This window comes from Brachionichthys hirsutus, unplaced genomic scaffold (assembly GCF_040956055.1).
Source record: "Brachionichthys hirsutus isolate HB-005 unplaced genomic scaffold, CSIRO-AGI_Bhir_v1 contig_976, whole genome shotgun sequence".
In the NCBI taxonomy this organism is placed as follows: domain Eukaryota; kingdom Metazoa; phylum Chordata; class Actinopteri; order Lophiiformes; family Brachionichthyidae; genus Brachionichthys; species Brachionichthys hirsutus.
Genome location: NW_027180316.1, coordinates 7,876 through 136,941, shown reverse-complemented (window position 1 = coordinate 136,941; position 129,066 = coordinate 7,876). Strand labels below are relative to the sequence as shown.

The following is a 129,066-nucleotide window of genomic DNA, read 5'->3' as shown; positions in this document are numbered from 1 at the left end:
CGCTCACGGGAAGAATTTAAAACAGATTTAAATTTAATGGGATTATTAGTAGACTGTGTGAAAGATCCACTGAAACAAGCTTAAAGCTGGATAGAAAATAGATAACATACATGGAAGTTTTACAGTTCTTAACACAAACATCCAGCAAACTGCTTGAGGAAGTAGCCTATTCTGAGTAAAGATCAATCAGCAATGTCAGCATTAAAGACTCCATATTAAACGGAAACTACTGTAAAATACAAACTGAATATTCAAAAGCTTGTTTTGAAGGTAATTCGTGTGTTTTCCGGGATTCTCCTGTCTCTGTTTATCCAGCTTGACAAGCATGCATTGATTGCAGCCTGCAGCTTTCGGTCATGTGACCAGATGACTGAGCCAATTAGAACACAGAATTCTTCCGGCCACCTGCTGATAGGAGACGTAAAACTAGTAGAAGTTGGTGAGCGTGTGATTCACTATCAAAACAAAAGTTCTGACGCATTTATTTTAACACCTTAAAATGCAAATAGAAGAAAACATTATGCTGAATACATCAAATGTCGGTTTTCAATGCATTAGTATTTTATTTAACAGTGACACGCATAATAGGCATGACTTGGCGTTTTATTTCAAAAGTGGTTTAGTACCAAAGATCAGGATGATTCATACAGAACAAATAAACAGTGCAGGAGCCCAACCCTTTCCCAGTCCTCCACAGCAAATAAATAATACATTTACACACATTGCAGAGTCAGAATGTCTTTCAAAACTCTAAAAAAAAAAAAAAGCATTGATACATAAATATTCTACGTATATATATATTGATACATTTTTAAACGAAATGCATACATATCTACCACACTATGTATATATTAAGAAATCCTTGGATTTTGCGCAGATGAACTGAAAATAAATTAACTGAACAGTTTTCTTGCTTTGAATTTTTGCATATTTAGGACACCGCTGGGTGCGTTAAGAAATACCCATGTGTGATTTTATCTGCATCGGCATCATCTTATTGTATTTATCCTCTCTTTTATTTCTGTTTAAACTTTTTATCAGTCTTTTCTTACAGGCCAGGGATGAAATTTGCCCCGACTTTTAAACCCGTTTTCCAGCATTTTTATAAATAAGCCACCATAGAGCATCTCTCATGCAGGACCCATAGAGGGAGCTAGCGTAACAGTGCTGATTTCCCATGCCGACGCAAAGAATGTGATTTAAAGTGATCATCTTAACACAGTCAGACATTCCAGAAAGTTCCACTTTAATGACATGGAACATCTTCACATGAACATTTCTGTATAGTGATAGTTTCAGATTGTATTATTCTTTAATTAAAATTGATCCTTTTGTATTGTGTTCTTTGAAAAAAGGCACATATCAGTCTTCTCTTCACTGGTTGACTTATAACTTCAATTACACTCCTTTCTTCTTGAGTCGTCGTCAACACAATAGAAAAGCTCTCGATCCATGACGTGCTGCTTCCCTCCTTACATCCTGCTGCGTCCTCTTGGCTCAGTTTTCAGGTAACACAGCTCAGCAGCGCAGATAAGATGCTTCCCATTTTCTTATCCAGTCTCCAGAGGGTCCGTTACTGCGCAGCTGTCCTGTGTTCTGCTCTACAGATGCTATCTTGGAGATCAATAGCAAGACGCTCCAGTTTTCCCTTGAGAAGCATCCTGAACAGCTCCAACACTTTGTTCAGGCTAGTTTGGCTGGAGCAGCTCTGTACTGCGGAGTAAGATGGCGTCACCAGGACGTCCTGTAAGTGCCCAAAAGTACAATCAATATCTTAGTCGATGGTTCGACTAAGGTCTTAAGAGCAAATTCAGACTATTCTGTCTTGATGTTACTAATAATCGTCATTGTTCGAATAATATTGTACTTAATGATGGAAACATTATGTGGAAACTGAACCACATTGGTGGAGACTCTTTGTGGACTCTGAGAGCCATCTACTTACAAGTGAGAACATAATTGTGGTCTTAAATTTGACATTCCACCAGTCTGAATGACATTGTGGAAATGTTGCTTGATGTGGGAATTCTACCCACAGTGTTATTACAGTGTTGTGACTACTTTATGTTAAAAAGGCCTACCATTAAGTGTGTCCATTTAGCCTTAATAGGTTTAATTAGTACAATATGCAGTAGAAGGATGAGTAATATGTCAGCAAGTGATGAGCTCTAATATTAAATATATTTATCAATTAGTGTTCAGTACAAATGTTGCATAATTTATCCAGTGTTTTTCCCTTTCTGTTTATTATCTTGTCCTTTCCTAATTTTCCTTCTCTTTTTTAGAATACTGATAAACACAGCTTGAAATGTTCTTTGTTTACATTGACTCTTTTTTATATATATATTTGTGTATAATTTGCTTACACTGATTTCGATTACACAAATACACAACCACAAAGTATATCACATGAGCATATTGTGTTATGAGGCATTCATTATGATGTGTATCACCTGTATCTGAAGCCTGCTGACGATAACCAGATAATTTGAGATGTGACGTCCCAGTTCCCTCAACAGTAACATCTGGCACTGCAATCTGGTTTCATTCATCACCCTCTGCACTCCATCCTGAAACATCTGGAGGGTCCCAACCACCTCTTCATGCCTCTGCTGAAGCTGGACAAAAAGCCACACAAACTCTTGGATGTTGGATGGATCATGCAAAAAAGACAGAAATCATGAGCTCTCCGGAGATTTCTGTCTTACATTTTTATTTATTTTGCATATATTAGTTAACCTCTTCTGAGGCCAACATAAATAAACGACCATCTTTAAAATATGTTAGATGTCAAAAAAACAACTTCTGGAAAAATATTTTTGCAACATTTAATCTGTATGCTTTCAGTATAAAATTCCAGCTAAAGTAGGATTATTATCATTATACAATGAAATGATCTGCTCAAAAGTTCCCTCGACTCATTGATAAGACGTGAACTGTGAGGAAAAAACAAAATGTGAAACGGGTTGCATGGTTTTTGCATTAAGTTTCCGTATTGGAATGTGTGTGTCGGCCTGTCAGCCATGCGGTACTCACAGTTTTATTTGCCCATTTTGCTGCGTGTATCCAAACACACGGTAGGAGCACGGGAGAGGACAGCAGATCTGAACCCACGCAGTCTGCCTGAGGACACGAACAACGTTTCAGCACACACGTGCATGCACAGAAGATGAAAGGTACATTCAAACCCGCTGCCAACTGTTTTTTTTTTTATATATATTTACTTTTGTAAAATAATACATAATTCTTCACCTTGTCTTTCTTCAGCTCCTCAATCTTATGTCCAATACTTTTCCTGGCTTGAGAGTTGCACCAAAAGTCGGCGGGTCTGGCCTGGATTTCAGGTAGATGAGAGGAAATCACTCCGATCAGCAGTAGCAGGAGTCCTAGAGGAGCACACGGTGGAAATGACTGATGAGCTGCCATCAAAGCTTTTCAATGAACAACTTGGATTTCCCTCCATTGTTATTGTCCTGGGTCCAAATCCTAATCCATGAGTAGGAACCCGTATTTTTCCATCCCCGGCTTTAATCCTGACAAGTACTGTACTTCAAAATCCGTCCCTGTTTGATGCTCCCTTTGATTTTTTCATTGGCACAATTTTACTTTGAAACGTATAAATTGACTGGAAAAACAAGTTGCGCAGAAAATATCTGCTGCCTGACTCGTATGGGGTTGCACATGAGTCGCTCTGCTATTCCAGTAAGGAGTTCGGCATCTCCTAATGATCTGACACATTCTCCCGTAGCCTCAAAATTATGAGCGATCCCCCTCTCTTTGTAAATATGAGTTGTAGCGCAGGGCTCCAAACCAAGCATTCAACTTACTGCTATAAGCCATAACCCGTTCCTCCGTGCATGGTGTCGCTCAGCTGTGGTCCGTAAACCTGCATCCTCCTGCCTTTCAGCTTGATAAAAAAACCAGCCTCAGAAGAAAAAGTCCACAAATAATCCCATTTTCCATGTACAAACTCATGACTCAAAGTTCCCTGGTTTGGGCCCCATTTTGCTTTCTCTTTGAATCAATGACAGCGGTTAAATAAACTGTAGCGTCAAGAGCAACTCATATCAAAACCAAGAGCAAACCATGAACGCGTAGGCTTTATATTTGACTTAGTGCAAAGTTAATATTTTACTTTGGATCCTCAAATGCAAACACAAGAGAGGCAACAAAAAAAAGTCACGACAGGAAAGAAGTCTGATTTGGTCATTTTGTACTTTGACATAACCAACCTGATCAAAATGTCTGGTGCAGATCTCAATCACCTATTTGGCTGATTGTGTTATACAAGTCAAAGCAAGCCAGATAGCCTTTACAGTCGATACACACCAACAAAATGCTCGATGGTGAGTGTCTAGGACAGGCAGTTCCCTGTGGATACACAATAAAGGTGCACTAGGAAAACTCGTCTCATTATTTTAATAAAAACCATTCACTCAAATAACAGGCCAGGGCTGTTTTTACCCAGCGACAATAATAGGTGGGAAACTCTGAGGACAACCTCAAGGTCAGAGAAGTGAACTAGCAACCCAGAAGCCCGATGAGAAGACCGCCCCATACCCAGTAGCTATAAAATAAGAAAATAGTTTCATTACAGTCTAAACTAACAAGTGGAAGAAAAAAGCAGACTGACTTAAAAATACTGTACAACCTTCTTTCATCTTTAAAAATTCAACTCAACGAAATGTATTTTCCTTTCATGAACTAAATGCAGTGGCTGAACAAAGTATAAATCAAATGTTCTTCACTTCCACTCTCTCTTGCTGAATATTGCATCCACCCTGATTCGGAATTCTCTGATGCAATTTATTTTCCCAACAGGCTGTCATCTTTAAATATCTGTTTTTTCATATTATATTAAATGCAATTAAGTCCTAGTTTTTCTTTTCCATCTGTAGAGCCCCTCCTGCACTGACCTCAGACATGACCTCTACATTGTCAATGAGATGGGGGACAATGAGCTGCCTCCCCCTCAACCAGCAACAAGATGTGTAGTGTGTGTGTGTGTGTGTGTGTGTGTGTGTGCGTGTGTGTGTAGGTGTGTGTGTGTGTGCGTGTGTGTGTGTGTGTGTGTGTAGGTGTGTGTGTGTGTGTGTGTGTGCGTGTGCACATTATCACACAGCTGTGTGTCTCATCGGAGAGCGAGCGTTGCCATGGCAACACCAAGCAATGAGTACCTTTTTAAAAGGCCGTGCTCCTCTCTCTCTCTACCTCGCTCTACCACTCGCTCTCTCTTTCATGTGCTTGCAGGCCCTGCTCCATATGAGACACAACAGTCTGCAGGCAAACAGAGAGGATGACTCAACAGGATCATTTGTGGATGTTCAACAGTTTCCTGTAAATTCCTTTAATTTTTTTCTAAAGTTGGATATCTCCTCCCGATTGAGCATCTTATATGTTTTTAATACGGAGATATCTTCACGGTGAGATGCCCTCTTTGTTTCTCTTTTTTCGGGAAGGATGGATTGCTGACGCTTTTATTCTGACTGAGGTGTTCCTGACGGTGACGCCTTGATATACTGGGATTAAACTCTAATCATGAAGACAAAGACGTATGGACGACAATATTTTCTTTGCCGACTTCAGAATACCGAAAAATGAAAAAGGCGTAATGGCTTTTATATAATTGATCTGATTGTCAGTAATGACGACGAGGGCCTTTCATCCTTTAAGAAGTCACAGGGAGCTGAAGCTTCTAGATGTGAGAACAGGAACAGGGAACGATGGAGATGGCTTGCAGCAGTTCTCCTGCTGTCCATCTTGCAGCCAGGAGCGTGATGTCATCCTGATCCTGCCATGCTCGCACACCCTGTGTGTTCACTGTGTAGCAGCTGGGGAGAAACAACATTCAGGTGAGCTTCACCACCGTAGTGTCCGTCTACCTGTGTGCTCTACACCGTGCCCGGAATGTCGAGATTCCGTGGAGCTGCCGTGCCGGGACTGGTCAACTGCAACCTCCTGTCTTCCAAAGCATCCCACCTTCCATCCTGCACATGTCAGCCGGGAGGAAACATCTGAGGATCATCTTCAACGAGTCGGGGATCCAAACCAGGTTCAAGATGTAAAGAATACTAATTGGTGTCTTTTAATTTAAATTATTTTGCATTTTAAGTGGGCTGCAACTGCAAGGTGACACAATGGTGGTGCTGTTGTCTCACAGCAAGAAGGTCGCAGGTTCTGCTGTCGACGTGTTCAGAGGAACACAGACTGCCGGGATGCAGTTGCCATGACAACACAGCGCTCTTTGTATGGTGAGCGCTGTGACATGCATAGCCATAAGTCGAGACATATCTTTGAATAAACCTAAAACATGATCTCCATAGGGAGCGCAGGTGACTGTTTGCCCTTTGCTTCAGGCTCCAATGCTGCCAGTTCCTCAGCAGCACCAGTGGATGGCGCTGTAGACCTGCGAGAGGAGGAGATGGAGCAGTCCGTCTTTGGTCAGGAATCGTCGATGCTTTTCTAAATGCACCACGTTTCAAAAGTTTGAATTCACCTTAACAAAAATATTTGTTTTGTGCATCTGAAACAAAAGGCGGTGCATGAAGTTTATATATATATAAATATATATATACATATACATATATACTGTTTTTACTGTGTATTTGTCTTTGCAATTTTTTGCAATTTTTTGCAATTTGCAATTATAGGCCAGAAGCTTTTATCCTGGCTCATTCTCATCCCAGCTCTTGACATGCTAACACTTGGGTTTTGGGTTACTGACATGGCTGAGTTTTTGTTGGAGGCACATTAAAGCCTGGTGTGGATCGTGTGTATTGATGAGAATTATAAAGGCCTGATAAAGCCTTGGTATGTTGGGTTCTTAGATCCATGTCACACGGCTTTGAAGGAAAGAGCATCACCTGAGACAGCAGGTGATTCCAGTCTCTTCAACAGTTGTGCGGGTTTATTCATGCATAAAATGATTCGTGTGCAGATTACAGATTTTAAAAAAAGCCTCAAATGTTCTCTCCTTTCATCCTTACTTCTCTTCTGGTCTATTTTAGGACTATGTTTTGCTCTGAACCCTTTAAATGTCCCTCCATCGCTTCATCTCTCAAAGTCCTCCCTCACCATCACCTACAATGGAGGTGGTCCAGGAGGACCACCTCCAGCCAGCGAGCGCAGGAGATCGGTGACCTCTGACCCTGCAGTCGCACTGGTTCTACCTCAGGTCTGTGCCGATGTTGCCATTGCTCGAGGACAGTATTACTGGGAGGTGGACGTCTGCAACAGCTCTGTCTATTCGATCGGTGAGAAAGGATTTCAGCATGCTTATTGTTTCCAGACACACGAGTCAGCAGACTGAGCTTGTTTACTTCCGCAGACACATGTAAGCGCAAATACTTGTGTCATTTGACAGGCAGTATTCACTGCACTGTTCAGAGTACATCAAAGATGTTATTTTATTGCCAGGCAACAGCACCTCATTGTTCACAGTGACTTATGTTCTCTTTCAGGTGTGAGGTCATTGGACGGTTCTGACGGCTGGTGGTTCCAAAGGCAGGAACTGTCTTTTTGCATCGTGTATGACGGGAGCCGGGAGCCACTTTACACCATCCCACCTCAGCTCAAAACCCTCGGGGTGTTCTTGAACATGGGTGGGGGTGCACTGAGCTTCTACAACCCTCTGACCCAGGAGCACCTAGCCACACTGCCTACCCGCTTCCACCCTGCTGGAGTGCTACCAGCCCTGGGCCTGGGCCAGGGCAGACTGAGGTTGCGTAGCGGCCTTCCCCCTCCTTCCTATGTCTTCCTCAGTAAGGACTCGGCCTACAGGAAGCCTCGTGGGCCTGGTGGAGGTCAGTGGCGTGGGCAGTTTCCCTTTCAGTCAGTGAGAAAGGTGATACAGAAGTTTGAAGAACTGGCCTTGTCGGACTCTGGCTTTGTGTCGAGTTCTCGATCATCATGCTCCACCTTGACCTCTCTTCCAGATCTGGCAATTCCTGGGAAGTTTCCCTCTGGGCAAGGAGAAAAAGAACCAGGAGTTGAATAAGCACAGCATATGAAACTTGTTAAGAGGCATTTCAGAAACACACCCACGGCTTTTCAGAGTGGCTTGGTCTTTGGTTGTCATTTGAAAGGCTAATTTTTCATCTTGAAGAACTTTTGGCTACCTCTTGTCACGCTCTGTGTGACCCCGGACCTGCAATAGACTCTCTCCCCAGGATGCAACCCTTTCTCCCAGGCAAACCGCCCCTGCCCCCACTGGTTTGGGAGAGGACCTCCCAACCAGTGGGAGAGAGTTTTCTATATTGTGAGGTGTGAGGAATGGGCGGGCCTTAGCAGCGGGACTCCACGATGGTTGTCCAACAGTAGGGGGTCCTACAGTAACAGTGTTCCTCCATGTGTGTATGTGGGCACAGCGCTACCCTAGATATGCGTGTTTGCTCCGGCACATTTCACCCTGTGTGAGCAAGAGGGAACAATGCACGGGCGACATAGGGTGATAAGTCGAGGTGTGAGTACAGCAACACCAGCGGCGTCGGGGCATTGAGGACAGGTGGTAACATGCGTTCATCCCACGGCCTGCCTTCGATAGGACAGTAGAGCTGCCCTTTTCTGACCCTTTGAAAACCACAGGCGTCCAAAACACTTCAAAAGGCGCAACAGGGAACTGGAGAGCAGAAAGGAGGAAGAGAAAGCAGCATGCATGACTTAAAGACAGCAGGTGACATGGTAAAAAGGGAGAACTGAGCTGAGAGAGGGATTCCATTAGCTTTCATGCCAAGAGGCTTTGAATAGATCAAGAAGCCTCAGCATCTGAGAACTTCATTTTTGCATAGAATTGAGCTGCAGAGGCCACTTTACATTCAAAGTTCGGTTCATATGTACCTCTGGTGTTGAGGATTTTGGGCTTATCTTGTGTTTCAGATTTATTTTTTTGCTTAACAACCCTTCTGTCAGACAGGTGCAACATTGGAATGATTTTGGCAAGGAGATGTTAAACTTTACCTCATTTCCTCTTCTATCCTCATGTTCTCAATCCCCACTGGTGCAGAGTAGGACTAGTTATACTTGGCATGTTCATCTTTAACTACACTTGACTCGTGATTAAGTAATGCAGACAAGAATTCCGGCCCCACCTTCTCCCGTGTGACTTCTGGGTGCATGGTGTCATTTTCAATTCGGTCAGAATCAGAAATAGAACAGCAGGACAAGTAAAAGTGGATTTAGGCCAGTTTTACATTCATAAGCATCATTAAACTCATGCATGAGGGAAATCAGTTAAATAGAGGTCCGGGTTCTTGAGTCACAGATGAGTCAAAGACAGGCTTGTTCGACTGTCGCCTCTCACATCGCTCACAAGACGACTGTGTTGTTGATTTAACGGTCGAGGTATTTACCACGCGACTTAAGCATGCATGCGTGTGCCTGACCGCTTGCTTTGGCGCAGCTCCCTCTGCAGATCTATGACCAATAAAGTGTGTGGAAGCAATTTGACTCTTGTAAAGATAAATGAGAGAGGCGTGGTGCAGATTACAAAGTTTGCCAGGAAGGATGCTTGAGACTTTTGTGTTTCTGCCACGTGTTGGCAGCCTCTGCAAGAAGTCTGGCTGTCTGAAAATGAACGAGGTCAAGGTGCAGCAGTAGTAATATGTGTCCTGAAGTACTTTAAGAGGCTATTTGTTGACTTATATACTTCAAGATATCTAATCATGCTATGTATCATAATTCTCCTGTTTATGCTGTCGTGTTAAGGCTACGCTTTGTGAGATTTTAAGATTTTAAATAGCTTCTCGATGACAGATCTTATAAATAATGTTGCTGTGCTCTGCATTTATTTAACACGTGTGGTTACCAGTTTCCTTTAAAGACTAAAAACGTGTACTTCGCTGAGTATTTTCATTTTGTCCTACTTTAGTTCTTTCCAGTATACGTCAAGGAAGTTTTTCCCTTGGCTCTATAAAATGGTTTGTTGCATTCATTACATTTTTTATTTTGCCAAGTAGCTCCACAAAATAAATAGAGTGTGTACTCAAGGTTTTGAACTATATTTAATCTATACTGTCTAAATATGGAGTCACCAGTTCACCTATATATTACTTATTTGCGTGCTGTGAAAGGAAACTGGAGAACCCGGACAGAACCCACACATACAGGGTTAAAGTGGATTCTGCACTTATCCCTGTATGTGTGAGTTCTGTCCGGATTCTGCAAAAAGACAACATTATGACCTATTTAAATAACCCAAATTAAACACTCTGTAATCTTTTTTTAGGGTCTAAATATGGACCACCAATCAAAATGAAAAGAGAATATTGTTGACGAAATAATCAATAAACTGCACCATATATTTTAATGCATTAGTAAAAATGCTCCAATATTACAGGTCGATGCTCCTGATAGGATTATTGTCTATAGCCAATAAGCATCAATGTGTTTTTTTGTTAATATTATAAACTTTATAACTGAATTGTATCAATCACAGAGCTTTTTTATCTTTATCTTACTCAAGTAAAAGATCCATATACTTGCTGAGACATTTAACTTGCACAGTACTTTGTTATTTAGATTTTTTAATATGTCTGATTACTGTGTTTTCTTCTAAATCAAATCAAATCTTGAGTTTGCACCTACACCACCTTTTCCATTCATAAATAGCAAATGATGGAGACCTCACCAGCACATCTCCCCGAGGTGTCAAAATAAACCCAGCCCGCTCCCCACAACAGCCCCAAACTCAGTGGCAACATTTTGGAGTCTGGCCCTGTAATTATCCCCAGTAATCATCGTCACACTCTCAATCATGGACGATGGTGTGAAGAGAAACGGGTTCGCTTTTCTCTAAAGTTTCGACTGTGTCTGCAAATTGATTCCGTTTGTATGAATAAACATCGACTCTGCAAGACTCCATCCATTTGCGCATTGAGTGAGAGGAAAGGACCCATTCGTCCTTTCCGTCGGCTGCATAGAATTAGCTTTACAACTGAGGCGGGCCTCTTCTTATTACCATCATTATCATCCTGTGCATAACAGTGGTAATAAACGCGTCACGGAGCTGTTGTTCCTGCGCCGGCCTTTACGGCCTGCTCTGTGGTACATCCTGCTTTTAAATGACATGAAGATTTCAGCTCCTGAAAGGAAGGGGGGGCAACTTTCTGGATAATTTTGCACCATCTCTAACTACAGGTTCCCTCGGATGTCTGCGCGCAATAGAACGACCTGAAATGCGCGCATGACTTCGGAATGTGACGGGAAGAGAAGGTTTATTTAAACATAATAATTGGGTCGTTAAAATGCGTTTGTGAGATTATTAGGGCCAGGCCACGTGCACAAACTGTTCTCTGAGCCACATTGGGAGCCTTTTGGTTCCACGGGTTCTCAAATGGGATTCATTTAACATGATTCCACAAAAACGTTGCAACCATTCTCAAGAAGAGTTTTTAATTCCCATGTTCATGCCTGTTTGTGAGACGCAGTCTTCTATGTGAGGAGGAACAGGTGTGGCGCGTGAGCGAGCGCGCACGAGAGAGAGAGAGAGAGAGAGAGAGAGATGCACATCTGTCCAGGCTGTTGTGGCTCTGAATATTCACGCCTCCCTGTCCGCGCAGCAGACCGTGTGCGCTGGATTATTAGGGTGCACAGTGCGTTATATCAGACCCCCGATTGGGGGGGCGGGGGGGTCGGAGACGGTGGGGTAGATACTGTTAAACAACCTGCAAACCGATGCGTCTGACGAACCAGAGCAAATACAAGCACAACCCCGATAATGGATCCATCCAGCTGCACCATTACGCCATTATGGATGATTTACGCGCTTTTTAGGAGATTTGCCAATTACATATTTTGCACATGACCAAAACTTAATTATAGCGTTCACTTATTCACACGTTTCCAATTCCATAAAGAGCAACAACACTTTTGCGATCAGACCTATATATAAGCCTTGTTTTTCCAGGCCGATGAAAAGATGATTGAAACATCTTAATTGTAGATCACGTGATTGGTTAAATACACGTCTGGGGGAAATGACTTGTTTTTCATACAATGTCATCAAATGTTTCTCCCTAACATGCGCCAGACGTCGCCAATACACAAACCGGTGCGGTGAGTGCGTGTGTGTGTGTGTGTGGGGGGGGGGGTGTCACTCCAATAGACATTTTACATCCAGTCTGCTTAATGAATCACCGACTGGCCGCAGAATAAAAGTTTCGCTTATCACCCTATGATGCAGAACAAACAGGCCATCATCGACTGGCATTGCCGCGAGGAGAGGAAGGTTGGTGGGGGGGGGGGGGGGGGGGGGGGCGTGAATCTCCTCACCACGATGGAAGTGTCTCCCACAGGCCGCACAATGCCACGCATACAGGTTTACAGCTTGCGCGCTCGCACCTCCGTCCTGCGCTTTTCACACAAATCCAATTGGATTTGGCACCTTCTTTTTTTCCCTAAGACTGCAGGGGCAGCTCGGTGTGGCAGCGTTGTGGATATAAAGTGCGTGTTGCTGTCCCTCCAAGCAAAAGCAAATTTAATAATCAGTGCAAATGAATACATTAATAAAATTACAGGAACTCCTAGAGCAAAAAAAGAGAGCATCATTATAGTGATATTTCAAAAAAGCCACAATCAGTATTCCAATAAGTCTCACCTTGACTTAACCCTGAAATGAATATAATATAAACCGGTCCTGGCTGCATGCAAGGTTCCACTATGCTTGACCTTTGCTCCTTTGTTTGATGGAAACCTTTCCCATAAATGTCACTTGTTGTTGTTGTTGTTGTTGTTGTTGTTGTTGTTGTTGACCCCAGTGTGTTTTAAAGGCTGTTCATTTAAATAGCTTTTGGCCCCTGTTCCCATGCATGTCTGACAGCAGACATAAAACACAGTCATAGTAAGTATGTATACGCAATGAGGTACAGTTTGAGGTCCGAAAGAGGACAGGAGGTTGCAGAGGGCCAGGAGGTATTCCAGCTATTTTCATTTGTTTCTGTTAAGTCACTTAAGTCGGAACTCCGAGAACACTTGAAAAAATAGACAGTGAAGCACGCACACACACACACACACACACACACACACACACACATTCCTTATTGTACATGATGTGGAGATACACACTTTCCTTTCCACAGGAAGGCTGGTGCAGTTCTACCTCACCAGCGAGGAAATTTAGTGCTGTAAAGACACCAGGCAGAAATGGCACCTTATAGGAAAAATGAAATAATGACTTTCTTTTTTGTATATTGCTAGTTTAACAGATAAACTTTATGAGACAAGAAAATCAGAATATCGCTGAACCAAAAAAATAAATAAATAAATAGTGAAAAGTTCCTTTAAAATAATGCCTGCATGTCAAAGTTAAACGCCTATAATTAACTTTTAATCACTCAGTGAACCACTCAGCCTTTAACCTACTCTTTGATCACAAAAAGATCAAATGGGAATTCAATGGGAAGTCATTGTCATGATGAAATTATCAGAGCAGAGCTGAGACCAATCGATCACGCCCAATCCTGCACTTAGAACTAAACATTTATTATTTGTTGTTTTAAAAAAAACCTGTTAATTCGTTTTCTAACGCAGCGTGTTTTTCATATCTCAAAGGTTAATGACTTAAGATGGAAGCTTCCATTTCCCTTTCAGCCCCCCCCCCCCCCCCCCCTCCCATCACCCATCCTCTCTCCACCTCCTCCCCCCGCGGCCGGTGGCTGCTTGCATGGAGCTGTCAGGGGCGCAGGCTATAAAACAGAAAGGGACGGGGCTCCGAGGAGGCTGCTGCTGCTGCTGCGGGGAAAACAAACGGCGCAGCTGCGAAGGAGCCGTTTCTGGAAAGCCTCGGATGATTTCAAAGAGGAGACTTGGGAAGTGCTGCCAGTGAGACCTGGACGAGAGGACCAAGGATTTTGGGGGGGTGGGGGGGGGTGTGTGATTATTGCCTTAAAGGCGGCTGAGCCCACAATAATATCTGACGTTTTTAGGAGACATTTCGGCGAGAGACGTTTGGGATGCTTGTCCCTCGCGTGTTCCGCTCCTTGCTGTGCGTCCTGAGCTGCGCGTCGCTGCACGCACGAGCGGCCTCGCGGCTCAAGGCTCCCGCTCTGCCCATCCAGTCAGAGAGAGAGCCGCTGCCCTCCAAAGGCTTGTCAGGTAGGAAAAACCCACGTATATATTCATATGCAGTCAGATAACCAATAGAATGAAGGCCTGTTCATCGAACAAGCGGAGAAAAAGAACCAAAAATAACCAGAGGGTCGAAAAGTCCGGACTATTTTTTAATGAATGCTGTAACTCGATATGGAAATTACATCTATTAAATTATGTTATTACAATTAAAGTTAGTCGTAGCATTACAAACAAAAATAACTAAACTAAACAATTGCGTTTGGGTTGTGCGTCATGCGTTTGGAACGGGTCAGGCCGTCACCTGAGGTTAGCCCCTTTTACGGCCGCCAAATAGACTGCGTTCAATTTAGGAAATGAAATTAATTAGGGCCGCATTCCATTTGGTTTAGCAGAGCTTTCCGGTTGAGCACTGCCTTCTTGGTTTACCCTATAGTGTAATGGCATGTCTTTTTTCGTCAATTTCCATATTTCCTGTGACTTTCCTGAGTCGGTTGGAGTGTAAACATCTGAGTCACAACCGCAGTGACTGCCTTTTGATTCATGTGTGAAAGTCCCAGGTTCAAAGCTCACCGTGCCTTTTGTAGGGCAAACCACACGGGAGTTAAGATACTGTGGGAACTCCTGCACGGTGATCTCCATCTGAGCGTCTCATTCTGCTGTGGAAAATGTCATCGATCGACTTTCCGTGACAAGTATTGGCTTTTCTTGGATGCATTTGAGCAGAGCGAGAAATGGCAGGCAAAGCGAGCAGCATTGAGCTGTTTTAGGAAAGAATAATGTGAACCAGGATGGTCGCTTTGAACACATCGACTCGAGTGACCCGCTTCACCTTTGAGTTTGTTCATATATGACTCAGATTTAAACACAAAGTCTGCTTTGTTGCCTCTCAAAACTCTGCCATGTAGAGTCGGTGCAATAATATAGAGTATTATGTACAGAGCTAATGTAAACTTGATGCACTTTACTTCCAGTTTATTTCTTATGGTGTTTGCAGCATGTTTTTTAAATGACCTCAGATACTTTACTTACTAATACTTTTAACAAGCGTCCACCTATGATCTATTTTCCTGGGAACTTGTGACTATTATTTACATAAACTCATGATGCACTCGGGGAGTTTCAGTGGCATTCAACATGTGGGCAATGTATGATTTATTTGTTGTTGTTGCCCACTGCTCATTTGTCTTCATAAACTCCTTGCAGATAAAAAAAAACAAAAAAAAAAGCACATCCCATAATGAACTGATCAGTGAGCAGCTGATGGTTGTGTTACAGGATGCTCCTTTGGAGGCAGATTCTACTCGCTGGAGGATTCGTGGCACCCAGATCTGGGGGAGCCCTTTGGCGTCATGCACTGTGTCCAGTGCCAGTGCGAACCAGTACGTTTCATCAGTTGCCTAGGAAACCGAAGTCACCGCCGTGTGTTTTCAGACGAGATGACTGACATCTTGGGTGTTTTTTTTCTTTCTTTCGTTCTTTCTCTCTGGCAGCAAAAGAGCCGTCGTGGCAAAGTGTTTGGGAAAGTAAACTGTAAGAATATCAAGCAGGCCTGTCCAGCCCTCGACTGCGACGATCCCGTCCTGCTCCCAGGGCACTGCTGCAAATCCTGCCTCAGAGGTAATCTTTCTCGCTCTACCTGTCCGAAATGTATAAATATTCATCTGATAAAGCAGGAAAAGCACACCTTGTTGTTAACTCAACCAGCTGTTCCCCTCAGCACCCCCCCCCCCCCCCTCCACCCCTATTCATTTCTTCTTCTTTGTTTCATTCTTATTGCCTTCCTCTCCTCCCATCTTTTATGCCTCCATCTTTACCCATTGTCCTCCCAGTTCTTTTGTTCCAGCCACCCGGTCAGCTAGTTAATCATTGTTAGATGCAATGATCAGGTCAATCGATTTTCCATTCAGCTGCATGGAATATGCGTTTTCTCCTCCGCACCTTAAGGTGCCACCCATCATTTGAACCTCATTCATAAGAATCTGCTTGTCTACACACTGCTGGGCAAACAGTTATTAGAGAATTAGAGCTGCCCTGCATGCGCGCATGCACACACACACACACACACACACACATACACGCTGCACTGTTCTTTCCTGTTTGTGTGGTAATGGAAAGGAAAGGTAAAGTGTATGGACAACACTGTGTGTGTGTTTGTGTTGTGGTCAAGGTTTAAGGAAAAGGTTGAGTGTGTTTGTCTTAGTTTTGGCACTATAACAGCTCCTATGTTTGTGTAAGTGATGGAAAATGGTGTGTTCGCGCGCGCGCCCCTGTTTGTGTGTATGTGTAATGTGGTGCACCTGAGGATACAGAATAAGTGTGGAGAAGTGAGAGCGACACTACCCAGAAGGCCTAGAGCGTGCTCAGTGGAGCAGAGCCACGAGGACCTGAGGGAGGAATGATGAGTTTTGATGATTTGTGTGTGTGTGTGTGTGTCACAAGGAAAGACAGCCGTGGCCAATTTCCTTAGAAAACCGCTGTTTATTCAGTAGCATTTGGGTGAATGAGCATTGCCATGTGTATTCATGTGTGTGTGTTTGTGCAACAGCTTTTTGTCGTTGGTGCTGAGATCACACACCAATATCACTCCCAATTATCCTTCATCTGGCGCTGGCCATGCTGTTCACCACACATTTCTGTCCTTTCTCAAAAATGTGATCAAGTAAACACTAGATAACAGCTGATGGTTTGGTCTCATGCAGAAGATTCATTTGATTTTCCCTGAAGGTTGCTAAAATTCAGACATCGAAAAACATTTTTATCGTAATAAATACTCACGTTGCTCCCAAAATGTCCACATCATAAAACGTATTCTTGTTTGTGCGACATGTTATCACATTGAAGTGGGTTCAGAGCAACCTTCAAAGTCACATTCAGTAAAATACAAATCTGCATTGTACGCATCTTTAGAATTGAAGTCCACCACTAAACTCTCCGTTGGTTCCTGCTTCCGTCTACAGGCGTGGATGACAAGAAGCAGACAGATGCTGTCATGGACAGCTTTGATTATTACCTCGAAAGGGGCAAAGAGAAGGAGGACGACCTCCACAAATCTTACAATGACCGATCCTACCTAACCTCCGAGGAGGTCGGCCCCGGGGAGAGCCGCACTGGTGAGTAGGAGTCGCTGGAGCCATGTGGAAATATGGAGATATTTTTTGCTCCACATGCAAATGAACTCATTCTATTTAGAATAAATACTGTAAACATATACAGAAACCATACGTGCTAATTCAGTTTGGGTTGTAAAAGTAATTATTCAGTAATTGAACATTTTGCATTTTGCACACCAAACAGACTGTAAAATAAAGCTGCTGCCTGGTTTGTGGTCCATCTATGCTGCATTGTCTGACAGATTAAATCAAGTAAAAAGCCCTTTAAGTAGTTCAATCTACATTCTGCACACATATTTTTCAGAGAAGCATTCTTTTTGAGACTCACATTAAAAAGCTAAATAGCTATTTTAAGTATTCCATCCTCTGCAGACCTTGTGGCCGTGCTGACAGGAGGGACAGACTCGTGGCTTTCCGGCTCCAACGGCGTTGCCAGAGCTCGTTTCTCTCTGACCAGATCCAGTCTGGCGTTCTCCATCACATACCAGAGGTGAGGCTCACAGCGTGTCGTGGATTAAATGTCGACTTTGCCGGTAGTTTCTGTGTCTCTGGAGCCGCTGCTCACTTTTGCTGCTTAGATTAGCTTCAGAGGCATTGCTGTCCGTCCTTTCTGCATCTCTAACTGTTTCCTGCATGCATCAAAATTATGAAATAAGTCCGCTTGTTCATTGTTGAAGACATAAGGATTCTGTAAAAGTCAGATTGAGCTGGCAATTAATATATATATATATATATTTACCTTCCAGAATGGGTCGCCCCAGTAAAATAATCTTACTGGGTTCAGATCGGACCACAGCTTTCGAGTACACAGTACCCAAGGGACGGTCGGACATGGTAAGACGTCACACAAATATGATCGAGTGTTTTAGTTTTGCAATTAAATGCGTTTGTGTCTTTCCACAATTCGAATAGATTCTGTTATGAAGAACTTTCACTCCATGATCCTTGGACTTGTTCTTTTTCTCCCATTACTCATTCCGTAACCACAAACACACTATAAACACACACAGATATACACAAATACAGAAACGCTTCATTGGGTCCTTCTAAACAGCACGACCTCAGACATCACCCCCCCATCAGATCAGAGGTGTGGAAGAAGTTAAATAAAAGGGCACATTTGTCCCAAAGAATCAGAAACTCGATATATTGGTGTGAGAGTAGTACCAGAACACATTCTCAGCGAGGCGGCAGCCCCCCTCAAAACCGGACCCAAGTTATTATTTTTAGATAAATGTCAGTGTCAAGCACCAGAGGACCTCAGAGAAAACACTCCGGCACACACACGCGCACACAAAAGAGGAGGAAGGGGCGGGCGGTTGGGGAGTCTGCTGGGCCAAAGCATTTGGAAAAAGAATTTTTCACGTGTTACATCACTGCTTTAGCAGTGGGATAGAGACCATCATTTATGAAACAGGAGATCACTTCTGAAGTGACATTATGAGGCGTCGGCACGCCGCCACATTTCTCCCGTCTGCTCTCGGAGGGAAGTGTCGGTCTTATGTTGAAAGTTTCGAGAGAGCAGCCGCACGGTTTGACGCCTTTAGCGGATGTGTCATCCATGTTATCTGCACACTTGGATATCCTTGTCTGTCTTTTGCTGTTGACGCCGTCCCGGCTTACCTGGCCGTGTGCGTTCGTGCAGATCTGTGGGCTGTGGAAGAACCTGCCGAAGCCTCTGATACGGCAGCTGCAGTCTGAGCAGATGCGCATCAGCATGTCGACATCGACGAGCAGAAGAGAAGAAGTGGAGGGCAAGATCATCAAACACAGGGCGCTGTTCGCCGGTACGTCTGCATGCGGCATAATTTAGCGTTTCGATGGGCTCCTTATTTATTTGCAGCGCTATTCCAGACACATGTGTGTGCCTTTGTCTTTGCGTTCCAGTACACAGTAAACCCAATATTTACAAAGCAGGGAAATTGTATATGCTCTCATGCAAGCGTAAAAAGCCTCGCTTGGATTAACATGGTTGCAAAGAGTGGACTTTGTTTACAGGCGAAAGTGAATGCAGACACTCAGCATGGTGATGTTTGTGTGTGTCATTTTTTTTTTTTTTTTTGCAGAGACATTCAGTTCAATGCTGACTTCGGGGGCGGATCCTCCGGGCATGGGGGGCATCGCCATGCTGACGCTGAGTGACACGGAGAACAACCTCCACTTCATTCTCATCCTTCAGGGTCTCGTCAAACACAGAGGCGGAGGTGAGAGAGAGAGAAAAAAAAAGGAAGAGACTGCAGAAAGAAAAGGAACCTTCTCATTTACGGTGTGCTTTATAATTAATCAGGAAATGCCCCCCTTTTCTCAGAACCCCTTCAGCTGCCTATCAGAGTCCAGCTCGTGTACCGCCAGCACATCTTGAGGGAGATCAGAGCCAACATCACCTCTCATGTGAGCAACAATACAAATGAACCAGGGTGTGCAGTGTTACATGGGGTTTCCAGGAAAAGCTGGTATTTTAAAGAAGCATTTGAAAGTTCTTTATCTGTTAAATATTGTGTGCCCCCCCCCATAAATCAAGTGGGAAAACCAATCCATGAACAAACCCAGGACTCTGTGAAATCAGTGGGAGTTTTATGGAGAGCTTCCACGGTCTCTGCGAGGCTGGCGGAGCAGCAGCGGCCCTTTTGGTCGGGAGCTTATAACACAGCAACACTCTCGCACTCGGAAAGACGGATGCGGTGGGGTCTCCACATCCGAACGCTGTTGCTGCCGCCGCCGCCGCTCTGATCAAAGCTCGCTGCCCCGAGAAGTGTCATCACGAGAAACAAAAAAAAAGATTTCACGGAAAGGAGGAGCTCCTGCGGGAGACAGATGTTAGCAAGGGATGAGAGATGGAGGACAGAGGGGAGCAGGGAGGTCGGACTGCGTACACACTTCTCACACATGTGAGCGGTTAGTGGTCTGTGGCCTGAGACGGAGGGAGGAAGAGGAGCGATGAAAAACGGGCCTGTTTTGAATTCAGCCAAGAATTGTGCGACAAGTTGGCGTGTCTCTTTCGAACTCGAACCCTCCGTGAAAGATTTATGAATCATTTGAGCTCAGTAAACGCCTCAAAGCGCCCTCGGGCTGGACGCTGAAAGCCAAACCACCGACTAACTAGGCGCCGTGCATCGTTTTCAGTCGCATTGTTTGTTTTATTTCTAAATACACACGCACAGAAATATGTTTTCGTTTTTTAACATGCGTGAAGACGTTGCGTTTTCAGCAGTGATCCCGACAGCGTTACTGCTTTTCCTGATTCTTTCATCCAACATCCCTGTAGTGTGTTGTTTCTATTTCTACAACATGCCACCTTCCTTCAATCCAGTTCCTTCTGCAGTCCCGCTCCGTCTTGGCAGCTCGCTGCGGGGATTTATGATACGTGTATATTTATATTGAACCGGGGCCCCGAGGTCATAAAAGTAACATTTCTTCAACACTCTCATACATCTGTCCCTTTAATCTCACATTTCTCTTCTCTTCTCTCCCCCCCCCTCCGACCCCCTTTTCAGCCTGCCTGAAATTACACTGCAATGAATCTGAAACGTGTTGAGGCAATGCGAGCCATATTTGTTTGTTTTTTGCAAAGGGTTTACGTGCGCGCCTCTGGTTTATGAATTTGAAGTCACGTGTTTTTAATTCACAGCTTGTGTCCTTAATGGCTTCTGACTTTCTGATACCTTTTGGTCATCGCTGAATGAAAAGAGCATTCGCTGCCGCGGCATCTGCTCTGCTCTCGTCAAAGGATCATTTCATTTGATCTGGAAACGGTCTTGCCGCTTTGCATTTCATCTGAAGACTCTGGCAACATGTACTAACATCATGTTAATGTTTCAAGAGGACAGTTTGATTTTTGGCCCTGAAGATGGACGTGTTTATACTGGAATATGGTCTCTCTTTTTTTATCCACTTGTTGACCTAACTGTTTCAATGTGTGCAGGATCCAGACTTTGCCGAGGTGCTGACAGACCTGAATAGCCGTGAACTGTTTTGGTTATCTCGTGGTCAGCTGGAAATCACCGTGGCAACCGAGGGTCACGATCCCAGGAAAATCTCCGGTTTCATCACTGGCAGGAAATCGTGTGACAGTAAGTGTCCCCCTGCAAATCAAACACGTTTCCACAGGTGAAATGGAAATGTCTTCCTCCTGTCCGTCCATCCCAGCGATATCAAAACCCGGAGCACGCCAAACGCGAGGCTCAAAGAATGTCTGTGCTTTGTGGCTGGCCATGTGTGGCTGTTTTTGTCATCCCATGAATGCGCTTCCCCGCCTTTCTTTCTGTCTCACATCCTTTCAAGTCTTTTCTCTGTGGGAAAGCCATTTTACCAGACCTTCTGTTGGACGTCTGTGCGTTTGTGAGAAACACAAAGAGACGCAGCGCTTTTAGAAATGTGGTGAATAGTTCAATGATCTGAAGCCATTTAAGCGCGCACACATGTTCTTTTCATACTTGAACACGATCGTTGAAACATCAAGGTGTCGGGCGCTTTGAAAAACCTTTTGAAAGGCACTTTTGTTGCCGCTCACGCACAAATCTGCGCATTCAAACAGACACAAATACGCACGAAAACAGTTTTTGAGTCACAGTCTGCTGGACCTGACTCTCAGTGTTGCTGTTCCAGTGCAGTGACTAACAGCTTGACGTTATGTGTGAAGAATTCAAACCAATTCCCCCCCCCCCTCCGACCACCACCACCACCGCGCTCTCTCATGTCTCCCATCTTTGCCGTCGCATTTCCAACATGTTTCCCTGCACTTTTCCTCATCCTTCCATGTAGCTCATTCCCTCCTGTCCTCGCCGTAAGCCTGCTGCCGCATTCAGCGGGAGTTACCTCATTCTAAAGCGTAACCTTGGGTGGCTTTTGTGTGTGTGTGTGTGTGTGTGTGTGTGTGTGTGTGCATGCATGCTTGTCAGACACTTTAGCATATGTTTGTGGCACATGCTCAATCACACAGCTACGAAAGCAGACGCCTTCTGATCATCTGATCGATTGGATCCATCCTCTCGGTGGCTCTTTCTTTTTTGAAAGGACATTATGCATTTTGTGTCTGCGTGGTTGTAGAACCTGGGGAAATGTAATTTAGCCCTCTTTTGCTCTCGTCTTTAATCCAACCAGCCGATTTGAACGAGGCAGAAATCATTGCCTCATCTCGCATGCTGTCAGGCGCTTTCATAGTTTAAGGGAGGGGAAACTCCACGGGGAAAATTTGTGGTTTTAGACAAGACATTTGAGCAGGAATGTGCTCGCTGCTCCAAAGTGCATTTTGATACTAATCAATCTTTGTATTGGCACAGCTATTCAGAGCGTGATGTCCAGCGGGGATGCATTGACACCCGGGAAGACGGGAGGTGTGGGCTCCTCCGTCTTCCACCTCCACAATAACGGGACGCTGGACTACCAGGTAGACGCCCGCCCGCCATGCTGCAGCATGGAACAGTTTAACACAATGAATATTTCGTCTGTGTGGTTTATCTTGCTATTTGTGATTTTATTATAGTGAAGCACAATGAGCTGCAATTTTTCAAAGCTTTGACTTGATGTTCTGTTGAGGTGCACCTTTTATGAGAAATCAATGATGGTTCGTACTGGAGTAAAAAGTGGAAAAAAAATCTGTCCAAAAAGCTGAACGTTTTATGGGTTCTCTCCCACACAGAAAACGCTTTAAACAAAGATAAACCGGACCAGAACACATTAAAATCTTTATTAGTCACCTTTCCTTTTTCATTTCCTTCAAACCAGCTCAACTCAGGTCAAACCAAACCGCAACACAGATGTGTTGTAAAGAATATAAAATAGATAATAAAGTGTGCTTGATGGGATTTTCACCAATAATAGTAAATCCATTTATTACAAGTAACGCTTCCAATTTCCACGAAAGATTGTCAGAGTATGCTCATTAAAAGCTGCACGCTAGGCTGTTAGTTTTTTGTGTGTAAAAGCGAAATCCCCTTCGTCGCCTTCCTTCCAGGTTCAGGTCGCAGGACTCACCAGTGAATGCGTTGGCCTGACCATCGAGCTGAAGCCGCGGCGGCGAAACAAGCGCTCCGTGCTGTATGACCTGACGCCGGAGTACAACAAGGCGACGGGCCGAGCCCACGGCAGCTGGAATCGTCTGGAGGCTCGACACATCCACATGCTGCTGCAGAACGAGCTGTTCATCAACGTGGCCACGGCGCACAACCAGGAGGGCGAGCTGCGAGGGCAGATCAGGACCCTGCCCAACAGCGGCCTGGAGGCGTCCAGGCACGGTATGACTGGATGAAAGCAGGAAGCAACAGGCAGCAAGCATCTGCATGGAAATACACAGCAGAAAAACCTCATCAAGCCTTTCTCTTTCCTCCGTTCAGAGTTGCCCATTCCTCTTGCTGGCCAGTTTGTGTCGCCGCCAGTAAGAACTGGTATCTCCGGCCACGCCTGGGTGTTAGTGGACAAACAGTGTCACCTGCAATATGAAATCATTATCGCAGGCCTCAGTAAGTCTGACGACCTCACCGTGAACGCCCACCTGCACGGCCGGGCCGAGATCGGGGAAATAGACGACAACAGCTCGGCTCACAAGAGGCTGCTCACCGGTTTCTACGGATCTCAGGTGCGGCCGGTGTTCGCCCGTTTAGTCGTTTTCGCGCTCACGTGTGCACGCCTGGGCGCTGATGGCACGCTCTCCCCTTTCAAAAGGCTCAGGGAATATTAAAGGACATCAGCGTTGAATTATTACGACACCTGGACCAAGGAACGGCCTTCATCCAGGTCAGCACCAAGATAAACCCCCGCGGAGAAATACGAGGAAGGGTACGTAAAAGTTAGAGTTCTCGATAGAAATCCACTTCGGAGCAATAATGATGATAATAATAATAATCCTGAGTTAACCCTCTCATGTCATAACCTTCTTTTCTGTTTCCTCTCTCCAGGTCCATGTGACAAACAACTGTGAGTTTGGAACCAGGGGCGAGGCAGAGGAGTTTGATGACCTCCGAGCGACGAGCCAGGACGAGCTGAAGAAAGACCCCCTTACCTGCTTCTTCGAGAACCAACACCACGCTCACGGCTCCCACTGGACTCCCAACTACGACAAGTGTTTCTCCTGCAGCTGCCAGGTAAAGATATGAAACGTGTTTGTTCTGCGATGGGTCAGCTTTTCCAGTGTAGCACGAGAAGCCAGGGAGTTTTTTTTTTTTTTGTGTCTCGTATGTTGTGTGCATCACGCCTTTCTTTTCCTTTTGTTCTCCATCGTCTCTGTAGAAACGCACCGTGATTTGTGACCCGGTCATCTGTCCTGCGTTGACTTGCTCCCGGACCGTTCAGCCGGACGACAGGTGCTGCCCGATCTGTGACGGTGAGAAACACGTGACGATCATGTGTCGCAAAGCTCGTGCTCCATCGGGCACTTGTTAGCGTGCGGATCTTAGCCATTATGGTGAATTGTAAATGCTCTTTCCACACCAAGATATAATTACATTTTCATCTCTTTTTTTCTCTCCTGTTTAGAGAGGCGGGAGCCCAAGGACATGAAAGCCCCAGAGATGGTGGAGGAACATCTTGAGGGTAGGAACAACCACTGACATCCAAGCTTTTTTTTAAAAAAATTCTGAAAGGTTATTTTCTCTTGTACTGCGTCTTTTCATTCTTGCATGTCACCACGCTTCATTCCTCGCGTTGATTTTCCATCCGTCCCACAATAAAGGCTTTCAGTCTCGCCGACTGTCCTCAGTAACCTCATCTCTGCTCGTCCTTCTCTCAGGTTGTTACTTTGAAGGAGACCAGAAGATGCATGCTCCAGGAACCACATGGCATCCCTTTGTACCTCCCTTTGGCTACATAAAATGCGCTGTCTGCACTTGCAAGGTAAATACGCACGTATATAAACCCGCTCACATCTGGCTGGATTTATTTTCAAAAAAAAAAAAAAAAGACTTAATGGATCATTTATCATCATTTACCGAGTCATAAATGGAATTTTTCTTCTGGAGGATTTTCAGATTCTTTTTGTTATGTGAATATGTCAGCTACCTTTTTCCACCAGAATAAAAAACATAAAGAAGTTCTGCTAATGAGTATGTTTTATCCTCAGGGGTCTTCAGGTGAGGTGCACTGCGAGAAGGTGACGTGTCCGGTGTTGACCTGCAGCCACCCCGTTAGAAGAAATCCCTCAGATTGCTGCAAGGCGTGTCCAGAGGAGGAGGCGGCTCCCGAAGGCCTGGGGCACAGTGACATGATGCAGGCCGATGGTCCGAGGCACTGCAAATTTGGCAAGAACTTTTACCAGAACAGTGACAACTGGCATCCCTGGGTACCAGTGGTGGGCGAGATGAAATGCATCAACTGCTGGTGTGACGTAAGTACAGTGGGTGGAGCTAAACGTCAGTCAAGATGTTGAAAATGCACCAGCATGCCTTCCCATCGCGGTGGATTACATTCCAGTCATACCTCCTCGTCTTCATCACCCTTGCCTTTGAATTTGGCCTCTTTTTGCCGCCTTACATCTTTATCTCTTGGTCTCCACAGCACGGTGTGACCAAGTGCCAGAGGAAGCAGTGTCCTGTCCTGACCTGCACCAGCCTCGGCCGCCGAGAGGGATCCTGTTGCCCCGAATGCCTCGGTGAGCCTTGAGACACGAAGCACTTGCATTTTATTACCTCCGCCGAGGAGGTTCTGTTTTCACCAGCGTCACCAGCGTCCGTTATGGACGGATCTTAATGACGTTTTCATGAAATGTTGTGAATCTTGCCAGGAACGGTTGATTTTGGTGATGGTGAAATCTGTTCCTCAATATCTCGGTTGATTATTAACTGATGTTTATGGAATTTGACACAGTTATGTAGGGTCGGGATCTCTATTTCATATGGATTTCAGATACAGTCGCAATCCAGATTTTCCCATTTACTTATAATGCAGGCTTTTAAAAAAACATATCTTATTAAATATGCATTCAATTCTCTCACCAAAAATCAGAGCAATAAATGGGTCCGATATGCACTATAATGAAAAATGCCTTCTGGATCTGATCCAGAATGAGGTCAGGAAAAAAATATTATATTTTAACATTGAAAACCACATTTTTGGATTCAAAAATCAGTTAAAAACACACATCAACTTCACTTTCACTTTTGATGGTTGGTATATAAAGATACCAAGAACAATTTAGAACCTTTCCAATTATCCAATTATGAGGGGAATGAGCTGCTTGGCGGAGGTCTGGGCTCTCCGAGTGCTTTTCTAGTTAGATAATGATTTGCAAGACTGTATGCCTGACAGAAAATCTAACCGGGGGAATGCATCCATGTTATAACAATTCAAAGGCTGCTTCGGACTTTTAAAAATAGACCCAATATTTCTACATCTGACATCGACCGCTTGGATCTTAAAGAGATATTTCTGCCGTCTGTAGATTCCGCAGAGGATGACGACCTGATGATGAAGGCTCCAAATAGAAGGCGAACCTTGAGACACTGAGCCGCACAGAAACAACACCTGAGCCTCTCTATGGACCTCAGCCCAGAGCTGCACACTGGGTCTCCCCCACCCACCCCTCCCCTCCTCACCCACCCTGGTAACAGCATCAGGATTGTAATGAACAGAACAGAGCAGACACGGAGGAATAATGAAACAAACCTTTCCAAAGACTCATGGATTGAAGGGATGGAGTGAAGAAGAGGACCAACCAGGCTTTACAAACCTGATGCCTTCCATTTTGCTGGATTATTTCTTTTTTGTTGTTGTTGTTGTTGCTCATTTTGTTTTCTTTTTTTTCAAAGACAGAAGGAGTCGATGCACAAACGCGGCTGTCGTGTTGGTCCAACTTTGTTTTCAAGTCTTAAGATTGTGCCGGTTGTAATGTCAGTGACGGGCTGAAGTCAAGCCACCGCTATGGTTCACTGCTCTAACCGGATAGAGAGGAGACTGTCTATATAAAATGTGCGAGTGTGTGGGAATATTTGATTTTTAACCATAAAGCAATATTACTCAGCAATATTGAAACCGTAAATTCCCTGATAAGACAAGGCAGGGTAAAAAAATAGTAAAACTGTGAAAGCTTGTAAAAGGTTTTTCTCCCCTGTCTGCAACTTTAATGATTTGTGTGATTATTAATTTCGCTCCTTTTTGGTCATGTAGGCTTCAGGATCAGTGCAGAATCCCCAACAGCGGCTTTGTGTAATAATTCCTCCTGCCTCCTGATGGTCTCGTTGCTTCTCTGATTCGGATGTGTTCCTGCCGTCCTCTCAAAGTCGTCCTTTACGTTTTTATATTGTTGCTTTTGAATATGAAGCAGGTTTTGTATTTATTGAATGGTGTGGCGACAAAATAACAAATAAATAAAAACATAAAAAAGGGAATCCTTGTGTGTCCTTGTTGCTTTTGACGCCAGTCGGCTTCTCCTGGTCGACCTCCATGTTTCCCGTTTTCGATAACTTCCTTTTTTGTTGAGCGCGCCTGATATTTTCCTTTTCCATTGTTGTTTTCTCCCCCTGTCCCATTGTGCCTCTCTTTCTTCACAAGGCCTAACATCTGGAGATGCGATTACAGAAGGATGACCTTAATCCTGCATGCACATTCTTTTTCTCCATTGTTTTCTCTGCCTCTTTAATGATTCCCATCATCTTTTCTGTAAATTTCTCCTCCATTATGCATTCTTGTGCCTTCTCTGCCAATCTGCACCTTCCTGTAATCTTTATGCACCGTATACCCCGCCTTTCCTTTGCTTTCCTCACACCACATGTGCTCGGCAGTGATTCGTCCCTGACATACCTCATCATTTACACACAGACATACGTGCGACTGCAGACAGACTGGAACATAAACACATATTCACAGATGTACACACGTACAAACTTCTGAATGAGGAACACACACATCGCCAAAGGGCAAGCAGAATTCTTTCCATTACACACATGCACACACTGTCACACAAATCTGTGACTGCACTCTGTTGGACAAAAGACTTTATTACACCAAAGCATCCTAATAACCTCCTGCTGAACTGGGTTTATGTGTGTAACTGGGATGTACATAGCACTGTGCGTGTGTGCGTGTGCGTGCGTGCACGACAGACACTAATATTATATTATATTATAGACCGAGACTGACAACCATTCACGCACACACTCACACACTACGGGCAACCTGGAGTAACCAATTGACCTAAATTGCATGTTTTTGGCGGTAGAGAGAAACCGGAGAACCCGGAGAGAACCCACGCAGACACGGAGAGAACATACAAACTGCACAGTGAATATACGTTTGTATCTGTTATTTACTTTTAATTCTTATTTAGGAAGTAAACTCTAATTTGGAATCCTTGAGCCGTCATATCATTGTGGGCTATTTGCTGGCAGGGAGAGGCAGGGCTCATCATTTTGTTATCGCTGCTGCCCTCTGCTGTGAACCAGAGGAAACATCATGTACAGTGCAGCATCATGAAATGGTTCTTTAGCTCCCAGCATCCCTGCAGCATTTATGGTGCCATAAAGAAACCTTTTTCCGAGATGACAGTGTAGTTTCACACAGTTTACACGTTCCACTGGTGGTAGAAGAAGAAAAAGCTGCGCTGACTCTTTCAGCCGGGAAAGTATTCTACGCTGCAGGCTCCTCGGATCTACACAACTTGATCCGGGTGCATTTGGGAGCAGATAAAAAAAAAAAAAAAAAAACTTGAAATATGAAAACCATTTTTCATGATATCAAAAGAGTTTTGAGTGTAATTCGTTTTGAAATTCACCTTCTTCTTTTTTTTTAAAGTTGCTGCCTGGAGCAAAAAACACCCTTCAAGGGTTAAAGATGAAAGTAAAGCACTGGATGCTTCATAAATGATTAAGTCATGTGAAAAGTTTACCTTTTGACTTGCTACCTTTGTGAAAGTTGTCTATGGGTTTGCTACAAACCTCATCAAGCGGTCACATTAAACAACCTGTGGAAATGTTTTTTCTTGTTCTGTTGGAAGCCGAATGCTTATGATACTTTTTTTATCAGACATAATGGTGCAACCTCCCAACACATTCCCTCTGTCAGGTGTAACTATGCTGGATCCTCAGCGATGACAGAAGAGCCCAATGATGTTGCTTTGTAAACCTCTTAACCTGTCTGGAATATCCAGTTTGAAACTGGGTATTGCAGATTCCAACGCCACCCTGTTCCCGACGCGTGTCACAATGAAGCTCTCGCTTAAAGTGCTCACGTCAATCTGTTTCGAGATGCTGAAGCTGGCTTCCTATAAACGTGTTCTGACTGAGCGAGATTTAAGAATGAAGGAGATGATGCAAATGGCTTTATTGGCTTCTGATTGGTCGTGGAAGAGTCTTGCATTTCAACACAGCCCAAATTGTCCAGAGACAATTCGAGCCTCAACTTCAAACGCTCACAGGTTGTAAAAATCAATCAGACTATCAATTTAGGCGTCAAGCATTTGTAATAGAGGCGCTCACGCTCCTGCTTTACGTTCTCCCATCACACATCTTGAAAACTCTCTTGGTATAACTATAGTATACAAATATGTTTAATTCCTTGGAATCGTTTTACATGTAGCATATTCAACAGTCTGATATTCAACAGTCTTTTCGCTCTAAGCTCTCTGCTGAGGTATTTCTCTTGGCCCGACTGCCGATAGAGAGAGTGACATTTAGAACTATAAAACCACTGCAGTGTGCTCATTTTAAAATTGCCTCTCATGAGCCTTCAGGTGTCCCTGCATAGATCTGCCACAAACCAGGGAGCTGTTAAATAAAGACTTCAGAGTATAGAGAAGCAGACTTTATTCTGTGAAAACTTGGTGTGACAGAATAAAAGTCATGCTTATGATCTGCCATATATCCCCTCGTAAATCACCTTTTATTAAATGTTAACATTTGTATCAAAAGGCTTCATCACATTATCTTCACCCTATCATTTTCTCTCTTTAAATTCATTGTGTGCAGTGCAGCCACTTGATATAATTCTGATCTGATGCAAGAATTAAACCTTCCACATGGAAGAAGATTTGTGTTGCATCGAGATAATAAGCAAGCACAAAGACAAAGCATCAGAGATGTGGATAGAGGGCCGAGAAATAGGAAAAGCTTCAAGATTTCAGACCATGAAGTCATCAGAATCGTGTGTGTGTGTGTGTGTGTGTGTGTGTGTGTGTGTGTGTGTGTGATGAGATGAGTGTGAATGATGAGCGTCATGCCTAATTTCATAATGTAAAACTATTTTTGGCGTTCCATCCTCTCGCGTCACAGCGCAGCGGTCCTCTCGGGGTGATCCGCACCGCGATGAATCAAAGCGCAGAACTTCTCTGGCTGTTTGACTCTCGCTGAGACGCTGCTGCTGACGCCGGGTTTGAGCTGAAATAGCGCAGCTTCTCCATCCAGCGGCACCTGGGACGCGCCCGCGAGAAACGCAAAGGCATCAGTTGTGTGCGTCTCGGCTGCATCTGAATTCACAGGTAGCTTCCTCTCATCCGGCTCTCTGCGTCCGCCAGCCAACACCACCAGCGCGCTCACCTTCCCATCGCATCTGCCCGGTCCGCTCCACGCTGTAAACGCGGCACATCTGGACCAGCCGCTGGACGAGACGCGGGGTCAAGCGTTTTGTTGCCGCGGCGGAACCCGCATTGCATCACGCGAGTGATGGTGAGATCCGGCTGCTTCATTTCATACAAGCAGCGTCGCCATAGACAAAAACAATAGACCGGCCGTGCGCCGTCCGCGCGTCAACTGGTGTTTCCTTCCAGATTTCTCCTGCCGGGTTGACGCAGAGTGTCTTTTCTGGATTTTAATCGCGACTTGGAAGTTGAGCTGTTGCATCCGGAACAAGCGGATCCGAGAAATCAGAGTTCTTGCGTGGAGGATAAGCTGTTGCTGCATTCAAACTTTATCTCTGAACTTTGGGTGTTTTTTTTTTTATTATTATTATTTTGCCTGACGTCGCTTCCTCCGCCTCCCGGAGGGTTAGCCATGGGAGGCTGCAGGTGACTGACCGACCACCTCCCCTTCAGGACGCATGCTGAGGACTCGTTCGGAATAGGATGGTGGGTAGGATGCGCACTGCGAGTCTGTCCTATAAGTGTGTGTGCGCGTGCGTGTGTACCCGCAAAACCTGCACATCACTTCTCATTTAACTTCCTCACCTCATCCTCACCTCCTCTCCTCTCCCTTTCAACGTGCGCCAGTTGTTGTGTCACGGCTTTTGCATATACATGATCGATTCGATCACCCTGCAGGCGATCAGATCACACGACGGGCTCTTTGTGCGTCTCATTCATTATCTCATGTCAGAGGGTGAAACTTCATGCGCTTCAGTCGTCTGGAAAAGACAGATTTGGCAGAAGGATTTGTGAGGCCTCCTCTTAAACGCCTCCTCACACACAAACCCGGTTGAATCGTGTGTGGATTCTCCACGTGCAGCGGGCTTTATGCAGCCTACACGCTGTAAATCAATTCATATAGTGTGATTTACATTGATAAACTGGCTTCACCATCAAAACTCAGCATTTGTAAAAGTTTTTTTTGTGTATTTTTAAATGCAATAATTATTATGTATTATGTATTATTTTTATAACACGCTTGTAAAAAAAAAAAAAAAAAAGTTGCAAAGTGATTGAGAAAGTAAAACGTATTAAAATTATTTTCGTAGAGACCTAAACAATATAAATATAATTAGAAACCAATCAAATTTGTTACAACAACAACAACAACAATGTAATTTGAGAAGGGATTCAAAGATACTGTGTTTACCTGCCTGAGACAAACAGGTCTACGTCTGGGGCAAGTTTTTTTTTTACAGTGTACAAAGCATATTTAAATCGAATTGACATATTACCATCTGTTTAGCAGACGGGCCATAACTCCTATCAAACCTGTTATGTACAAACGGATGGAGGGATCCCACACGAGGCTTTACTGATCAGAAATAATGTCACTCTTGCCAAAGTGCGCACTAGAGTAGACAGACAGATATCTTTAGTCATGTGTTATAAATATTATTTAAAGTTTAGTTTTGTTCAGTTCAGGTTAAGTAATTAAGTAAACCCCCCATGTGTGACTTATGAGAAATTCATCTCACGGGCTCCATTCGATCATGTTTTGTCCCCTGGGGTGTGACTCCGAAAGGGAACTCAGAGTGACCACAGACTGCTTTTCAAGCATGAATCAGCCCCCCCACCACCACCAAATAAACTCTAATAGTGTAAGTGGACGAACTGCCCTGAGGCACGTGATGGATTTTTCTGACTCGGTGTGAGGATGGAGTGGAGACAGGTGGCCGTGTCACAGAGTGGTTGGATCTTTGAATCTTGCATCCAATGAGAGTGTGATCTGGAATGTGAGTGTGTTTGTGTGTTGTGGGGGCGGGGGCGGGGGTGGCAGACACTTTAAATATATATATCCGGGCTTGTCATTTTAACTGTTCTAACAACTGGAGTAGTCGTCGTGTGGAAGAAGTTAATTTACCACCGCATGGAGATTTAGGTCGACAGCAGTCAAAGGGACCCAGAAGAAGAGAGCAGTCAGTGCAGAGCAGAGACACAGACAAGAGCAGACGTGGCATACTGTGCCGGAATCTGCTACCCGCCACCCGAGGCATGTTCCAACCTGCGGCCTTCCATCGCCACCAGGCCAAACCCATCCAATTGGGCACGGCCCTTGGAATTGGCTTCCTTCCTTTTCTCTTCAGCGTTTGCCCGAGGACAACAAACGTTAAGAAGTACTTCCTGCTCACAGTCTTTATAGTTTCCTGTTAGTTAAAGCATCATTTATTGATTACATTTTAAGAAGTTTCCCCAGAGAAATTAATTCTCTGTATTGAGGAGGATAAGCACAAGAAGCACACTCACACACACACAAACAGGTGTGACTTATTCTCTCACTTATAAGTATGATAGCAGATTTAATTCTCTGACCCGGTCTGTTTCTTTGTTAATGACTCAGACCCGGATTTGGCTGAAACATTTAGGACCTGTTCACCTGATAAAATGGCTTAAAGAGAGTCGGTCCAAAACAAACTGAATAAAACATACAGTGAAACACGAGGTTGTCGGGCCCTGACAAATAGAAGTGCGAGAGTCACTGTGCTAATATAAATAAAGGGCAACTTGGGATTCTTGATTGTTTTAAAATGAAATGGAATTGAAGCACTTCTGATCTGAGTCCACATCCCTGCCTGAGGGCCGATCTCCTCGCTTCTAGCCTGTCACGCATGGATTCGTATAAGAGGCAGACTCAACCATGACTCAACCGATTTTATAACTTTGTTCTGCAGAGAGGAAAGACGTTAAGTAAGAAGAATTAATATTTCCATGAATGATGCGCATCAACAGGGTAAAAAAAACATGACTTAATTTTTGACCTCAAGGTCTCAGTTACACACTATACACACACACACGCACTACACACAGAGGCACGCACAATTTTCTGTGTGTGTTTGTGTCCTGTGTCCTGTGTGCTGCAGAGAGCTGCTGATCTCAGCATATCCTGATGTCTGGCTGCATCGAATCTCCGGAGGGAGAGGGTGGAATTGATTGGTGATTTTATTTTTTTGCCGTAACGCTGCTGAAACGTCATGAATAGGTGTTACTAATCGGATTCCTCTCCTCTCTGCATTTCCTGCAAAGCGAGAAACTGGAGGGTACATCGAGCAATTTGTGAACCTCAACAATGCAACATTCTGGTCCAGAGGGATTTGCAGGATGAGTTATTCAGCGCAGACCAGGAGATAGAAGCGCAGCCTATTTACACGTTCTTTAAAAGGTGGCTTTAACAACGGCATTGAGAAATAAAGAATAATGCAACCCGACAGATAGAATAGTTGAACACGGAGAAGTGGTTTCACAGTGATCACGGTGTGTCAGTAAGGGGTGTTAAACTGTGGAATGACTGTTTATATACAATTAAAGCATGTATTTCTGTAAATATTTAGCCCCCAAAAAATGTACAGGACAGTTGTGATCGGGAAATATTGTTTGGAAGATTATATGTGGCGAATGAGTTTTCATATAAAATTAAACCAAGTACTTCTGTAAATGTTTTACAAAAAATGTACAAGGTTGTAATTGGGAAATATTGTTTATAAGGTTTGGAAACAATATGTATGTGTATATATTTAAATGTATGTGTATAATGTGTAAGTTTATATGGATATATATATAAATATAAGTAACTTCCTGAAGAATTGATGTCTTCTGCATATAGTCTGGAATAGGAGAAGGGAACATTTTTATTTTTTTTATATTATTGCATGAAAAGGTGATAATTCCAAATAAGCATTTGCTTCAATCTACGCTCTTTCAGTTCATCAAGGTTACAAAAGCCTTTGAAATGTTGTCCTTTGTCTCTGTCTTATTGAAAACTGAACCGGAATAAAATTCATTCATTCATTCATTCATTCATTCATGCATTCATAGCACAACCACCTGCACTGTGTTGCGCTGCGCATACAAGTCAGAAGCATGGCACGGATGTGGATGCACATCAAAGGGATGAGATTTACAGTGGAATAACAAAGAGTGGAAATTAGGCCGGCATCCAAAAATCTGCCGCAACACCTATCGATCCGATCAGAGACCTTTTCTGCTGATTCGGCTCACAATCAGCAGAAAAAGTGAGGAGTGAGAGCTGCTCAGACAAGTTGTGCACATGTAGCCAAATATTCTGGTTAGATTAAAAGTGGGCATTGGGATTAGGCATGAATCATAGGCACCGGACAATGAGTGTTAGTCAAGTGTGAAGTATGAACAGATAAAACAAGCAGAGACAACATTTCCATTCTTTGATCTGAAAGACAGTAACTCATTAATCAGACCATCAGATTGTTACGCTGTCAAGCTCTTAAAGCAGTTTTCTCTGAATCAATGAATATAATTTCGACATTTTCTAGGATTTGATTAGGAGATAAAGCACCTCAGGTGCTTTTTCTTTTTTTTACAGTGCTTTGATGAATAAGGACTACTGTCTGCAGATGAATGCATATTTTTGAGGGGTTCCACTGCAGTTTTAATGGATTATTTGGGCAATAATCATTTGAAGTGTTTCATTGTGATTTGGCCTCATTTGACTCTATGCTAAAAAGCCAAATGAGCACTTGTGCTTTCATCTCCATCTCCATCTCCTCCTTCATCTGCTTGACAACAAGGACAAGGCTTCCAAAAGTGTAAAACAAATTTGTGAGGACAAAGAACCAAATCTGAAAACTACAGTAAAGAAAATAGAGAAAAAAATTGGGATATGACTTTTATGAGAGTCTGCTCCAGACTCTCATTCATAAATCAGTGTGTTATAGCGTGTAACACTTGCTAAAGGAGTCAGACATCATGTTATATAGAGCCTACCGGTACATTAAAGGACGGATTCCTACTTGTTAAAAACAATAGGAAGACACCCATATGAACATTTAAATTGTTTCCTTTATGACAAATGCAGGTCAATAAAGGAACAGTATGGATCACCATTTGTTAATATAATACATTAAAAACGTGCTCACAATGTTTATGACTGAAGGAGCCACAAATTCCTAGAGCTGGTCATGGATTTTCTAGAACACCCAGATGGTCGGTGTGTTGCTGCTTCTCCTGCCGTGACACAGTCTGAATTATTAATTCCCTTCAGTGTGGAGGTATGACTGCTTCTCATGGGTCCCGTAAAACACAAAATGTATTTTAAAAACTTGAGGAAAAGTCAGCTTTATTGAGAACATATTGCATGCCTCAACATTTGATCAATGGTTCCTTGACCCGCCAAGACCGAGAAGACAACAGATGTGACATTGCCACCAATACGTAGCTGAGATGCTGCCGTTTCATTCAACAAATACACGCAAATGTAGTTTCATGAACAAATCCATAGGCTCAGACATACGCACCGCCAGGCAGCGCAAGGGACAGAAGTGTGAGCGCTGATATGGAATAATCTGTTAATGTATAATGCAATATAACACCACACCGAACCCACGTCTGTTCTTTATCCTCTCTGACTTACGTACCGTACTTACACAACGAATCTTCAGACTCCGGAACCCGGTTCTTTCTGTGAGTGTAGAACATTAGCCTTTGTTGCAGTGATATCATTTTTTGTTTGTATATAAATTAGCTGGAAAGAAATGACTCATGATGTATTGTTTTTTCTGCTTTTTCTCGCCACTCCCACTGGGAAGGCTCCTGATTGACAAACATTCTAAATTCTACATTGACAGACTAACAGAGCAATGCAACGGAGGAAGAATAAATAATCCAACATGAGCCAGACCCTTTATATTAAGATATATAATATTTTCCTACATATAGGTGCAATAGAATAACAGATATATAACAGAATGGAATTAATTGAAATAATAGAAAAAAGCCGGCACACTGGCGCAGTGGGTAGCACTGTTGCCTCATATGTTCTCCCTGTGTCTGTGTGGGTTCTCTCCAAACTTCCTTCCGACACAAAATAATGCAACCTAGGCGAATCGGTTACGCTAAATTGTCCATAGGTGTGGATTCTTGTTTGTCTATGTGTGACCCTGCGATGGGCTGGCGGTTCGTCCTGGGTGTACCCCACCTCTCACCCGTAGACAGCTGGGATAAGCTCCAGTAAATCCCACAACCCGGATTTCGGATAAGCGACCATGAAGATGAATGAAAATTGAAAATAGATAAAAGTTGAAGCAAATAATAAACAGTAGTCAGCTTTGAGCAATAAATATTGGAAATCAATGTTTGGTTTATGAAGCCAATCTTTAAATAAATAAATTTAAGTTTGTCCGGGAGCTTTTGGGGTGGTCAGATGTACTGATTCAATTTGGTTCAGCTCCTAATCTCCTCCTGGCCAGTGTTTCTCCAGCGGTGTGCACACACGCAGGCCACTTTTGAAGCTGTCAGCCCTGTGAACTCTGACGAGCATCAAAAGCTGCACTGAATCCCAGGACGTGTTTCCATTTCTCTGTGGTTCAAGGTGGAAAAGGCTGCTGTGGAGTTGCATCTTAGTGCAGATGTGAATATTAAAACATGCAGAGATGAAAAAGTTCAGGCTAAAGGAAACAGCATCACAGAGTCACCAGAAAAATGTATCCAGGCGTGCAGAGGAAATAAAAGTGCATGTTGCTCTGTGAGGGATAGCATGGGCCAGATTTAGGCCTGTTTTCTGCACAGAATATAATTATTAAAAATTACATATTTTGTCAGGAAAATATTTGAAAATGTCTGTACATTTAATCCTTTTGTGCTTAATTTAATTGGGATATTTCACTATAATTTTATGTTTTTTGCTTGGCAGGAATGTTCTATTTTCTTCTGGATATTTATTTTAAAAACACATTTGTAGTGCAAGGTTTGATTAGTTCACGCTTCTGGCTTATCAAATATATCCAGTAGGTGCTGCAGTTGCCTCAGAAGTCGCTCCCATTGACTCATGCATGGTGGCAGGGAGCAAAGGTCAGACATGATATGAGTCTTTATCATAGTTTAAGATAGTGAACACTCAGTCTACAAAGATAATAAAACTGCAAAGCTTAGACGAAAACAATCATAACTGTCATCCCTTGTTACTCTAACATGACCTGAAGCTGGAATTAAGTCAGTGCTTGCTGCTTCAGCCAGCGAGACAGGAATACCTGGAAAGAGTTTTTATTTTTTCTTATGGATTATAGCGTCGCCATTAAGGGCGACATTACTGTAGGAGCAGTTCCTGAACTATAAGGGTACTCCTGTGGACTAAAACTCATGTCAGTGCTGCATACCTGTGAGGCCGAGCCCATTCTCAGCACTGGGGGGGGGGGGGGGGGGGGGTCGCATGTGCTAGGTCGCTATCAAGAATCCATAAGTCAAACGGACAGCAGGTGGTGGTGTTTATTTCTACCTGAATGCTCACCTGATCACCTGGATTGGAGGCTCGGCCTCCGGCAGTTGGGTTAAAAGTAGATCCACCAGTCCACGTGACATTTAATGCTTCCGTTCATCTGAATGATACACTAATGTCAGCTCGGGTCATTCCTTCTGCACTGGTTTGTGTCCTTAGAATTGCCAGAATGAACATCTTCCAGTACTTCAAACTTATTTTTACAGAGATGTTAGCGATTCACACTTGATGAAATAAATTGGGCGGGCCAGATTAAGAAGCACAACGGGCCGTATATGGCACCTGGGCTGTAGTTTGCCCATGCCCGGTCTAATCCGTCCCCACATTTTAAATGAAGTCATTATCTGGTGGCAGTCATTAAGCGGTGTCATTGGTCCCGTCTCTACTGACTTCTATTCTCCTATTACTCCTCCAGGAATGTACCAATTCTGTGGCGCAACACGCTCCATCACTGAGTCAGTGTTTGATCTGGCTAATGGTTTATCGTCTCTGGAGCACTGAGTGTCTTCTATCTGTGTGTTAGGAGTGATATGTGTGTGTGTGAGGACATGACACGTTAACACACATAACGCGCGCTATAAAAGAGTAACGGCCGCTAATCCGTGGCTGCGCTTTGTTGTCGACTTGTCTGATTAGCCTCGCTGCGCCCTTTCTTTTGCACGGTGGCCCCACATTTGCAGACCTTCAGTAAACAAGCTGTCACAGAGTCAAACAAAAGCCATTAGCTTTGCGTTAGCGCCGCCGATGGATGGCAACCGCGTTAATGCGGTTATGATGATGTTTTTAATAGGAAAAAAAACAGAGACGCCGTTTAGGTGAAGTGTATATGTGTACTACTAAGTACTTTTCCATCTCATATTTTACATCCTGATCTCAGCTGCCGTCTGATGTTGATCACTTCTCTATATGAAAACAAAAGGTGTTCTTTTATATTTATATTTATCAAATATAACCTGAGCTGAGCCCTAACAATGATGCTTCCACATAAACGTTCCTTTTCACGCTTTCACAATGATTTTCATTGAAGATAAATAAATGAGATAATGACGACATTGCTAACAAGACTGACACCTTGGTTAGTTTCAAAGAGTTGGCAATTCCTTCAGTAACCGTTACTGTTATGTCCTATTGACATTCCATACCATTCATGGTGTAGCACATGTCCTCGTAAAAAAAAAAAAAAAATCTCCCACCTTCCACCTTCTGGTTGAGCATTTATCTCTGAGGCTGGTTAGAGACAAATCCGGTATGAGTTCCTGACTTTGTCTTAAAAGTCGAGAATTTACACCAACATATTGACATTTGCTGGTATTTGAGACACAATGGATAAAGCAAGTAAAAACTCTGGTCAGAATTTAAGATCAGGGCAAATAAACGAGGTTAAAAGTGCAAATACCTTCACTTATCAGGCTATCTAGTTCTCTTTGTTTGATATAGAGCACCAAATTGAGATGGAAGTTGAGGCTGTGCCGAGTGAACACTACATGAATGGATGAAAAATATAAGTCAAAAATAGTTTTCACTATTTAAGTTGAGGCGTGGATAATGTTTTGATGCGTCTGGGCCTGAAAGGAGAGGCTGCTCTGTTGTCTGGTGGCGCAGCTGCAGATTTATGTTGGATTAATCCGTAGCAAAAATGTATAATTACACATACAAGTGGTTCATTTTCTTTTGTACGGTTTATTTTTGTAATTTTACTAACATATAACCATCTTGCGTCGGCCGAATCCATTTAAAGGAACCAATTTCGACGGTCCGGTCATCAGAGGAGGATCGCTCCCGGTCATGGAAGTGTTTTGGACATGCTCACCGGAACCAATTGGGAAGATGCTGGAGGCCTCTCATCTGGCCTAAGAATGCCTTATTATCGTAGCCTCGGAGGAAATGGAAGATTTTCCTGGGAACGGAAATTATTTGACTTTTGCTTTGAAGGTTTCGGGTAAGTGTTGCAAAATAGCTGGAGGTGTTGATCATCGATTTTTCTTCTGGCTTTGTGCTTCCAGTTATTTTCCATTGGGAGGACGTCAAGCCATCATGAGCATCAAGAATGCGAGGCTTTGTTTAATCTTCAAGAGGGCGACTTCACAAGACTTGTGATTCAACTATACAAAAGCTGCCAGCCCACTTTGAAACGCGATTAGCACAAAGCGGGGCTATTCTAATGATTAACCTACTCCATCTAGCGCACACTTATTCTGCTGATGAAGGGGGGGAAACAACTCTGTGTGTTTTTTGTAGAGTTCCATCTCAGGTTGAACTCACTCCCTCCTCGCAGCTAAGTGTCTTTGTTTCACATCGCTTGAAAAGAACATCAAACACTCCAGTTTGTCAGTATCAAGTTTCAGATGATGGATTCATTTGAGCATGTGCTTGACCTCTTCCGCTGCGGGCCAGCAGTTCATATCTGCAAAGTCTGAAAGCCACACAGAGGAGCGCAGCATCGCATGTGGCTTCATCTCAGGTCGATGTTTTCCTGGCTCTCGTGTCAAGTAATCACCTCTTCAATAAGATTCTATTGTCATCTACGTTGAGCTGCTTTTCACTCATTTAAAAATTATGTTTGTTTTACATAATTAAGACCCGATTTCTGCACACTGACTATAACCTGCAAAAATCATATTTTTTGCAAGTTTACAGTGCTAGACCTAGGTTGGTATCCACAGTTACAGTCACACTAGGGTTGAATTTGAGCCCAGTCTGACTTTTATCTCAAATCTTACCTTTTTTTTTTCTGACTTTGACTTTGTCCTCTGTCGCTGATAAACATTGATGTGAGCATGCTCAGTGGGAGAACAGTTCTGACCCATTGTTTGGGCCACTCCTTGTGTGAACTCCAGCTGGGCTTTTATTTTAATGACTTCGGCTGCTCTTTCTCACAGTGATGAATGTGAACCAGACATTATTGCTCTTGCAATTATTCTTATGACTGTGGGCTGTTGTTCTACCTGCTCTCTGTCCCTGATATGAGAACCGACCGAGCTGAAATGAATTCCAAGCTGATGGCAAAACATTTTTGGCCTACGACTTATTCTGCAAGACTGATCTCTAGAGCTGAGCTAATAACTAGGATCATCATGTGTCCCCTTTCGTTTGGTTTCTATGGTAACTGTCACACGGTCCCATCACTCTTTGTGTTTCTTATCTCAGACAATGTTCTCCTGTTTATTAATTTTACTTTCATTGAAACCTATACACTACATTTCTGTGTAGCCTTTAGTTGAACCTCCACGTTTGAATGACACCACTGATGTTCTGAAATATGCTGTTAGAATGTTAAATATCAGAATCAGAATACTTTTATTGATCCCGGAGGAACTTAGAAATAATAAGTTAAGACTATGCAGTGATAGAAATGCAATAGAAACAATAAAATGTTTACAATGATGCACTCTATATTGCCACAGGAAGGAAATACCTTCTATGGCGTTCAGTTAAAAAAAAAAAAAAGGGGGGGGGGGGGGGGGGGGTCTCAGTCTGTTTATCCGTGCCCCTGATATGATCCTGATATGCTCATATTAAATATGAGCTGAGGCTTACTGTTCTCCTCCTTGGCACTCGGAGCTCCTCATCCTACTCTGACTTTACAGCATCTGTCAGGAGGAGAAAGCCCTCTAGATTTATCATTCCTCTCCTCACTCACATTTCAGACAGATATGCCGGTCGAACAGCTCCGTCTCCGTCTCCATTCTCTGAGTTTGCACAGAGTGGCATGTTTCTGCACAGCAGAAAGTTTGCAGCAAAGAGAAGTAATCTCACATTCCCAACATGGCAGCAACTCACCCATAACTGTGAGGCCAGACTAAAAGCCCTCCTGCTGGAGTCACTCTTTGGTTCAAAGTGGCCCAATTCTGCGTTTCTCTCAGTAATCTCTTATGTCCACCAGCAATTCAGCTAAAAGAAGTGCAGACAAAATGAAGTTGCTTTATGTGGCTCTAGATTAGATATATATCTTGATTCATGGCCATGCGGTTTGTTGCGTGTGCCCAGCGCCGTCATCATCAGCCAAGAATGACAATGTGGCAAGGAAAAATGACAAAACGAATGCTGATCACAAGCTGTCCACCAGTTGCTGGTGTTTGCCAACCCTTTTTGAATGTCACTGGTAAGTGCGAGGGTCCAAATAGGAGTCTGGATTTGCCTGATTGAAATGGTTGGATTTTTACAGATGCATGTATTAGCACAGGGCTGGGGCTTTGATTGAGGATTGAGGTTTGAATGAACTGACGGGGAATGTGTGGGTCTCGATGGAGGAATGTCCTCTGCTGAGGGACATTCTAGTTGCCTTTGGGTCCCAGGAGGTGGATTTGAACCCACAGCTTTCCCTTCCAAGAAAGGAATTCAAAGACACTTTAAATAAATATTAACAGAAATAAGCAAACTTTGACCAAGGAAACATTAGCTCTAATAAAAAAGGTCATAATTAGTTAACCATCTACTCCCATAAATCTGATGGGAAGTCAAACATATTTATTTTCTCGTGACAGTTATTTAGGTTATTGATCTTATTGCCCCTATAGTCAAATGTATTTGGCATTGTTTTATCATTTTATTCTTGGTTGTTTACGTGGTCGAAATAAATAAATAAATAAATAAATAAATAAATAAATAAATAAATAAATAAATAAATAAATAAATAAAATAAATCGTAGGGCAACAGACGCGGTTTGATTGACACTTGGTTCTCAATGGGAGGGATTCCTCTTCACAGACCTGCTAAGTCCCGCCTCGCGGTGTGACTCCCGGCTGGTGACTTGAGACTATAAAATGAAGGAACTTAGCGCCACCGGGAGACACTTCGCATTTAGAGTTCACTCTGTGAGCTCTTTGAAAGGTCTGGGAGTCAGCCCAACGCACCACAGCAGCTGAGAGAGAGAGAGAGAGAGAGAAAGAGAGAGAGAGAGAGAGACCTCCTCGAGGCTTCATCAAGCCGCCGGGTCGGGACTCGGGACTCCTCCAGCGGCAGAGCCATGGCAGGAGACGGGTCCGAGCAGCGGGCGCTGCAGTACGAACAGACTCTGGTGAGTCCGACCGGAACTTTGTCCACTGCTCGCACAGGAAGCTGGTTTCCGTCCGACACGGACACGGACCTGTGCAGCGCTTTCATTGGCTGCGTGCCGCGCACACATCTGGGACAAGCTAATGGGGGGGTAGCAGGCAGGCAGGCGGCGATATGTGACTGGTGGTAAAAAAAAAAAAAAAGTTGCTATTTGATTGGAATAAATGCGTGTTGACGTCATCATATGTGTGCCGAATTAAAGAGGGTGTATTTGTGGTTCGGGAAGTTTCTAAAGAATGCGTGTTTTGGCCCACAAATTAGGGGTGAAGTTAAAAACGTTAGTTTTCCGGACGGGGTTCTGCGTCCAGTGGACTCGCGTGAGCGTGGCTGCGGTTTGTTGCCGTGCGCCGGCCCGCGCGTGCGCGTGCGGACATAAGTAAACTGACTGAACACCAACACAAGCTGATAAACCTTTTATGAACGCAGTTTATTAATGAGGCTGAGTGACTGCAGAAACATCTGCGTGTTGCTCCCATGTTGCAGGTAATGCTGTTTACTGGCCGAACTCCGCTGCCAAACGTCCACATTGTTCACTAAAAGTCGCGTGGGTCACCGAAAACGCATATTTATAGATTACTATATACCAGCTATGAATTCCAAAGATATGATGATAAATTCGGTGTGAAAAAGAATTAAAATTTTTGTATGACTTGGTGCTTAATGGATTAGCTGAATGCACAATTCTCTAAGCCCCCAAGTGTTTTATTTTGATTTTTTTTGGACATGTGCATATTTCTCTCTAGCAAATTAGATTCCCCCCCCCCCCCCCTCACCTTTATTTGATTGGCATTTTGCTTAATATCAGCAGCTGGATCAATAATTTGTCCGATTATTTGAACCCATCTTGAACCACCACATGCAATAGCGTGATATCATGCACACACAGAGACAGCACCGTATTGACTGGGGTTACTGTAGGTGTCAGAAGCTCACTGTGTGTGTGTGTGTGTGTGTGTGTAGGCTGCATTGTAATCAGCCTACCGTTACACAACAATGCATCAATTCACTGCTGCTTCAGCTGCATCCTCGGTGCAGGGGAACGCTGGTTGTGTTCATGTACATGCATAATGTGATGTAAAATGAGATGCATCTAACAGTGCAGTGTGTGTGTGTGTGTGTCTGCAACCATACCTGCAAAAATGTATGTGGGGTCTGCAGCTCTAAACGGTGGTCAAATTTGAGCTTGTAAATTACTATATGCTCCTGAAGGTGTTGTTGTTGTTGTTGTTGTGAGTCCTTGGTGGTTTGTGCACACCTACAGAAGATGAACCCATGGATGAAACTAGACCTGTTTTATACAGCAGGGGGCTCTCAAACGTCAAAGTCAACGGTAACCTCCACTCAGAATCCGCAATACATTGCACAACATGCAATTCAAAAGTGAGGGATAGTAAAATAGAATGAAAAGAAGTGATCCTATAAATCATTTTGCTTCCAATAAAGGAGCTTTATACTGTAGAAGCTGCTTTGAGGAGCATGGATTTATGGCGTGTCCCCCTCGGGGTGATTAAAGATGGACTGTGCATCCGGTGACTCCCACAGAGTGCCCAGTTAAACTTCTCCGGACACGCTCCTGTTGGGCCCAAAGAGTCCTCTCGATCTGAACAGACCGGTTTGACTCATTCAGCGGCAACGAGGCTTTAACTAAAACAGATAAATAAAAGAGCACGACTGTAACACTTTTCTGAGGCCTCCGTTTCCTTTTGTAAAGACTCGCTCCCACCCTGCCTTCTGCGTTCTGTTAATCTGTGCGAGTGTTTGTGTGAGCGATTACACAACGTGTACATCCTGCTGATTCAGCGCTGGACGAGCCGCCACCCCGGTTAGGGGGGGGGGTCTCTTGCTCGGCCCTCTGGCGCCACAAGGAACGTGCGAGCGCCTATTTCTTCAATGGAACACAACCCTGTGTGATTGTCGCACCTCTCTCCTCTCTGCTTGGATGAACTCTAACCTGAAAGCACATGCATGCATTCAAATACAACTAGCTACAGGATGATCTTAAACCCCACTAATATAAATGGGAGCTGTGTGCCCCCCTGTCCTCACTGTGGGTTGTAGTAACATGGTGTCTTTGTGTGTTGTTGGCAGTCAGGGTGGTTTGTGTGGGTTTGTTGTGGGCAGCGGATGCACAAAGAGGCCTGTGTAGTTTGTCTGTGAGAGAAACTGAAGAGCCGGAGGCTCCATCCACTAAATAAAACCACCTCGATGTGTTATTATCCTCTTGGGGCTTATTGTTTTGGCCATCATTGAAACTGTTTCAGGAGCTACTTTCGGGACGAGAAGATAAGAGGGAATGACGTGCAATTATTGGCAGCTGCAGCGAAAGCGCAGGTCGATTTTAAAATCTTTCCTTCAAACGACGAGCTCCGATTGGAGCCGGCGTGTTTTCACCAATAAACCTGCGGCGGCTTGGCGCTGGTTGAAGGGCAACAATCGGATGAATTGGTGATCGATCGGTGCTTATCTGACTTATGCTGAACCTAGATTTTCCAAAGCATCAACATGTTATTTTTATTACCATTATTATTGCTATTATGGAGCAAAAAAACATTAGTGCGCATATTTTATTCTACAGAGACACGTGATGTCCAAGCGGACCTTGCCGGCGCCACCTGATGATATTTCCGATCGATGATATTAATCTCAATTCCAGAATAATTTTTAGGGTCTTTTGTGATTTGAAGAAAAACAATCTTTATTTTATTTTATTTCTATTTTTATTCGCGCTGTGAATTAAACCTCACAAAAACACGAAGCTTGTTTTAAGTCACCTGAAAGTTTCTGAGATCTTACAAAGAACACGTGATGCCTGATCAAAGGTGGCACTGTGGACTCGGGAACGGCTGGCGGGCTTTGGGGCGTCGTGAAATAAAAAGCTGTTTCATTTAGTCTGTTTGTTCTGAGTGCAACATTTATTTATTTTTGCGGTATCGTGCCGTGTCATTTAAGGTTACTGTCTTCGGTCAGCTGAGTCTTCCGCTCCAGGGGCATCCACAGAAATAGGAAGAAGAGCTCTAAGCGTAAAGACCACGGGTCGAACATCCAAATGCAACGCCTGTGCTGCGAAATGATGATCTGATGGGATGCACGGCACTAAAAGCTGAACCGGAATCAGTTTTAAAGCTGATTTTTAAAGTCACTGTTTGCTGGACAAGCTCCCATGTTTATGTAACATGGTGCCATCATGTCATTAAATAATAAACGGGCCTTCTGGTGAGCAAAGGTAAAGTGTTATTAGCTTTTTAAGTCGCCTTGCTTGTGAGTCATTCACAAGTGAGAGTGACTAATAATAACTAATAGCACAGCGTGCGACTATTGAAAAGTGACGCTGCAGGCGAGCAACGCTCCACTTTACAAGAACGCCACGGAAAGATTTTTAACACCATTTTGAACGTGGAAATCCATTTTCCCTTCAAAGCTCAGGGAGAACATGCTGATCAGTTCCGTCTATCTATAATTGGTTTTGAGGTGGTGAACCGGTCGCCTTCTTTAGCTGGGAATGACGGAGCTGGAATCACAAGGTTCTGTCGACACCAGTGGAATCTTCACTTCTGCTTCTCCATCCGATTCTTTAAATCATTGCTTTAGTAATTCCTGATATTTTTGCTGTCTATGCAACAAACCTGCTGTCATTCTTCTTGTACTGCTGACTGTGAAAACCGTTCATGCCATGCTAACGTTCGCCCGTTAGTCATTTTCTACCGCTGGCTGGATATAGGGACGTTGTGCACGAATGACGAAGTCGTTTGTTATTTGTGGAACAAAACATTAGCTAAGCCTACCTCATGTCTCCGCATGATATTTGCTCTTGGTAAATTGATGTTATACTTAGTGGGGAAGTAGAAGTAGAATTAAAAAAAACAAAGGTTTTACTGGAGTTATATGTGGTTATGCATCAAAAGATAGTTTCGCATGTAGCCAATGTCTCCATTGACTTGAAATGACGACAATCTTTCAGATGATTGTCTGTTTCCTTTTACGCCACATCCAAAAACGGTTCAAGATATGTTGTGCCGAGAATATATTGATTTGTGAGTCACAAAATTCACTAAGAACATTCTTTATTCTCCTCATATGGAACTTTTAGAAGAGGAAAAGCTTCTGAAATGTTTATTCTAAGAACTAGAAGAGAATAGTGTCTCTACGCTCGGATTTCTGGCTTCAGAGGGTGCGACAGAATCAAGTACTGAATATCGCAAATGTTTGACTTTTATGTCAAACCAGTTTCAATTTATTTTTATTTTTTAAATGTCACTTTTTTTTTTTGACCCCACAGCCTCTCTTTGCTTCTCTAAGTGGTTTTCAGGAAAGGGATTGTGAATGGCATGTTTAAAAACAAACAAGTACACAAATAAATAAATGCATAAATAAATACTGCTAAAATAGGATAACACATTTACTTTAATAACTGTTAATGTACCCGGGCAGCCGGCCCAGCTAACATCCATTTTTTTTTTGTGTGTGTGTGTGTGGGGGGGGGGGGCTAATTTGTAACCCTGTGTGGTAATAAGGCTTCAAGGCCGAGCCGAGTCCCCCCCCCTTGCTTTCAGTCCCAGTGGAAATTTCCCTTTTTCTTTTCCTGTCCACTCTTTTCTTTTGCTATCCCTCCATCACGCTTTTATTGGTTGCGGGACAGGTCAACAGCTCCTTGACACTTGCTTTCAGTGTTGTGAAAGGTCTGCTTGCGTAACATTTGTTCAAAGCTAAGGCGTGAATGCCCGGCTGTAGATAAAGCATCAAGAGCTTCGAACGGCATTTCTCCGTTTGTCACACAACGTTAGCGGCCGAATCACTTCTATTTACCGTCCTAACCGCGAAGGATCTCACAGGTCAAGAGGGGCCGATCTTTGCACAAGAGCAAAAAGGATTTATCCTCCTTAACACAAGACAGACGACGTGTCGACTCTGTTAGTGAAAGCAAAGGAATTCTTGTGAAACTGACTTTTTTGCTCAGAGATCTGTTGATCGTAAGAGATGAAAGGAAGGAGGAGGAGCATAAACCCGAGAGGTCAACAGATGGGGAGGGTTCCAAGTGCCGAGGGGTTGCCTCGTGGTTGGCGCCGTACGGTTGCATCTTCATCCTCGTGTTTTCGTTTTAATCCAACAAATCTCAAATTCATGGTCAAAGTGCTTCAAGTTACTGGACTCGCTCACTATTTAGGATCCAAGGACAAATATGTTGTACAGATGTGAAATGTAGCTTTCTAAGTTAGACGCAAGAACAGACAACAGGTAATGTTTTGAATTAAAAAAAAAAAAGTAATTGCTACAACTTGGTGAAGGAAAGATAACACAAGTTTGTGGACTGACTCGGTGTCATCGCTAGTTTTAGCTGCTCCTTTTGTTCCCATCTCTGTTCTCCACTATGTCAGATGAATTGTGTCATGTCACAAGATCACACACACACACACACAGGTGAAATATTCTTCTACTTGGCTTCACAATCTCTTGCCACCCAGTCCAGACAAGTTCATCCTCACTATCTACTTCTGGATTCTTTCACACTGTGACTTGGCTGGAGTCTGAAAAGACGAAGCTGATGTTGAGGTTTCTCATGCAAGGTCACGGTGTGCCTCCATAGCGACGCCTCTGAGCTGTAAACCCATTGGAACGCTGTAGAATAAGAGCTCTGATGTAGATTTAATCTTCACCTCCATGTTTGAGTTGTATCCTTTATTGTTCATTTCAGTCTCTTAAAGAGCTTTGCTGCAAGAATCTATTAAGAACTTCTACAGACGCCCTCCTCGGCTCTGTGCCGTCATTAACAGGCTCTCTCCGTTCGCCAAGTTAAACTCCGAGTGTTGTGTGGCCTTGTGTGTGTGTGTGTGTCGGATGGACACACACTTGCCGTGTAAAACGCATCTTGCTTTTTAGCTGTTGGACTCTGACGTACATTGCTTCAGGATACTCCTTTTGCGTTTGTCCATTTCACTCCGTGTTTCTGCAAACAGATTCTACAGCATCACCCCCCCCCCTCCACGTCCACAGCGCAACATGCACCATCTGAAGATGCACATTAAGTAAACACACTCTGCACGTTGGGTCCCAGTCGCTGTACTGGTGTGTGACTGGATTTTAAACTGGTTTGTTCTGGAGTTGCGCCACCTTTTCCCTCTTCTTCCCCGCCACAATCATTCCTTGTATGTATTTTATTTTCCTTTTGCTTCTCTGTTCTTATTTCAGTCAACAGATGAATTTAAAGAACACGAGCCCCCCCCCCCCCCCGCAGAAAGGAAGGTCTGTTTTACGGTGATTAGAAATAAATTTTCCTCAATCGCCATTGTTTCTTTCTTTTTATATAACATGGAATGAGAAGCCAACAAGGGGATCAGAGTAGAATGTACACATGAAGCGATCACAGTGACCTCATTGAACCCGCTCAGAGCAGCGTTCTGACTCGAGCGAAGCCCGGCGTTAGTCGTCATGTCTGACTGATGCAACCAGCGACCTCTACCAGGAGCAGGCTGTAAGCGGATGATGTAAATGTTCTCGGCGATATCGTTTACCCATCTCTGACCTTGGGCTGTGATGCCGTGAGAACACGTTTGACAGCTCTTGTTTGCCGCCCACACACACACACACTGTCATTCCTCTCCTCCATCTCTTAGACGAGACTCTTCGTGAGAGATTATCGAACCTCCAGCCTTTTTATTACATCTGATTGGGGGGGGGGGGGGACTTCTGCACCTCGAGCTTTCACTTCCCTCTTACATTTTCTCCAAACACAAATCCACAATGTTTGGACTCAGTAGATCTAGAATAAAAGGTCTGGCTTTACTTTTCACATTTCACCTGTCTTTCTTTCGAGGACCCCATCAGTGTTGCTCATGTTCATTTTGGTTACTGGACACAGCAATTCTACTAAATTAAAGCAGCCTAGGAAGTTTTAAATTGCTGCTGTTGAAGGTCGAATGTTTTCTGTTCTGACACTGGAGGATGACATCATCTGTTTCCAAAACAATAAAACATCATCATCGGAATAATTCAAGTGTTGTGTGTGTCTGTGTGTACTGTGTGATGTATTACTTGGTAAAGGTTGTCTGGGGCTTGGGGCTCTGGGGCTTGGGGCTTTGCTTCACTACATCCATGTGAAACAGGATCAATGGCTGTTATTTTTAGCTTTAGTTAGTTAGTTAGTTAGTCAGCCAGTCTAAGGCTGCGTACAGGCAGCAAGGCTTAATGCTCAATTCAGATTTATTTTGTGTGAAATCCAATTTTTCTTTTTTCTTTTTTGCGAGTTAGTTCACATTTCCAATTAAGTGCGACTTGTATGCGATCTCCTGTCCAAATCGGCATCTCTGGAATGCATCTTTTTTCAGACATCTTTGATCGTTTCTGCCATTCAGTGCTTCATTAGTTAAAGATTGACGCCAGTAGGACAATAAGCGGATGAACTGTTACGTAAGAGCAGATCAGAACATCTCATCGCTGAATAACACTGCTGGTGGATAATTAATGAATATGTGAGGGGATATCAACGTTTGCATTTATTTAGACACATGCTTTCATAAGTAGCGATGAAATAAGATCGTGATCTGCGGTCACTTGTATTGTTCTGTTTGGAACTGTTTTACCTGTGTTTACACGCATGAATGTATCAAGTCTGACTTCTCATAATGTTATTTTAACATGAAATAAAGGTACCAAGAATCCAAAGTACAAGAAAAACAATGCAAGAGTCTATGAATTTGAGAAAGGCGGTTACAGAAATGGTTGTGAGAGATTTATAGTGAAACAATCAAAATAATGTAATGACTAACCGGCTGTTTCCGACTGGTTTTTCACAGACATACACACACACACCCTTTGAACCCTATGAAATTAACCCAGTGGGGGGGTGGGGGGGGGTGGGACGGAGTGTGTGTCAGCTTGTCGGTGAGCTACATTGATCACTACCAAGCCTGTCTACAAGTTCTCAACTGGCCACTTCACTACCTGCACACACTCACACATGCAAATTAAGGTAAAATAATTGCGTGTTCAGTGACTGTCATTAAATCAATAATACTCAAACGTGTATATGTGTGTCTGCATTGTCGGCGCAGGCAGTAATTAATTACTCACACACACCTCAGGAACATCAGCCATGCAAACAGCGGTGGCCTGCGTGTGTTGTAAATCACAAATGATTGATTAAATCATGCAAAAAAAGTGTGTCTGTGTGTGTGTGCACAGTTAACCAGTGACACCCACTTGCTTTAAGACAAATGGGGTGTCATTAGCCTTAAATTAATTATAACACGCCCTGCATCACCTCCCTCTCACTCCCATTCTTTCTCTTTTCTCGTTGGATCAGTGGTACTCTGCACATAGAGACAGCAGCACAGCGTCAGACAAATGTGTAGCAGGTGGAGGTGTGTAATACAGGGAGAATATAATGGCACTGAATACAGAAGGTTGCATTTCAAATAAATATACTTTAATCTTCTCATTTGATTTGAATGAGGAGCTGAAGCGCAAAGAGCATACGAAGCTACTCGGCTCTGATGGAAGAGATGATTTTACGATGGAAATCCAGACCTTCATCTGGACTTGGTAGATGTATTGTTTGGCGGAGATATTTTTTCATTTTTTGCTCCTGCAAGGTTAAGAATGAGCGTGCATGAGTGAGATAAGAAACCCTGATCAGGACAAACTGGCTTTTTCTTGCTTTCTTGTTCGGACTTTGTTAAATCCATTAGTCTTGGTCATCAATGACACAGCTCTTAAAACCCTCCTTGTTACCAGCATACAAGTCAAGCACACGTGTACACACACACACACACACACGTAGATATAGCATTAAGCACCACATGTTCGCTGTAAAGGCTCAACTTAAACTTAAGGAAAGAAGCTGAAACATTAAAGTCACTTCTCTCATAATAAGGTCACGGTGGACCCACTTATGGGAAAACAACTGTTCTAGCTTAAGACTTTTATGAAGGACTGATCTTCATAAAAGGCGAGTGAGTGTGTGACGCAGCTTGGACTACCTTGAAGAGGGAGCAGACCGGAGCGCTCCTCTGCTTCCTGTCCCTCGCACTGGAAATCCATCACATAAAATTGTAATGAAGAAGAAAGCCGTCGTGCCCTTTTGTTCCTTCTGTAATATCCTCTAGTCTCGTTAGAATCCGCAAGTGGCTCCTTAGCGCGCCGCCTTTTAACAGTCACCTGGCCAACTGGCGACGCAGATTCAGAAGTTAATCCATTAAAACAACTAAAAGTCATCTGTGTTGTGTGTTTGTGGCTTATGCCTTGTTTGTTTTTGTTCGTGCACTATGTGAACATTGGCACGATGGGGCACGACTCCCATCTCTGTTTCAATTTCAATTAACTCTTCTTTAACGCATGATTTCCTGCGAGACCCTGATTTAACAGCCCGTTTATCCAAAGCTGCTTTTTGTTTTTTTACTCTGGAGCAAACACACAACCTCATATCACACAATTTAAAACGGTCACACAGTTTAGGCTATACCTGAACACAATGAATAGATTCATGCAAAAATAATCCCTCTCAATCACCACATGTGGACTTGCTGAAAGTGCAAACTTTCTGCGTCAATGTGATGAAAGTTTCTCTTTGCTTTCTCCAAGGATCACAGGAAAGTGACGAGGTCGAGTCCTGAGCGTCCCACAATAATCTGAATGCAAATGAATCCCCCAGTAATGACCCTTAAATTTAAGAACTGACGAAGGAGAAATCGGGGAGAACACACGAGGGCCTCATCTGTTTAGTTTTTATTTTACATTTCCTCTCTTTGATGCTGTAATTTCCCTTTTTCTTTTCATTCTTCCTAATTTTTTTTTGCCTTTTTTAAAAGCTCTTGTTTTTCGTTGCACCTCAGACACTTCCTCTTCTGTTTCTCAATCTCATGTTGCTGTTTCTCGCACGCTCCTCCTCTCTCCTTTGCATGTTGCTGTCTTCTTTCCCTTAGATTTTTTCATTTTCTTTTACCCCCTCATCTTCCTGCTTGTTCTTCATCTTCACCTTCATTCCTCCTGTATTTACTATCGTAACAGAATTAATTCACCAGTTAATCATCATTTTATTATTATTAGTCCAGAATATAGCGTGCCTTTCTGATTTTCTCTCTCTCTCACACACACACTAGATAAAAGTAACTGTCTGTGTGAGACCTTATTCTATTATTCACCCTCTCACCTGGGTATGTGTCCTTCTTTCTCATGCTCTGTGTTTGTCTTCGCTCTCTGTGGAGCTCTGTTGATGTTATGACTCACATTTCTCTCGCTCTCTCTTCATAATGTTTTCTAATGCTCTCTCTCCACCTGGACAATTTTCTTTCATTGAGTTGGCTTCTCGTTCTCTCCATCCTTTCTGTCACTTGTTTCCCTCTGGGCTTGTGTGGCTGGACGCTTTCTCAGGACACTTATTGTCACAGCTGTGTTTTCCCTGTCAGATGTCAATGATGAGTTTGTTGAACAGCGTGTCCTCAGCCTGTGTGTGTGTGTGTGTGCGTGTGTTTTGTGGCCGGTACAGGGCAGTGCCACGCCAGTGCCTTCCCACATCCTGACGATGCTCATGTGAGACAGAAAACGGACAAGAGAGAGACAAACACTGGCGATCATTGTTCAGACGTCTTCTCTCCCTCTTTTCCTCCCTCAGTCTCGCTCATTCCTTCACTGGGACTTCATTGTCTGTGATGTTACTGTCGACTCCCGTCATGAACGGTGTTGGACATGAACAAGATGTCGTTTCCCTCCGTGCTGCATCATTGATATCGCTGAAGAAGTATTTTTAGTAAATAATAATTAACTGCATGCTCAGACAAACACAATTACATGTTGCACAGCACACACAAAAATGACATTAAAGATACATAAAAATAAAAGAAACAAATGAATTTGGATGGGTTGATATTAAAATTCATCAATAGAATTACTGACATGCAAAAGTTCAGGATGAAACACTTTTATTAAGGCGTCTGCTCGACGGCTTTTATTACCTCTAGCATGAGATTCTTAAAGCGATTAATACAGTAATCCACAAAGATTTGTCGATGATGAAAAATATTTTATGAGTTTCGTCTAGGTCTGTTTTCTTTTTGAAGATTGCTCCGTGAGAAATCTCCAGCAGCATTGTGGCAGATGATGGCATCCCGTCAGATCAAATAAACGGCTGATGATGAGATGAGACTTAAAATTATTTGTATGTGCGGCAGCTAAGATGCTCCTTCTGCTTTTATAAATCTGACATTATCTTTAGTTTCACTTCCTAAAATCTGATCTAAATTCAGTTGGGACACTTGAGGAAATGTGTGTGTGTGTGTGTGCATGTGTGTGTGGGATGGTTGGTCGGTTGGTTAAAAACTAGAATGGAAGGAAAGAAACTTCATGTGACCAACAGCGCTATGGCAATTAAACGTCTTCATTTTGCACCTCTCAAACGATTTGAATGTCCCTCAAGGTTCATGTGACTGTAAACTTAATCTGCCTTCTAAGTCGTTGTAGCACATTGGACTTAATATATTCATTTAGCAGGAGCTCAGAAATGCAATTTATATGGATATTTTTCTTTTTCTTGCATAGTTTTAGATGTGCTTGCACTTTAGTGCGTGTGTGTGTCGGTGTGCATTTATTCACTGCATTTCCTTTCTCTCAAACTTTAGACAGGTGAGACAGTTCTGTCATTAATCAACATCCTTCCATCTTTTCTTCTTTTCCGGACTCCTTCCTCCTCGTATATGCGCAGTTAAAATCTAAATTCAGCTCACGTTGAAGGATGGATTCTGTGTATAGTGCCATACTTGCAACCTTTGCATTTTGACTTTTTGAAGCACCAGTTGTTTTCTGTCACCTTTCCATATATCCTACCCCCCCCCCCCAGTTACGTATTTGCCCGGCACTGTAGAAAGGGCCAAAGGGGTTGGCATGGCATCCTGGCACAAGCACACAAGATTCCCTATTAGTGCCCCCACGAAAGGCTGTGAAAGCTTTATTTACTGTATGTCCTTCAGCATTTCCCTTCTTTACACTCTTGAATACACTTTTTGGACCTGTTATATGAATGCAGTCCGTGGGGGGGGGGGGGGGGGGGGTCCTGGGCTTAATTTGTTCTACGACTTCTAAGAATCAGAACTAATTGTCCTCTAAAGAACATTAACTCACACTAGAATGTTTTAAGTGCACCGGGAAGTTATACTTTAGTTGTATAAACAGGATATCTAGATCTGTTTAAAGATCTACAAATGTAAATTTTTCAATATAAAAAAAAGAGTTTGAAAATGTCAAGAATTCAAGGGGGGGGTGACTCTTCATCCCTGGGGAAAGAACAAAGAGTTCAGTGAGAGGTGATTGGAGGATGAGATAAGTGACAGGTTGCAGAAAATATTCAATGATTGATTTGAGGCAGATTCTGAAATTGGCTGCAAAATATTAATTCATTCAATTGACAATCAATCGTGATATTCACTCTCAGATATTCCAGCATTTGTTGGCACTTCTGAGTAACAGTTGATTCTGTTGAATCAGAAAAGGCAAATTGAAAGACATGAGTATAGTTTTTCTTTTACGTTCATCTAAAATGTAAATTTGATAAATTCAGGCACAAATCTTTGTGGTTATCTTTTGGATGCAGTGACTCGTCTGAAATTGATTCTTCTTCTTGTTGCTGCAGTTTATTCGTGTTGGTGATAATAAGCTTTATTTAAAAAGGGAAAATCGAGGCTTTGCAGTTGACAAAGGTGCTGCTGTGTTCAGAATTCTGTGGACACACACACACAACTTCCAAGGAGTCTAACATTTTTCCAACAAATTCTTTTTATTTATTTTTCTTGGTGTGAAAAAGCTGTTAAATCCCTTCCCCTTCCCAAACAGCCTCTGTCCTCACCCTTTTGTACCTCCGGTCGCCTCACACTCGCTCCTCAAGATTAATCGCACAATGATTCTTTCAAATTCTCTCCTTCCTTCCTTCCCACACCAGTGTGCTGACACACTCGTCCTCGCTCGCACAAAAACACAGCAGGAAAAGGTGTGTGAGATGAACCCCCCCACCCCCCTGCCTGTACCTGTTATTGTTCGGGTGAATGTTTTTAAAAGGAAGGCCGCCAGACAAGAGAACGCCATCCCATCGGCGTGTTGGGGGTTCATTAGCTAACGGTGGTCTGTGCAGCTCTGGTCATTGAGAGTTGATCGCCTGGACTGTATCCTGTTGTTTGTGTGGATTGTCACGTTATAGGCGTGTGTGTGTGTGTGTGCAACTGACATTATGTGTGAATGTAGAAAGCACTCGCACACAGTCCTTCCCGACCACAGCATCCTAAAGAATGAGCGTAAAACGGAAGTTTCAGCTTTGCATTCTTTATTATGAAAGACAACTTAAAGTCTGAACAATGTTGTATCTGTGATGCGCACATTTCTGTTCTAAAGAGAATAGCAACAGCGGGAGACTCTTTCCTGTTCAGGCCATAGACTTATAGAAAGAAAGCTGTTGTGTATTTTAACTGGTTAGATTGAATCCCTTTTTATGAAGAAAGGGGGGGGGGGGGGGTGTCTCGTTGCTCTTCATGGGCTAAGCAGTAACTTGCAGTGATTTCCCATTCGTTCATTGTGTCTGCGGTGATGTACCATAATGGTAACATCAACTTTCCACATGTTCATGAACTATTTTTGGAGCCGTTCCACCACATTTGAATTGTCGATTTGTGGGGAAAACGTTGTTAAATCACAGCGGAAGTAATGTGTAGAGAGGAATGCGTCACCACTTCAAGCATCAATGGTGGTTAAAATTAAATCTACTTGCTTTTAGTCGACTTGCTTGCAGAAACGGGGCACACTTTTGAGGCCCCGTTTCTGACTAAAGCCAACATAATGACAGGCTGTAAACCAGTAATTCCTTTGTTCTGGATGACCCTGCTTGTTTTCTTCTTCCAGTCAGATGCGTGTTTCAAGGGGCTGCGTCTATTTCTGCCCTCTCCTTCTTGGGACTTTTCCGTTTTTGCTGCGTTCGAAGCTTCCTTCCTTAATTGAAACCCGGGGTTGGTGATCATGAGTGTGGCTGAGAGCCACGCAGAGCGGCGGTTGGCATTTGATGTCAGGCACCCCAAACTGCTGCCCAAATGATTTTTTTCTCTCTGTTCCTATTTTAAATATTTACATGATTCTGGTGAAAAAAGAAAAAAAAAAACTTGTCAAAGTCATTCTTTGTCAAATCTGGTTTCATTTTTATTTAATAAAACACATTTTTAATATTGGGAATTCTCAAAAGAAATCTTGCATTTGTGTTTATTGTGTTCAAGTGTGCTTAAACAAAAAGAGTTGGGGATAAAAAAAAACACTTTACTACTTATGCATAGACAAATCAACAGCAGGCAATGAACTGCATCTCGAGCTGTATAATTTGTCTCAAGAAAGGACATTGTCTCTTACCTGGCGTCGGCAGGAATATTCTTCAGTCCAACTTTTTTCGCCTTTTCTAATTTGAATTTTGTCTGGCCACAATATTTAAAAAGTAAACTTGGAATAAAAAACAAATTCCAATGCAGTAGGTACCCTGCAAGGCAAAGCAGCAATCCCGCTCTTGTCGAGAGGAGAAGGGTTGGAGGATGGACAGTGATTCGTGGGATAATGGAGCATGGATTTACAGTTTCCTTTTCTTCATGGGGATGCGCTCTATTCCACATGTAAAGTATCTGAAGTAGTTAAGATGGGAAAACCCCATCCTGCTTTCACAACTGCATGGTCCCCTCTTTGGAGGCGGTACCCCAGATCTCCTGCCTGATAGTGGATTTAAGATGCTGCATAAACAGCAACCAAGCCTTGGCAATGTCATTTAAGGCTTTTAGACTTTTTTTCTTCTTCTAGAAACATTAACAAACCAAAATTCAGGTCCTGCTTGGCTGAAACCTGATCCGTTTATTAAAGTCAATGTCATTGATTTCAGTCTTGATACCAATGGCAGAAATCTCTTTAAAATATTGACTTCCGTCACAAAGTCATTTAATAAATGACTTGTGGACCGGGCCGGTCGGTATCGCTCGGACATGGCAATGAGGCCAGGTCATTCAGGTTGGTGTGCGTCTAAAAATAGCCCGCACGGCATCTTGTTTTATGTGTACGAGGGCACGGCGGGTTAAGTTCTAAGTGCATTTCTTTCATAATCCCTAGTTGAGCATTGTGTGTTTGTGTGCTTGTATGTGTGATATGTAAATACAGTCCTGCGGGCCGTAGGGGCCATGTTCAAAGAACTCCCCTCCCGTCCTGACATGCGTTTCCAACTTGGATGATTCCGCTCATTTGATCATTCAAGCAGAAGAATCAGCAGTTATGTGAGACTTAGAATACAACAGGGAAGGGCCGTGATTGTTCAAGGTCGCACCAGGATGTCACATTCATGCTCGGTGAAATTCTGTTTCACAAACATTTTACATTTGACTGTTGCCATGACCCCCATCCAGAGGCAGCTAAAAGAGGCTTAAGGTCTCCGACTGTTTACTGTGTACACATACTGTAATAATTTGTCTGCTATTTTTAGAAAGACACATTTTGACAGTTCTACCCTCTCGTTTGTTACTTGAAGAAGTGTCCAAATTTTGATAAATTTGTAGAATGGGAATAAAATGGATTTCCGATTGAGGATGACTTTGTTAAAGTATTGTTCTTAGATTACAACAGACGAAGGAAGGATCTCAGAAAACGAGTTCCCTCGTCTGTGTGTTTTGCTCTTTGGTGATAAAGCAGAGTTTTATTCATCAGCACAAAGAAGAGATTCTGGATTCTGGGTCACATTGCAATAATAGAGCTTCACAAATGTTTCCTCAATATCTTCGCTGATTATTGACCGTATTTATGAAATTTGACCGAATTCTATCTGGATCGGATCCAGAATGAGGTCAAGAAAAAAATATTTAATTTTAACATTGAAAACTCAATTTACGGATTCAAAAATCAGTTAAAAATAGACATAAACTCTGATTCACTTTTACTTTTCATGGTTGGTGTATAAAGATACCAAGAACAATTTAGAGCCTTTGGATGATGATCCAGATCACCATGTGGACGGTGTAAATCCAATTTGGAGGGGAATGAGCTGCTTGGTGGTTCTGCTCTGAGTTCTTTTCTAGTTGTGTACTGTTTGAATATATCTGTGTGTGTGTGTGGGGGGGGGGGGGGGGGGGGGTTATGATGGGTTCAAAGTTCAGGCTGAGGTTCCAGCTGTTTGGATCCAGTGAGAAGTGATGCTTTTATTTTGTAATTACTTGCCATTCACCTGCACCAACATTCCCTTTGTGTGTGGAATCAGCATGCACGCACAGACTATAAGCTAATGGCCGCGCTGTGTCCGTTTCCAGATGTATGGCCGGTACACCCAGGATCTTGGGGAGTACGCCAAAGAGGAGGCCGCCCGGCTGAGGGAGAGCGGGCAGAGGCGATCGGTCAGCGAACGGAGCCGGACCCTGGACCTGCTGGAGTACGACAAGGGGCGATGTGCCAAGTGTCGCAGTAAGTTTGCCACCAGCCTCTCGACCCGGGGCTGGTGGCATCTGGCTTCATCAGTGGACCTGTTTTTTGTTTTCGGAAGATTCAATTAAAATTCATGAATCCACATTTTAGAATTAACATTCAACCGTGTCTCAACCACAGTTTCGGTCACCGCATTTCATTAAGAACAAACACTTTCACTGGCAGGTTTAGCTTTGCCAGATGACAAAGATCTCTCCGGGTTCTCTTTCTCTCTGTCTTTCATGACATTATGGGCTGTCGGCGGTGAAGGCGTTCACTCACACAGATCTTCAACTTCTTCCCCTCATTCCACGCATCCCGTTCCTTAACAGTGGCCCCTTTACCTGTGCTGTGATCCGACCAAGGTGCTTAGTTTTTTTTCTTTTTAACGATTCCACAACTTTACCTCATCTTGATGGCGACTTGGGTCGGGATGGATTCTGAGTGGATTCGTTTCCGTGTTTTTCTGACTGACTGGATGGAGACGCTGCTGGAGCCGTCGGACGCTGCCGCGGTCCCTGTACAGTCGTCTTCATCATCTTCTTCTTCCACTTCCACCTGTCCCCTCAGGGGTCGCCACAGCAAACCAACGTTCTCCACTTCACCCTGTCCTTTGCGTCGTCCTCCCCCAACACCAGTCTATTCTATGTAAATGGAGCGCCCTCTGCTGTTGAAAAAACAGAAATCTCCCACTGATAATCCCGAAGCCTGCAGATCTAAACGTGCGTGCCTGTCGCTGGGCGTGTGCGTGTGTCACTTGTGTGTGTGTGTGTGTGTGTGTGTCCTCTGCTTTTATCCCGGAGATGAGCTTTTGTTTCACTGGAGGCTGAGTCAGCCATCTGTCTTCCTTGTCCTCCTTCTACCTCGTGGTGCCAACATTTCAAGTGGCAAGCAGAGGATCTCATCTGGATTGCACTGCAGACACTTTCACACTTTCAGAATCTGCTCTGCTTCAGAAAAATATAAACGCACGGAGGTAAAGTAAATGGGGAAGAAAAATATTTTAAACAGACACACACACATTCCTTTTCATTGCCATGCTGGGTTGGGACTGGAAAGTACGTTATCTCCTTGCTTATATCGGCACAATCTTTCTGTCTGTATCATTGCTCACTCACATGTGCAAACCTCTTCCTTTTAATTTGCTGATGCTGAATGTTGCAGCCAGCAGTGGATTTGTTGCAGCCGAGTAGGAGCCATCATCATTTTATGTGTGTTTGTGTGTGTGTGTGTGTGCACGAACACATGTGTGGAGACTTAGTCCAGTTGATTAGAGGTTGATATCGGGTTCTGGCATCGTTCATGTTGCACAATAGGAAGCAGGACTGACTGGACAAGCACCACAGTGCAGATGGATTTCATGCCGGCCTGTGTCGATCCAACAAAGCAAACGGTGGTTCTATAGTTTGCTTCATATCAAGAAAAAGAAGATGTCACAAAATTAGCAGTGAGCTACCAGAACGCGGATCTAAAAATCAAACCGTTTATACAGCCTTAGTTTGATTCCTGCGTATAAGTTTCCTTCCCGAGGGTACTAAGCTACTTAATTTTGCTTTATAAATCTAAAGACGGCAATCCTGTGAGGTCATGGAGAGAAGAAAAACAAAGTGAGCTAAAATAACTAATCCTGATAGCCTCACTTGAAGGAATCTCAGCCGCTTTGACTCAATCACGTAAAGCGCAGAAAGCAGTGAAACAATCCCGGAGTCTGTTTCAGTCCCGTTGATGAATTAAAATGCACGACTCGTGTTAACGGCATCCTTTTATTCACCCACCTCTAAAGTCTCTAAAATGGAAACGCCCTTTTGGAATGTATCCATTCAATCTCTGACTTGTAACCGCTGTCTCTTTTGACTTGACTGGTGCTGCCCCTGCAGCTGTGCTCCTCGTTCATCATTTCTTTATGAGCCCAGCGGTGCATTGTCAGCCTGGCCCACTCTGCACTATATCTACCGCTGTGGGAAAAGCTGACTAGGCGTTTCTGTGAGGAAGCGTGCTCCAAACGATTGAGAGGAAATTGTTCCGAATATTAAGAAATTGATATTTATGGAGCTCTGGTTCTCCTTGAAGGCCTCGCTTCACCAAAAATTCAGGACTAATGCTTTTGGCCATTACTACAATCTTGATATGTGAGTCGCGTAATTTGTCCTTTTGTCAATCTTCTGAGTGCAAGTTGAAAAAGGGTCGATGTTAAAGTTGCTCTAATGACTTTCTGACTAAATGCAGCCGTGTGATGCAAATGTTTCTAGGATAAATTGATTGGTTTGGATCAATGTGTAACAGGAGTGTGTTGTGTAATGGCACAACCATTAGCTAAATCCACTTTAACGCTGGCTGATTCTTCTTCTTCTTCAGTTTGGTGCTGTCATCCAGGCTAGAGAACCTTCGTAGGGACGCTGCACCCACAGGACCCCCCCCCCCCCCCCTCCGATGGCGACATTGTTAATGAGGGAGGAGACAAATGTCTGTGATGCAAAGTTACAATCATAAATTGAATAAGTTGTTAGCAAGTTGCCCCAATTCTGCTTTCCTGTGAGAGAAGCAAGCCGAAAATAGCCGCTGTTCTTTTCTGCGCTTCCTCAGTGTCGAGTTGTTTGTGTCGTTTTTTTTTTTTTTTTTAGTGAATCGCTGCCTGTTTTTCAGGGTTTTTGAATAATTTACGTCAGCTTACTTACACAGTTTCCTATTGGAAGCTGGCGCCTTATCGCTGCGTCGCCCGGTGGGTTTTCATACCTGCGATGCCTCAAACGCCACGGAGAGGAACAGACGGTGTTTTCGCTGTGGGAAAGCCTGTCATTGTGTCGGCTGGCCAACAGGCTACAGCATTGAGCTTCACAGAAAGCACGTTCAGCAGGACGCTGGGCAGAGAACAGAGTGTGTGTGTGTATGGGTGTGTGTGTGTGTGTGCGCTCAGGTGTGTATTCTCTGGAGAGGGCATCATCTGTTAACAAAATTTGACTGACAAAAATATTTGCGCTGTCTAACGCTCCTCTATCACCATTTCTTATGGGTGTGGTTGCTCTTAATATTATTCCATTATATAGCTCCCGGACTGATTTCATGATGTTTGGTGATTGTTTGTCAACCGTGTCTTTGGCGATGCAGCTGGTGATGTCTGTTGGTTGGCGTTCCTTCCGTCTCACGTCATGGCGTGTGTGTTTTGTTTTGTAGTGGTGTCTTGGCCGGTTTCTGATGATGGATAATTGTTGTTTATTGTGTTTTGCAACTGTAGCTTTTTTTTTTTTTTTCTTCAATCCAGCAAGAAATTGTGTAAATAAGACGTTTGTTTGTGTGTGTTGTGTGTTTGGAAACGCATTTGCGTGTCACTCGCTCTCATGCTGATGTCATGGCCTCCCAGCACACTGCGTGTAAGCAGCAGTGTGTTCAGGAGATCATGATATACACACAGCTGTCGGCTTCTTTGCCCTCTCTCCTCGGTCCACCAGCAGTGTTTTTACAAACACACACACACACGCAGCATTTTGCCCCAACAGGTGTGATGTCAGCAGGAGCTCAGCATGGCGCCACATGTTGCTATGGAGACCGGCATGCGCCTAATGAGCAACGGTTCCTCACATGCGCTTGCTATCTTTCCCATTGCTTTTCTTTCCCCTTTTGTCCAAGTAGTTGTGCGTCATTGTCTTCTCTCTCTCTCGCTCCCTCCCTCTCTATCTCTCGCCCTCCCTCCGTTTCCTTCATGTCTTCCCTCTTGTCTTTATGCCGCTGCTCAAATGGCAGAGCAGAAAAGCACCTGAAATGCTGATGGCAGGTTCAGAGGGCAAATCAACACCTTTATCACAGGACACGCTCACGTGTACAGAAGTGTGCACCAGCACGCACACACATAACACATTAACCAATGACACCTCACATATTGCCACTTTGGCAACCTCGGGGGGGGGGGGGGACATCCTGCTGACATGATGCTGCAGAAATTTAGCATTGGTTGGCAAAATATTTTTTTAATATTTATTTTTAATTACCTTTTCTTCACAAGCCAAACCCAAATGATAAATAATCATTCAAGCAACTTGATTGAATAAAGGGTTAACATTTTTGTTTTAAAAACATCATACTGTACAATGCTGAAGTGTGGAGCATCATATAGCATAAATAACGTGACCCGATCAGAAGGTAAGGACATGTGACACACAGTTGTGCATCCACTAACCAACACTCACTTTGTCATTCCATGGACGTGCAAACTGTTGTCTTACTTCATATTTTCTGCTTGCGGCCGCTTCAAACAAGTTTTCAAATTATGGGCCTGCGATCACGATTCCGTGCCGGAGACGGGAGCGTGATTGAGTCATGAATCATGGCGTATAACGCACTTCGGTTTGGCACGCACGGCGTTTATGGAGCCGGCAGTGAAGGGGCAACGGCAACCCTGCAAATGGTGAAAAGAACACGCGATGTTCTGCCACTTCCAACGCAGACACTAAACACATGCGCACATGCTTCTGAATATGCATGTCAGCCATGTGAGAGTGTCCTCCCTGTGTGTGTGTGTGTGTGTGTGTGGCAGCAGCACACCAACACACTGCAGTCACATTCAGCTGTCCAGCATGTCCGGCTGATACACACGCACAGCGTTCAACTGCTGAATGTGTGTGTGTGTGTGTGTGTGTGTGTGTGTGTGTGTGTGTGTGTGTGATAGAGAGATCACTTTAATATATCAAGTAACCAAGGAGAGACTGATCAATATTTGATTTAGGGCCACTTTGTGTGTGTGTGTGTTGGGGGGGAGGGGGTACTATCTGATTTCTGCTGCCCGTGATTTTCACAGTGGCGTTGGTGCTGCTGGTCCATTGAGTGTCAGCAGACAGCGGTCTCCGGGGGGGGGGGGCAAGGTGGTACATATTAGCGCCTTCAACAGGACGTATGAAGGCAGCGACATCGTATTTATTATGTATGCCTCTTATGTTTGAATCAGGAGCCTAACTGCTCCTCGTCTTCATCCAGTCTCCAATCAGTAGCTTTGCGGACCAAACCCGTACCAGGAGAATCTCTTCCTGGATGTTTTTATATATCAAACAAACTTTTTTTACATTTGTAACTTGAACTGTTCTAGCTCATTTGTTGTTAAGCTTCTTCTTGTTTTTCTCTCACCCTGATCTCCTTCCTCATTTTTCTACCTTAATCTCATCATCCCCATTCTCCTCCAGTGACCTTTCCTCCTTTTCCTCGCTGTCCTTGTTTCCAGTATTCTGCCCTATTCACATCCTTTTCTCCTGCAATCCATCACGTACTCTACTGGTTGTAATATGGGTGTCTGTACCCCCCCCCCCCCCATCCATCTGAGCCCTGTGTTTTGAGTTATTGCTTTCCGATCAGCCGTGAGCCCAGAGCCGATCCACAACGCTCACACACGTTCCAATACTCTGCCATTGTGTATCCGGACTTTGACGCGAGTGGAAAACTTTTTATCTTTTTGTTCTCACCCCTACGACCGGTGTGGGAGAAGCACGTTTCAAACACCGCCGATTCCCACATGTTCTTGATTCTATCACGTTGCTTGACGCTCAAGCCGAGGACCCCGTTAGGCGACATGAAAGAGCAGGAGAGCTCTTGTTTTTAAGGTCACCAAGCTACTATTTCAAAAATAGGCTCTCGTATGTCATTACTGGATAAATGACACACTCAATCCTCCGCCGATCATTCATATGCCGCGGTGCTGAGTTTGCAAACAGTTGGCATCAATCCCAAAACTAATAATGTTATGTAGAAAAACTGATGAGGCTGCATATTATATTCTTTCTCTTTTTCCTTTTTCTTTTTGATGGATTGTGTGTTTTAAAAGTGTGTGTATCTTTAAATGAATTCATGCACACACACACACACGCACACATTGTCTTTAACTGTTATCTGGTTTATTTGTCCTCCAGGGTTAGGGTATCCGTATGTTCTGAAGGCTCCAGCCCACGACTTTATCTCCGGTAAACAAGCAAAGGAAACGACATTCCCGGGCTTCCCTTATAATCACCAACCACCCCTCATCCCTCGCTCTCCTACACGCCACAGCTAATACTGCTGCATCGCTAATCCATCATTAATCACTGATCAATAACATTATAAGGTGTTTGAGAGTCGCAACGAATGAATGTCACCATCAATTAAAAGAAATCACATGGTTGGTCTGTGCCGTTTCCAACTGTGTGTGTGTGTGTCCAAGGGCAATGAAAGAGGTAAATAAAAGCGTAACAAGTCTGCTGAACCTGCAGCTTGCTAGGCGATACTCACACATGCACACACACTCACATTGTGGCTTCATATTAATCAACAACGTGTGTGTGTGTGTGTGGGTGATAAGGGGGATGAATGGTTCTGATTGGTTGATGCAAGATGCAGACAAAGCACAGTGATCAATGTCTCTCTTCTCTGCTGCGCAAGAACAGACAAATGCACCATGGACTCACACATTCAGAGACGGTGAACACACACACACACATTGCATGCAGAGTGTGTGTGTCTGTGCAAACCCCTCCAGCCTTTAATACTTTGCATTTCATCCAAGAATCATATTTTTTTCTTCACCCCTCTCCTTTTCCTGTATTGGTGCAGACACACACACACACACACACTGCAAGTATTTTCATATGTTCTCCCTCTACATATGTATGTGCTTCGTGATACACCATGCATGCATTGCTAAGTATAAATATATACTCTTGCAGAGTCAGCACTTCCCAAATCCCCTACAGACACACGAGTTCAGAGATTGGTGTTTGAAGAAGTGGGGGGGGGGGGGGGGGGGGTTGGTGGTTGGGAGATAAATGGGTGGATTATTTCAGAGAAGAACAGCTAATGTAGCAAGTGGGCTGAAGAAGGATGGAGGGAGGGGAGGAGAGGGGAGCTGAAGGCAAAGCTCCGGGGTTTGGAAGGAAATAATCAATTGAGAGAGAGAAAGAGAGAAGCGGTGCAGTCTCTTGGCTTTTGGTCTTCATCCAGGAAATGTATACCCCCCACCCCCACCCCCTCCCCCCATATGATTGAGCTGAACCCATTTCTTCAGAGAATTTAAGACACACAGACAATGTACTCGCCCACGCTGGTGTTGACTGGCTGTTGCATCGGCGTCATCAGTGCCGCCATCTGCGTTTCTCCGTTAGGTGTGTATGTGACGCAGGGCTAATTTTATTCATCATTATCTCCATCAGCCATTGTCGTCATTTTGCTAGATACGTGATTGTAATTCAGAACGGTTCACATCTGTCTCTTTGAATTCCGCTGCTGCAATCAAGGAAAAACCTCTCGCATTAAATATGATTAAAATCTTTTACTGTTCCAATTTATTACCTCCACCAAGGAGGTTGGGTTTCTCCCATGCCAGTTCATCAGCAGAATAGTACAAGAAGTGTGTGTGTGTGTGTGGGGGGGGGGGGGTATTGGTGTCAGCCAATCACTGACCTGCAATATAGCTGAGAGTTCACTTAAGTTTGCTAACTAGTTAGCGGACAGCGTCTGCTTGTCCAACCCTAAAACGGTATCTCCTCAGTCGACTCTGAACTTCCCCAACAGAATAACATGTTCCAGCAGCACACAGGAAACAAAATAGAGTCGGATTGTAAAATACATCATGAAACTCAACTTTTCCTCTGACTCAAACTTCGGCGATAGACGCCCAAACGATCATCGTCCCGAGAGCTCTGACCCAAAACGGAAGCCTCGTTTGGTTTCTGGAAGCGTCCTCGCTGCGTAACGTTTACGACGAGTCCACTTGAAGATATTTGATGATGTTTATCCTCTTTCTCCCTCGCTGCTTTAAAAGGCGGTGCAATATTGGAGTAGACTGTGTGGGTTTTAGGGCTGGTCCCACAGGAAGTGTTAAGCATACATCACACACTCTCTGGAAGAGATTAAAGAGGGATGGCGAGGCGTAATAACTTTGGTGATCGTGTTGGCTTGTTTGTGTTTGTGCCTGCTTTGCTGGTGCGTCTACAATATTACAGCTCATTAAGTCGGCATTGTGCTGCAGACGTACGACTGGTGTCACAACCGTTTGTGCTCGCCGAGCAAATGGAGTGATTGAGTGCGGGACGAGGCACTTTGCCTGCTCGCCCGGGACCAATGCGTTTGCTGCACATTTGCATAAACATCACTCTTTTGCATCTCATTAGCATAGAGAACGCATCCACATGAAGGAAGGAGTGGGTGGGCGGCGAGATGGACGCATTAATGAATGGATGAATGGGGAGGAAGTGTGCGCCCAGGGAATGGAGATGGTCGCATTAAGTACCCGAGGAAACATTTGCAGATTGTTTGTTGGTTTTTATTACTCTGTTTCTTTCCTGGTTTTCCTCTTCTCTTTGACTCCATTCTTTTACATCTTTTCTTTCTCTCTTTATATGCATCGACGCCATCGACTTGCTTCCAAAGTCTTTTCTTTTTGATGGAATGGCGATTGTCATTTGTTTGACTAACAGTGAGGAAGTCCCGCCCTGAACTTCAGCCTGAACGTGCCGGCGTGTTTCAGTGATCGATTCTAAGCCACCTCAATGTGACTCCAGATGGAAAGCCATCATATGAGCCGTGACAGGTCTTCCAGTTTTATGCCCATATTATGCTCTACTAGAATTACATCTCCAGAAGAAACGCTTTAGTGACCAAACTTATTGATGTTAAAGACCAGCTGGCATGTTTCGCGTTTCAGGAGATTTGCAAACCTCCGTTCAACTTTGTCAGTCAATGTCCAGCCGCATCTGTTTTAGGAGGCATCAATTAATTGAACTTAGGGACTTTTTGAATGTAAAGGATCCTGATTTTTACATAAATAGTTACATAATACATTTATTTATTTCGAATGCAACAAAAAAATATATAATATATAGGTAGATACTTATACAGGCTTCACCATCAGCCAATGCAAAATGCCAATAAATAAACTAAACACAAACACTCTCAAATAGAGTTATTTAAGAAAAAATAAAACAATACACACAAAAAGAACAAATGAACACTCTCTCTCCATCCTCCTGTCTATACTTCTCAAAGATATATGTCTTATACATTTTTTTGAAATGTATTTATGAATATGAAAAGTAAATATTTACAGTCTGTAAGAGTAAAGTCAGCGTTGCCTGCTACTTTTTTTTTTGCTTTATAATGAAGCTTTTTTTTACCGTCTATCAAACTCTGTCATCCCAATTTTATGGCTCTACCCATTGCTTATCCAGCTCTCTCCTGCGCCGGTCGTGCATCACATACTCGTATTATACCGAATTCATCCCCACCCTCTTGATTAAACATATTATTTAACAGGCAGAACAGCTGAATGTCCAGATTCCCCTATCTTTACGTACTCTAATCTATTTAAGACGGTGGTTTCAAACACAGCCGGGCATTCCTAATTGAATCCCTCCCTAATGCATGAAGCTACATAATGAATGTGGGAGCACATTCAAAAAGAATGGGAGTAGCTCACTTTGGCATAATTGTGCAGAATTGTAGCATTAGTGGTGGCTCCTTTAACCTTTAAAGCCTCACCTTGCATAATGAATGAGGGCTGATTTGAGTAATTGGGTTTTGTGTTGGAGCTTTTGTAGAGAATCTGTACCGTGTGTGTGTGTGTGTGTGTGTGTGTGTGTGTTCACGTGCTCTACAATAAACCAGTAAGCCACCTATATATATATATATATACATACACTCTCGCAGGAGCATCCTGGCAGGATGATATACTGCAGGGTTTGTTTTGTCTTGAGTGATCTGCGACTGTTTGAGACATCAGTTACAGTGAATACGGGAGATTAACAAAAAGCCGACAGCCTTTGTTGTCTTAGACATTGAACTTTATTTACTAGATCATCAGCTTGGCCATACAGTCGTCCCTCGCTATGTTGCGGTTCACTTTCACACACACACACACACACACAGAGCTAGTGGCAGAGACATTAGGTGTCAGCTTCCATCAGCAGCCTGCAAGGCTGGAAGCTGACACCTTGAACTATCTTGCTGTTTTTCCCAGGTCCCTGAAAAAACATAAAAAGACAACAACAAAATACCGGTTCGCTGTACCTACCTCTTTGCTTAATGTTCACTTAATCACACCGGCGCTTAATGGATGAATTGGTTTTAGGTTAGATCCCTTTGTGAGCATGTTTTTATTTATTTATTTTATCTCACACGCTTGGATTAATGCACAGTACAGCTGGGATGCTCCATTGTTAGTGTTGGGAATAATGGTTAGCTGTAAAAAAGCAACTTAAGCTGAAGTACTGTGTTTGGCAATAACAGGATGTTTTTAGTTTGGACTTTCTGATGTGAAAATGCCTTTGCCTTATTTTGAGTCGGCATCAAATAGAAGCTATTTCAATTAAAACAAATTGCATTGGACAAAGAACAACAAACACAAAGTGCCCCACACTCGCGCAGCTTCTTGATGCCATGCTGAGAACCTAGATGTGCTGTGTATCCAAGGCAACCTAAATCATTCTCAGCAGGCGTGTGGGCATTACATCCGTTGGTGAGGGGAGACGGAACAAGCAGGCAGGAAAGAAAAGAATGGAGCAAAGAGAGAGAGAGGGGTGCAAAGACAGAAAGGCAGAGTGGCTGCAGATGAGGCCAGAGTGGGGGCAGGATAAGGGGTGAAGTCAGAGGTTGAATGTGATTATCAGAAAGCAGGAGAAGGAGAGGGGGATGATTGGATCAGGGAGGGGAGGGGAGGGAGAGCGGTGCATGGGGTGAGTCAGCAGGCAAAGAGAGTGATTGGGCGCTAGCATGCTGCTTATTACATGCCATGAAGCATAAAGTGTGTGTGGGTTAGATTACAAACACACACACATAGATGTACAAATAAATCGCATCTACACACACAGCCTTAGACACAAACGCATACAATAACACTCATTTACATCGACTGGTGTCCGCTTGACAGAAGGGGTCCATGAACGCAGACGGCCTGTGGGTGAGATGACGCACAAACCCACACACGCACACATGAAGCTTATTTCCCCAAATTTATAATCGACAATCTGAGGATTTACATAAAGTAAAGACGAATCTGTGTGTGCGTTTACAATGCTTTTTTGTCACAGCCTGTGTGTGTGTGTGTGTGTCTGGCATGTATGTTCGTCAGTTGAAGGCATTGATTGGTGAATATGTAGAGCGAGTCTGACTGTTCTTTCCATCCCTGCAACGTGTCTTTGTCCCACTGCCATCAATATGTTCATTATTTTCTCATTTGAATCCAAGCACATGCACGCAGTGTCACATTTGCCATGTGACGTAGATCTATTGGAAGAGCACGAGTTCAATATTTTGCTATTCCTTTTTTCGAAATCAAAATTGAGGAGATCCGCCTCTCATCCATGAGCGCTTGCCCGTCGTCATCTGCACCGTGATGCAATGTAGCTTGGATAGAAGCAGAATAACTGAAAAAGAAACACCAAAGAGGAGGAATGTGTTTATTGTTGTTTATTCTTTTTCCAGTTTCAGTTTTAAACACCACTGTCCAACGCCATTACATTCAAGAGGAGGCAGACGTGACTCCAGAGCTCTCCTCCAAGACTCTGCCGCTGCACATTAAAGAAATCTAGAGATATAAAAGGGATAAGTTTCTTCGGCATCAAGGATGGCAGATAAAAACATTCTCATCTCCTCTGGAGAGAAAAACACGTGGGATGTTTAAAAATGATGGATCATTGGTCGCCGAAATAGAGGAGGCTACTGGGAGGCATGAGCATTACATCGTCATTAGTGTTAATTGCTGGAGAGTACGGGAGAAACGGGGAGTATGTGTTTGTGCGTGCGTGTGTGTGTGCGTGTGTGCACAATGAGCCCTTCAGTGATTTACTCTTGGAGCTGGGAGTCTGACTCCATCAGGTGAGTACAATCCAACTCATAAGGCTTCATGCACTGATTTGTGTTTGGCTTTTTAGTGCTTTTATTATTGTATTAATTGCTTTACTATATTTTGTCCTCCACCTCTTGTCCATTGCCTTGTTGATAATATAATAACATAATCTCTGTTGGGCATTAGGGATGTACAATATTGCATCTGATTGTGCAGTAGAAATATCTCTCTGTGAAGAGTATCGTCGTGATGCAGCTTCAATCTCACACATTCAGTGGTTTATCATTCTATGGCTAAAATAAAAGCCTACTTTTACATGTATGTAATTAAAGCCTCACTTTGTCAGATAATAAACCTTTTATAAACTAATGACAAGCCAGTATTACTATTTTGCATCCCACCTGGGCAGAGTTGGCCATTGCTGATCTAAAGTCAAGTAACTTTTTGCATCAAAGGATGACTGCTTTCCTTCCCAGCCCCCGAAATAACCAACATGTATTACTAAAATGCTGTGACAACTCGATTGGATTTTTTTGTGTGTGTGCAAGACATAATTTTATACAATTTCCTCTGTGCAAAACAAAGTGTTATTTTACTTTTTTTTTTTTTTTTACTGAATATTGAAACAGGACTGGCTTACAGACTGTCTGTGATATCACAGATCCTCCCTGCAAGCCTCTAAAAATCAGATTTCTAATGAGCGCAGATAAAATGCTCACTTTCAGCCATGAATATGAAAACAACTTTCTAATGTCAGTTCCACATCTTTCTGCACAGTGCGGGCGTATCCCGTCAGAATCAGAAAAAAATGCATTTTTAATTACGTATGACATCTGTTGGAAATAATCCCAGTTGTAAAAAGCGATATCTGCATAGCTAGGTGCTGTTGATTAGGTAAAAGTCCAGGTTAAAGGAATTTTTACAGAGAGGATACTATTACATTACCAAATACCTCTAAGGAAATGTTGTCATTGGTTCCAAATGAGCCAAGTTAAGCTAAAGTCTTACCCTGACGTCTGTGTGCGTATAGATCCATCGTGTTGTTCATCAGTGCATCATGTGTCAGACATCACTGATTAAATTAGACACAACTGTATAGATTTCTCCATTTTAAAAATTGCATTGATTCCCAATGGGGGGGAATAACTCCTCGTCATGAAACGGAGCGATAAAGTATTTAGAATCGACTTGAAGGCAGCATTTTCTCTGTAGATCAGCATTTCATCCTAGGTATTTGCAGTCCTTAACTTGTGGTCCTGTTTGTGTTCCTGGCATCTATCCATCTATAGTCTGCACGGTTCGCTGTCAGAAGTTCCTGATCTCACGAGTCGGAGAGGATTGGATCTTCCTCATCCTGCTGGGACTCCTCATGGCCCTGGTCAGCTGGGTGGTGGACTTCTGCATCGCCATCTGCCTACAAGGTGAGGGAAGTTATAGGGCAATGATTTCCAGCTCTTTATTTTTCTTTTTCTATTTTAATCTTTGGAAGGAATAATTGAAATGCAATACTTTTATTGAAATCAGACCTTGAAGATATTTAAAGGTGATACACTGGGATTTATATACGTGTATCGGCACACGTCTGTAAGTAAGTGGTGTGTATGATGATGATGAACATATTTATTAGATAGAATGTTAGCAAATGTTAGTATTTGAAAGACCTTTTCCAAAAGGAGCTTGTGGATAGACAAAACCTTGCAGCAAGGAGAATGGCTTTAAATAATAAGCTTTAAATTTAGGTTCTTCCACAGAGACTGCTTCCTATCTTAAATCGCTGGGAGTCTCTTTTTAAACAATGCATTCACACCTTTTCCATGTGCCCACAGCACAGAAGTGGATGTACGGTGGTCTGGACAGTAACGTGTTCCTGCAGTATCTGGCCTGGGTGACCTACCCTGTAGTCCTCATCACCTTCTCTGCTGGCTTCACCCAGATTCTTGCCCCGCAGGCTGTCGGTGCGACCAAGACCCACACATATACAGAGATGAACCACATACACAACATATAGGCACTAAATGCACTTTGGAATGTTGTAAAATAATCACATAATATAAATTGTGTCCACATATATAACCTGTAAACACTATTCGTAGACTCAAATGACATGAGATGTGTAAAAAAAACAAAAGTGAGCTTCAGAGGTGGAATTCAGATTTTGTTGAGCTTCAGGTTTAAGGCTGTGATGTAATTGGTACGCACTCCCCCCCCCTGCAGGTTCGGGTATTCCAGAGATGAAGACCATCCTGAGAGGAGTTGTGCTGAAGGAATACCTCACCTTCAAAACGTTTGTAGCCAAAGTCATCGGCCTCACCTGCGCCCTGGGCAGCGGCATGCCGCTGGGCAAGGAGGTAATGTGTACGCACGCGGCGCAACCTTACGATGGCATCAGTGCATTGGGGCATATATGCAGAGCTATGCTACAGCTCATGGACATGTCAGGAACGTGACCCTCTCACGCCTAGTCCGTGCCCCCGACATTCGTCCGTGCAGCATGAATTACAAATGGTACGTGAACATGTTTCGGTTCGGGTGCAGAGCAATCGGCATGAAATCTGGGGATTGCCTCAGGCCCTTTTCGTTTTCGAAGACTTCTGGCTTCTTTTAACTTCAGCATCACTTCTCTGATACAATGTCTCTCATTTAACCCTTTTGGTTACACCCTCTGGATTTAAAAATGATATCCTCTCTTTTATAGTTGTTGATGTATTTTTGAAATACCTTCTTTTTTTGTGCGATCTTGACAGACAAACGCGGCAAACGAGACTCGACTTCTGGCTAACGTTGCAACTGGGTTTTGTTTCAGGGTCCATTCGTGCACATTGCCAGTTTGTGTGCTGCCCTCCTCAGCAAGTTCATGTCCCTGTTTGGAGGAATCTACGAGGTCAGTCTTATTTTTTATTCAACATTGCCTTTTTTTTGTTTTTTGACTGTCAGAACTAATTTATTGTAAAAAAAAAAAAAAAATCCTTATTTTTCACATACATTTTACACTTGATACAGTTCTAGCACCTCCTGCATGTAGTTAATTGGTATAGTAACATATATTTACTTTTGTGTGTAATGATCCTGCATGGTTCAGACTTGAGGTGGCTTTCACATTCATTTTTCCAGTCAGAAGCTCATTTGTTTGATTATTCTGACACCACGGGAACTTACTATAATTTAAATGGCATTGTTTTGGCGCTGCCTTTGGTCTCCACCGACTCCTGAGGGGAATCTGTTTAGCTGATGAATACTCCGTTGTGTTCATCAGATAAATGTGGCTCTCTGCTGAGGAGGTGGCGCGGAATGTTTTTTAGAAAGGACTTGCCTATTCATTGAATAAAGCACTGAGAGTAAATCAAATCAAGTTTTGTCCCAGGCACAAGTTGAAGCTTTAATTTAGAGCACCTCAAATGAGAGGGCAGGTATACATGGAAATGGTAATACATGGAAATGAAGAACTGTGCAAGAAATAAATGGCAGGCCTGATGATCTACACTCAATGTTGATGCCTCAAGATAAGAGATTCAATACCTGACAAAATCTGATGGTTGTCCCTCCGTTTTCCCCAAACGAGGGTTTAAATGGTGAAATGACGTGACACTAATGGCAAGACGGGATCTTTTTTCTTTCTTTCTGTCAAGTAGGAAGCCAAATTATAATTATAGTGTTAAATAGGTTTGTCGTTGCTCAGTAAATTGGATCTTTTTTCAACTTCAAAAACAACTTTTCCCAGAGAGAAATGCACAGAGATTGAAATGGAAATTTAATTTGGAAGGAGGAAGAGGTTGATGAAAAAGATGGAGGCTCAACGAGGGGGGGGGGGGTTCTTCATTATCATTTCCACCATTTATCTTTGTCCTCTTTGCTGTCCGTTGGGATAGTCATCTGATGATCGAGAACAAGTATAGTATTGACTTTCAACAGTCGTTGGGGACAAAATGGTCCTCTTATTTAGGGTTTGGGAATGTTTCACCTCCCATCCAATATACTGTCTCACTTAAATCATAGCTGAAGAAGCGTCTCGAGGATCGATATATTGATTCGATCATCCAATTTATCTCAGTGGGGGGGGGGGGGGTACCACACCTTCCAGGCTGATTGGAACCAACTTTTAACATAAAATCTCTACCTGAAGAATAACATAATATCCTAAGGCTGTTTTGTTAAAACAAGATATTTATAGAACTGATGCCGACTTGGAACACGACATGCCATAAAACACAACTGGAGCTGAACGCTGAGGTAAACGAGCACGTCTTTGTGGACGTCCAAGCGTGTCCTCTTATACTGCAGATTTCTCCCTTTTTTTTCATTTGCAGATTTTGAATGCTCTCATCTGCTCATCGACGCTTTATCTCTCTGTAATCATCATCTCGTGCCGCTAACCCTCCATCAATTTTTTTTTTTTACCATTCCCTCCCTCCCTCTGCAGGATTGTCATGCATTGTGATGCATATTAGTGCTGATTGTGTGAAGTGTCCCTCTGCAGCAGTTTCTGGTCCTCTTCAGAGTTTGAAGTGCAGTATGTTAATGCGGCGCGTGGGATGTGAAACCCAGCTTTTTGTTTCAGCAGGCCTTTCAGTGGTACGCTTTACTTTGACGGCCTGGTGTGTTTGCGTTATGTACTGGATGTGGTGTTAAAGGCAGGCTTGTGCAGATGGACAGACGTATCTTGATCAGATCTGCGTCAGGTTGTCGATTTTATACTGCTGCACTGGAGACCTTGTTAAATAACTTGCTTGATAAATTAAATGTTAAAACTGGTCCAACAGAACTGGTATTGTCAGTTAAAAAATAAAATCAGTCTCTTAACATTGTCTCTTGCTCCCATACTTCCTGAAGGAGCCCTGGACGAAGGTAATTTAATCTCTGGATTCCTTTTAGAGCATGTTCCACATGTGGTCTTCCTTTACTGTTGCATGCAGTACCCACACCAGAGGCATGTTTCAACCCCTTTCCAATCAACATATTATCTATGTTTTATATGAACTTATTCATAATGAGTCAAATTCCATCACAGCAAGACCATTCAATGGGTCCCTTTATTGTTTCCAACAAACATCTTCCAAATGCGTGAATCCCCAAATTCATCCTGACCTAATGCAAAAGCAAACATTTATTTTTTGTAAAAATCAGTTAGACAGTTTCTACATATTTGGGAATTTTTGGAAAAAGATATCATGTTTATTAATGTGTGGGTGGGATGGGGGGGACGTAATCTGTACCTGCACCAAAATAACCTAAATATGTCAAGATATCCGGAGGAGAATTGTAGACGTGCACAATCTGGTTTCCAAATGCCTAAAGGTGCCACGATCATCTGTGTGTTGGGATGGATTCGGTATAATATATTTGAGTGTGTGCAGACGTGCAACTGGCATAAATCGAAGGTAGCAGGCGGCATCTTCTGATGCAGGTAGCAGGGTGTCCTGAACTTCAGTTCTGACAGATCCAGGGAAGACCGCTTTGATTTATTCGCATTAGAAGAGATCGGCAGTGATGTCGTTTTCTGTTTGTATTGCAGAATGAGTCGAGGAACATCGAGATGCTGGCGGCGGCCTGTGCCGTGGGAGTGGGCTGCTGTTTTGCAGCCCCCATTGGAGGTGGGTCTTCAGAGAGCAACATATGGTAACAGACCTCCGGAGGCGTGACGGCTAATAATTATAGCATCAGAAACAATCTCAGCTGCGCTATGTACGCTAACACACAATGAGCTTAATGTCCCCGGTGGATATGATATCCTTAATGCAATATTGCCATCAATATACCACATCTTATCACGGCTTGTGTGTGTGTGTGTGTGTTTTCTAGGAGTGTTGTTCAGTATTGAAGTAACATCCACGTTCTTTGCGGTGAGGAACTATTGGAGGGGGTTCTTTGCTGCTACCTTCAGTGCCTTCATCTTCAGAGTGCTGGCTGTTTGGAACAGAGATGAAGGTAAGTTGTTCGACTTGTGCTCCAAATATCGATGGAAAGGGCGAGTATATTTAGAACCGGGACATTCGGACCGCACCAAAAGAAACATTTCTGGCTAGCTTTGAGTCAGTTGTGGGGGGATTTTTTTAAAAAGGAGGCACTGGAGTTGTGTGAGTTTGTGTAAATTTTGGATTCGACAGAATAGACTTTTGTGTGTTTATAGTTAGTGTCGAACTGCCAAGACACGGGCCCAAAAAGTGTAACGACGGCTGGACAGGTGGTGTGTAATAACAATAGTAATAGCATAGTTGTTGTACAGTTTGCGTGAGAATGACCTATAGGCTAGTAAATAACAAAGACATGACATGGAAATGTTTCCAGTGCTGCAGAAAATGAACCTGAGCTTCAGTTTCCAGGAGCAGATTCTGCAACTCTCCTAAACTGCTTCCTGAGTATCTCGTTGGGTCATAAAAGTGTTCCAATCCTCTATTTATGAGCCTGCGATCTGGCTGCTGGGCTCGGCCTCTGGTCAGCACCTCAACAATGAACCTCATTAACTCCCCTTCGGATTGTAACCTGAAAATGTTACCCTCCATTTTAAAGTGCACTTCAGCTGATTCCAGAAGCCCAGACCTTTTCATTGACCTTGTTTTATGATATGCGGCGGGGGGGGTTAAGTGTGGCTGGTTCTCTTTCCTCACTGTTGATGCACTTTGTCTTTTCTTTTTTTCCCAGAGACCATCACAGCCCTTTTTAAAACCCGATTCCGGCTGGACTTTCCCTTTGACCTGCAGGAGCTGCCTGCCTTTGCTGTCATTGGGTGAGTCTTTGTTGTTTACGTTCTAAATTTGCAAAGCGTGGTAGGAGTTGCAAAAATAAAAAAATAGGCATCAACACAAAACCATCTGTCTTTGAAATAAGAAAGTTTGCCATCTGGTCATCCTGACAGCCAGCTATTCCCATTTGCAGTGACTAAAGTGTAAATTCACATATTTCTCAGGAGCTGCACTCACCATAGTTTGTCAAGGTGTTACTTCAGGCTATGATTCGTGAGTCCCCTAATATGGATAATTCAGCCTGCAACAGTTGCGAGTGCACTGAGGCACGTCTTATTTTATCCTGCCTCAGCCCGCGGGCTCCTCTGTGACTGTGATGAACCACCGGCTGCTGGAAGGAAGCTGATGGAGAAATGGAACGGGGGGGGTGCTCCACCTCCTCCTTCCTTCCCTCAAGCACACATTTCCATGCTTACCATTGCATAGGCCTCGAAAGATGTTGTTCATCTTTTGGCTGGTTTTCTTATAAACACCCACATTCCATGCATTCAGTGCCTCCAGAGCAATTGGCCTCCGATGTGCACTGACATGTCTTGGGGGGTGTGTGTGTGTGTGGGGGGGGACTTCCATCTTCCCCAGTCACAATCTGTCAGGCAGAAAAAGTCGGTCAGTGTCTTCGTCAACTAGGCCAGGTTGTTCCGAGCTCTTTGAAGAGTTGCACACTATTATATACTCACCGTTTAAAGCTCCAGGCCATAAGAGCATAGAGCCTGAAATACAACTCTATATATTACATTACATTACATTACATTGTATTGTATCAGCAGGAATGTGTACATTCATACAGGGTTTGGTGTGAACATCAATACATTAATTTCTGTCAAATGTAAGTTACTTCAATAGGAAATTATTATTTTGATGCTGCTTCATGGAATATTACAAATGAGCAATGACTACAAAAAGTATCATATCTTTGTTTCGGCCCTCATCCATACTTTTGTAATAAAGCTAATGAAATAACCCTGAACCAACCCAAATAAAGGTGCATCTAAGAGAACACAATGGTTCTCCAGTGTTTTTCATCGGTGCACCGACTCCCCCGTCATCCCGTTCATTTCTTATTCAGAGAGATTTGACAGGATTAATAATGTAGCGGGATAAATGTATAAGCATTAGCTGGCCTGCAGAGCAGTCTCCATCTATTCTTTCTCGCTCTACCTTTCCTCCCCTCTTACTGTCATAAAGAGGACTCCCACTGCGCTTTTGAATGCATGCTTATGTAAACCTCTTTTCTGCTCTGACTCCTCCGCACATCCCCATTGGACTTTATGCTCCCCCCGCTGTCTTTCTTTTAGCTGTATTTTCCTCATTCCCTTTTCAATCCGTGTCGACGTCTTTCTCCGTTTCTCTTCCTGTCTCGTCTTTGTGATGTTTTCCTCTTCAGTGTTGACTTTCTCTTTTCCGGCTCCCCCCATAAGGCTGTTTCTTATTATCCAGTATGTTCTATCTGCTGTAAATAAGATTTAACTGCGTTTCATGTGCGTCCATCGCTGACGTTGAGCTGACGGACGGTCGTTGCCTGTGGAGATAGCCTATCAGTGATGACTTGGCTTGATCAAGTCTGGACATGGAATTAATTCACTAGTTTCAATTAGATTTCCCAGAATGCATTTTTCTGCCAAGTAGAAAAAAAGCCTCCCACTCTTCCTAATGTGTATGTGTGTGTGTATGTGCAGCATTGCCAGTGGTTTTGGTGGGGCGCTGTTTGTGTACCTGAACAGACTGATTGTCCAGTTCATCAGGAAACAGAAAGCCATCAACAGATTCCTCATGAAGAAGTAAGGCCACTCTAACAGACTAGAAATGCAACTTTCATTTGATTTGATTTGATTTTCATTTTTTTTGATTGTGCTATACTCAAATGAGGTGAATGAATAAAATACGATGCTTTAGTATTAAAATTATTGAGCACGTAATTCGATTACACCCCGACCAGACCACAATTATGATGTTTTTTGCACTTAAATAATTTTTATAATTGAAAAAATTGAAAATAATACTGAAATAATAACGTGCTCATGTCCCACCAGTTGATAAGAAAGTGATGGGGATGATAATAAAGAATAAGAATGCGTCACCTGGTTATTAACGGTTCGATGATCTCCTGAAATAAATGCATTCCTCCTGACTGATTCAAAGACTCTAAAGGGTGTTCATGTCGATTATTCAGGTGAATCAAACCGACGATGTAAAAGCGCACTACTGCAGTATTTTACAGCGTGCGATAATGATCAAGGAAAATATCCCATTCCCAATAAACTCCTTTAATTGTGTCTGATCCTGTTTTTTGTTGTCTTTATTACATTCCCTGTCTGCCCTCTCTCCTTTCTTCGTCGTTCCTTCACCTCCATCAGGCGGCTGCTGTATCCTGCCCTGGTCACTTTACTGGTCTCCACGCTGACGTTTCCTCCCGGCTTCGGACAGTTCATGGCTGGAAGGGTACGCTCTGCACAACCCATTCAACACATGGTGTTATTCTATTATGGACACTAAAGCTGTAATACAAAAATGTGGACGGTGGAGTAATGGGACGGTAGCTCTTAAAATGATGGATCGGTTATATATTCAGTTTCCAATAACTGTCTGAATTTAACACCTCCAGTGAACTTAAGATGTCAAAGTTGTCTCAGTGGCTCCATTATGTATATTTTCTTCATGATGTATTGTTTTGGTTTTTGCCTTTATGCGACTGCACAGAGCAGCAGACTAATGAGCCCTATTAGCTCATTGCATTGTTTCATAACCGCCTCATTCGTGTCTGTGTGTGATTTGTTATTAATGCTCACATCAGTGGTTAAAGTGTGCTTCGGTGTCTGTGTGTGCATCATCTGCGTGCACGAAAGCTTTGATGAGCACATTGTCCTTTGGCTCCAGGCATGACTCATAAGTTTGTGTGAGCGTGACCTCTCTCTGATTTCAGCCCCTTCATCTAATTAACAGAAATATACAACGCAGAAACACACACCTTCAGGCGCATCTTAATTAGGCCCTTTTGGGGGGGGGAGATTATAAAGATATATGTTAATTATTTTGATATTTAACTTACCGGTAACCATAATCAATTGGTTGTTTAGGGGATACTTTTGTCCCAATGTCTTCGATTGTGCAAGCTGTCTGCAATTAGCTGGTCTTATAATTGATATGTGTCCTGAAGGCAGCCGACATCAGAATCACGCACACACACAATGTGTCCTCTTAATGAGGCTGAGTAAAGTTCTGGAAGCTCAAAATCAGCCTCGGCTCTCCCTCATCTTAAAGGCGTCGTCGGTATTTTTGAGTTCCGTCTCTCTCCATTTCTTTGACATCATCACCATCACCATTCTCCAACTGTCCCAGCGTCACCTGCTCGTTCTGTCATGCTCAACGCAGCGCATTCAAAGTTATTGTTATTTCTCATGTTGTGACTTAAATTATAAGTGAAATTATGTCACTTCCTGTGGGCTCTTTAGCTGACCCAGAAGGAGTCCCTGGTGACGTTACTGGACAACCGGACGTGGGCCAAACAAGGCATTGCTGAGGAGTTTGACTACATTGGACACTCTCAAGCCTGGCAACACCCACAGGTCAACGTCTTTGTCACCCTGGTCATCTTCATTGTCATGAAGGTAGGAATGCTAAATGTCTTAAAACTTATGATGATCCAAAAAAAAAACCCCCACTTGAATCTATTTGCCACCCAGCCCTGCTGTCACTTCATGTTCCTCATCGTAAGGTTACCGTCCCATTTTATTTTCACTTCCACGCGAGGTGCTTTATTTCCCTCTCGCCCTGTCTTTATGATAAATACACACATGCAGTTTGCTGCAGCTAGCTCTAATGGCATTAAAGATAAAGGAAGGTCGTAAAGGAGACAGTAAATTGGACTTGAACAATAAAACAATAAATAGTAGATTTCTACCCTTTTTTATTCAGTGCTACTGGAATAGAGGCTGGTCGATCTCCTCTTGGCAGTGATAAACACCAATGGGATATTTATTTATTGTGGTGTTGTAAAGTTATCCTAGTGGAAGGCCTTGTAAAGTTTCAAACAACATTGTAAAATATAAATCAACACAGAGCTTATCTGTAAACATCGTTGTTGCATGTATGTTGCCTAGGCTGTTGTGATTGGCTGCTTGTCTTCTCCTGAGACTGAACCACCCCATAGCAGATAACATTTATTTTCTCATCATTATCTAGCAGAACTTTCAAGTCTGTGTTAGACTGCTACATGCAGATTTGAAAGCGTTTTAGATCGACATTAAATGGGACAATCCCCGTGAGAACTAGAGGAGCATTTCTGTCCTGCAGTGTCTGCAATCTACCGCTAGGTGTCACCAAAGTCGCCTATGTTCAAATCCTCACCCTAGGCTCTTGCAAACCAAGTAAACCTTCCTGCATTAACAATATTGAAATATATATGCTCTTTTTGTGCCAAAAATATTTTAAGGTGCAGCAAAGTGCTTGAACTGTGCTGTAAAGCAGTCTGCGTTGCAGCAAGTGGTTGAAATACGAATGAAATTAATCTACAGCATGAGCCAGGAGCTCTAGTGTCAAAGTTATGTAAGCAGACCTGATGGTGTGACAGGCTGTTCTGCAGGAAAGGAAGAAACTGGGTGGCTGCCTCTTTTTCATAGTTTCTGATAAGTACCCCAGAGAAAGTCTCGCTCAGCCTTCTGTTTTTACATGCAGGTATAAATCTGGATTCCTACATGAATCTAATTTCATTAGATTATCCTCTCTTCCTGCTGTGTGTTGTTTCATTCTTCTTTGTGTTCTGTCCTTAAACTAAATTCTAGGTGTGTGTGTGTGTGCACTTTCCGCATACCTGATATGAAGGTGAGACTTGTGCACTAGAACCACAAAAAACAGAAAAAACGAAAATCACCAACGTGTACAGTCGTCCAGCTGTTCTCACCATTTATCTACAGACATTCACTGACTCATGTCCTCTTTTCTCACAGACACACACACAGCATTCGATGTGAAGCTGTAATGGCTCTGTCTAATTACAGCCTTTGGTTGTCTTGGATTCAGCCCGGTTGATTTTCAAAGGGGGATATTGCTCTCTCCCTCTCCTTCTTGGTAATAAATGGTTCTTTTATTCTCCGTGGCAGCCATCTTGTCTTGTTGTTCCTTTTCTTGCTCAAACTTCTGTCAGGCTTTCACTCCAGCTGTTTCGAGCTCGCTGTATACCTGCAGTGAAGATGAGGGTCTGCTGTGGTACCCCTGAAGACGTTTTTATACCCTTTTTTTTAGCACACTAGAAAAAGCACACACGCACATCCTCAAACAAAACCTGCAAAGGAATATGGCAGGTTTTGTGGTTAAGTGTTATTTTTAGTGTTATGCAATTATGCACATCAACAGCTCTCTCCCTCTGTGTGTGTGTGTGTGTCTTGCTTACTTTGTAGCCACAGGAAGAAAAAACTGTTTCTAAAACCGTTCAACATTTTCTTTCCATATAGATGAAATGCCTTTTTATTATTATTATTATTATTATTATTATTAAGTCAGCATTTTCAACCAGCTCCATTTAGCTTAGTAAACCAGCTAGGTGCAGGTTGGTTAGCTGTGGACAATTAGCCGCTGATTTGACCAATGATTACAACAAAGTCAGCTGATTGATGGATTTATCAATAGCTGAATTACCCCGCTAGCTAGGATAATAAAACCTGCTAAAGGCAGTGCTCCTTTTAACTAAATAAAGAAAACTGCTTTAATTGCCTGTCTGAAAGGACAACATAATATGGTTGTAAATCTGTGACCTTGTTTCATTTTAAACGTGTACATGCCCCCGTGCAACAACAAAGTCTGACAGGTGTAGTAATAACGACATTGAGGCTGAGGGAAAAGAACAGTTGAAGAAAAATAATATTTTTTTCTTTCCAGCCTCTGGTCAAATTCTCCACCCAGAAACACGATGAGAAATAAATTAAGTTGAAGAGATGATTAAAAAATCTGTTCATGCATCCTTTGTTGCAATCTGATGACATTCGCGTTAATGCCTTCCCATAGGTAATCATTGTAATATCGATCAATTATTTGATAAATTTGCAATTAGTCTAAAGACACCATATCCATTGGTTATCTGTTTGCTTCAATGAAAGGCCAACGTTAACCTGAAATCAACCTGCGGCTGGAGGTCTGCCGTGTTTCTTACCTCCTGCAGCCGAGGCTGAGTTCAGCTCTGCAGGAATCGTGTTGACAGATAAATATATTGAGATTCACTGTTTTACTGCAGCTTTAAATAATACCTATAGGTACTCTCTCATTTATATCATAGTTACCCTCAAAGGGTCGGCTAGATTGTATCTACACTTTAACATATTACTTAATGGCCTCTACATTTGATTATTGGTTTTCTTGATAAATAACTAGTTTAAAAAAAAAACAGATATTCAATTGTATTGCATGCTTGAGAAAAAGTGAGTTTTGTCACAAAAACACTTGCGTGTGTAATTTTACATGTACTGTACATAGACACAAAATACTGTACATGAGCCCACACCCTCATTATAACACCCTTATATGTGTTATAAGAGCAGTTTATGATTACGAAGCCTTCATCATTATCATTCATCTAAGAGCAAACATTTCGGTTTCAATTTAGTTTCGTTTTCGTTTTCAGAGGCTTTTCTCACAGAGCTGTTTGAGAGGGACGCTTTCCTGCAGCATCTGCTTGCTATTTTGACCAAAGACTGTCACAGATATTTCAAACAAGTGTTTGGGAACTGGTTGAATAAATATCATGGTTGTTTACTGGCCGGGTTCTGGTTCTGGATGAGATGCGAGTGATTCTGCCTGGTCCTGGACACACCAAGCATTAAGCAGTGCTAGTAAAGGTACCGGCGTCTAGAGTGAATGGCTGATTTTTGTGACGCTTCAGTGCACAGATAACAGGATTTCATTGTGGGTCATGTAGTTTATGGGCACCGTACTTCTGTAAAGTGGTGCAGAATCGAATGACAAACAAAAATGATGTTTTTTGCAGGCTCTCAGGGACCACACACAATTAAATGGATTGAGAAGGGCATGGCAGATGGAGTCAATATTTGTTTTTAAAGCTCTTCAGATGACACATAATTGAAACAGTAAAGTTTTCTTTCCAAAATCTTTTAAAACAGTAGCTGCCGGGGATTTGTTTTAGTATATTAATCACATATCTAACACTGCCTCCTTATGATATCTGACTGCGTTAACTGATGGCATTTCTTTCTCAGACTATGATCCTGAAAGCCATTCTATAACTTAAGTCTTATTAAAGCCCCTATCAAAATGAATGTGCTTCATTAAGTGCATTTTAATTGGATATTAATGTAGAAGGTTTTTGTGTTAGAGCTTTTCTGCTCCACTTCCATGGTTTTTAACCAACCACCCTCTTAAGTCCTTGATTCCTTTCCGGCCTTACAGCTCCTGCTCTCTGGTGGTTCATAGAATTCGGTTTAGGGTTGCAGATCCTCATAAATTTTGATGGCCGTGCACTCACAGTGAGACGTACGCTTAGTGAATTACATTAAATTAGAGTAAATGAATCATTAATGATTCTTTTAGTGGGGGGATGTCACTGTAGGAGTTGGATACAGCCATAGACAGGAGAGATTGTAACACCGCAAGCACATGTCCTCTAAAGAGAGGTTAACACTCAATTTTCCAAACTGCATGTTTTTAGAAAAGTGCTCATGAAAACCATTCAACCATTTTTGTTCCGTACGCTGCAGAATCCAGGCTTTAGATATATAATCTCTCTACAGGAAAGATTTATTCCCATGCGAACAAGCGCACTCATCTTAAAGAAATATCACCTCCAAAATGTAACGGGGGTTCCGTCACGGACCGTATTCAACCGCTGTGGTATAGACTTACCCGCTGCTTCTAACAATTATTACTTTAAGCCATCCGACACGGGAGCAGTACAATAAATAAAAGCAGCATAAGTTCCACCAGCTCCACATTTCACTTCTTTGTGGCACCTTGGTCTGTCTCCTTGGCAACCTTGAGCCTCACTGAGAGGGTACTCGCGTGGCGGCGGTGATCTTAACAGTGGGATTGTCATGGTTAAATGTCTCCTGTCCTGTGAGGGTGGACAACAATCTGCAGCACCCCGTCACACTCATCTGTGTGTGTTTGTGTGTGTGTGTGCAACTTCCATTTCTTTACACCCGACGTGCAACCACCCACGGCCGTTAATAATACTGAGTTTTAAGCGATGCTTCAGATCATCTTCTGATCGAGCATTTCCTCTTGATCGCCTCGAATAATTTTGTAGTCTGTTTTTAAGTCTCTCTTAAACTCTGCTGAAACTTCAGTCAACACACACACACACACACACAAAGGCACACACACTCGTGCATTACGTTAATGATCACACATTGTCAGTGATGACATTTTCCTTTTGATTTGTCTTTCCTAATTAGCAGGCTCTTTGGCTCTGCGTGTGCAGCGTCAGCCAATCAGTGGAGCCCGCTCATTACCCAGGGTTCATTTCAGGGTTTTTGGTAAATGAGTGAAAATGACAGCTCAATCTAATAAGCTCCACATGGCCGCCTCCTCACTGCTGCTGGAGGAGTCAACTTTGTTATCATCTAGGAGCTTGCGGATGTGCTATGATGATTATTGGAATGGCGCCCTGGTTGTTTGGTTTTTTTTTTCTTCTTCCCTCATGTCTTGATTCTCTTTTTTTTCTTAGTTTTGGATGTCTGCCCTGGCCACCACCATCCCAGTGCCCTGTGGGGCCTTCATGCCAGTGTTTGTCATCGGTAAGGAGAAGCTGGAGCTGTGCGCATGTGGGCGGATCAGGGAAAGTGAATATGTCAGAGATAAATTCTTGCCAATAGTGTGACGGTGACACCACTTCTCATATCTGCCTGTCGAAAATGAACTCGCAGTGACTCCGTTGTCTCAACGTAGCTTAGAACAAAAGCCTGAAGGCATGGATGCAGCAACCCCTGTTTCTGTTTGAATGTAAAACCCGGCCTGCAGAAGCACGCAGTGTCACTTTTGTGTATTGTTAAACGAAGCTAACCATTGGCTGCAGATGTTTAATCCGCATCAGACAGGTAAGCACAAAAGCATAATTTGGACAAACGAGACAGTAGCTCAGTCTGCAGGGCTCCACCATCAATATACCATTTAGTAAATGCTTGTCCCTTTAGATTTGCTTCACTTTTAAATGTTACAGCTGTGAAATGGACATTTTGATCTTTCAGAAAAAGTATTTGCAATTGATGTACCAAAGTAAAGTGCATTGGTAAAGTGTATAGTTAAAGCAGTACAACAGTGTTGAGAGTGTGTGCGTGTGTGTTTCAGGGGCAGCTTTTGGTCGTCTGGTTGGAGAAAGCATGGCAGCCTGGTTCCCAGATGGCATCCACACAGATGGCACCATCTACTCCATCGTGCCAGGAGGTTACGCTGTCGTGGGTAAATCGGAGATGCTGTATTTTCAGACATGACTATTCCTCAAAGTTCTTCTCATTGTTTCCTGAAAAGCCATTTTTTATTTTGCGCTCACTTCTAAAAATTTATTACAATTGCATACATTTGTATCATGGGTTGTGACTGTTTTGGACCCGGGCACAAAAATGTGTGTTATTTTTTTATTTCCACCTTTTACTTCTTGGAGATATTAACTGTGCACACATTTTCTGCGAGGCGTCACTGCTTCCAGGGGAGTCAAAGGTTTTCATTTTCTTGCCTTTACTCATTGGAAATGTAGTTTTATTTTTCTCCCCACAGCTTCAATTTACCTCTCTCGGGTAAGACTGTAAATAGACCCTGATTAAAGGAGACATGGAATATGATTAAACTCAAACACTCAAGAATCGAATTTCAAGATCACCAGACAATATTAAAGATTAGACTAGAAAGCAGAAACCAGTTTTTAAAAAAACAGTTCATTTTGTTTCTGCAGAGAGGTCAATTAAAACTCATATATATAAAAAAAAGAAATGTGTGAAACTAGTTTTTGCTGGCACTTGCCTGAAGTCTTCATTACTTATTCTACCTCCAAACAATATCAGTGTTACAAAATGCAGGAGTGATTTGCTTTCCAACTTGCGGTTTCTTCCTCTCTTATTATATTTAACGGCGCATGGATTTCTCTTTTCTCAAAGGTTGCTTTTTAATCTAGTTGTCTTTCATGAAAACACAGAACGTATACCATCCAGTTAAATAACTGCAGACTGGAGAGGCCTACCTGGTCGGGTGGATGAATAAGAGCAAGCCCATTATAAATGATTACATGCATGTGGAATTAATATTGACCTAAACATAAAACTGTGCTTCTGCACAGCAGTCAGAACTGGCTTCTGCTGTTGTTTGTATATTTTTTTATAAGAAATACTCCATCCTTTCATCCTGCATCACTTCCCTCCTCTCTGAAGTTGCATCTCTAATGAGATGCAGTGTTGTGATTCCCTCCGCCACGCTGCGTGTTGACGGCCGCCCTGATTATCCCATTGTCGCAGGATGGCGGCAGCTGTTTTTCTGGGTGCTGATGCTGTTGTCATGGTGCCATTGTAAGTGATGACTCAGACTCTCATTGGCCTGACACTCTGATAAGCCCCTTTCATCTCCCTTTAAGAACTGAATGTTAGGCCGGCTCGAGGGAGCGGCAGCGTTTATCTGAGGAGGGGACGGGCAGACGCTTGCAGGTTTAATTAAGTTACAACAAAGAACAATGAAACTTTCTTTGGTCCACCTCCATCTGTTTTCTCCAGCGTGGTATTTTTTTTTTTTTGTCAGGGTTTTATCTCGTTCTTTGAATTGGACGCGTCCATTTTCTCTGCTTCCTGTTGCTTTGTCTGCTTTTATATTATTTACACAACACTTGTGAACCGGTGAAAGGGATTTGGAAATGTCAAGGTGCCATCTTGCGCTGCTTTCATGAATATGTCTGTTTGCCTTGATGGGTCTCAAAGAGACGACTGTGAGGAACGGAAGATGAATTCGGTTGGTTGGCATGGCAGAGAGGAAATTGACAGGATGGACGGATTGATATTGAATAGAGAGTAGATTTTGTGTGTGTGATATTCATCTGTACAGTTGCTGCTCATGGCCGCTGGCAGCTATGTCTTGGCTGTAGTGAAGCATGGAATAGAGACTTTCAAGAGAAATCCCCCTCCCACACACACACACATGTTATTTATCACCAGATAAATCCACTGAACAATTATGTCTCAACAGTACTTCTGCTCTTTTGTCCCTCCCCCCCACTCCCAAAGGCGCAGCAGCCTTGTCCGGAGCGGTCACCCACACAGTCTCCACCGCAGTCATTGTATTTGAGCTGACTGGCCAGATCTCCCACATCCTGCCGGTGATGATAGCGGTGATCCTGGCCAATGCCGTGGCCCAGTCCCTCCAGCCCTCCCTCTACGACTCCATCATCAGGATCAAGAAGCTGCCCTACCTCCCAGAGCTGGGCTGGGGTCACCACGAGTACGTTGTTAAACATGAAGAGACTTTAGATGTGAAGGAGAAACATAAAATGTGATTTCAGAAAATGTAGGCTCAAAAATGCTACAGTTCCTAACGAGATGAAAATAGACATAAATAGGTAGATGGATAAACATTTCGATTGATACAGAAACATCTGTATGGGATGTATGATTCTGCAGCCACTTAAACTAGGAAACATATGGAATCCTTGAACAGAATAAATTGCTATCCTGTGGCCCGTCGGGCCACACGTATCCCTGGTTGTTACCTGCAGCGTGTTAGTTTTAGTCTTTAACCGTAGCCCCCTCCAGGTTTGTTAAATCCCAGGTTGTTTGCTCTGTAGGGTTTTATTTATTCCATACTTGAAGTTTAATTAGCTTGGCTTAGACACTGTGTAAATGTTGCCAGTCTATATCTCCTGTGGTAAAATGTGACGCTGAGTGCAAAGGGAGTTAATGGTTTTGAATATTGCTTTTGATTTAGCAACGTCAAGCAGCCCCCCCCCCCCCCCCCCCTTTGCCTACCTTTGGGATATTTGTGGGATCACAGAGGGATTTGATTATCAAAAAGACAAATAAGGGTGGAGGCGCCCGGTCGGATGGTTCATCTTATCAATGTTTTAATTGCTTTCACCCCTATTAATAATTGATACCAACTCCACAGCACTGAACGGGATTAGCAAACCTGCCTTGTTGTTCTCTGAGCTCGGTGAATCCACGCAGAGGAGCTCTTCCCTTAATTGTTCAGAACCAACTATTGTTATGGATGTTGGGGAAATCATAAGGTGAAGGTAATTATGCGGCTGCATCGCATCATCCACAAATTGAGAGTAATGACAAAAAATAAATTGTATTTCATCCTCCATCTGTTCATCAAACCCTGAAGAGTTTCATCTCTGTCTCCTACTTGGATCCTTCCCTCTCTCAGCACCTCAGGTGACCCACGATATCCCTCTTCATCATCTGTTATTCTCTCATTATTTAATGCTGCAATCTAATATCAATCCCATCTCTACTCTCCTGTCTCAGCTGTGTGTCAGAGAGACAGAAGAAAGTTGTCAGTTATTTTAAAAAAAACAAAAGAAACGGTCTTAAGTTACACTTAATATCTTAATGAAAGTGGAAAAGAAATACCTAGATCTCACCCGCACGGAAACTTGATGAATTCTTTCTTGCACCATGTCCCATCCTTGTTACAAATTTAATTTTTGCACACAACAAAGTGGTTGTGGCTGAAAAGAAACCACATTGGTCCAAACAATAAACCTGAAGTGCCTTTTACTCTTCCTTCAGTGCTTTCTCTGTGTGGCTGTTTCTAAGATATTAACGATAGATATAATCTAATCGAGTGCAGTCAGGAAACACACCTGTGTTGGTATGCGTGCACGGATTTACATCAGGAGAGCATCAATCTACAATACAATTTCGAATTCTGTCGACACAATGACGTTTGATATGTTGCCAGTTGCAGATGAATAAAGATGATAAGAGAATCCACCAGGAAGAGCCGAACGAAAATCGAATCCTCTTGAATCCGTCCATATTTCATAACACAATGTGCAGAAAGCTCCTACATCCAGCCGTCCTCTTTTTTCTGTTCTTCCACCCAGTCTGTGTATTTCTGTTAAAGTACTGCAGCATACAACAGAAAGGAGGAGGCAGCTGAAGGGTTTTGTTTTTTGTTTTTTTTGCTCATGCTGGAAATTATCCATCTCACGCCTACACAACAGTCCGCCCGTCTGCACACAGATACAGGAACACTTGTGTAACGTCTGCCCTGCAATACATGATGACTTGTACATTTGTTCCCACAGACCCACAAGGAGAAAACAGAATTTATTTCCTAGTTTGAGTGTCTAGCTTTTGCATATATAAACTCACAGACATGACGTTACCCACTCTTGTTCTCAGACACAGTGATCGTTTGTGCACTCCTTGTCAACCTCTTTTTATTCAGATAAATTACGTGTCTTGTTTCTTTCTTTGGCCATTTCATAATTCATAATTAGAGTTTGCTCCATTCTCTCCAATCTCTCGTCTCAGCTCAGTTTAGGACAAAAATCCCCAGCGATAATTACAAGTATCCTTCCCTTCCCCTGCACCTTCTTAGAACACTCCCCTCCACCCTGGGCAATATGATGATGGTCTTTAGGGCTAGTATGATCACTCTACCAGTTTTTTTTATTTTTTATCTCATCTGTCTCATCTAAGTTTAGGCCTAAAGGCAGATAGCTCAAACTGATCAGATGCATAGCCAATTTCAATTAAGAAGAAACCAATCGGATTTAATCAACTGCCGTTGATGTCCCAGGGGAAATTAGTCCCTGCTGCGGTTGTGGCCAGTAGTTTAGAGGCATATATTACATTATTATCTCAGATACACTAGCAAATTAAGATGGAGCTTTCCTCAAGGGTTAAGATTTTTTTTTCCCCCCAAAGGTTCAATACATCCCCTAAAACGACGCATCCACAGGGTATCACATCTTTGGATTGACAAGTCGGTTGGCGAAACGTTAAACTGTCGGTTTCGGCTTTGACCCAGAGGAGTTATGCTATAGATTTGTGCAGAGCATTTTTTTTCTTTTTTTCTTTTTAACTATGCTGAAAAAGCAAACGGTGCAGTAACTGGAGTGGAAAGACCTTTTTATAATCTGTGCCGAATTCCTAAAGTCTCTCTTTCTTCCTCCTCTAATTTATGCTTCCTCTTTTGTTTACTCAGGAAGTATAATATCCGTGTGGAGGACATCATGGTGCGAGACGTACGGTATATCACACTGAACTGCTGCTACAGAGACCTCCACAATGTTCTGCAGACGGGTCACCTCAAGACTCTGGCACTAGTGGAGTCTGCAGGTGAGTCACTTTTTTTCAAAATAAAAGCCTGTAGCATGCTTATTATGCCATAGTAATTTAATTCACAGTCGATTAAGAGTGAAAGGTCAGTAAAGAGGAGGCTTTAGGGGTTACAACAATGACACAACCTCCAATTCCTAGCCTGATCCAATCAGAATAGAGGCATATATGGTATGCATATCCTGTCCTCTCTGCCAAATATGGTCAAGGCCAGCAACAGCTGCGTTGTCAAACGATGCTCCACTTCTAGTGTGGCTTGTCACATGATGCTTTTGCACGTTTCTGCCTGCTGTTGTTACCTGTGACGTGTTTGCTGTAAGGTCATATTTTGCCACTATTATGTTCACCGTGACCAAAAAGGATCTTGATGCAGCTTTTACTGTAAAATGAAGCTGTTCTCCACATGTTGGCACACTCTATAAAAGACAAATGCAAGCAGTATCACCTCGTCACGTTGAGTGTTCAAATATTCAGTTGGGTTTTTTATGTAAAGCTACGAAACCTGCAATTGTGTCTAATCTTACCTTCAATGGTGTAAATGTGAAGGACTTTGTAAGAAGAGGAAACGGACTCCCCTGTCCTTTTTATTAATGAAAGCAGGGTTTACAATGGATTCTGTTAGATCGAACGTCCACTCCACTTGTTGTCCTTGGTGGCGTGATCATGAAAGCGATTAAATGATTGACAGGGTTGTCAGGACACAGCTGGCTGATGACACCTCGCATTAACGGCTCACCAAAATGCTAAATTACTATTCCAGCAATGTCTCAATTATGCAATCGTGCAAGAACAATTAGCTGTGGCATTTAAGCAAATACATAATCATCACGTACTGCAACAAAGACAATTACTTAAAGCAAGAAGGCTGCCGCCCACACACACACACACACACACTTTCTTTCACTGCATTCGTTATATAACTCAGCTCAGTGCTGCAATATTTGTAAGACATTTCCTGATATCTGCTCACTCATCCCTCCCCAGACGAGCTTTACTCATCCTCTATTTTACTCTCTGGAAGCTTCCTCTTCTCACTAACCCAACCTTCTTTTTCCACTCAACTCCCTCTTTCATTGTGTCACTGTCTCCTTTCCCTCTCTCTCACCACACCTCCTAACTCTTTTGACGCTTCCACTCTCAGAGTCCATGATCCTCCTGGGCTCTATCGAGCGTGCTCAGCTCCAGTCGCTGCTGTCCCAGCAGCTCGGCTGGCCCAGACGGCTGCAATACATCAGGGAAAGAGCCGCCGACGAGAAGAAGCGCTTCTCAGTCATATCAAACCCAGGCAGCGAGGACGGCAGCCGGCGCATCAGCCAGGAAGTCCGCTTCCAGGTCAGAGGTCACTTCCATTGAGCCGAGGAGATGTGATGGAACACTAAGCTATATTTGGAAATGCTTTGGCATTACCTGTGCGTCTGTTGCTCATATTTCAAATTGTAAATCACATTCTAAGTGACCAAGAAACTAGGCTGATGGTTGGAGGGTCAGCCAGCTTGTCAAAGATGTTTCCAGACATTCAAAGCTTTTAGTTTCCCCATTTTTGTTTCTAATAATGTAAGTAAAACTTATTCAAACCTCTTACATGAGCTAAAACCCCGCTTTTAATCAGCAAGTACTAAGATAGCAATATAAAGAATACTTATTTAAAGAAAGACTTTCCCACAACACATGCACCAAGCTCTGGGATGCTTCAATAGTTAGGACATTTTGCAAAAAAGCTATTGTTTAGTAGGCAGTGCTCATCTGTCACGTTACCATGGCGATGTTTGGTCAGAAGAGAGCCAGCGCCATAACACAAGAAGCCCACAGTTAATCCAGGAATCTACCAAAGATCCTGATTGGTTGTACAGCAAGGTGGGCGTGTCCTCTTCTACAGGTTGGAAAGAGGATGGCAATAATATTAATAAAGACAATGTAAGGAAAATGTAAAATGCTTGCAGGTAATGTGAAATAATAGTGTACATATTTTTAATACTGTGGAACTTCCTGCTTTGATGATCTTTGCCTGATTACAATTGTTCCTCTCAAAATGCTGGTGAGTCTTTGGTGAGACAAGAACAGAACCACTTCAAGAACCAGAACTAATTTTCTTTTCTTCTTTAATTAGCTGTTTCTCTCTTGCCCTCTCTCCTTGTATGTGTGTGAGTGTGTGTGAGAGAGAGAGGGATGCTTTTACTTTTTCTTTTTTCCCCCCATTTTCTCAGATTCTTCCGCTTTCATCGGTGCTTTTTAAAGGACTTAATTAAACCTTTTGTGTTAGCAATGTCGACTCACTCACCAGTGTTCAAAAAAACACTAGTATTTAAATTAGGGATTAGTGAGGAAAACAATCAGGACTGAATTTAGCAATAATGTCTGGTATTGAATTAAATCTAAAAGCATCAGCATACCAGGACTATAAATACATTTACAGATCGGCATCTTCACGGAATTACAGTTTAATTTATTCCTGTCGACTTTCACCCAAGCTTTTGATCCCTGAAATATTTTACGCTCGAGTCCAGAATGTGCCCCCTACTTCAGAAAAAAAATAACCCAGCAAAAATATTTTTAGGTCATGGAAATGCCAGCATGGAAACTTATTGAAGTCATGAAATTTTAGATCAAGGCCAGCATGAGAGTACATCTATTAGCTCTGGCCTCCTGCTGGTTCCTTTTCTTTTCCTCGGTTTCCCCCTTTTGATTTGCCTCCATCTGAGCACTCTGAAGATGTACATCCATTAGTCTAATGAGTCTGCAGAAAGAAAAAGGGGTTGAGCCCTTAAGCAGCATCAGGGTTGAGTGCTCTTTCTTATCGTGTGTGTGTGTGTGTGGGTGGGTGTAGATCTCCACTGAAGAATCAACCTTCAGTCCTGTTCGTCCAATCCTTCAGAAGCCTCTTAAGCCTGCACTGAAAAGACCGTCTGTGGTGGATCGACCCTCCAAGATCCCCACCAGTAAGAAACACACACAAGGTTTCCAGGTATATGAGATTTAATTGATCTGGAAGGAGGCTCTGTGATAGGCAAACTCATATCACTAATAGCACCTTAGTCTCTCTTGCCCTGCATCACTTGGATGATAGAAAACAAATATATTAGTTTTTGCTTTACTTGAAGCAAGAGCCAAAAAAATATCCTTGCTAAACTTTCAATTTATTAAATCAAGTGAGCTTTTTTGTCAAATGTTTCATTTTGTGTACAGAAATAACTCACAACAAAATGATATAATTTAATGCAGTTTCACGAAAGCAGGTTATTTGTAGGTTTACAGTGTGTGCATTTCAGCATAAATCATACTAGTTAACATTTAGCGGCCTCAGGAGTTCGCATTTTTGTTTATATTTAGAAATAGCTGATGTATTGAATTACTTAAAGTGACCTGGTGTGATTTGGTTATTGCAGAATGCTGATAAATAATATATTTACCAATAAACGTGACATAAAAGGAACGCAATAGGGTGTAAATGCCTCTTTAGATGGGACAAGTCCAACAATAACAGAAGGCACTTCATTAAAGCAACGAACACGGAAGTTGTTAAGTTCATTCCAACGTTTCTCTGTCTCTCTCAGGCCCACATGATAATTCTGGCATTGCTTTAAAGAACCTGTTCTGCGCCACTCCAGACGAAGAAGGCATGGAGGTGAGACAGTGTCCTCAAACACTCAGTGGCTCGCATCCTGTCATTCACACTTTCTGCAGGCCCACGCGGTCCTATGCCATCTCTCACATACAGTCCTTCACGCTCTGCAGTACTGTACCTCCTACACACACACACTGAAAAAGACATATACTTAACACACACTCACACACTTGCGCGCACACTCCTCAGTCAGCCTCAATTTTAAAACCTTTTCCATTTAGCCTCAGCATTGCAAGGCTTGAAAGAAAACTCTTTGCTCATGGATAATCTCACTCATGGTTTGTTTCACGTTAAATAAGTTTCCCATTAATGTTTCGCAGCGAAGTTTGGTCAAGTCAAAGTGGTCTTGTGAGAGGAGAGGTGCTTTTTTCGAATCTGTTTGACGTTGAGGCTGTTAACATTGTGTGCTTGTCTCTGGTCGCCTGAAAGAAAAACAACAACGTGGAAAGCCCTGTGTCTCCTGAGCACAGGAGGCCGTCCAAACGGGTGCGGATATCCGTTGTGGTAAGACTTGCCGATCGGGGCTATCCAAATGTCCGGATTCCGCCCGGCAGCAGGTTCATTAGCTGCTCAACCGATGGTCGCATCGCCATTTCATTCTCGGACTAATCCTAAATGCCGATGCACTGTGGCCTGGCCTGAGCTCAGCCATCTGTTGTCATCGTGCATTGAATTAAAGAGTTGAACATCCTCCTCCTTATAGAACCTATAACCTCAACCTTTGACCCGGCACCGCCTCTGGCTGCTGATATGAGACAATCTGCTTCTTTGCATTGATCTACCAGTCGAAAAAATGTAAGCATCTTAAATACTATAACTATTACCTCGAATAAATGTCAATGCCGGTAATTTGTCATTTGCTTTCATAATTGAATCCTTAACAGCCATTTTATGTTGAGTTTGAAGTTTCTTACACTTTTCTTCTATTAAACCAAAATCTGAAATTGTACTGAGCTTAGAACGCTGCCAGAGTTTATGGTATTTATCTCAGATTTGTATTAAACAAAAGATTAAATCATGAAAAACCTGTAGAATTCTTACATTTTGAAGTTCGCTCCTTGACAGTGACGGGCAGGACTCTATGACCTCACATGTGGGTGTGGTTAGAGCTTTATCGAAAAACCAATAGGCCAATGGGATTCATGCTGACATCAACGTACTGCTTGATTAATTTTAAACACATTCAATCTCTTTTAAGTTGGTATTTAAATTATGACCAAATTTTATGGCGCCCTTTTTGTAATACGTACTTTATTGTTGGTTTGTAAATTATCACATAAAATTAGAATTATATCCTATTGAATATACTTTTTGGATACAGTGCAGTTTTCAAATCCTCGTCCTTTCAAAGTTCACATGAGGTTGAGAGGTGGTCAAATGGTCAAAAAGGACGAAGCTGTTCAACCAAGCTTGCTGTGTTGTCATCATCAGCTATGTCATCCGAGGTGTCCAATCAGTGACGGCCTCTCAGGGCAGACCTCACCTTGTCCCTGAAGTGACACCGAAAATCCTGGCGTATATGTTGCATTGAAAGAAATATAATCCTTGTGCTTAATGTGCGATGGGGGGCGGGGGTCGAGACGAGATCCTCTGTGCATGCAGCATATATCCAGACAGGGCCGTCGTGTTTCTTCATTAGGAAAAGGCATGCATTTGATGACGACACGTCGGCAGATGAAATTATGAAGTCCTGGGAGGTGTTATAAAATGTCTTCACAAATTGGGATGTGTCCTGCTGTCTGATTACCAGTGACCACACACACTCCCCAGCTCTGACAATTATATTAATCAATGAAGCAAGCATCTGACTGCAAATTTAGTTAAAACTATTCCACGATGCCGGAACATCTAGTGTTGCATGACAAATGATCAGATGTCGAAATCTGAAAATCACACTAAAAGCCTTATGATCAGGCCTTATGCCTATAATCATGCATTCAGACAAAAATACATCCACACATTACATATTTTGGTAATTTATTAATTCTAACAAATCATCCTCAAATTGTTTGTCACGCGTTACGTAAACTGTTATTTCCTTCACTATAGGAGCCACCACCCAGTTTAAGGAGTTTCTATTGGGTGAGGATGTTACCCACGTTTTCCACACCGCTGAACATTTCACTGTCAATCCAGGGTTAAGACACAAAGGCAGATATTTTCAATGCACAAACTGTCTTACTAATGCAAACACACAATTTGTCTTTCTCTCACTTGTCTTTTGTAGTGTTTCTGTATTTCTACTGTTTCATTCCAGACAGGAAAAAAGTACTTTTTTCCCACCATTTTGTCATTGACATTTGTCTTCAAACCCAAGGGAACGTTTGCCTTCAATTAATATTTTTTTTTAATTCCAGTTTGACCTTTTCAAACCTTAAATATAAAGTTCATCATCCACATGAGCCACAGTGAGCTAGCTGTGTTCGCACACATCACTCGAGGGTTGAGTTTGGCTCTGTGTTTTTGTGCAAACACCGGCGATATTTTTCCTGCAAATTCCTCCTTTTCCTCCCTTTTTCTTTCTGAGACAAGCCAAAAATATTTAATTTCAGCACTAAACTACTGTTTGTTTGTTTTCTGTCATGTCTGGTTGTTCCCAATAAGGTCCTGTTTTGGGAGTAATAAAACAATAGATGGTGAAGCTCATAGCTGTGCATTTGAATTAATTTTGGCATATAGCATAGAAATACTATAAGTTGTTTCTTTTAATGAATCCATCTACTTGCAGCTTTCTAGCTGTTTCACATAAAAAACAGACTGCAGCTTCCCTCACTAGATTCCAAGTAACTTTCCACACTGCTGCCCACTTTGTTTTCCACTGACTCTGCACTATGTGTGTACGGAATCCAAAATTTACTTTGCATTTAATTTGAAGTCGCATTAACAGACCGAAAATTAAGTGCCTTTTTTTTTTTTAAAAAGTGCTACTGCCTAGATTTGATTGGCTGATGGCCAAAGAAGTAATAGCAGTTTCAGGGAGGGCAAAATTTTACAACAAAGTTTAACGGCTAAGTAATTAAAAGATAGCGATCCCAAAAAGCTGCAGACCACTGCAATGGAAGATTTATATTCCAAAGCTGCTGTAAGTGAACGGTAGACCTTAGAAGAAATATTTATTGAGATATATTATTGGAATTTTATTTCTGAATCTCATTTACTATTGTATCAGCATCACCCTGTCACTGTTAATGACTGAGGAACTCTATTTCCATCATTTTATTGAACATTTATCTTTTCATTGTCATTCACAGAGCGGTGCTGCAACATTATCCATTGTTCCCATGGAATAAAATACTTTATACGTAATGCTGATTATAACATTGTTATGATACTCTTGCAGGAATAGGGACAAAAAAGGTTAGGGTTTGTTTTATTCCAGAGGAGATATTAACTTGTTTTTCTCACTCATCTTCTTCTTTGTCTCTGTATCTGGTTTGATCTCTGCGTTTCTCCTTCACACTTGTTGTCCATCTTTAGGACTTTAGCAAAGCCCCATTCCCTTTTTTATATTTCTGTAACCCCACCCAGCAATCCCTTCCTCTTGTCCATCTTGGGGTGTGAAATATTGATGGCGGGTAAATGATATCAGTTGTGTGTTTCAGGGAAATGTTGCCGCCCTGCCTACCAGTCTCTCCTGGCAGTTTTTCTTATTATTTTCTCACCACTTTTGCGTCTTCGTAATACCTCCATTCTTTATTTATGATGGCTTGCGGGTTTTATTTTGTTTTTGTTTGAGTTTTTGTTTTTTTGGGGGGGGGAGGGGGTGCCACCTTGCCTCATCCTATTTATTTATTTATTTGAGATTTCATTTTCCTGTTTTTTTAGTTTGTTTGTAAAGTTCTGTTAAAGCTGGAGAAGCAGCTTCACTTCTGGCTCACGTAACTGCAATCAATTCACTAAAGTCTATACCAGCTGCAGCTTGAACATTTAATGCTGCATCCATATTATAGGTGTAATAAGTCTAAAATATGTTTAGTGAAACCACACTAGAAATTCTAAAACAAAGCCATTGGCTCCGCTAAAGATTTATTTTAGGTCGGATGAATATTCAGAGGATAGTTTCCTGAGTGATTCCCGTCTACAGAGCGATGTAGACTGAGAGGTTGGATTTATCTAGAGAAGATGAGTGTGACATACTACGGTAATTTGTTTTCAGCGTGAATTGATTTGTTGCTCAAAATCAGATACTTTCAAGGTGAGGAATTGTTTTGCAGGTTTGAGAGCATCAAAGGAAGCACTTAGAATATTAAGAGGGTTGGTCACTCCCCCACGCAGCGTCTCGTTAATCAGATGATTGGATAAAGCAAATACATGTTAAAGCAATGTGAAATCAATTGTCTCCATGCATCTCCAGGAACTCATCTTTCTTTCTCCATGCCATTAGGAGGTTAATGAAATTAAAGGGAGGGGTTTTGGTTGTTTTTCTTTGCGTTGAAAAGTATCTCTGTCTCCAGACTGAAATATTTAATGCAACTTTTGGATGGATTGATGGGTTAATTTGGATGGAATTGATGATTCCCTTATGTTCCCCTTAAACTTAGATATATACTATCTTAAAAAGTGCAGCAATTTGCAGACTTAAATTGATTCTCTTTGTCAAATTGACGAGCCATACTCTCCACCCGTCAGCCCGTACACACCGCTGCCTCTTCAATTCACTTTCATTTTAGCACACCGTTGATCACACCTGTACGTTCCTGCCTCGTGTGCATAATGAAGCCTAAGGGCAGAAAACAAAGACCTGCTCCTTCACTGAAGAACGAACTTCTCCTCACTGCAGGGGCGCTTTCGAATTAGTCTTTATAGCAGCATAGATTGAAGCGTGAGCTTTGACTTCACATTCAGTTTAATATCTAATAATGAACAAACTCATTATTTGATGGCACCAAAATTAGTTTAGACATTTGTTCTTTAATGATAGGGAACAAATGCAGCATTTTCCTCTCCCGTAATTTAAATAAATGTAAATTAAATATGTGTATGACACTCAACCGGACTGATGTTAAAAATCTGTGCTACTGTGAGTTGTACTGAAAAGGTACTTTGATAAAATTTGCTGGACATGTTATGGGGTTTTTTTTTATGATTTGTACTAAACATATTTCAACTGAAGGCGGTTTTTGAATTTAGGTTATAAAACACTGATGCTAAAGCTTCCAATTGCCAAAACAGGAAGTAGAAAAGAACCCTTACCTCTAACATCTTCTCCCTACTGCAGGCTGAAAAAGACAAAGAATAGTTTGGTCAAAACCTTTTTTATCCCAATGTACACAATCATAAAACTATAGTTATTATACACTTTGACTGAATACATAATCTTACAGAGTGATTATACTCACTGATGACCTAGGTCTTGTTAGAATACCTGCCGCTGATTGTGTCATTAAGTTGGAGAATGGAAGCAAAGATGGATCACTGCAGGAGTAAGGAGGAGGAGAAACCAGAATTTATCACGCTTATCTGGTTACAGGCGTGCAGAAATACAGCTTTATTGGTGTATTGTCGGCACTCTGCTCTACAGCTGCCTCTAACACACACAGTTCTGCCTACCTTATATATCCTCTTTCTTTCTCTCTAAGTGATTTCCTCCATTATGTTAGTTGACATTTTACTTATGAAACCAGACTGTCTTAATGTCATCTGAAGCAACAGCACCATTCAGGCCCTTGTTACAGGTGGAATGATCATGTATATGTGCGTGCGTATGTGTGTGTGTGTGTGTGTGTGTCGTCCAATCGGCTCCAGGCACATCTGGCCTTTGCTTGCATAGTGCTACAGTCGGGCAGCTCTTTCTTGCTCGCGGCAACAGTTGCTAGGGTTACCAACGGGTCGGTCATCACAGCGATGAGGATAAATGAGCTCGGGGCTCCCATCAGCCCCTGTGTCACACTCTCTCTACCGTCCTCTCTCTCTCTCTCTCTCTCCGGCACGCACTTCCACAGAGCTCCTCCTGAATTCTATCCTGAAACAAACCGTAAATATTTGGAGGCAAAACACGGGGTTGGACTGTTTAAGTCATTTATTAAAGTGCCAAGCCTGCCATCAGGCAAGCACAGAGCAGCACATACACGCCCTGTTGTCATGTCGCACAATGACCCTGCATTGTCTGCGCTTATCTACCGGTCTTAGGGTTGCTAGTTTGGGTCCTACTTGTCAGACTGTCTGCAGCTTCAGCCTTATGAGCCGTGAGGACCGAGTGCACCGCTGATCCATCGCTATAATGATCGTCTGCTCTGACATCTCATAAATCACATCCCTCCGCATTCATTAAATGGACTGTAGTCGCTCCTTTAGTCACTCATTCCATGTGTGTCCATCTGTCTCAAGACGGCAGTGCTGCGATGCGGGGCACGGTCGATTGTGTGTTTTCAGCATGTGTTTTTGTGGTTTTTTGTTTTGTGCCCAGGTAAAATGCAACACAAAGGCACAAATAATTAATGTAATGCAGAAAACTCCAGACACGGTTATTTTATTGTTTACCAGTCTAGTTCTGCTCATGTGTTTGTGTTGTTCCTCCATTTTATCCTGCTTAGTGTGCACGCATAGCTTTGTGTTGTAATCTGGCCGCTCACCTTCTCCTGTCGCTTCTGTCAACAGGACGATGGCGACGTGGAGGACGACATGACTATCAGAGAGGTGAGGAACACAGCCAGCAGCACCAACGGATGCATGCATGCAGACACGCTGCAACGTGTCGGTGATGACGCTGTTTAAGCCAGCCAGGCAGCCATAATACTTATCATTGTACTTGGTATTATTTAGGTGTGATCATTTTTTTTATTTTGGTTGCCGAGCAATAAAAATTCCTTTTCCAAACAATTCTTTGTATCGACATCGATCACTGAAATCTTATTTATATCTAACTTGAATCTCTATTTCCTCTGGATGACATCACACCCTGGCAGCACTAGATGGGACAATTACGGTACCCCCCCCCCCCCCCCTGCACTTTTATATCACTCATAAATCATCCATCAACAAGAACTCTCATTTCCTCTGTCAGCCTCACATTTCTCTCGCTTTTTCCATCCACGTCTTATAGTCACAAATCTCACAATGTCTGTACATTAGCTTGTATAGAAATGCTACTGACTGATTCCAGTATTGCACTCTTCTTTTTTTTTGTTCTGTATCTGTCTGTAAGCTCTTACTTACCTTCTCTTCTGTGTTTTATCAGATTGCCGAGTGGGAAGAGATGCAACTTGATGAACAGGTCAGCTTCAACAACTGTAAGATCGACCCCGCCCCATTCCAGCTGGTGGAGCGCACGTCGCTGCATAAGGTGTGTGTGTGTGTGTAGGTGTGTGCGTGTGTGTGCGATTTAGTTTTTCCACATTGAAAACTCAGCACATTTAGTAGCAAAGCTGAACTTTATCATGGCAGGCCTCCATTATTGTCACATGTTGCCTGGTTCACAAAAGATGTGTTCAAGGGATGGTTTTTGTTCATATCACGGCGGAGGTTATGTAGTCGCCGGCGTCTGTGTCCGTCCGGCTTTTAGGAAGATAACTCAAAAAGTTCAGCGAATGTAAAGGCATGAAAACAGACTTGAACACAATGTCATTTGAAAGATTTAACTCTGTCCAAAGTATATATTCATCCCCACCGTTATGCACCGCTTTCATCATAAGTTGCTTTTTTTTTTTGGCAACTTCTGCCTCTTGTCTTTGATGAAACATTTAATTCTCATCATTATTTTCGTCTAAATGTTCTGGGAAAAAAAAAGAACTTCTTGTCCTTGGGCAAAAGTCTCTGCACAGCCAAACATTTAATTAATACAACATAGCCTTTGTTTTGCATAGAGATAAAAGTGTCTTTATTGAAAATGGCCCAAAGCCCAAATGTGACATAACCTGGACAATGGTGGTGTCCCACATAACACTTTGCCCTAGAAGTGGCTTCTATACTTTAGTATGCAATATATTCTGGAGTGCCAAAAGCAGCATCATTTAGTGTAGTTGACCAATGATGCTAAAAGAAACGTGCATAACAATGCAAAGTTCGAAAACCAGGCGGTAATGTGAGAAGATATGTGACGCTAATTATTCATAATGACATTCCCCCAGCATTCACAGAACATTTCATCACTGTTCTTTTTCTTCTTCTTCTTCTTCTTGTTCGAACTACACGACTCGTATATTTAAAAATAATAATTATAATGAATTCCTCCAACATGGATCAAAAATGAGCCAGCAAGAAAGATTCCAGGTGGCTGACAAAAATGTGTCCAATTACTGGTTCATCTTCAATGCAGTCCAACTGAGAAGTGTTTGCAAGCTGCCTTTTCTTTTTGGTTGTTGTCTGTGACCTTCTAAGCTTGTTATTTCTCCAAAACCTATCAGAGTAATCTGCCTTGATCCATGTCTCTGTTGTTATAGGTCATTTCATTTTGGGGGGATTGGGCTCAGGAAGTCATTAAGAAGTCCTTGAATTTGATGTTTAAGAAGAGTGAGAACTCTGAGCGGAGTTAAAGGTGGGAAAATCTGGATTTTTTTTTTTATCCAGATGGGTATCCGGATCGCTCTCAAAATTGAATGGGCTCAAAATTAGACCAATCATTTTTTTCTATCAAGGTCCATCCAGCAGTTTTTCCATAAACCTGCTAACAGACAAACGCCATCAAAAACATAACATCCTTGTCGGAGGTAACAAATATTACATTATATATTGTGGTACTTTACCGTACTTTACATTCCACCACTCGGCTGCTTTTAGGTTTTTTGTCTTGTCTCCTTGTCTTTTCTTTGATTTTAAGTGCACTATAAACAACTTAATCTATTTATTGTCATTTTCAGCCAATTCAAATTCAGCTATTTGCTTTTTTGCAACGATTTACTGCACCTCATTGAATGTCTCCGATATTCCCATTTAGCTTTTGACGAGTTGAGTGAATCCGTTGTCGATGAAGTTGTCGGTGTTGGGTAATTGAAGTCAGCAGGGCATTTCACTTTACCGAGCCTCATTTTCTAGATAAAGTAGGAATTTGGCACAGCATTGACCCGCTTTTGTACCATTTCAGTGTTTCGCTCATTGTTTGTCGTGTTCCTGCAGACACACACCATCTTCTCTCTGCTAGGCCTCGACCACGCCTACGTCACCAGCATCGGACGCCTCATTGGCGTGGTTTCCCTTAAAGAGGTAACAAAGAGTCTTCTTTTTTTTTGGGCCGTATATTTTAACTCTTTAGTGTTAAATATTTACTCATAACATGAACCTCCAGATTTAGTTTTTGTTTTTGACAGCTAACCTCATTTTAGAATTCTTCACTTTCTTTATACAGGCAGTAAATGCATTGCTTTCATCACTGTACAGTCACTGTCAATGTGATCAGGACACCATGCTGCGCACACACACACACAATGGCATTTCAGTCAGAATTAATGGTTCCTCCTCCCTCCTCCTGTCATGCACTCTGACAAAAGGCTGCTTAATATTGCTGTCTCTATCTATTGTGTCCCTCGCTGTTCTTTCCTCCCTCCATCGCTTTCCACCTTGCCTTCCTCAAAAAGAAAAAACCTGAAAACCGCTCTCTCTCTCTGTGAATGGGTCAGAAATTGGTGAGAGCATTGATGCTGCTTGCCTGTCCCTCGCATTAGGGGGGTTTTTGTTGTGTGTTCCGCCGGCAGACAAAAACCCCAGATGAAGCCCAGTCTCTCCCAGTTTGTCACCCTGACATGCTGTTTTAGTACAGCCTCACTGGGCCTTATGGAAAATAGAGAATTGCAGAGATGTTTCTGTGTGGTTGTAGTGCATTATTTTCACCTTACGGCCTGCAGACGTTATTCTGTCGGGGTCTGTCGCACCCAATTCTTTCCCCCTATCAGACAAATGACAAACTGGGCCTCGCCCCAAACAGAATATTTGTTATACTCTTTCACACAGGAAAGACAACAAAAAATAGTTGGTATGTATTTTGCTAAAAGAACACATGTAATTGAATTGAGTTTGAGTGAGAAAGCATTTAGAAACATTCAAACAGATTGACGTAATGGAAAATTGTCACCTGAGGCATATGAGGAAATATATTTGTCATTATAATCCTCTTTAATCAAATAATCTAGGCTGATATAAACCCATGTAGCCTCCTTTTTGAAGATCATTTCTTAAAGCACACTGCAGTAAGTATTGTGCTAAGCAGGTCCAACCCAATGTCTGGACATTTTCTTTTTATCGCCGTTCTTTTTTTCTGTCTCTGTGACGAGAAGGATTCTCAGAGATTAATGAATGCCGAGTCCTTTCCACCTCTCGTTTCTCCTCCAGCCTTGGTCTGTGAAACTCTTCAGCAAACATCAGCAGAGGTCACCCTGACCCCGTATTCTGATGCATGTCGCCCTCTGACCACGAGCTTTCCCTCCCATTCTGCTCTGGGAAACAGATTTCCTGTGTACCTGCGCTCAGATTGTGTATTACTGACTTTTGGGCTAGCAATTCTAAGACTACCTACTGGCCACATCGACACCCTTTATGCTGTCCTCGCTAACTTTTTTTTGCTTCTTTTAGCTTCGCAAAGCCATAGAAGGCTCTGTGACCGTGAAAGGTGTGAAGGTGCGTCCACCTCTGGCCAGCTTCCGGGACAGCGGCACCAGCAGCAGCGAGAACGAAGCCACCGAGCTCCACAAGCTGTGGGATCGACACAAGAACTTGTCTCTGCCTCGAGAACGCTCCCCATCTGAATCCGATGAGAAGTCCCAGTGAGCTAAAGTGCAGGAGGAGGAAGAAGGGCAGGTAGAGGAGGAGGAGGACGAGGAAGAGGAGAATGGGGAGGAAGTGGTGACATTAAGACCTTTAATCTCCAAAGCCACAAACATGCAAAAATCCTCAGGGCTAAGGATCAGTGTTTTATTCTGGAAAGAGTTCTACTTGCTACGCCAACCTCTTCTTTCTACTCCTCTTTTTCCTCTTTCATCCACTTTACTTCATAGATCCACTATTGCTTTATCCAGGTGGTCTTGCGCTGATAAGACACTTATGAGGGAGAGTGGACTCGATTTACCCTCGGTAACCCACAGCAGAGTGAATGTGGATAAGCGGCCAAAAATCAACCTGTTGGCGGAAGCCAACAGAGGACTGGTGATGGGTTTAAAACTAACAGATAGGTTTTTTAGCAGACCTCGTTTAGCTTGAACATTGGTCGAGTTGGGATCAAAGCTTTGACCTGCAGAAGTTATCTTCTGGAACGTCTTCCTCTTGAGAGAAATTCAGCAACGACGACGAGGAAGAATGTGTGTATTCAAGCGCGAGTGTGTAATATGAGGAACTGTGCGAGTGCATGAAGAGAGCGGGAGCGATTATATCGTACATATTTATTTTATTGCCTCGAGAAGATATCTCAGTTTTTATTTCTAAGATTAAATGATTTTATTTCCAGCATCAGTTGTAAATAAAAATCGGGTGACCTGGGGTTGACTGGAATTTGCTACAGCAGCATTTCTTTTAAAGGTTACTCAACATTTTCTCCCACAGACGAGTGCAGGTCTAGGAACAGTCATACAGTCTGTGCAAGCAGGCCTGCCCTTCGGCAGCGGCGGAAGCTCTTGTAGCCTGTTTCTACACAATGCATTACAAAAGGCCCAGAAATGCACACAAATGAGAGGAGGCGAGGTTTTCATTTTATCTAAATATAGCGCTTAATAACGATTCCAGAAAAGGTTGGGGCGGATGGAGAGCGTAGGAAGTGAGGGGGGGGGGGCGATGGCTGAAAGAATGAAGCCATCATTACCTAACCAGCTGCTCGTGGCCCTCTCATCAATCTGCCTTTGATTTCCGCGTTAGCTAACCTTCATTATTATTGGAGACACCATGTGACGTAACGGTCCAAGGCGGAGGCGGCTCTCGACTCCGACATGCACAGCACCAGATGTCAGATTGCGAGCGGTTTAATTAATCCCAGTGGCGTCGATGAGCCGACTCGTGATCCAATGAGACGTGAATCTACTAAAGGAAGTCAATAACTCACAAATAATGAGCTGAGATGTAGTTGCACAGTTTTCAGTTGACTTTGCTCCACAAGTCCAAGTTATGAAACAGTTACTCTCATTTCATTCACCTGGCGGGGTTCTCTGATTGAACCCGGAGTCGTTCATGTTTTAAAGAAACGGTTCACCCAAAAAATAACTGATAAATGAATGATTTCTAGAGCTTTGCAGCAAAAATAGCAATTTTCTCCAAAACAACTGAAGGGAGGTGGGGACTTGTTTGGAAATGTACAAAGTAAAGTTTCTCCGACCGTCATTGTTGGTGTGATTATTACTTTGATGTTTCACTCATTTATTCATTTGGATCCTTGACACCAATTGTGGATTCAAAATCTATGGGATTGTTGCTTTACCCCCCCCCGTCTCCAACAAAGTCATCAGACCAAAGCCATAGCCTCCTTTCGATTGAGGTTAATACATACAATTCCCGAGTTTACATCCCAGTCTAATTCTCCAAATGGATAAAAGCCTTTATGAAGCTTTTAGCCCCTAAACGTAAAGATGCTTTTAACTTTGAGGTGAAGTGAAGCTTTCCTCTTAAAAACTATGTAAATATCTTTTGAAATTGGCTTGAAAGGATGGCTGTGCTTCTGGAGGCTACGCCATTGCCGTAGTCAGTTTAAGTCCTCGTCCTTGTCAGTTGTTGAAGAGAATCCAGCTGTTTGACACTGAATTTTACTTTTTGGGTGAACCGTCTCAAAGACAGCAGGGCTTTCGAGTCGGCATCCAGGCTGACAGACTTGCGTTAAATATATAATTTCAATCGTCTTGTTGGTGAGCTCTCGCTCTTTGGCAGACAAGCATTGATTTGTTCTCCCTCGCCTCCATCCCTCCATCTTTTCCACTGCAATTTTTACTTGTCTGTCGGTGACTGAGCCCCGCAGACGTGGCACACTCCGATTTTATGTTCTGTTTTGGGGAAATGTACGTCTACTACTCTCTGAATCCACTGTACTGTCGGAGGCCTTAGAGATGCTCTCTCACCCTCCCTCATTGTGGCTTTCCGCATTTGATATGTGCATGACAGAGTGCATGATCAGCTTCATTTCATGCGCTCAAACTGCACCAAAAACAAAAGCTTGATGGAAATTAATAAGGAGCAAGTGTATTATGTTTCTCATCTTTTGTCTGGACGTCATTTGTCTTTACAGTACCTTATTTCATCGTAGTGTGATTTAATTTTTTTTCACTGTGATTGCCATTTACCATTTATCCAATGAGCTTTATTCATTGCCTTATTTTTTTTTTAACTGGGTATGGGTTCTATAAATTAGTAAAGTAATGCTTTCAGATTAATATATTAAACTTTACTCCTTTTTAATAGAGAATTCATGATGGAATGTCTAAAACTGTTTTTGAAAGCCTGTTTTGTATATATTTGCTGTATCATTTTTTTTCACAATTTGATTTTAATCTGGACTTTTGTCTTTTGACATGCTGTCTGTTTGTAAAGTACAAATAACAATAAGAGGTTGAAGGCTTGCGGCAGCTGATGTTGGGGGGAGGGGAGGCTGTTGGTGACATTATCAATCCAAGTGCCTTCATTTACTCCTACTTTATCAATAAGCAATTGACACCCAAGTGTTCCAATCTGTTTTTGTAGTTACGCGCATCCAGACGAGGCACAATCCACACATACGAGAACTCAAATGTGTCAGCAGGGCGAATGATCTGTCGGCGCAGTGTGAAATTATCACCATGGAAACCTGTCGTCATCACAAACCTTGCTCGCCCCAGGGACTGAGGGCCACTTCTTTGATTTAGCTCTGTTCATTTGTTTGTATTTTATCCATCACAGTTGCTTCCAGACTCGTATAAACGGAAGTAGATCCGTAATTAGTTCATCTGAATTAATGAAAGTAGAATTTTTTATATTTCTCTCATTCTTTAATGTAGGAAATCAATTTGTGCAATGACGGTTGTTCATCTGACTTTATAACCCTGTGTTATTGATGTCATGAATGCGAGATAACCTTATTTTTGTAAAGAAACTTGTGAAAAGTGTAAAAAGATGTGTGTATATGAGGAAAACTGACTCTCACACCAGAGCTCGAGTGTGATGAAGCAATGACTGACTGAAGGGGCTGGGGAGGTTTCCCTAAAGCCTCATTCAAGATCTCACTCGAATCACAGAGAGATATTTATGGACAGTGTTGACACCTTTTAGCCTTTGCTCAAGTAGAGAAATGGCTCAAACTCCTCTTTTGGCCGAGGGAAACCTCTTGTCCGGCGCTCTGATGAATCCTGCTGCATGACTAGAGATGGCACTCTGCCCACAAACGCTGGCACGGTCCGTTTGATTGTCCTCTCCATCCTCTCCTTTGATAAAAACCAGTTTCTCACATCAGCTGTGACCACCTTGCATCCACTCCTGACGGCTCTAAGGGACTGCACATTGTATATACTAGAGGCCTCCCTGACCCACGTGGGCCCAAACCAGACGGATGTGAGAGATTCTTTTCTCACAGAGAAATGAATCATTGTTTTGTATATCAGGGATGAATAAATGAGACTTTTAACAAACTGTTTGTGTGCCTTTAAGGGCTGTTGTTTTTCTGCAGCTCCGTTTTCCTGCTGGTTCTCCTCGGTAACGGTGGCACCGACATCGCGATGCTACATTCATGTCTCTTTTGACCCCAAAAAAAAAAATCGGCAAAGAGTTTAAGGTTTTTTACGGCCTTAACTCCTTACTATGTATTGATCAGTGACGTGCAGTCAGGGGAGGCAGGTGAGGCACAGCCTCACCTGTCATCATATAAAATCATATACAAATCATGTATTTGTATTATTAAAAATAATATAAAAATCATATAAGATATAATATAACATCAGTGATATATTAATATTTTATGATTTTTTCATTTTTAATAATACAATTAGTGCGTCAGCGGCATTAAAATACTGCAGAATGAGGCCACACGTAATACTGCCTGCAGCTCATAGGAGACCCGTGAGTGATTCAGCGCACTCATCAGCTGATCCGCTCGTTCGAGACGGGCCTGTAAACACGGCTGGCTGTCTGGACATCAAGCAAGAACCCGTCTTTTCTCAACTTCTGACAATGTCTGGACTCGGATGGGATATTGCGACATGAAGAATTTACCGAGAAGCCTCGTCAAACACGAGCAGAACCGCAGCGCGCACGCCCCAGCTGGACACACACACACATCTCAGAGTCAGAACATATGTTTAACAGTTATACTGTTGCGGACGGGTGCGAGGGGGCCCCAGGGAACAGAGGACGGAGATGTCGCGATCGTGGACTTTATATTCTACTGATATGTCCATATGTCCATCAGGAAACACAATATCCTGGAGCCGCACACAGGATTGCAGGGCGGCTGGAGCCCAATGAAAATATCTATATAACAAAAAACACAGCCGAGAAAGAAAAACCAAAAAGCCAGCTCTAATAAAAACCGGTCACAAAAAAAAGAAAACGCTACGCAGGACCCGGGCGCACGGATCAGCTGCGGCCGGCAAGGACGAGGCGAGACCCGGGGACGGGGACGGGGACAGGGAGCGGCAGAAAGACGTGCTGCACGTAGAGACGAGAACCGAAGAATAGTCCGACCGGGGACAGCGGGCGGAGCAGGGCTTATGAGGGCTGGTGGCGATTTGGCTCAATCTGCCTCAGGTGCGCCCGGGGTGACCGCAGCCAATCCCCACGCCGCAGGTCCAGGAGCGAGAGGCAGAAACAGGTGTGCGTAATGAGGCAAATTAACGAGTGCAGCAACATGACCCTCACATAAACATCAGTTAAACTTTAACTGATCAACACACGCGCCCACACACATTCAACGCTGCACGCACACTGATACGCAGAGTTGAATAATTTCACGTCATATAATTTCATTAAATCTTTTGCAGATACGCAGATTATGTGTGGTCTCCCCTTTTTGTCATACACTGATGAGCCAGGTTTGTGACAGTATGTAAAAAATGCTGGTACGGATTTTTAAACAAAACACGTTAAATGCTGCCAATCAAATGGTGAACAAGCTGTAGGTTCATTTATTTGTAAATCTGACTGTGCCTCACCAGGCATGAACCCCACCACACGTCACTGGTATTGATCAAATGAAGGGGCTTCCCTAAATGACCAGTTCTGCAATAAATATAAAAAACAACCAAAGTCTTCGGACTTCAGAAGCTGCTTTGTTCATGTTCAGTATTTATTCCTTTCAACATGACAGGATTTTTAAACCAGACCTCCACCGAGAACCTCAGTGTCCCTATATTGTGATTTACACCAGAAATAATAGCCCTGCATTTATTTTCTCTATATTTTTAGATTCCTTAACAATGAAAACAAACATTTTGCTATTGGATTCACGTTGATATCATTGTTTCGAAGTAATGGCGGATTCTTCTGGATCTAGATCCGTAGCTTTTGAAGAGACAACAAATCTGTTTGTCCACTACTAATTCCACAATGTCTTGGTAAAGACCAGCAAAAAAACAGAACCTCCTTTGTGGAGGTAAAAAGATAGATACTATTGAAAGGGTCCAAAAACTGGATCTGTTTCTTTCCTCAGGTATTAAAGATATAACTAGGAAATACAGGATGAACACATAGAACGGAAAAATACAGAGGAAACAGAGAAGATATTCTGGCTAAGAACTGTCCAGAGAGGCAGGAGCTGATCAGGTGAGATGTGTAACAGGTGCGTCTCGTTCAGTTCAATAACATGGCAAGCCATTACAATTTAAGATTGTTTCCTGACCTGATTCTGGATCAGATCCAGAGGACATTTTGCATGGTAATGCATATCGGACACCTTTTAGCACTATGATTTTTGGTGAGTGAATTGAATGCATATTTTACAAGATATAATTTTTTTTTTTTTTTTTTATCGTCCATAATAAGTAAATGGGACAATCCGAATCGCAACAGTATGCTCGTTCTGGATCCAACCCGGATGAAATTCGGTGGTTAGATAGAGGCACCCACCCGACTTGACTATATGTCAAATTCCAAACACAGCGGTTAATAATCAGCCGAGATACTGAACAAATGTTGAAGCTCCATGGACTGCAAATGTTACCGAAACTTTCAAAGTGATCCAGAATCCAGGATCTCATCTGGGTCATCGCCAAAACTAAATCATCTGTCGCTGGAAACATTCCCCAACATTTCAAGGAAATTTAATCGAAGAGCCGCCCAGAATGTTTTGAGTTATGTTGCCCCTTTTTTTTTTTTAAACTGATGGCATCGAGTGTAATTCACACAGTTGTCTCAGCACAAACCGTTTTTCACAATGTATTTTATGGATTTCTGTGTGTTTTTTTTCCTTCAAGCAAGGCCCCCAGACCTCAAATAGATTGTGTAGCAGGAGTGAGTCTATAAAGAGGATCCAGCTGAATGAGAACACGGAGTGACAGCCTGAGGCTTTGCTCCACCTTTTAAAGAGTGGAATTCCTCTGAAGGTGCGACTTGTGTTCTCCAGAATGTGCAGCGTTTACGTCTGATAAGAGCGGCTAAGTGTTGTAAACGTGAAACATGCTAAACGTTTAGAAGTTCAATCCGTTTCAGTCCCACAGCTCTGAATTCAGCTGTTTTCCCATTTGGGAGTGTTAAATGAAGCCGCTCTGTAATGAGATGCAACCACCACACTTTATTCTCACGGGGTTTTGTGACCGTGCACTTGTTTTTCTGTCCCTACCTTCTGTTGCAGTTTCTTCCAAAGAACTCACACACACACATGCGCACACTGTTTTAGTGTTGGTGAATGAGATGAGAGCATCTGGGCTGTAATGGCTAGAGAGTGCGTTGGTAAAGGCTTAATGAGCTAAATGAGTTCATTCATTAGGTAGGCTGCAGCTTCGTCCCCGAGTGAGTTTCAGGTGGGAGCAGGAGACATCCGCCAGAGGGTGTGTGTGTGTGTGTGTGTGTGTGTGTGTGCTTCCGCTCAGGGTGAGGGCTGGAAAGTCATTATCAAAGATGCGCCTCACAACTGCAGACGACTGGAGCAGTGCAGCAACTGTAGACCATAGTGTGTGTGCGGCAGATATCTTTAAATACTTAATAGATAATGGCAAATAATTATGAATTATTACGATTATCCATCCATTTTCTTTAACCGGTTTATCTGTAACCGGGTCTACTAGCACCTATCCCAGCAGTCTACAGGTAAGAGGCAGAGTACACCCTGGACAAGCTGCCCTTTCATCGCAGGGCGACAAATACACAATCATTCTCACACACCTATACGTACAATTTATCATAACCAGTTCACCTGAGCTGCATGTTTTTGGTGGTGGGAGGAACTCGGAGAACCCGGAGAGAACCTACACAGACACGGGAAGAACATGCAAACTACTCACAGAAAGGCCCCAAGCTGGATTTGAGCCTGTGACCTTCTTGCTGCAGGCAACAGCACTAACCACTGCACCACCGTGCATTATTATCATTACGAACTGCTAATTCAGCAGCATTTTTTCCAAATTGTATTGATTTTCTGTGCAATCATGCGCTTCCTCGTTTCGGGCTGTTGGCCGAATGTCATTCCGTGGAAGTCCCTCCAGTTTTAGTAACCGAGTGGCCCAAGGCTGCTCTCTGATTGGTTGCCTCTCTCTGGAACCCCGACCCTCACACCCTAATGGAAAACAAATTGACTTTTTTATGATGTAATTTGATGGATTCTTAACAATGTCTTTAAAGTCCACACCCGGCATTAAAGCCGCTACACATGCACGATGGTCATTCCCGATCAGTCATCTCTGAAGATGAAAGAGTGGCGTCATTGAAAAAATTCATGTATGATGTACATTTGGGACGAATGATTGGCAGTTTCAACCTGGTTGAGTCCCTAATTACAGAAGCAGAAACTTCAATGTGAAACCATGTCTCTCTGCAGAGAGAGAGAGAGGTAACAAAATTCAGCTGCACTCACTCTTCTGTATCATGATGAATGAGTTTAGAAACCCTTGAACGGCGTTGCTCCTTCCTGAGCAGAGCGCCATCTGTCCATCCCGATGCCGCCCTCCAACGCCGTCTCCTCTAAAACTCTCCCTACCTCCCCGTAACTGCGACAAAGAAGGAAGAGCTCGTCAATCTGATTGATGAAATCACCTGTGAGAGGTCCAGACGGGCCGTGATCTGTTCTGTCTGTGTGGGTACCTGTGTGTGTTCATCAATCCTTGATCTAGTGTCAAAGATAAAACAAAATAGTGCATGAAGTGTTTGGTGCTGGTCTGTCAGTGTGAGATGTCGGCTTTGAGCTGACAGGAGACGGCTTTAGAATAAAAAACAGTTTGAATTATCACAAAGAAAACACTCATCTGATATTTATATATATATATATATATAGTCCGTAAATACTCTAATGCTCTAAATCTTGAACAATGTATCTGGGTCATTTGAAAATGACTCACTAGTGACAAACATGGAGGACTGGAGGGAAACTCATTAGAGAGAAAGGAAACAGTCTCTCTTATTTAAACCTGATCTAAAATAAAAGCTGCCGATGTTTGACCAAAACCAGGGTTCTCACGATGTTAAAGAAAATGGAAAGTAAAATGAAATCCTTTACTCCTTTAATCTGGATCTATTGATATAATACATTCTGGATTTTTGATGAAAATGGTAACAGGTTCAAAGGCATTAAGGAAATATATAAAAACCTTCTGTGTGATCACACCATCTACTTACAGAAGTCTTCTTCCATTTGTGAAATTAATATTCCCGTGAGTCATGGTTATCTCACCGGTGATGTTTCGTGAAGCTAGAATTTGTCACCATAGCAGCTTTAGCAAATATAGCATGCAATATATGCATATTCAGCTAATTGAGGCCAACATTTTCCTTTTCTCGTGTGATTTTATCTTTACTTTTTTCATACTCGTGTCCCTGAATTGTCGGTACTGGTCTGGACTTCCTATGAGTAAGCCCTTCTGAATAATGGGGCCTCCACAGGTTCAGTCGTTATGTGTGTTTGCAGCTGCAGGTAGAAGAGACGAGCGGTGACAGGCAGGAGATTTCGCTTTTCTCTCTGTGTTGAGCCTCGCGTCATTCCAATTATCCTGAATAGCTCGGGACAAGTGTTTGTTGTCAGAACCGCTGCAGCTCATATTCAGCCACTTATTCCCAAAGAGAAGCTCGCCGTGAGCCCAAACCTGCTGACGCATGTTGTCAAGTTAACGTGCATGATGCATCAAACCGATTCAACCTGAGTGCCGGACTGTGTATTGTGATGGCAGACAAACCGGTGGTGAGATTTTAGCTTCTGACTGCAAGAATCTTCCTCTGCTGACGGAGTGTGGAATAAAAAAAAAGATAAAAGCTTCTGGTACATTTTTGAGAAACTTTTCTTACCTCTGTTAGTAAGATAACTTAAAATATTGCAGATGGACTTTGATGAAATTTTCAGGAAATGTTAGGGATGTTACCAGGAAACAGATGATTAGATTTTTGTGATGATCCAGAAGAGATCCTTGATTCTGGGTCACTTTGCCATTTTCGTTAACATTGCAGTAAATGGAGTTTCAAAATTTGCTCCTCAATATCTCGGTTGACCGATGTTCACCGAATTTAACACGGTCATGTAAAGTGGGGATCCCAATCTCACAACCAAATTTAATCAGATCTGGATTGCGGATATTATTGTGATTTTTCGAACAATGTGGGGTACACTTGCATTTTTATCCTACTGTGTACTTAATAGTACAGATAGAGATTTCTAACAAGCATCGTCTTATAGCTGAGACAATTCCACATCGGAGCATGTCAGCGGATTTGTTACCTCAATAAGAAGGTTGTGTTTTTGACTTTTAGTTTATCTGTCTGTTAGCAGGATTAAGGAAAAACGCTGGATTGATCTTGATGAAAGAAAAATCTGAAGATGGGTCTTGGTCCAACTATCCCATTAAATTTAGAGAGTGATACAAATACTCGTCTGGATACAAAAAACATCAGGATTTTTTCATTTACTTATGATAGACTTTTTTATAACTTGTAAAAGCCAAAGTCATAAAGGGGTCTGATATGACAGTCGGTACTTTAACATTTATGGATTCAAAAATCAGTAAAAAAAAAAAAGAACAATTTCTTGGTGATGATCCAGATCACCATGTGGACGGCGTAAATCCAATTAGGAGGAGAATGTGTCGCTTGGCGGAGGTCTGCGCTCTCCGAGTGCTTTTCTCGTTTATTATACATTTTAGATCAAATCAAATATTCATACAAAAGTGACAGACACGAGGAGATTCATTCGCAGACTAACATCTTTGGCTTCATGATAATATTACAGCATTAGTAGTTGAAATGCTGTGAGCTGTAGCACGACGATCAGAGGTGAGCTTCACTCCTGTAGGCGGTGAGTCCGTGCGGTTCCGAGACGGCGAGCGCTGAGGTCCGGCGGACGCTCACTACCAGAGTCCCATCAGGGTTAATGGTCCCACTGACCGACAAGGGGTCCATATCCTCAGGGAACAGGGACTTGTGGGTGAATGCGTCACTGACACTTCCGTCGTCGAGTACCTGGAGAGCGGACAGAAGCTCTCATCAAACACAGAGGAAGGAGCTCTACTGAAGTCACGGCAGCAAACAGCTCACTTCCATGATCTACTGGCACGTCTGCACACATCTGTCGTCATTCACCCGCCGTGATGGGGAGTAAATCAACGGTCGATTAATATCACTGTCAATCAATGGTTCTCTGTTGAACGACCCAGTAGGATACAAACCAAATGAGTCATTCTGGCAGCTGTTAATGTGCGTGGAATGAAACCTGAGCGGTTTAAGACGCGTACAAATATCTCTGCAATGATAGCACCTATAGCGTGTTAGTCGGAGGCCGTGGCTTTAGGGTTGGAAATATTGCTTTTCATTTGAAGCAAAAATGTTCATAAAAAGGCTGTAATATTTCTAAAAGAGATTTTGTTTTATTAAATTAGGGCGGCGTAGGAGGTACCGGGTTGGAAAGCCGGCCTTAATATGTTCTCCCCGTGTCTGCTGCGGTTCTCTCCGGGTTCTCCGGTTTCCCCTTACCACCAAAAGCATGCAACTTAGGGGTGAACTGGTTAGTCCGACTTGCCCGTAGTCTATGAGTGTGTGTGTGTGTGTGTGTGTGTGTGTGTGTGTGTGTGTTCGTGCGCACACCTTCTGGGCGTGAATGACGACATGCTGGTTGTAGGCCATCACCACGATGTCGTGCGGCTCAAACTGGCTGATGTCAGCTGATATTAAGTAGTCGTCTCCCAGACATCGTACACCACCGCCTGTGCTGCTCTGCCGGTCGGTCACAGCGCCACCTACAGGACCAGCTGAGACACGCGGGTTGGTTGAGACAGAATAACCAGAACATTTAGATGGTGAAACTCATGAAATATATTAATAAGTGCGTGTGTTCACTTTACATCTTTGCCAAACTACTAATAATTTTGACTGGTAGATTTGCAAAGGCTGCCTTAGTTTGATTAGCGTCGGCTAGCTGCGGCGGTGGGCTGAGTGATGCGTTTGCTTACCAGTGTGTCCACATGTGGATCTGCTGTTTCTGCTGAAAGGGGCCGAGCAGCTGGATCCGCCCGGGCCCTCCTCTCCAAACAAACCAGAATGATCCCCTGAGTCCAGAAAAGGCTCATAATGGGGATCCAGAGAATCGGATGATCCGCCCAGAGAGCCTTCTGACCGATAGGAGCTGGAGGTGCTGTAACGGGAGGATGAACGGTAGGACGATGAAGAGCGGCGGCTCGAGGATGTCAGCGATGCCATCGTGGAGGATATACCACTGTCGCCCTATTCTCACAAAGTGATTTATGTAATATGGGTCCAACAGCTTGAACTCTCTCTCTCTCACTGTCCAGGGGTCTTTGTTGTGGGCTTTTATAAAGCCGAGGTGCATTGTGGGTGAGTAGGCAAAGCTAGTCATTTATAGCATTCTTCCTTTAGCCCTAAATGGAGCGATGCCCAACCGCCGGTGCCGAGAGTGTAACGGACAGTCCGATAAGGGTTGGAGACCCCTTAGAGATAAGCCTGACGGGGGCCTCTTGGAGATTCTTCAAGCATGCAGTCAGAAATAGAAGCGGGGTGAGCGGTCAGGTCGTCCGTCGGACTGACCCGGCTCACAGCATCAACGAACGCCTTATCAATAATGAAAGAGAAAATTGACCATTTTTGCAGATAAAGAACAGATAGACTTTGAAGTTCAAATCAGAAACCGAGAGGAGAACAGATCCAGCCCCTAAAATCCTGAAACAAGCTACGTGGTTGTCAGTCGGACAAAAGTTAAAGTGCGCAGTCGTCCCTGACCTTCACATTTCCTCTGTAAAAGCTTTAATTGAAGTGACATTTGCCAACAGGCGGCGTGTTTGTCCTCTGCGTTCCATTTATTTCTTTATTTATGCCTTACTCGCGTGTGTTTTAGACTCCAGGCATTCAGCAGCTCATTATTTTGCCCTTCAAGATAATGTTGCCTCAGTGAAAGCAGACACTTCATAAAGCTATAAAAGTGAAAGATTCCAGTTAGTACAAGCAGCATGCATCGACGTGACAGTCCCTCTTTGTGCGCTCAGTGAGGACGCTTGTATCTGTCCTTGGGTAAAATATTATCCTGTCATTAATCATCTGCGGCGTCTTAAAAAAATCGGGAACAGACTGACCTGGGAAACGGTACAGGATGGCAGAAAATAGATTAAAAAAAAGTTTTAAGAGAGATTCAGCTGTTTACTTCAACTCTTCACAGCAGAAGAGTTCGCCTGTTCCACCTGAACGTAACGGTGGCATTGTGTTAACTCTTTGAGTGCCATTGACGTCTAAAGAAACATTCACTGCCAACCCTGACATTGAAATCTGCCTCTCTTCAACGGCCAAGAGACTTTAGGTTCGTCGTGTGCATAGTCATAGTAAAGAATATCCTGAGAGGCTTGGAATATCGGGGGGGAAATGCGTGAAAACTGTGGCAAATATTCACTTGTGCTGATTCCTGGGGAATTAATGGGGCATGCTCTCATCTCTCTCCACCAATGGTCCCCTCCGTTATTGTGGCATTCAAAACCGGATCGATGTCTGAACATCATCAACAGGTGATAAATTAATGTGATCCTGAGATCCTGAGTATAAAACGTTTTAACGTGTGATGAGCCCCAACAGTAATCTGTTACCTCACCCGGACTGGAACCAGATTGTGTCTCTCTGTCCTTTGTCCTCCCATGATGATCACACATTAGCCTGAAATCCATCACGTCCCGCTCTGACATTCCCCCCCACCCTCCCTCTTCCAGCCCGCCAAATGGATTACCACCCCCCTTCGGCTCCCCCGGGGCCCGATGATGTCACGGAAAAAAGAAATACCTCCTGCTGCAGTGATCAGTGACACCCACTCCACTTTGTTCGGTTTCTCTAACGGCCGTCCTTTGCTCTGGTAATGACTTCGTGATGATAATGTCGTCATGTCGGGGAAGCTAATTGCACCAGGCTTTATGAGGTGAACACCACCGCGGGGGGGGTGAGGCGTCAAAAGAGGTGACTGCAGTTCATTATCGAACCATAACCATAAAACATGGATCCACTGAGATGAATGGAGCGCTCCACATTTCTCCTCGCAGCATAATAGAAATGATCACATTACGCCATTTCAAAGAACAATAACAATATTTTATTAACTCCAAATAATATGAGATGCAGCAAACATTTTTCAAATCCAAGGTGGTAATAATTAACTACATTCAGGCAAACGAGGACGAGAAGCGAAGAAAAACAAAGTCCGGTTTGAGACCTCGGATGGAGTGAGAGCGTTTGAATGATGCTGATGGTGACATGCTAACTGCTCGGGGTGTATCGCTTTGCTTTCTGAGCTCTAACCAGTGTTGTATATGTCTGTGTGTGTGTGTGTGTGTGTGTGTTTGTGTGTTCAGCCTCGGTTGTGTTTGCAGGTTTTGTCCCAATAGTCACCGCTGGAGGTCGGCGGCGTGGAGGCAGCTTTCCTCGGGCCCTTCGGCTCGGATCTGAAATGGTAAGTAGGTTACGGTTACGGGGTGATGTGTGTGTGTGGGGGGGGGGGACGACACCGCTGACTGAATACTCATGCACTCCGTTGCCGTGACACGATCAGACAGATGTTTAGATGTCTTTTTATAGAGATGGGTTCTCCCGCCACAATCACAGGAACTCACTGAGGGAGAATGTGTCTCTGCTAAGAATCCAAAGTCACTGTTTGCCTTAAGAGAACAAACAACAACAACAAAGAAGCGAAGAGCCACTGCTCAGATGTGCAGGGATTAGGATTGGGATTTCAGGTCAGGATTAAATGACACACACACACTGCCTGGGGAGAGGACACTCAGCAAGACAGACGGAGTCAATGCACTGTGGCGGACAGACTGATGAACGGCGGGCAGGTGGGGGGGCGAAGGACCGAAAGGACAGCAACCTCCAGCTGCAGCAGAACATGAGACGCAACGAGATCCCTGCAACAGAGTTCCAGCGCCGTTTCACTCATCAGGGAGGGAAGGTAGCCGAGCTACAGCCTGGGGGGGGCAACGTGGGGGGACGTCAGAGACGATGAATGAAAGGCACAGCTTCAGTAATTCCCCCTGAGTTGCCGCTGTCTTTTCCAAACCTCCTCACACATGCAAAGATAAGTCCAGGTATAGTCGTCTGATTTCAGACCCACCGGTCCCAGATGTTCTGCACTGTGTGCTCGTTTTAGATCTCCAGCACCGGCAGAAGTTCAACCTCCAACCAGAAGACAACCACACCAGACGCTGCTTTAAAGGGAATCGCTGCATCCGAGCGGGTTTGGGTTGGATATTCACGCAAGCTTCAGGAGCTCGCTGACATCTCACATTTACAACCAATCCCAGAAACACCGACGCAAAATGTTTTAAAAAACACACACACTCGCAAATTGAGGCATACCCAAACAGCGAAACTGCAATAACGAGGGATGGAGAGGAACGAATCTGTGCTTGGATTGTTTGTAGAAAATGACTGCGCACGCCAGGCTTTTTCACAAACACACAAACGGAGCGCGAGAGATGAGCGCCGGTGCGTATGCAGGCGGATGGATGATCTGATCCAGTGGGATTTCCTGAGTTGTATGAATGACAGTCGATATGGGAGAACCTCCATGTCGCCGCACGGATGGGAGGTCTCTGCACGTGTCCCATAAACGTGCGTTCTAGAAAAGACGCGTAGAAGAAAAGGCAAAGCTTTTCCATGAGTGGGAAGGAGAGCAAAGGAAGAAGACGAGCGCGGTTCAACGAGGATCATGACGTATGGCAATAACAAACCGTATCACAGTATCCTCTTCTGAAATAAAAAATAGCTTTTTTTTGTTTGTTTTGTTCACATTATAACGTTCATTTTTTTTGTTTTTCAATTAAACAATATCACACAGTGATAACAAAGAAAAGGAGAAATATACAGCCACGTTAGCTTCGTGCAAAAAACCACATACACTGGCACGCCGCATAGGCGTAAGAGATTAAAGCAAGACGATGCATACAAAAATATAGAAAATCTCCAGTTTCTTTTCTGCCTTCCTGCCGGCTGCTTGTCACCAAAGGGTCACTGCAGGAACATTCTGCCAGTGTTTGTTGTCGCCGCTGCCGCTGTTGTGTCCGTTTGTGTTAAAGAATTACAAAAGTTCTCATGTCTTCCATGCAGGAATCCACAGAACCCTGGATATATCAAGTAGCTATAGAAGATCAATTAAAGTCTGTCGAAATGATGTTTGCAATAGCGTGAACGACAACATTTGAGTGATAGAAAACTAGTACAATAAAAGCATGTCATTTCTGTCATATAACGTGTGACAAATCTTTTTTTTTTTTTTACTTTCTTAATTTAAAATACATACTATGTCCTGTCACTTTGAAGACATTCCAGCATTTGCTCATAATAGTAGTGACAGGATTTAATAGTTTGGCATACGCCGCAAGCCATGCCCGAAAGGATGATGTGGTGTGTCTTGCAAAAGGATGGGGGGGGGGGGGGGGGGGGGGCGTAGGGTTGATCTCAGGATGGTCCTCCCTCCTTTGGGAGCGCAGGGGAGGGGGTTATACAGAACAGCTGAGATTACAAACCGTGCCCGAGACCAGGTTAGCCCATCAATGTCAGCACTTGCAAAACACATGCAAAGATAAGTTTTGGACTCGAGTCATTGTGCACCTCGCGGGAAGGGGCGGCGCCGAGACAAGTAAGTCCCGCCCACAGCGCTCCTGTCATCACGCTGGTGAAAAAAGAAAAAAAAGATTGTTTGGACGCCTTCAAAGAGAAACGTAACTGAATGGAGACAAAAGAGCAGTTTTCGGTTCGAACGGAGTTCAGATGCTGCAAGTAAGGCAAAGACGGATGCTTCGGTCAAAGAAACGACAGGCAGGTAGGCGGAGCCTTGTCAGACGCCGTGGAGGAGAAGGGGAGTCTTTGCAATAAAGGAATCTCTCCAAAGAGCTTGAAGGGACAAAGCACTGACATCAGACAAGAAGGAGTCATTGTTGGTTTGGCTCTGCTGGCCTCTCCTCCTCGTCTTCGTCCTCTTCATCAAGAGACACGACACCAGAGGAGGCCACGTCGGAGACCCTCCTGCGTGGGTCGTAGTCAGGCGGGCACTCCACCCCGCTGCCCTCTGCCTCCACCTGGCACAGGGTGTTCTCGTAGTCCTTGCAGGGGGTGTCGTCGTCCTCGCCAGGTGACAGGTACGTCTCAGAGTAAGACATGGAGTAGCAAGGAGAGTCCTGACCACCGCAGGGCCCGATGCCCCCCCCACCGAGGCTGTGGAATCCGCAGTCCGCCCTACTTTGCCCACTCTGCCCCACCCTCTGAAGTCTGGCCAGCAGTAATTCCTCCCCTCCCTGCAGCGCCGACAGGATCTTGGCGACGAGCTCCGCTGCGTTTCTGTGGGAGGCGCGGTGGCCCCCCAGGTCACGCAGCAGAGGGTGCTGCTCGTCCAGGCTGCAGAGGCTGGAGCACAGGGTGTCCGGAGAGGCCGCCGTCGGGGAGGGCTCCCCGCTGCCACCTCCTCCGCCCTCGCAGCAGAACCCTCTCAGGCCCAGGTGTTGGCAAAGCTGGCTGTGGATCAGGTCCTTCAGGTAGGGGGGGTACGATGGGACATCTAGTGGGAAGGGAACAGACCGTGATGAAGAAGAACAAGGATAAAAGAATAAAAGAAAGTTAAGAAAAACTATTTGTGCTAGCACAGCAGGGGTCAATGCATATTTGGGTTCTTCAATTTTCTTTTAATAATAACAGAATTACTCATGACAGCTGGTACCGGTTTCCATAGCAACAATAAATCCATTCACTATATCGTTTGTCAGGGTTTAGTCACCAAAAAGTTGTTGTTTTTCTGACCGATTAACAGAAACCAACGTGGAAAAATATGAAATATATAAACCGTGAAACGCAAAATCTAATGATTTTTAAAACTTCACTCGTCCAAAGAAATTCAAAAACATGAAGACGTGTTTCACATTCGACAATGAATGTCTACAAGTGTCCTAAAGAGACAATTTAGGACATGATCAGTGCATCAGTTTGACTTTGGAGACATTATTGTCCTTCGCCTCGAGACAAAGAAGCCAAAGATGAATAAACACTGAGCTAAAGCTAAGCTACTAGCTGCAGTGCAGGTTATTGGCAGTTCAGTGTAATCAAGATGAAAGCTCTGGCACACACACACACACACACTGTCATCTAATACACTGTGTATTTACAGTCTGCTCACACACCATCATCTTGCAGGCATTGTCTTTGCAGCCAAGGAAATAATATTAAAATTGCAAGAGGAATATCAAATTGCACCGATGAACAATAAAAACAAAGTTGGGTGGGGATGAAAACTCAGCCACTGGGACAATGAAAAGGAAGAGACGGGGGGGGGGGGGGGGGGGGTGTGTGCGCGCGCGTACCTGTGCTCTGTGTGGTTGGTTCGTTGGCAGGCAGAAAGTCCTCGTCATATGAGTCATCGTTGGACTCGTCGCCGTCCACAGAGGACCAGGCCCTCAGTTTCGCCTCTGCTATGGCAAACTGCTCAGCCACACCTGCAAAAACACACACACACACACACACTCATAAGCTGCACATGTACGAACGCACATAGTTGGCATGGTAACAGGGAGGCAGCGGACCAATGTGTCTCCATGGGAAGAGAAGCGAAGACTGTCGTTAGTCTGGACAGAGAGAATATTCCCTTTACGTGTCGTCTGGTGGAATAGAGACGGAGGCCCCTGAGGGTCAATTACAGGTTGACAAATAGGAGGAGACAAAGAGCTGACAATCTTTGTGTGTGACGCACGGAAACCGTGCAACAGGTTTGCTTTATATTCACCGCTCTACTATTTCACAAATCAAAAGCAAAAATACTTTCAGTCTCCAAGTTCAAAGGCTTGATAATAAAGAGAAAACTGAAGGAAGGTTTGAATTTAATTTACAGCAATTTGTGAAATCATCTGAAGACAACCTGTCAGAGGAAGCAACACAAAATAAATATACCGTAGCACAAAAGTCAAGGCACAACTACGGTTGATAAGTTTGCAAAGTTTGGCGATGGCAGAATGTCTAGCCTGTAAGGAATGCGGCGAATAAAAACTGGTTACAGACTGACAGGAAGAAAAACTGCAGTGAACAACACACAAGCTAACTAAAGCCTGGTTTCACAAAGATCCAGAGCGCCTGGGAGCGTCTCCCCGATGCTGGTGGAAACTAAATTGGCTGAGACAGCCCAGAAAGGCCGGTCTCGGCTCATTCCGGCCGAAGCCCCCGGGAGGTGCGTTTGTGCTGTGAAAGCCCGAAGATCCCAGGAAGACCTGAGTCCTGACCTCAGAAGCTAATTTACTGATCCGTCCACCGCCGAAATGAGATTCGATGCTGAATTCCAGAGACAGCAAGTAATAAAGTAGAAATACTTTGAATAGTTTTCAGGTATTAGTGTTTAACTTCAGTACTTTTTTATTTTTGGCAATACTTTTATAGTTTTTAAACAAATATCGAAATATTTCTAGTGTGTGTGTGTGTGTGTAGGTGTGTGTGTGTGCGTGCGTATGTGTGTCAGCATGTGTCACAACCAGTAAAAGAACACGAAGGTCGAAGCGACCAGTCGCCTCCAATCCTCATCATCAGCTGTCTAATCAGAGAGTACATTTTTCTTTTTCCCTCTCCTCTTCCTCGGGTCCATCTGTTTTGTATTCCTTCCCACTCATCCCTCCCTTCTTCATGTCACGCCTTTCTTCCAGTCGCCCCTCTCAATAAAACGCTGCATCTCCCCCCCCCCCCTCTTTCTGATCGTCCGCTCTTCTTTCACCGTTCAATCTTTCATTCTCATCCCTCTCCTCTCATTTGGAGTCCAATCTCTCTGACTCCGTCTCCTCAGCTCCTTCTCTTTACGGCTCTCCCTCTCTGACTCCCTCCAGTCAATGCTCAGTATTCATGCGCTGCCTCCCGCAGAGAGCGATCGATTCATCTTCTACTGTAGCCGGGCCCTGAACTCTCTTCACTCAGAGCGGCACATCCTCCGGTAAACGCAGACTTGCTGGCTGCTCTCATCGCTCCTTTGAGAGCCTTTTTTAATTCCTCTAAATCACAAGGACAGAACGGTTTGATTCGCCTCTGTCCATATTTTAAAATAAATGAATAATTCAAGCTTAGTCACAGACCCACATGCTGCACACAAATAAATCTATGCTATCTGTCACAAAACACAAACATGTTCCATCTATTGTGAACGCAGGTACAAATATTTGTTTAGTAGGTTTAAAAAGGTTTGTTTTTTTAATTGCATGAGGACATATGTATATGCAGTACAACCTGCTCGTGCACAATACTTGCAGCTTGTGCCGTTATTCACTGGATTTTTTATTTCCCTCTCAAGGCTTGTTCAGAAAGTCCAGCAGATGGCAAATATATTGAAATATATAAAACACTGAATGAACAGGTCGGGCCTGGTCAAAGCTCATTGGCTCAAGTAAAATGAAAAGTGTGTGTGTGCATCTGTGTGTGTGTGTGTAAATGATATAAAATAAAACAAAAAACAAAAGCAAGTCTCTGGCTGCAAAAACTAAGCAATGAACTGGAAGACATTGAACGCCCCACGAAGCCGGGTGGAGACTCCTTGACTGTTGGTGGAGTGGTGCTGCAGGGTTAACTTTAAAGAGTGTGTGTGTGTTGGGGGGGGGGGGGGGGCAGGAGCCCAATGGGACACTCCCTCCTGTGTTTGCAGCTCTCTGTTGTGTACACTGCCGTGTTCTAGGGTTCACACATTTCCTTTATATGTTAACAGGCAGGGTGACATTCAGACAGTGTGTCCAGTCGCCAGCAGCCACACCACCAAGGGGGTGGTGTGGCCCTCACTCTAGACAAGGTGAGGGGTAATATAAAGTAATCCCCCCCCCCCCCCCCCACATCCATCTTACACTAATATAACAAAAGAGGTGCAGAACATCAGAAACTCTGCATGCTTCTGAAATCTCATTCCAATAATTTAGACCAAGTAAAGGATCGTAAAAATGACAGCATGAGAACAGAAGCCGTGCAAAAAGTACGAAATGAAAGAGGAAAGAAAAAAGGAAGGAGAACAGAGGAGGCCCGGGGGATAATCGCTCAGTCATGGTTGCACTAGCCAGGAGCAAAACCTCAGTCTGCAAATTAACCTTGAGACTCTGCATTGCAGGGAGCGAGCGAGGGAGCAGGGAAGAGGGACGGGGGTGAAACAGACAGAGAGAAAAAAAAACAGAGGGCAGAGAGGAGCATTTTAAGAGGGAGCTGTGTCCGTTAGAGCAAGGGGTTAATGGAACGAACGTAAAAGATGAAGTGAGCGACAGAAAGATGGAGACAGAGTTCTGAGTGAGAGGCGCTCTGACAGGAACGACCATGTATGGACGGAGGGGGAAGTAAATTAGCTGTAGAATCACCTGGCGTCAGCACGCACTCTGAATCTGGAGCGTCACATCTCAGCCGTGAATAACATCAAATCATGAGTCGTGTCTATAATTGTGATGCTGTTTGTTTACCAGGACTGTAAATGTGATTAAACTCTGATTCCGTTTTGATCTTTTCTAATCTTGGGTTAGTTGTTTGGCATAACTTTAACAAAATAGTCACAGTTTAATATTATTAAAAATGTTAAAGATCAAGAAAAATGCCATTCTGCCATATTTTGGATGTGTTAGCCAAGTTTCAGGAAATCATATTGAAACATATTATGACCCAAAGGAAATAATTTTGACAGATCGGCAAACTAAACGGGCAATTCAATTCCCTAAAAGACTTGGGGAATTGATTTATTGCCCTGCTTGATCTGCGGGAGTCTGACTGGATTCTCCATGCACACTGAAATGATTCAGGCAGTTTAAAGACTCACAATGTGTACGCTCAAACAAAGGATTATCTCCAAAGTGTAACTTGTACATGTGACTATAGGCATAAAGAACTAGTTAGTAGTTACATGTGTTTTTCTGCTTAAATTTGATCCTTCTGTTTACCATATGAGGCTTCTGGACTGTCCTATATTGTCTTCTCCATAGAAACACAATACTAATACACTGGGAGCACGTTCCAAACAACCTCGGAACACTGCTCAACTGCAGTGCATTATGGGAACATTTGTATGTGGCCTCCCCTGAATTTGTCAAAATCTAGGTAAGACATCCAAAGGACACATGAACAATAGATTAAAGTGAACGTCTCTGCTCGAAACTTAAACTGAAGCATCTCCCTGATGTCAGTTGGCATCTATTTCTGTCATTTACATCGACATAAATATTCCGCTGCTCCACTTTAGATCATTTTTATGATGGTTTTCCCATTTAGTAACAATCTTTGCTATGATCATTATTTGCCATAACGGCTCTGTGAATCATCTTTTCCGTGTATTTGTTGTCAGCTGGTCCTTTTCCCTTCAACTTGCTTTGCCTTTCTTGGCGTATTTTATCTAACAAGCGACCATCAGAAGGCTTACCGGCGGCAAAGCGCGCCTCCTGCTCTCCCTCGGTGAGGTCGGAGTAGGAGTTGAAGTCTGATTCCAGAGCCGCTGGACTATCGATAGGCTTACACCAGCCTTTCCACTCTATCAGATGGGCCACCCTGCCCTGAGCCATCGCGGTCGGCTTCGTCACATGGTCCTTCACGACCTGGGAAATTCCTGCAGGGAAGAAAAAGCGAGGGATTATGCTGCAGCATCGTTTCTGTGATAATCACGTGTGCTTTTACAGGATATCGGTGTCTTATTCCGGCACTCACCGTGGAGGGAGGATCGCGCTAATGCAGCAATCTCTTGAATGGTGAGAGC

At 43.2% G+C, this 129,066-nt stretch overlaps 4 protein-coding genes across 4 annotated transcripts in view; 2 read left to right on the top strand and 2 right to left on the bottom strand.

Annotated features, from left to right (window-relative positions):
- Positions 1 to 13,946: 13,946 nt before the first annotated feature.
- LOC137912520 (chordin-like) lies at positions 13,947 to 26,609 on the top strand. The gene is made up of 21 exons (XM_068756671.1): positions 13,947 to 14,088; positions 15,340 to 15,443; positions 15,555 to 15,681; positions 17,022 to 17,174; positions 17,547 to 17,664; positions 17,921 to 18,008; positions 18,820 to 18,961; positions 19,241 to 19,378; positions 19,483 to 19,565; positions 21,097 to 21,244; positions 22,454 to 22,560; positions 23,128 to 23,407; positions 23,507 to 23,748; positions 23,835 to 23,948; positions 24,068 to 24,253; positions 24,399 to 24,492; positions 24,645 to 24,701; positions 24,898 to 25,001; positions 25,228 to 25,491; positions 25,662 to 25,755; positions 26,545 to 26,609. Exons 1-21 carry the CDS (start codon positions 13,947 to 13,949, stop codon positions 26,607 to 26,609), a joined length of 2,850 nt encoding a protein of 949 aa, XP_068612772.1.
- A 32,690-nt stretch (positions 26,610 to 59,299) lies between these two features.
- LOC137912506 (chloride channel protein 2-like) lies at positions 59,300 to 106,562 on the top strand. Its single transcript, XM_068756656.1, has 24 exons — positions 59,300 to 59,450; positions 65,339 to 65,389; positions 72,531 to 72,662; positions 73,068 to 73,196; positions 73,456 to 73,589; positions 74,045 to 74,122; positions 76,751 to 76,829; positions 77,038 to 77,163; positions 77,878 to 77,962; positions 79,655 to 79,756; positions 80,333 to 80,417; positions 81,428 to 81,583; positions 86,647 to 86,716; positions 87,267 to 87,377; positions 89,180 to 89,393; positions 92,112 to 92,245; positions 93,387 to 93,577; positions 95,070 to 95,181; positions 95,797 to 95,867; positions 96,297 to 96,371; positions 102,465 to 102,503; positions 103,045 to 103,149; positions 104,919 to 105,005; positions 106,368 to 106,562. The coding sequence occupies exons 1-24, from the start codon at positions 59,300 to 59,302 to the stop codon at positions 106,560 to 106,562; spliced, it is 2,712 nt and encodes a 903-aa protein (XP_068612757.1).
- Positions 106,563 to 117,131: 10,569 nt separating this feature from the next.
- Positions 117,132 to 118,556, bottom strand: LOC137912544 (heat shock protein beta-7-like). The gene is made up of 3 exons (XM_068756699.1): positions 118,310 to 118,556; positions 117,945 to 118,108; positions 117,132 to 117,323 (listed from the first exon to the last, which is right to left on the bottom strand). Exons 1-3 carry the CDS (start codon positions 118,554 to 118,556, stop codon positions 117,132 to 117,134), a joined length of 603 nt encoding a protein of 200 aa, XP_068612800.1.
- A 4,718-nt stretch (positions 118,557 to 123,274) lies between these two features.
- The window catches only part of LOC137912542 (protein FAM131A-like), a 9,757-nt gene continuing 3,965 nt past the window's right edge, over positions 123,275 to 129,066 (bottom strand). The window contains exons 2-5 of the mRNA XM_068756696.1: positions 129,018 to 129,066; positions 128,737 to 128,919; positions 124,694 to 124,825; positions 123,275 to 123,897 (exon numbers count right to left, since the gene is read on the bottom strand). The exon at positions 129,018 to 129,066 is cut by the window's right edge and continues 45 nt beyond it. Coding sequence (XP_068612797.1) covers positions 123,275 to 123,897; positions 124,694 to 124,825; positions 128,737 to 128,919; positions 129,018 to 129,066 — 987 coding nt within the window. The remainder of the gene's footprint in view (positions 123,898 to 124,693; positions 124,826 to 128,736; positions 128,920 to 129,017) is intronic.

Bases quoted from the DNA above. Each gene is read 5' to 3' on its own strand.
- LOC137912520 (XM_068756671.1), top strand. From the start codon at position 13,947: ATGCTTGTCCCTCGCGTGTTCCGCTCCTTGCTGTGCGTCCTGAGCTGC. The intron at 21,245-22,453 runs GTAAGTGTCCCC...GTATTGGCACAG, and splicing joins TGGCAGGAAATCGTGTGACA to CTATTCAGAGCGTGATGTCC. The intron at 22,561-23,127 runs GTAGACGCCCGC...CCTTCCTTCCAG, and splicing joins ACGGGACGCTGGACTACCAG to GTTCAGGTCGCAGGACTCAC.
- LOC137912544 (XM_068756699.1), bottom strand. From the start codon at position 118,556: ATGGCATCGCTGACATCCTCGAGCCGCCGCTCTTCATCGTCCTACCGT. The intron at 118,109-118,309 runs GTAAGCAAACGC...CGCGTGTCTCAG, and splicing joins ATCCACATGTGGACACACTG to CTGGTCCTGTAGGTGGCGCT. The intron at 117,324-117,944 runs GTGTGCGCACGA...TCCGCTCTCCAG, and splicing joins TCGTCATTCACGCCCAGAAG to GTACTCGACGACGGAAGTGT.
- LOC137912506 (XM_068756656.1), top strand. From the start codon at position 59,300: ATGTATGGCCGGTACACCCAGGATCTTGGGGAGTACGCCAAAGAGGAG. The intron at 74,123-76,750 runs GTCAGTCTTATT...TTTGTATTGCAG, and splicing joins TGTTTGGAGGAATCTACGAG to AATGAGTCGAGGAACATCGA. The intron at 79,757-80,332 runs GTAAGGCCACTC...CACCTCCATCAG, and splicing joins AACAGATTCCTCATGAAGAA to GCGGCTGCTGTATCCTGCCC.